This window comes from Simochromis diagramma, unplaced genomic scaffold, assembly GCF_900408965.1.
Source record: "Simochromis diagramma unplaced genomic scaffold, fSimDia1.1 OVJJ01000483.1, whole genome shotgun sequence".
NCBI classification, from domain to species: Eukaryota; Metazoa; Chordata; class Actinopteri; order Cichliformes; family Cichlidae; genus Simochromis; species Simochromis diagramma.
The window spans coordinates 7,068,674-7,200,915 of NW_024386835.1; the positions used below are offsets into that span (position 1 = coordinate 7,068,674).

At 40.7% G+C, this 132,242-nt stretch overlaps 4 protein-coding genes across 14 annotated transcripts; 2 read left to right on the plus strand and 2 right to left on the minus strand.

The window, feature by feature from the left end:
- The first annotated feature begins 3,408 nt into the window (after nucleotides 1-3,408).
- Nucleotides 3,409-91,526, plus strand: celf4 (CUGBP, Elav-like family member 4). 11 transcript variants are annotated; one of them, XM_040029100.1, is made up of 14 exons: nucleotides 3,409-4,073; nucleotides 24,914-24,996; nucleotides 69,216-69,264; nucleotides 77,883-78,011; nucleotides 78,977-79,056; nucleotides 81,173-81,313; nucleotides 81,666-81,804; nucleotides 83,134-83,286; nucleotides 83,614-83,724; nucleotides 85,151-85,216; nucleotides 85,563-85,643; nucleotides 86,938-87,081; nucleotides 88,184-88,377; nucleotides 91,415-91,526. In XM_040029100.1, the coding sequence occupies exons 1-13, from the start codon at nucleotides 3,797-3,799 to the stop codon at nucleotides 88,309-88,311; spliced, it is 1,581 nt and encodes a 526-aa protein (XP_039885034.1). In that variant the 5' UTR covers nucleotides 3,409-3,796; the 3' UTR covers nucleotides 88,312-88,377; nucleotides 91,415-91,526. The 11 variants fall into 11 exon arrangements, with proteins under 11 accessions (XP_039885034.1, XP_039885039.1, XP_039885036.1 ...); XM_040029105.1 differs by having other exon boundaries at nucleotides 86,938-87,021; XM_040029102.1 differs by having other exon boundaries at nucleotides 85,566-85,643.
- A 4,058-nt stretch (nucleotides 91,527-95,584) lies between these two features.
- Nucleotides 95,585-111,177, minus strand: kiaa1328 (KIAA1328 ortholog). The gene is made up of 12 exons (XM_040029098.1): nucleotides 111,071-111,177; nucleotides 110,646-110,681; nucleotides 110,321-110,562; nucleotides 109,383-109,483; nucleotides 109,171-109,286; nucleotides 104,631-104,755; nucleotides 103,199-103,581; nucleotides 102,881-103,099; nucleotides 102,640-102,735; nucleotides 102,460-102,551; nucleotides 102,210-102,318; nucleotides 95,585-97,107 (listed from the first exon to the last, which is right to left on the minus strand). Exons 1-12 carry the CDS (start codon nucleotides 111,123-111,125, stop codon nucleotides 96,879-96,881), a joined length of 1,803 nt encoding a protein of 600 aa, XP_039885032.1. The 5' UTR covers nucleotides 111,126-111,177; the 3' UTR covers nucleotides 95,585-96,878.
- An 85-nt stretch (nucleotides 111,178-111,262) lies between these two features.
- tpgs2 (tubulin polyglutamylase complex subunit 2) lies at nucleotides 111,263-115,649 on the plus strand. Its single transcript, XM_040029113.1, has 7 exons — nucleotides 111,263-111,456; nucleotides 111,563-111,642; nucleotides 111,738-111,825; nucleotides 111,994-112,134; nucleotides 112,305-112,418; nucleotides 112,595-112,758; nucleotides 113,149-115,649. The coding sequence occupies exons 1-7, from the start codon at nucleotides 111,390-111,392 to the stop codon at nucleotides 113,365-113,367; spliced, it is 873 nt and encodes a 290-aa protein (XP_039885047.1). The 5' UTR covers nucleotides 111,263-111,389; the 3' UTR covers nucleotides 113,368-115,649.
- A 105-nt stretch (nucleotides 115,650-115,754) lies between these two features.
- Nucleotides 115,755-120,837, minus strand: aqp7 (aquaporin 7). The gene is made up of 7 exons (XM_040029112.1): nucleotides 120,741-120,837; nucleotides 120,402-120,602; nucleotides 117,350-117,476; nucleotides 117,126-117,263; nucleotides 116,627-116,745; nucleotides 116,262-116,479; nucleotides 115,755-116,123 (listed from the first exon to the last, which is right to left on the minus strand). The coding sequence occupies exons 2-7, from the start codon at nucleotides 120,537-120,539 to the stop codon at nucleotides 115,937-115,939; spliced, it is 927 nt and encodes a 308-aa protein (XP_039885046.1). The 5' UTR covers nucleotides 120,540-120,602; nucleotides 120,741-120,837; the 3' UTR covers nucleotides 115,755-115,936.
- Between the last annotated feature and the right edge of the window lie 11,405 nt (nucleotides 120,838-132,242).

The window sequence follows — 132,242 nt, forward strand, 5'->3', positions numbered from 1 at the left end:
CTACTGCAGTAATTTTGTTCCTGGCACATCCCTTCCAATCTCTAACAAATTGTTGCTAATCAAGTTAAAGAGGACCCCCCTGCCCTTCTTGTCCCTCTAAACTTTTTGAGCATTCAGTCATGCGCCTGCCATTTCCTCATTCCTTTGTGCTCTTCCTACTAAATTACTGAGAGGTGATATACAGCCCGAGTGTCCCAAGGCTAAAGGAGATTTAGAACTTTGTCCCATATGAAGGAGAGGTGAGAAAAGACATTACTATGCAGAATAGGTAATATTGAAAACGCCAGAGCACTTTACGGTGCCCAATGCAGATTATCAATCTATTTGTGTAACTTGGCTACTTCATTTCCCTTTTCATTTATTTGCCTTGCTGCAACCGTTTACAGTGCTGAAACTGAAAATTGAAGCAATATTCCTAGGCAAAATAGCCATCTTCTGAGGGATAGAGTGACCTCTTTTGTTGAGCTCAGAGGAATCTTTTGAGAGAAATGGCATTTCTACATATGATTATCTACACCTTGTTTATAGATTCTTCTCCAAGGCCTTAAGCTTTGTCACCGAGAATTTATCGGGGCATCTTGTCTTATTAAAGAGCAACACTTGCCACCGTTGTGCTGTATTAAATTTAGCACCAGAGACAGAGGCACGCTTTGCTTGCCTTCCCACTAGTTTCAGTACTGTGGATAGAGGCTTATCTCAGTCAGCATTCCTGTGTTTAAAAGCCTTTTTGTTGTTGCTGTTAAACAATTGCAATCTGTGAGGCTGTAAATATTAACAGTCCAAGTCTTGATTTATTTTGCTAATGAGCACTGAAAACTTAATTATAATTCCATTGCTTCAAACAAATATGAAGGGGGGTATAAAATAACAGTAAATAAATGTGGAAATTGTCTGACAGACTGGGTGTTTTGAGTATTGCGGAAAGGATTTGCAAGAGCTACACAATCGTATTTGAGTATACCCAAATGGACTGGAATAAGTGCCATTTGGGGAGTGCACAGACACGCTGTAACACGTCTTTCTCGCTAACTGCGTGTCATCAGTCCGATGGGCTCAGCCACCGCAGCCTCTCTACTACCTCTCAGGTAGGTTGTGTGACGAAGCAGACCACGAGGGACCCGTTGTGGCGCCATACCTTGCGTAATCATCGCGACAGTACCCACTGAACATAATTACAATGATTTGTGCCCTCCCATTTCACCCTTGTATTAAAAAATATTGCTGCAGGTAACTCAGGCGTGAGCGCAGACAGGACTGCTGTGGTGAATGGAGTGTGGCCCCGAGGGAAAGCTTGGAGAGCAGAGCACAGTGTCATGCCAAAGAAAGCCAAGTCCCACCCCCCGGCCCCCCTCCTTTCTCCACTACCACCACCATCACCACCACCCCCGCAACTGCTGGGGCTCGGTCATGCCGTGAGAACGGGATGACATTACCGGGCCATTTAGCTGGCGGAAGAGCGGAAAGAGGTGAGAGAGGCGCTGTGTCGCCCTGAGAGTGTGTCTTTTGTTATTTAATGGTTAGCAAATTTCTGGGCGGGGTGTCGGGTGGGGTTTCCACACATCCCCCCCCCCCTCCCCTCCCAAAAAAGGAGGAAAACAAAGTAGCACAGTACGAATTTTAAGAATCATACCCTGGCCTTACTTTGGCACCTCGGCGTACATATGGCTGCGCGTATGGCAGTCCCCCAAGGGCCCACTGTGAGGTAATGGGTCTGAATCATTCTATTTAAAAGGAGTGTCCAGCAGACACAACTGCCAAGAGCCAGCTAGCTTAACTTCACTGTGAGTTATTCATCGTTAACATTCTGCTTTGCTGACCGCTAAAATGGCTTTCATCAGATTGGATTCAAACAGGATTATCAGCATTCTTATCATTTATACACTAACAAGACCCCGGGTGTTGCTGTTCTCCTCTGGGGATACAGATAAACATGTACTTACTCCCAAAGGAAACAACCAGGAATGGCAATTATCCCACTGAGAGGTCGCTGTCCAAGCTAATAGGAAGCTGATTTAACAATCTGATCTTATATTCAGCTGAGGTTTCGGTTACAGTGAATGTTCAAATCCACCGCCGTTGCACCTTCCCCGTGTAACGTCGCAGATTTCCGTTTGCGGTAGTTTGAATCAGATGATACTTGCTGTTATATAACAGAGGTTATTCTGTTTAGTCCATTTTTTTTATCACAGACATAAGCACGCCTTTAATTGGTGCATGCCTTCAATGGGAAATGTGTAAACACCTAACTCGCTCAAACTGTCAATTTTATAATGAAGGATTGCCAAAATAATCAGAATAATTTAAATTCAGATTTGTTGATGCCTTCAGGCTCGTAAGCTAAAACGATTTGATGAAGAAGCTGAGTGAATGTTTAGCTCATCAAATGATCAACAAATGATCAGGAAATATCTTTTTTCTTTCTTTTTTATGATTTTGAGCTCATTTCTGGTGTAAATGGAATCAAAATGTAGTCCCCCCCCACCCCATTGTCTTCATTACCTGAAATAACCCGAATGGCTTTTTTTCTTCCTTTTTTTCTTCCTTGTGCCCCCTCTCTACGCCACTCGGCGGTGCTCACAGACTTCCCCTTTCTGAAAATGAAATAATCTATTCGGTGTGACTTTCGAAACGGCAGAAGAAAGTAATAATAATAATACGTAGTCTAAACCGCTGCAAAAAAGCTGTGCTTGCTTTTGATAACAGCGAACAGTCGAAGCCGTGCGAGGAATTCTCCATTCGTGTATTTTTGAGCTTCGCCCGTAAGGCTGTGTTTCAGCACCACGGAGCTGTCCACGGTCCTGGAGCGAAGCGAAGATGCAGCGACTCGCTGCTGCTGCCATCGAGGATGAGGAAGGTGGATGAAGGATATGCAGAGTGACTTAAGCACACAAAACAATAAATAAACCTCCGATTAACCGCAGACACCACCAATTTGTGGTCAATGTTTATTTTCACTTAATAGTAGCTACATTTCTGAAAATAGCTGTACGGCTTATTACTCCTGATAAAAACTGTGTGTGAGAGAGAGTCTTTGTCTGTGTGTATCTGCGTGTGTGTGAGTGTGTGTCAGTCACTCAAGTATTGCATTCTTAAGTTCTTGAAAGTGTAGTTATTTGCTCTGAGTAGGAGCACAAAGGACCGTATTCTCTATATCTCTCTATTTATAGACCCTCTCCCCTCGGTGGAATGTACCATTGTCTACTTGCCGAAGAAAAGGGGGGGACAGAAATATGCTGGGTTTATATATGCCGAGTTTAAAGCGCCCCCCCATTATTCTAACCTCCCCTCTGTTCTGGCAGAGATCGAACCGACCCTGTTCGTTTAAACCGAGAAGACACCCATACAGACTCCTCAATGCAAAAAAATAAAAGGGTGCCAAGAAGCTGGGACGAAGGAACGTGGGTGTAAATAGACAGTGAACGCTCTTGGTCTCTCTCCCTCTCTCTCTCTTCTCTCTCTCCCTCCCCCTTCTTCTTCCCTCTCTTTCTCTCTCTCTTTTATGAAATCAATGAACGAGTTATTGGTTAGGACATAAATATAAGGAATCAAAGCCTCCACCGGGACCAACGGCACTGCGCGCTTTTGATATGCGTCTTCGCCAAATGCTTCATGTGTTTTCAAATCATTGTAAATACTGGCTTTGATAGGACGAGAGCGGAACCATCCCTGGTACGGCTTGGTCTCGGAACCAAATTTTGACCAAGACTTCCACCAGCTTTTTTCCAACGTAAAACGAGACTCCACCATTACCATCTGCTGCTGTTGTACCCATCCCAACTCACTGGCCGGTCCGAAGATGGCAACTTTAACCAACGGGCAGGTGGACGGCACGGTGCACGGTGTTGGTGTGGTCTCCGCCAGCACGAACGGGCTCGTGAACGGATTAAACCACAGCCACAGCCCGGCGGGATGCCCGGCCACCATCCCCATGAAGGACCACGATGCCATCAAACTCTTCATCGGTCAGATCCCCCGCAACCTGGATGAGAAGGACCTCCGGCCCCTCTTCGAGGAGTTCGGCAAAATCTACGAGCTCACTGTGCTCAAAGACCGCTTCACGGGCATGCACAAAGGTGGGTTATGCCCATATTCCCCGCGACACCTATGGCTCTATTTGTTTTTGCCAGAGTGAAATCTGTCACACGTTTGGTGAGAGTGGGGAGCCTGAATCATGCGGGATTTAATAGGTAGAGCAGCGCAATTGTTGGCCAATTGTTTCTATAGTGCTGGAGCTTGAATTACTTTTCTGCATGTTTATTCGCATTTTGTTTCATTTGTGGCACGTAGAGGGGGACATTATTTCCAGCGTCTGACTTGTCACTGGCTCCCAAAATCAGTGCTTCATTTTCTACCCTATTAAACACACATATGCAAGCATAAGAGTGTCACGAATCGGGAGTCACGACGGCATGAATATGTGTGGGGGGTGATTTTTAGGAGGACCAATGTTCCTATAGTGTGCACGGGAGTATTCACACATCTAGTCCAGCGGTTGTAAACGTGCTTTCATTCACTCTGCTGAATCCTGATTATTAACCTGGTGTTTTCACGTTGCAATAGCAGGGAGGCTGTTTGATTGCCTCAAAGCAATACATTCTGTAAGTCGCTCAGTGTGTGTGTGTGTTGGGGGGTAGTTGGGTGGGGGTTGTGATGAGTTGGCGGGGGAGGAAGGGAGTGAGTGAGGGAGGGTGTGCGCGTGCACATGTACACGAACGTGTGCAACAGTGGAAGGACTATGAGCATGTTGTAATTTTGTGCAGCATTTAAGCCTTTGTCAGTGTTTCAGGTTTGGGTGATCGAAGTGATTCCCCCTTAAAAATAAAAATAAAAAGAAGAAATCGCACTAAAGTGGAGATTGCATATAGAGGTATTATTTTAACCAGTTTTGAAATATTCTAATCAAATACTGCCTTAATAGCTTTTTCTGTACCAACAATGACTGACCCTGTCAGGGTTGCCTTTGTTATAGAATTGACGACAGTGAATCATCATAAACTTTTGATGCAACAGTGTTATATGCCCTTCTGGTGTAATATAAAGAATTGAAGTGCTCCAGCATGAATGATGGTGCCTTACCCTTGCATTTTATTTTCTACTCTCACGGGAATAGTCATTCTGTGGAAATCACCATCTAGTGAGAGGTCACAAATTGATCTGCTATACCTGCAGGACACATCGCAGGGTGAAAAGTAAGCTGCCACTTTTCAGGACCCCTCTCCTTTGCCTTTTAAGCCATCACCCCCCACCCTGAACCTTTGCCTCGTGCAAACAATATGTGACATCCACCATGTGTCAGGAAATGATTATGATATACAAATAAATTCCAGAGGACAGAGAGTGTGTGCAGACATTGAGGGAACCAAAGAGGCAGGAGAAGAGGAGGAGGAGGAGGGGGGTGTATCTTTTATTAATAGCCCAGCTGTAGTAGAGACTCCCTGTTGGACGGTTAATCACCAGTGGCCCCAGAACTATAGGCATGGCTCGCCAGCTGATTCTAAGAACTGTCTCCTAACTGCGATATACGGTCCTGCTTCCCAGGCTGAGCCCCCGCTTTCATTAGCGAGCCCCCGCTGTGCTCATATTTTAACTAGCTCGAGGCACCAGCTACTCCTTGGCTTACCAGCTCACTGGCTCACTGCGAGCTGTTTGAAGGCCACGTTTCCCCCGCACCCTGAGGTTTCCGTCGAAGATGCCCAAATTGGCAGTAAAAGACAGTACATCCCACGGATAACGGGCAAAGTGACCGACTGTCGTCACACTGGGCTTATTGAACACTGCACAATATTGCATGAACTAGGTACAGTAAGCCATCACAGGAAGATAAATGCAGTTCGCAAATATTAAAATATATATACAAAGAATCTGTTTTCTAAAGAGATCACCATTACTGATCTGCAGAAATCAAAGTGAAATTAATCCATCTGAACGAATTTGATAGCAGTTTTATGTATGAACACGTTTAAACTGGCTTTCAAGCTGCTACGCTTCCCCGTCAGCTTTTCCGCATATGTGTGGTTCTCCCCTGTCCTTTCAGTTTCTTCAGACTGTTTGCATTTGTCCTCTTACAGAATAGAGAGCATCAAGCTGAGGGCATGATGACCCTTTAAGGTGTGAAATGCTCCAGTGGAGTGAAGTCTATAGAACTGTCCAGCAGAAAAGTCCTCTTCCATCTTTTCTCCTTTTCATTAACTCTGCTTGATTCCATTCATTCCTTCCCTTCCTTCGCTCTTCTTTTCTCTTCACTTTATGCACTGACACCTTGTGTGTTCGGTGACAGTGCATCTTGTTCTGTAATGGTTGTGGTAGTACAAAGCCCCAGCTTGAACCACAGATTGTAGATGATCGACTGCCATTTACTTTACAATTTTGTTCTACCTCTGCTTTTCCATGTAGCACGTAGCTGGTAACTGTTATTGTTAACATGGTAATGCCTTGTCTGGGGATACTTTTGTGTTCATTTAACATTACTCGCAGAGACATGGCATTGTAACAAAGACATAAGCATGGTTTTCAGGGAGATAATACACAGCTTTTTCTGCTATGGCAGGAAATAAAAGACCCTCATCCTTTTCTGCTATACATCAACAGGCATAAAGAACAGCCTTTGCTATGGTAATGCTACCGCTGAAGAAAGCTACCCCTCTTATTGCTATTGTCAGCTGTGCCTGTGATACTATTGCCATAACCCTCCCCATAATGACCCCATGTATCATTAGTAATCTAGTCTTTAGGATTGTGTCCCCTTGGAATGGAGGGGAGGAGGGAGCTGGGAGGAGGGAAGCTTGGGACGGAGGTCGACAGAGCTTGGTAGCGGGCGCAGGGACACCAGTGCAGGCCTACATTCTCCCAATGATTTTATTTCTCTCCCCTCTGCGACTCAGCCATGCTAATAGAGGCCATTTATAATGGTCACCGGCTGCTGCTGCTGCTGCTGTTGCTGCTACCAAGCACAACGGGACGGCGAGCACAAAGAGCCAACCCTTTCTCTTTTCTCTGGCAATGCTGCATGGGAGGTGGAGATCCATTCAAGAAGAGCAGGTGTAGATGTGATTGCTAGCACTATTCATCAACCTGATTTCGTGTAATAATCACTGGGGCAATTGAGCTGTGATGATACGGGGGAGCACATTTAATAACCAAAGGTGTTATCTACTGTTTACTGTTGTCACATCATCATTGTATTTCTTGGCAAACCTTTATTGTCAGCATCTTTCTTTCCTCTTAGCAAACGCAACTGTCACCAAGTTTGTTTTAGGGCCATTGTTTCATTTGGTGCTTATTTAATGTGAGTAATATATTTGTCCTTGGTCAAACTAAATACATTAGCAGCGGCTCTCGCCATAGGCTCCGACAGTTAAAGTAGTTACAAAGCCAGAGAGTTGCTCAAAGTCAAGGCAGGTGTTGAAAACTCATTTAGAGTTGGGCCAAATTGTCCGTTTTGACCTGGGAAGTGATGTAAGCGAGGCGCCACAGGTCTTTGGCCGAGACTACACCCTTTCATAAGGCTTTCTCAACTTACACAAGACACTACTAACCCAATGAAAAGAAATGGATTGGCTGTTAAACCATTTTATAAGTCCATCAATACTGCAGAAATTTATTTGAATATTTACGATGGAATATGATTGAAATCAAATAAGCAGAGATGTAGTGTAATGACCGACTGTAATCTTGTTTAAATTTACCCATACTGCAGATGCCTTATGCTGCAGATGGGGACTATAATCTGTGCAGGTCATAAAGGGAGTTATGGTTCTCTCGAATTCCCTCACTTTAGATATTATAGCTCTTTCACCTGAATCTGTCAGGCAAGCAGATTTAGAACAGAACAGCTCATTTGGCTTATCATTCTCAGTGAGGCCAGAAAGTCATGATGCCAGTAACATGAAAGGATCTTTTTTTTTTTCAGGAAATTATATGTTACAGGTTGTTGGATGCAAAAAAAAAAATATTTATTTATTTTTATTTTTAAAAAATGGGGCAATAAAACCAAATTTAGCTTTGAACAAAAAAAAGAACGAAGTATGGGTGTGTGTTTTCGTCCTGCAGGTCTGCGTTAATGCAGCATGCGTTCCGGCCGAAAAATTTCACTCCGGTTGCATCATCCTCTCTGTGGGATCCTTCCCTCTCCTCCTCTCGCATTCAGTTTTGGATGACTGTGTGAGTGAGTGTGTATGTTTATGTGCTCCTTGTCTCCTTGGCCCGTGTTCCACTCAGCGCCGTTCAGAATGCACGCTCAGGTCTCACATTGTGCTCCAAATTTATGAAGACGCATCGATTTCGAGTGTTTCGTCAGGGAGAAAGGCAACATGTGTCGTAGAGGAAGGCACTTCATACCAAAGTAAACTCAACAACCGGTGCCATACCGCGCCCACTGCCCTGGCAGAGCCCAGAACTGCCAAGCAACAAGAAGAAATCGAGAGGCGGAGCCAGAATGAGGAGTACAGTGAGTCTAATTTGTCACGAGGACCGTTGTCAAACCAGTGCTGCCTCTGTTGTCCATTATTATTGGAGGGGACTGTCAGATGGGGGCTGGCTTATGGCCGAGCGGGGAGCCAGTTAGTCACACTGAGAGATGGTCTGACCAAGCCAAAGGAGGCAGTGCTCATGGAGCTTGTGCAAGGATTAGCATGCTAACAGCAGGTTTGGAGTTATGTGGCCTGTCAGAGAGGTGGAGCCCTCTGGCTCCCCTGACCTCGGCAGTCCTCTCATTAAACCACTGACCTTTACATACACAGAGAGATTATGTAAAGAGAAGGCTGTGCACCTGCCTGTTCACCTCATTTCATGTCCTCAAGATTGATGCAAATCAACTGACACACACTAAGCATTCAACCTCCAGCAAACTTTCTTTTTTTTATCTTTTAATAATTTTTGTTAATAACAACAGCATACTTTCTAATAACTGTTTCTTTCCTCCACAAACACAATGCACATCATTTTGTATAATTAGAATTCAAAAATTAAAAACAACTGCCTTGTGGTTCAAACCTGTTCCACATGATAAAGTTGTGGCCAACAGCGGTCAGTGGCGGTGACAGATGTTTCCAACACTTTTTAAGGTGACTCTTTGGGAGACTTGTATGTACATTATAAAAGCTTTCTTGTGTTTTGACAGAGTTAACCCAGGGCTGAGTTCAAATAAAGCATGCCTTAAATCTTTCAACAACATTTGGCTTTTTAGTTTTTCATAAAAAGATTGCTGAGATGCTTGCGCCACAATCTGCGTTTTTCTGTCTTTGTTTCCTAATCTTGCTTTCTTATTGCTGTGTTCATTGCCCCCGTGTGCTTTTTTTTTCAGAGGATGAAATAAAACCAACCTTTTTTTGACAAGTGCTCCTTGGAGAGGTAAATGTTTTCGGTTTTCAAGGCTCTTGCATCAGTTAAATATTATTGTGCTTCGTGGTAAATTTTTTAAAAGTTGATGCTTTGGGCCTCCTCAATCTTTTAGCTACCCTTAATACTACTTCAACGCCCCCTGCTTCAAGCACCGGTGGCCGATTGTGGAGATGGAGAATGCAATCATTTTGAAATGTTGGAAAGTCTTACATGTTTTTTTTTGAGTGTCATTTTGTTTTGCTGCTGATTGTGTTCAAGTCTGCAGTGCTAATCATAGAGCTTCCTGTGAGGAAGAGCTTTGTTTTTCCTTTTAGCTTATGAAGGTTTCCTTCAGTTTTTCAAAATTTTAATGTATTTCGAAATGATAGAGATGATATATAAAAGCATGGTCATGGAGCTGCATGTGTGCTAATATAAAAAATATAACCTGTCTTTTTTAGTTTCATTTCTAGAATACTTATCTGTGGCATACAACTACACAGGCACTCCGCTCTATATGTGGTTGTTGAGTGTAAAAGGTTTAACAATAGTTCCTTTTGTTCAGCAGTCAAAGGATTATGAATCTCTTCTGTTTTTGAAGTTAGAAGCTGGTGTTTTGCCTTTTCGATTAGAACTTCTGGCTCCTTTTATCAAGCTTTGCACAGTCAGGAGGCATTATGGTCGGAAATTTTATAATACACATATCTGTGTCTGTGCACCTGTGTATTTAAAGCGAGGTATACATACATTTTCTATATATATCTGTCATCTGATCATCTTTTTATATGCATACAGTTTAGAATTATGTGATCTGTGCGTATCAGCATACAAGAAAACACAGTGCCACATGTGCTTACAGTGCTGTGAGTTCAATCATAGCCACGGTAGCGCTCAAGAGTGACTTTTTTTAATGCTTACTAATATATCTTGGGTCCAAACCTGATTCAAAATCTCAGTATGCTCATAAAAATGGGCCCAGCTGCAGCTCTCTACTGCAGAGGCTTTCCACAAGGAAATAGCAGCATGACACAGCAGCAATATGAAAAATAGAACCAAAGTTTGTCACAGCCAACTGTGGCAATGGCCCATTAATGCATACCCTGCAAGCATTAATTCTTGTTACATATCCGGCTCCAAAGGACTCTCATTCCTTTCAGTCCCCGTTCAAATAGATTAATATTGTTTCTGTTTTGACCCTTTCTTATATTCTCGAGGCTAAATTTGGTTTTAATATCACAAAAGCAAATCATTGCTATTACCTTGCAAACAGACACAGCTTTTTCAGACTGTAATGCATGTACTTTCAATTACCGTTTTAGCCCCTACAAGACTGTTTCATGTAGACTAAACAAATCATTCGGCTTTGGAGATTTATGCTTTATAGGAAGTTGAATTGATGTTTATTCTCAACCAAATTGCTAAGCATAACTCAAAGTGGCGTATCTAGGTCCATCTGCTAGGATATTCTAAGGCAGGGATTACATGAGCCGTGTGCTATCGTTGCACGCAGAAAACACCTCATGGGCTGTCAAGCATGTGTGACTTGTCAGGCCAGATGCATATTTAGCCTTCTCTGTATGCTTGCATACAACCTCATACGCTGCGCCATGACTGCCACATTTTGAGCGTCCCTGATTCCAATTCCGTTTCTTCCCATCTCCCTTCATGCCTATTTCATGCCCCCTCCAATTAAAAATGCACCACGTTGACTTGTAAAAGGAAGGTGGGAATGGAGGTTAGGGCTTTTCAAAGAGCCCCCTCAATTATTCAAAGGCAAGTTTGATTCAGAAAATGGAGGATGATTAATAAGTTATGTGGAAGTTTTCGAGGGTTTGGGTAGCAAATGTAGTGCAAGATGTTCTGACAAAACTAGGAAAAGCATCAACCAAACAGACATGTTTGTTGTAAATTAGGCTTGACAAGTTTTGACTTCCAGAGTTAGCCTCATATCAAAACTACTTGTTCTCTTTGTAATATATAAGTGTGGTTTCATGAGTTAGCTACTTGCTTCAGAAAAGATTTGTAACTGCTCAGCTTTCTGTTCGGGGAAAATGTGTAGTTTGCACAATCCTGAACGACATCAGCTTTGAATTTGTATATCAAATTTGTATTTGTTTCTGAATACCCACTGGGTCCATTTTCATTCCCTCCAAAATATGCATTTTGCCATCAGATATTACCATTGAAATGATATTGGCATCACATTGAGGGAAAGTACATCAAGGCTTTATTCTGTCCTGCTGGTTGGAGAGCAGATAGACCAAAACATATCGCTGCAGAGGGAGATGGTGCAAGAGTGCGTAAAACGACAAGGAGCTCTAGACAGAGAGAGCGAGAGAGACTGGGGGGAGAGAGCAGGAGAGAGGGAAGCAGAATTAGAGACATGTTGAAACAGGGATGATGTAAGAGAATGCGTGAAAAGAGGCAAGGGAGATCCATGGAGGAGAGTGCTTGGGTGGGGGCTGCACACAAAGACAAAAAGAGAATATCAAGAGGCAGAGCGATATAAAAGAAGGAGAGCGGAGATTGTAAAGGAAGGTGCAGTCTAAAAATGGAGGCATGGAGAGATTGTTCAGTGACAGACACAGAGTGAGAAAAAGGAACGAAAGGGAAGACGGAAAGGGCTGAAAAGAAAAGACCGAAAAGCAGGGATGGGAAACGACAGGCAGAGATAGAAGTAAAAAGAGTGAGGGAGTCCCAGAGACAGATGTCGCCCTCGCTGGCCCCGGCAGATTGATAGCTCCTGGCCCAGTTCCATGCCAGGCTCTGACCCCTCTGTCCTCTGCTGTAATTTATAGGCTGCATTTTACCAGATTTAAGCACTACTCTGTGGCCATCATGGCTTGAGAAGGGAGAATGACCTTCCTGGGATGGGAGCAGAATTAGACCCCTGCAGCGCCCAGGTGCCCCAGGGGTAAATAAGCAAGTGCCCTCCATATTAGCATGATCTCTGACAACATGTTAATTGGACTTGTATACTTGTCAGTGGTGTGTGTGTCTGTTTGTGGATTTTCCTCACATGCTACTTTTTGAAGTTTGATCTTGACTGCTATTTAAAGTTGCTCAGTGAGGGTGCAGCTGCGTAGGTCGCTTGTGGGCAGAAACAACTTTTTACTGCATTACAGAGGTTTTCTATTGTCATTGGCATGCTTCAGCTGTGTTGCATCAAAATTTAATGCAATATGTATTTCATCTCATGCAGCAGAAATCCTGGACAACCCACGGTTTGTTTGTTTGTTTTTTTCTTTTTCTGAAAGAAGTTCAAGTGCCAAAAGTAACAACAGTAAAAATTTACAAACTTCTTCCTTTTTTTTTGTAATGCAGATGTTTCATTTTAGTTTGGAACTGACTAGCTGTTAAAGCTGAAGAACCACCAGATCTTTCTTTATGGAAAAACTAGTTGAAATCTGTATTTGCTGTACTGTGTAAAATTTGTGCAACTTATTGCTTCTGTGCAACTTATTGCTTAAAAGTGTATTGTGCAATTTATTTAAGGTTTTCAGGGGGAAAGAAATCACAGTGGTCTCAAAAACTCACAAAAACTCTGGTATCAAATATGTAACTTGTTGTTATAGGGTTAAATAACAAGTTAACAAGTTGGGACGTGGGATTTGCCTGCAATCTAAAGCCCCCTGTCAAACATAGCTGTCTGGAAAAAATAACCGAGCGTTCGTGTTCATCACATGTAAGCTGATGTAGAAAATATCTTTTATGGTCTTTAAGAAGGTTTCATTCCACAAATCTGCACCTCAAAAAGGAGGTTTGAACTTGCATGGACTTATGAAGCGTATTAGCTCACGCCTTTATTTAATTTGGCTTTAATTAGAAGCAGACTGTTGGTGCAAATTAAGTGAAAAAGACTCTGTGAAACTTTGTATTGTGGTTCTTGCAAAGTAAATATGGTGCGTGCGTGTGTGTGTGTGTGTGTGTGTGTGTGTGTGTGTGTGTGTGTGCGTGCGTGTGCGTGCGTGCGTGCGTGTGTGTGTGTGTGTACATGCACATCTGGAGCGTGCCCCCTTGTAGACTAACTTGGCTGGCTAGCTGGTGGGCTCAGCTGGGTTTGTGCTTGGCCATTCAGAACGCTACCTCAATGCACAAATCAGCCCAGGGAATGATCTGGACAGAAAGCCTTCAGCAAATTATTACAGATTTGCAATTTAATGGCTTCGGAGGTCTCTCCCAGCCCCACACAGGTTCCCAATGAGACAGAGCCTATTAGTTTGGTCCTTTAATCACAGAACAGGAGATGGAACCCTGGCCAAACCTATACATAGCCTGCTTCACTTGGTGTGGAATGATTTCATGGGGTTTATAGATAGAGACAGTGAAGTCTGTGTGTGTGTGAGAGTGTGTGAGCACTGGGTAGTTGATAAGCTTTGCTTTCCCCGGAGCAACAGAAGTGTGTGTGTGTGTGTGTGTGTGTGTGTGTGTGTGTGTGTGTGTGTGTGTGTGTGTGTGTGTGTGTGTGTGTGTGTGTGTGTAGCAGAGAGAGAGAGAGAGAAAAGTGTTCTTACTTTATAGACTGTTCATCAATACTGTAAGGACGCAGCGGGCAGCAGCAATTAATTTGGCATTGGCTTTACCTAAAGCTAACAAAAACTTTCCCAGTAGTTTAGAAGAAATGTCAAACTAGTGGTAAAAATCCATAATAACCATCAGTAATAAATAGTAAACTGTTAACTGAACTCAAGTGAATGGTTATTTCACAATTACCAAACAGTATATTCACTAGTCATTTGTAGTGTTACAGTTTATGCCTTTTATAAGCCAAAGGTTCAGTCATGTGAATTTCCTCCACATCATTTTTATGTCCATTAAAGCAGGTGTTATAAACCTAGGTGTTATTATTCATTATGATTTAATTGTATACAGCAATGAAAAGTAAGTGACATACTCAGTTTACCATTGATTGTTAGTCATTGATTAAAAGTTACCAAATTAGTTTGCATTGGCATTTTCTGAAAACGTTTCCATCCAAACATTTTTTATTCTCATGTATAAAAGATACTGAATTCTGTCTAATATTTTTTATACAAGGGAAAACATTTTGAAACTTATCTTAAAAAGAAAACAGCAAAATGTAAAATGTTCACTGAGCAGATTTGCTGTTCACAGCATCCATAGAAATGCAGTTATGTTTTGAGGTGATGTTCTCGCTGACACACCTCAGTGTGTGTGAACTGCTTTAGGCTTTCAAATCCATTTCCAAAACCCAGATTTTATTTGCAGTTTATTAGATTTAGGTTGAAGAGGTTTAAGCTCTCATGTTTTGGGAAATTAGAATTTTACTTCGGAAGATATTCATACAGAATGAAACAATGCATTTAGATAAAGGCATAGCTTTAACGGCGATACTATTTGTTACAGATAAATGGCTTGTGTTTCAGAGGGCGCTTGAGACTTTTCCCATAGCCATAGTTGCCCTGATTAATGTGCCATCGATGCAAAATGTAAAAACTATCACTCCAATCTGCCTTTCAATGTCCCAATTTGTCCAAGAGGAAGCCAAGCTTTCTAAATGAGCTGGATAAAAGTGACTGCCAAAGGGGATGAATATATATAATTATCTGCGGCTGGAGCGCCAACAAAGGGACTTTGAAAATCAACTTTGTGCGCCAAAGGCTTCATTAGTCTGACGACAACAAAATGTCCCCTTAACTTGCAGGCGGAAAGACACAGGTATCTGCAAAGCTATTAAAAGCCAGCAGTCGCGCCGCCTTGTGTAGCCCAGCCACTATCTGTTTGGGATTAGAAGCTGTTTAATGCGCTAATGTTAATATGCTAATATGTTAATGTTATGTTAGTGAATTATTAGGTGATTTAAGAAATGGCTGGCTGCTGTTTTGTTGGTCTTACGCACTGACACGTTAGAAAGGATGGATAACTGTGTTTACTTTGTATATGGAAATCCCTGAGTGTCTTTCATCTGTCCTTCCTATAGCGACTAGTGGTCCATGTTAGCTTTGCAAACATCTTAATTGTGTTAAATGAAGGAAAAAGGGGGGAAGATTAAAAGCCATTAATGTGTGTTGTGTGAGGATATGCTATTCCCGGGACAGTGCTTTTGTTCACTTTGCCAAAGCAGAGCAGAGAGTTTCACCTTGAAACTCAATGCACACCAGAATCATTGTCATTGTGCCTACCTAAACCACCGCTGTCTCTCATTCTCACTGTCAAACTTGCTTTGCTCGTCTTTGCATTTCTTTTTGTGATTGCCTCTCTCCATCCTTCTTACTCTCTTTGTACGTCTCTCCCATTTTCTCTCTGTCTCTCTCGTGCTTTTCCCTTTGTAGCCCGGTTTCTCTTCATTGCTCTCCCTCTCTCTGTCTGTCTGTCTAAGCGTCAGATAATCTCACTGGGGGAGACTTTAGAGGACTCTCCATCTGTGTATAAATAGCTCTGGATGAATTATTGAGGGACCTGGGGTTGCTAATAATCCCGCAGGACCCATCTGACAATGACACAGAAGATGGAGGGAAAACAATTACGCAGGCTTTCTCCTTCAGAAGAGTGGGAATGGGGATGGGGGGAGGAGGGGGGGGGAACTCCGCGGCCTCTGGGAGCCTCCTCACGGGGCCCAACATCTTGGCTAATAAACCCAATTAAGTCTCCGGAATCAATCGGAGCCCCGGGGGCGTCCTCTCTCTTCCTTCCCCGGACGGTGTGCAACAACAGGAAGTGTAATGATTCATGTTCCCCCTTCTGCATTTGGATCGTCCTCTCATCTCCATCTTGCAGGTTGGCAAGGCGGACGGGACAGGACAGGATGTCCGCTGAGGCAGGATAATAGGACAGGGAGAGGAAAGGAGAAGAGAGAGGCAGGTGGAGTGGAGAGGAGCTCAGAGGAATATTAATGGGAGTCTTTATCCTGTAAGTGTTTTACCAGGGGGATGAGACATGGGACCACTCCCATGACAGAATTCACTTTGTCACTTTGTCTTCTTAGTGATACATGATTCATCCGGAGATGGATTCTTGATTAATCAGCTTTGCCTGGTCCTTGTCTGACTGTTGACCCTCTATCTATCTATCTATCTATCTATCTATCTATCTATCTATCTATCTATCTATCTATCTATCTATCTATCTATCTATCTATCTATCTATCTATCTATGAAAAAAGTATAATAAACTTTGCTGCAGTTTGAATGTTGAATTTATGTTCAGTTAATTTCAGTCAGTCAGTATCCCCATTCAAATCCACACAGCAACTTTTGAACATGTTAATTTTAGATCCATTAAGCGAGTGCAGCGTGAGCAGGTGTGACTCATGGTTCGTGTTTCACTGTCAGTTTTTTCCAACTAAGAAAAACCTACAAGTACCATTTCATAACAAAATCTCTTAGTAAAGCAGACTACAGATGATGAAAAAACATTGTACACACAACTGTCACACACACTGGGCTGGTATAGTCTGTCTCTTAATGGTATTTATACACAAGAAACCAAAAAATCACCATCACCATCTATAAATCATATACTGCTGTGTAGTGCTGTTTTTGAAGGAGCGTTTTGGTGTCCCACAGTAGTCCAAACACTCCTTAAGAGGTTTTTCCACTGACTAAAGTATAATATTCCCATATAATACATTGAACTATAGTAACATGAGCTCAAAAATGCCCATTTGTTATCTGTCCCACATTGTTTTATTAGTCTCTGCCTCAATAAATTTCCCACAGTGACTGACCTGGTATGTCCGGGTTCAGACTTTAAGTTCGTCATAGGAGTCACTGCAGTTTTAATAATTCATATCACGAAAAGCTAAATTTAGTCCCCCCCAAAACATTTCCTGACAAAATGGCAGCGGCAGGATGGGAGTGAGGTGATTCGTCTGCCTGGATTTTTGGGACATTTAACGTCTGTGTTTTGCCATCAGGGGAGCTTTTAACAAGCTCATACAAGTGGGTGTTCGAGCATCCATGTTTCATGGGATGCACTCAGAGTGAGTGCTGTTTAAGATGGTATTTTATTTTGTGCTATGAGAGCTGAAGCATCACATGCGTGCCTTTTCTGTGCACGCCTCACGTCATGCGATTGTATGAATATGTGGACGTTTTCAGTGCACTCGGGATAAGGGGGGGGGGAGTGGAGGTTGAGTGAGGGTTGTTGCAACTGTGTGTGTCTGTGGGGGCAGAGGGAGTTGACACTGTCCTAATGATGCATTTTCTACTCCATTGATTCAATGGCTGTGCTCTCCACTAAATCCTTCACATGCAACACATTAAAGCTGGCCCTTTTTCCTCCTTCACCGATCGATTAGCACAGCTTAGAGACGGCAACTCTGGCAAGCAGGGCGAGAGATGGGACTTGTTGTCTTCAGGGACTTACGCGCACACAAACACAAGCACAAACCATTTAAAAGTTCTCATTGTTTCTCACACATGTATGTCACAATGAAAACAAAAGAAACAAACGAAAAAGGCTTTTTATTCATCTTTAATTGTAATGTTAGAAGGCATCAGGTCAGCTCATCGTTACTCCCAGCTCATTACATACTGATGCATCGCTGTTCACTGTTCCTTTACTGTCATTGTTTTTTAATATTCAAAGTAGAAAAGCATTGAAGCATAGAAAGGTTAGATTAGGAGTCGGTGCTATAAATCAGATGGCCTTCAACCTGAAAACACAAGTTCTATGTAGGAGAACCCTAAAAAGAACACATGAAAACAACCCTTTAACCACCTTAACCAGATGTTAAAAGGCAGACTCCCATCTGCTGCTTCTCCTGCGTATCCTTGGAGACGCTGACAAGTCCCATGACAGTGACAATCCCAATCATTTTCCTACAGTGTCATACTGCTTAGATGTGTAGGGACTTCTACTGAAGTCTAAATCACTACCCCGCTCATTGAAAACGACGTTGCACCGGGGAAAAAACGTTTTTAGTTTGCATGAATCTGTAATGTCGATTGCGTTTGTCTCCCTTTATTATCCCCCTAAAGGTACCACATTGAAATGTAAAGTTACCTGGTTTTCAAAGCTTCTATTATCTGAAATAAGGTTGTTTTTATTCCCACATCTTTCAGGGCAATCTGGGAGTAATTTATTCTGGGTATTTTTCACTGTGCTGCTTAAAATTCACATTCAAACCATGAGCAAGCTTTGATTTGCCTTGATGATTTAACAGTTTTGCAGAAAATGCCCAGTTATTAAAATTTATTTTACACCCCGAGTCAATCAGAACTTAGTATTCACACAGAATACAGTATAATGACTTTTATTTTACGATCTTCATATCCTCATCTCCAAAAGTAATTTAGTTACAACCGGAGTCCCCTTTATTGTTCAAAATGACTATGTCCTGCACTTTTAAGAATGGAAAAAAATATAACAGACGTACAGAAGTGCCGTCCCTCAGAGATTCATCCATCACCTGGTTATTAACATTTGCTCTATCTATTCCTGCTCTCTGCTTCCCTCAGTGGTACGCTTGTTGTGCGTTTCTATATTATGGATTCTTCCAGTTCCCCCCGAAGAGAGGGCTGAGGGATCTGCATATAGCTGCCTATGGGAGAGCTGAGACTGCTATTACACTCTATTACAAATGAATTCACCTCCTCTTTCATAACACTGCCCCTTAGTTCTGCCTCACTCTGCTGAAATAATATCATAATCAAGACCAACATTCATTCGTCCCCTGAAACAACTCCTGAATTTTTAAGGCCTCTTTCACACAGTGAAAAAAAAGATGCTCGATTTGAGCAACTGAGTTATTTTTTTCCACTCGTACACTCAGTTCTGTTCTCTGAGCTCGTACTGTGGGCTTCAAAGTGCTCTTTTTTTTTTTTTCATTTAATCAGCGATTACAGCAGCCAATTAAAGATTTTAAGACGATACAGGAGAAAGTTGGCGTGTTCCCGGAGACCTTGGCTGTGTCCCCTAAAATAGCCTCTATCCTCTGTCTCTTTCTTCCTTGGTGAGTAATGATCTGAAAGGTCAGCAAAGGTGAAGGGGATATGAGCGGCTGCTGCTCACTTTATTGAATTACTATTCCTCGCAGAACCAAAAGTGAGGGGGCTTGTCTGGGCTTTTACGCTTCGATATCAGATTTACTTGGAGATATGTGACTTTTTTTTTCTTTTTTTCTCAAGTCTGCCACTTTAAGTCATCCTAAACATTTCCCTGTATACATATGCATTAGAGAAATGGCGAGAATGATTCTGCAGCGAATAAAGATAAGATGGGATTATAGCTATAGAGACATGGTTTTAATAGCTGTGTTTATTTTTTATTTTTTTAAAGCAGTTTTTTTCCTCTGCATTGCAAGTATTAACTTTACTCTTTTAATTTTATTGCATTTGAAAACCAGATACAGACTGAATAGCAATTGTATGGCTCATACCGAGTGTCCCAGTTACAGCAGTACAAGGGCAACTGTATCGTTGAGAAACTCTTTTAATATAACACTTATTAGTATTCCACTTTTGCACTCAGTGCTACTCATTTTCACCATACGACTAAAAGACCAAGGCTTTATATGCCATTTCTCTGAACACAATAAGTCAAGAATTTTTGTCTTTACTCTGACCCATTTCAAGAGTGAATTGAAGAGCGTTATCTAAGCCTCAGCACTCACAGAAATCCAGTCAGAACGTTCTTGTCTTAAGGTCAATCTTTTAAAAAGGAGAAAAAAAACATTCCTCTGTTTATTGAGCAAAGTCTGTCCTTGGTCAACCCTTTCAGGTGAAGATAAGTGCTAACAGAAGTGAGGTAGGGGGAGACGTGGAGATTTCTATTGACTGACTGAAATTGGACAGCCTCAAACAAAGTTTCATGCCAAAGTTTTTCAAGGCAGAGTTCCAGGGATTTCAGCTGTGCCGTGGATAAAGCTTTTTAATGCTATTGACTCTTTTTAGGCTCTTACCAAGTTGTTCTGAAATATTTAAATGATCACTGGGAGTTTCTCCTCATCTGTAGCTGGGAATAAAAGGAGGGAGAGAGAGGGAGAGCGAGAGGAGGGAACTTTTTATGTCCGCCTTTTACAATCCCTGAATTAATAGGCAGAAGATAATTAGAGAATTCTGTACAATAACATTGTCCCTCAAGTTTTTTAGTCTTGGGTGGCATCAGGCAGTGTATGCTGGTAAAAAGTGATTCATGTGTCCGGTAACAGTGCTGAGCACTAATTCATTAGTCCTTTTAATTTTAGTAGGATTATAATTAGTTTCAAAGGAGAATTTGAAGAATGGTGTGTCCCCAACCTGGGGCCATGGATGTCACAGAGATCACGGTCGCTATATTGTTTCTGGGAATCTGAGGGTTTTAATTACCTTTACACCCAGTTTACATGTTAAATATGTCGACGGTCTTTAGCTATTAAAAAATAAATAATGAAGTAGCATATAGATACATGTTTTAGTATTTGTTTAACATTTGTTCGAATTGCTATAGCATGGAGGTTAGCTCTGGTGCCTTGTAGCAAGAAGGTCTTGGGTTCAAATCCACCATCTGTCCTGAGCCGTTCTGTGTGGAGTTTGCGTGTTCTTCCAATGTCGCATGAGTTCTCTCCAGTTACTCTGGCATGCTCTCACAGTCCAAAGACACACAGTTGGTGGAGTTAATTGGTGACTCTAAATTGCCCATAGGTGTGGTTGTCTATAGTAGCTGGGACCCTGAATTAGATAAGTGGATCAGAATGGACTGATAAACTGATAAATCTATGTTGCTACTTACTAACGAGAGGTAAACTGTTAGATTGGATGAAATGGCAACATATGTACGTCTACATGTAACACACCACATCCTCAAAACCAGGAAAGGTTGTGTGGATTCCTTCTATTTAAAAAAAAAGTTAGCAACAGACTACAGCACTTAGCTCCTCATGAGCTAAAATATAACCCAAAAAAATCAAATATCTGATTTGCATAACACAAGTTGGATTGAAGCACTCATTTCAAATCGGGGGTAATGTTAGCCAAAGTCCTGACTTGATACTCGGCATCAGTCATTGAAATGAAGCTTAGCTTAATAAGGAGAATCTGTTTCCATACAAATGTGCGCAATTACATGTTTGAGCAATTCTCCTCTTCACTGCCACTTTCCCACTTCCACTTTACTGTCAAAGTCACTGCAACTTTGCGGTCCAATGATTTTCTTGCCCTCTTATCCAAGACGATCAGTCCACCATCCCTATTCTCTCTGCACATAGCTCTTCTGTCTTCCTGCCTTTCAACTGTCTTTGCATTCCGCTCCATCTCCACCTCATCCTGGATAATCAGAGAGTAACACGAAGTCTCCATCAGCCATCTGCTTACCCTGCTCCATCACCAGCATCTAGACTCTGGGGTCCTGTCCCATTTCCTACTTTTGTTCAGGACACCGCTCTGCTATGTTGCATTATCGGTATCTAATCGCTAAACTCCTCTAGATTCATATATAATGTATATACAGGATAATGTTCTTTGGTATCAATGATCCCTCCTCGTTGAGTTATCTTTTACAACAGAATGTTTAAACAAACAGTGAATCAGTCCCCATTGGCAACTTGTTGGGCAACCCATTGGCAAAGGCAGCTCATCAAATTTGGGTTTTCCAAATCAACAAGGTCAAAGCTCCATGTGGTCCAACACAGCTGTCGTTTAAATAAGGTCTGGTGATGGCAGATTTCTTTCTTCTTCCTCCACCAGAAAGTATTCAGCCTCCACCATTCCCCTGCTGCTTTCTTTCATCTTCTCTCATTTCCTTCCCCATATTTCTCTCTCTCTCTCTCTTTCCCTCCCTCCCTCTTTCTCTGTCTCTCGCTCGTTTTCTGTTTCTCTCCCTCTCAGTGGGTGTGTGTCCCTTTAGGGTGTCTGCTGCAGTTGAGATAAGAAGCGAGTGTAGGACACAGGGGGATGGTGTTCACAGAAGCTAGGTGATCTTATCTACTCTCTCTCCCTCTCCGTCTCTTACCGAGCATCCCTCGCTGTTCTGTTTTTCCTCTCTGCTGTTCTCCTCCCCCTCTTTCTTTTTGCCCTTCTTTCCATCTTCCATCGTCTCTCTCTCTCCTCTCCTCACACACACACACGCACACATACATTCTCTCAGATCCCCCTCTGCGCTGCTGTTGATTTGAATTTGAAGTGATGGGAAACCAAATTGGCAGCATTGACAGCAGAAACAAACAGCTTATCTCTCTCTCCTGGGCCAATATGGGTCTTAGTCAGATACTAGAGCTGCTGCCAGCATCTGACTTGTGACAATGATGATAAATTGAACATTTGTTGACTGTCACTTTTCATGTGTGTGTGTTGGCGTGCATGCGTATGTGTTTGTGTATTTAGTTATGTTAGAGCATCCATCTCTCATACGTGAGTGGATCTAAATAAATGTACTTAGCACATCTTTCATTTTCTTCTATATTACAGTATGCTCTACTTAATACGAGACAGCTATAATATGTAGCTATTTCCAGGTTAAATTTTTATGTACAAAATGCACAGTGATCACACGGGTTAATATGTAGTAATCCAGCATGTCTTTGGTTGCTTTTACTCTCAGAGTTACATCTGCTGTTGTGATTGGGTAGATTATAAAATGTGGGGAAGGCAGGTGCATTTGAATAAATGGAAATTATGATTTCATAAATAAAATAGATTTACATTTTGTTTTTGTTTGGGAATAAAATACTAAGTGGTGTATTTTATTGGTGATTAGATCACCTAGTTCCTCCACTCTGCATGCCAAAGTGTCTTTGCAGGCAAACAAATACATAACTAACATTATGCAGCCTGTCTTCTAATGTTGCACATTCTGTTCTATATACAGTAAATGCAATTCATCACTGTGGGTGTGAAACAGACAAAACTTTCTGGGAACCTCTGGAGCAAACTGTTTAGCTGAAATATGAAATAATCTCCATATCTGCATCGCAATGTTACATATTCACACACTGCTAATAATTAAAAAATGTTAATGTAAAATGTCATCATGAGTATTTTAGCTTTTGCTACTTAGGTGTATTTTGTGAGTAAAAATTCATTTTTAACATTGTATTTCTGTTCTTGCTTAAAGTAAGCCAGAGGAGTACGTCTTCCTATGTTGAATACGCTGATTGCTGTAGGTGACTGTGCTCCAAACATGTGAATGAGCGTCAGACGTGTGAATCAGAGGCTTGCGTGTCCTTCCTTTGGGACAGCAACGGCATGTAGTGCTAACACGACAGGCCCGGAGAGGACAAGGAGGTAGCCAAGCTGTCAGCGGCCAGCTCCCACTTCGCCTAATGAGAGAGAGGCACGTTAATTAAAAACACCAACAAGCAGAGCTCCCTGGGGTCCCACCATCAGGGCGACCTGGGGTTAAAGACACAGAGCAGAGAGGATGGAAGCTGCTCTCCTTCCACATACTGTACATGATGTTACCCTCAACAACAAATAGCCCCCAGTATTTAAAAAGAACAAAGAGCTTCGAGAAGGGGGTGCATTATTTAAAATGCACTGTGTTTTGGTCTTTGGTCTGTAAGTAGGGGTCTATGATAATCATCTCAGACTTAGGTGCTGATGTTCTCAAAGCAAACTCTGGTTCTTTTGTACCTTTGTTCTTACAGATTGGAAACAGCAATAACAATAAATATATTATATGCACTATGAAATATTTTCTTGCTGCTGTGATATAATGATTTTTGGAAAATTCCCAGATATTGTAATGCAACAAGTCCAAAGGCTAATTGTGCACATTTGGTTCTTTCCCTGATTGGGACTGAAATGAGTGTAAATGAAGAATATTTACATTTTTCCCACAACCTGGATTTGAGCAAACACCCAAAATACCTGTGCGTACAGTATGAGCTCAAATTGCGCATCAACCTATTGTGCAATTGTCTCTGTGAGCGTTTTATTAATCTGTCAAACACATGAATCATTAGGCTTGATCTGTAGATTGACAGTTTGTCAGCTCTCTGACAGTGGTGTGTGCCTCACTGTCAGCGGGGGGTGGCAAGGGAACAGCGCGCACGTTCCCCCACGGCTTCTTCTTCCTTGCCTCCTGCGTCTCCATCTTCTCTCCACCCCCACATGTCAGCCCAGGTGCTAACAAAACCGAGGATTGTGGGTAGTCTTGGAACATATGGAGCAGGGAGATGGAGAAATGAAGAGTGGAGGGAGTAAAGTAGCGGGAGGGTGGGTAAGAGAGAGAGAGAAAGAAGCTGTCAGGCTGTCTATCCCTGTCACAACAGCCAGAAGAGTGCGATGGACGAATGGATAACTGCTATTTCAGGCTGCCAGGGAAAAAGCTCAGTCAGATTTGATGTGTTGATGGGGGCATGGTGGCTCTCGCGCAACAGAATATACAAATCGTCACACGTTGACGCAAATTTTAGTCCCACTTATTTCCCTTCTGCATGCAAGTGGATTGCATTCGCGGTCGCAGAAATATTCAATTTGTTCAGTCACCGAAATGCTGTTTATTGTGGACACACAAGCACGAACAAATTCCCTCTGCGGCCATGTAGACAGAGTTTCAGAGCTATGGCTGCAGGCTTACTCCGTGTGTGTGTGTGTGTGTGTGTGTTGTTTTTAGCTATTTGCTGATGATTGGTGCAGCCCCCTCTCGTAGCTGTCTCTCCTCTGTCCCCAGTTCACATAACATAATTGTGTCTTTCTCTCTTGCTGTATTTCAGGCTGTGCCTTCCTCACCTACTGTGCCAGAGAGTCAGCCCTGAAAGCCCAGAATGCATTGCACGAGCAGAAGACCCTGCCAGGAGTAAGTCGCACACAAGAAAAGACATGTCAAGCCAGAAGCGAAATCTTACATAAACACGTCTTGGATTCAGTCGCACACAAACACAGATGCTCATTTTAACATATAATGACTTATATTTATTTCAGATCAAAGAGGAGTCTCTGTCTTTGCCATGCCTGCCATGTAGTGCTTATCACTGGCTATACACCACACTTCTTTCTCTTAAAGATCTTTTTTTTCATCTGCCACCCCCCCCTCCTTTCACTGCCTCCCTCTCTCTTCACTTTGACAGTCACACATACACAAACCCATAGGGATAAACCACACGGCATCACATCATAGGCATACTATTTATAGTCCTTTCTCCAGTTTGTGTAAATGAGTGTGTGTCTGTGCGTGTGCATGCGCCCATGTGTGTGGGCAAGTGTGTAGAGAGATAGACAGAGAGAAGGAGAGAGGAATGAAAATCTGGTAGATGTAGACTCTTTCTACATTTATGTGCACACTCTGCATTATGTCCCAGGCTGGCAGCGAAACAGGAGTGCATTGTGAATGCATATCAAGAGAGCACATCTTTTACGACAGATGTCCGTCCACGTGCTGCGGCCGCTGCTGTTCACACGCACATGCAGCTGGAAGCAAAACATGCGCGTCTGAATGCTCGACTTCTATTTTTGCATGACAGGATGAGGAAGTTTTCACTTTGTCACAGAGAACATGCAGATTTTCAGTTTGTAGTAGTGTGCGCATGCGAGTCTGAGGGTTTTATCAGCAATGTGAGCTCTTCCCTTGGCGCACACATGATTTTATGATTACATATGTGTGTGTGTGCATGTGTCTGTCTCTGTCACACGCTTTGATTAGTACATGCATGCTCCCCGATGCCTGCGTGTGAGCGTGAACATGGATGCGTAGCACGCATTAGCTACGCATATGTGTGCGTGTGTGTGAGTCTTAGGAAGTTTTGATGCGTTTCTGTCAGGCCTGGCTCGGTTTGCTCTGTTCGTTTTTAATGACGCCTCCAGGGAAGCTGACAGTCGCCGTGTTGAGCGCACAGCCTTTGATGTGAGTGATTATGACATCACAGACGTGCAGTCAAGAAGAGCGGAGGAGTGGGGATCCGTGCTCTCAGTCTTTTTTTTTTTTTTTTTACTTCCCAGTGGCATATTATTCAGAAAGAAAGAGGGAGGGAGAGACAGAGACACGAGGAGAGAGAGGAGGAGAGATTAAATATTTGGCCAAAACCAGAATGCGATTTTGTGTTCACACAAAGTGTGCTGCCGATTGATGTTTTTGCCTTTGTTGCTATTGTTTGACACAGACCAGAATATGTGGTTCACAAAAACATTTTTTGAGGATTCTGCCTTTCCATCTTGAAGGGACTATGTTTGGCTTCACATGCTACATAGAAATGCATCACCAGCAAATTACTGTAACCAGTCGCTTGTAATTAATATTGTTTTTAGAAGGAAGATGCCAATTAGAGATGCCTTTGGCAGTTTAGGACAGTCTGTGTTTGACCTATGGCGAGAGCTAGATAAACACAGGCAGGCTATAGGACAGACCTAGATGTTTAACAAACCCTGAAGCAGAGAATTCAGACAGGCAGACCAGGAGACTGTCTTTTGTTGCTGGTGAAGGTAAATCCAGCAAAACAGAATAAATGAGTTCATTAGAAATAGAGCGAGGACTTGGCCCTGGGAAAGGCAGTGGGACGTTTTATGGCGCACGGCTACACCCTCTTACTTCCATTCCTTCATTCAGTGTTGTTTTTTTTCCTACCTACCTTCTTCACTCGCTCTCCTTCTATCCTCTATCAATCCCCCTACTCACAGGCCAACACAACCAAAACCCGGCAAATGAAATCTCCTTTCTACCCTGTTAAAGCCTCTTTCCCCTTCACTTTGTGTCCTGATGCGCTTTTTTCCGTCAAAGTTGCTCCCCAGCTCTTACATTTAAAAAGTTTTCTGCCGTCCTTTTTTTTTTTCTTTCCGTGCTGCCAGGTGAGCTGAGAGAAGAGGGGATTTGACTTCCTAGTGGAAATGCCCTGTAAGCATGGCTGTAGGCTGTTGGTGTAGCTCAGACAAAGTACTAAGGGATGCCTGATGTGAATGTGCACGCACACACGAGCGTAAGCATGTGCGTGTGCGCACGACCGAGCGGGTGCAGTGTCAGGAGAGACTTTGGGTAAACAAGTGACAAGCAGAAATACTGATGTTAAAGTGACGCTGACATTGTACTACTGGTGATAGATGACAAATTGTTTTCACATTGCTCATTCCATTATAGCACTACAAACTACAGGTACACAGGATTATGCTGATGGAGAATATGTGTCTGCTAGCGTAATTAAATCAGCTCTACTGACAAGTGACACAGAAGCCAGCGCTGCTGAACATTCAAAATATTCAAGACATGGATCCAGTATTGGAATGATAAACCAACGCAGTGCAAAGGGAGCAAAGTCAGCAAGTAAAGAGTGAAAGACTCTCTTGAAGCGTGGATGGATCACTGAACAGTCAATAGGTCATGGAGCAAGAAATGACTGTTATTGATTATTGTGTTGTATATAATATTCTTATTTTTGGTTCAAAAAGCAAACACTTTGGTAAAAAGTGTATCAGTTTGCTTTTGATGTTCAAACTTGATTGAGCAATCAGTTAAATTTAATATTTTTTTGTTGACATTCAACTACAAAGCGTGTATTTTGCAGGTACTTTAGGTATTGTTTTAGGCATGAGTACCACAGTGTGTGGGTCTGCTGTGTCAGAATTTTATTAATCAACACCATGAGAAAAATACTGATCTCCACGTGAAACAGCAGGCCATCTGCAGCAGTTTAGCATTACGGTAAGCTTTCACAGTTACCATAAATGCAAACGTACCATGTAGTTATGACTGTTCCAGATTTTGACTATTCTTGTTCAATGTGGCTACATTTTCAACATAATGGGAAATATGCCTGTGAAAAAGATTTTCCCTTTTTTGAGGTAAACAGACAACAAGCACATAAATGGACAGAACAAAAAAAAAGGGGGGGGCGCGTCCCAAACGCCAGGCCCTGACTGCCACAGTTATGATCCTGCGCTCCAGTTTCAGACTCGTACTATGGCAAGAAACATTAAAAAGCTCCTGTATTGATTCTAGCAAAAGAAGAGCCCTCATGAGTGGGAAGATGTATTCTTGTGTGCGCACGTGCATGCGGGTGTGCATTTACGTGTGGGTCACGGGGTGGAGTTGCAGCGCTAGCACTAGCACATGTGCTCATGAAACACTGCACAAAGACTCGCCAGCAGATTCTGGCAAACATAAAAACACTAACACCCTCAACACACGCAGAAAAGACATACATACATATATATATATATATGTGTATATATATATATGGGCCAGTGCACTACCAAGTGCCCCCCACACAGGGCACAGAGGGAGCTCGCACTCTCGCATACATAGCGCTGAGCTCAAAGTTAGAAAATAATGCATACAAATACACACAAACAGGTACAAAACACCCCACACACATGCACTCACACTCCAAACACTTCTCTTGTAACTGCAATACAACACCCCTCGTAAGCACTTCCATTCAAAAACATGATACTCCGATACACACAGAAAGACAGAGAGAGCGAAAGAAATAGGGAGAAAGTAAAAGAGAGAGAGAGAGCAAGAGAGAGAGAGAAATACGGCGTCGATTGACTCTCACTGTAATAGTGAGCCAGATGAGAAAATATAGAACACTGTGAATCAATGCGTCATTTCAGAGCGCTTTCACACACACACACACACACACACACACACAAACACACACATAAACACACAGAGTTTTCAGCCCAGGGGCAAACAAACAACAGAAATCACAGGAAAGCAAATGAATAGCAGGATGGAGGAAAGAGGAAGGGGTGGATGATAGCAGATTGGAAAGAGTGGGTGGATGGAGGGAGTGAAAGGAGAGGTATAGTCGGGGTGCCTCCATACCGAATGATTTGTGTCTGTTTCTTTTTCAACCCACCCACCACCACCCCCGCTTTCAGTCCTTGCTCTCAGTCGAGATAATGCCAAGGCAAAAAAAAAAAAAAAAAAAAAATCCATGCCATTGATTGGCTCCTGCGACCCAGTTTCATGGCAGCTTTTTCTCAATAAGTTGCCCTCATTGGTCAATAACTGCCAAGCTCCCCAGGTGACATGGGTGAAGAGGTGTTTGGATGGCGGGGTTTTTGGTGGTGCTCAGTTATGATTTGTGTACAAGTACTGTAGTTCAGTCCTTCTTGTAGATTTAGATTTATGGCTCAGCGTGCGGGAGGCATAGCTACACGTCCACATGAATAATGCCACAGACCCTGGAGCTAAAATATCCCCGCTCTCTCCCCAAGCTATCACCTCATCAACTATCCTAATCACCCCTATCCAAAAGAAAACCATTTGCCCCATAAGGTGCTCCATTTAATGAATGCACAGTCATTGAAAGAATGCCGGGGTGATGCACAAGCAAGTTTTAGCTTGAAACGACTTCTCCTCACACACACACACACACACACACACACACACACACACACACACACACACACACACACACACACACACACACACACATACAGATTTGTGTCAACTCATAGACATAATGAGCAACTTATTTCAGTCTCACATTGCCTAAGATGAAAAAGAAAATAGCAGCATGCATTGGCAGTAGTCTGGATGAAGAAACAGTAGACTGTACCCAGCGTCCACACCGGAGCAAAGCTTTTAAGTGAGGCGGTAGGCAGCCTGAATCTGGCAGGTCATAAGCCTGCAATAAAAATTTAAATGAGTCTCCCCAAACAGACAGTAGAAAAGCAGAAAGACTTTCTGTAAATAAATTCAGAGGTAAACAGAGATTTCAGTTTGTTGAAAAACTTAATTTTGTAAGTTTTTATTTCTAACAATTTACGTTTTAGAGGTGCTATAGTCTGTTTTTTATGCTCTGTGGCTTTTTGTTCTTTGGATTACACTCTCAGTTTCAGTCTTGATGCTTCAGCATACAATAATATTTAGGACAATAGTGTGGGTCGAACTTTTTGGCAGTAGCTTGGGATCGGCACCTTCTGTCATTCAATGGAGCAATGTCCCAAAGCCAGGGCCAAAAAGACATTGTTCATGGCTTGTTGTGGAAAAACATAACTGCTAAACTCCATAAATGTCTTTGGGATGAACTGAAAAAGTCGCTGTCCGCCAGGCCTTATCACCCAAACACCAGTAACGATAATGTTCCTGTGGCGAAACAGGCCCATATTCCTGCAGCCGGATTCCCAGCTCAACGTCCAATGAAGAATGGTGGCTAACAGAGCAGCAGAATAATGCCATTGGTTTTGGTTTTGATTGATTAACTGATTGATTTGTGCCCTGAACTACATGGAGCTAGGTCCATACGGGCTTAAGCTGCCACTACTGTATAAGCCAATCCAACCAAAGTGATTGACTGACAGTTGAGCAGCATCTAAAAACCCTTCACCCCAGATCTTCCAAACAACTTTGCAAAGCCGACAGTCTCACATTCACATCCATGTCATTGCTGTGGGTGAGAAAGACAAGGCTGCACCTCTCTCCTGCCTCCTAGTTTCAATTTTTAATCTTCCTCACCTTTAAAGTGTCCGCTATTCTTCTGGCAGTTAGGTTGTTACGAACAGGGTGGGACGTCATTTCAGCTTTTTTTTTTTAGCCCTACACCTGCCGCAAGCAAAATCTAGCATATAAACATAAATTGAAGTGAACTTTTTTTTTTAATATGGTTGTGGTGTTTGGTTGTCCGCATACTTTTGGCTTATATAGGATGGCTTTGGCTGAACCCCTTTAAGGAGTAAAGCATGAATGGTGCCATAATTGCAACAAAGATCATTACATGCCTACACACCATCTTTTGTCATATAAAGTCTGAATGGTCCCATTATCATTGGGCTCCGGGCCTGATGTTACAACCTCCCATTGCCAAGTGGAGTTTGAGCAGATTGTACAAATGAGAAAAATTTATCTGTCTCGAGGCAGTAGTTCACTGTAGTCCAATAAGCCAACTAATTTCAGAGGTGGTGCATGCTACCTGCTGGGTCAATAGACTGATGATCCATATGTGAAATTATGCACTTTTTCTTTCCGTTTTAAGGTTTTTTTTTTTACTACTGAGCCATACTGCAGCACATGTAGCATTATATCGCTAATCCAGTTTGGGTTTTCGCCAGTGTAACTGTTCCAGTCAGCCCCATTGCCAATCATCATCGTGACATGTGTTGACTCAAGTTTGTTGCCATATGAATCATTATTCTAATTACAGATTACTCTCATAAGAAAGATTACTACGGTGCTGCTCGCAGGAAACGATGAGGAAGACAAAGAAAGACCTCAGCCAAGAGCAGCTTTAAAAACCATGATATGCTCTCCAACGAAATGGCTTGAACTGTCTGAGCGATTCTAAACACCTTTAAGAGGTACCATTATTTACACTAAAAGCATGTCCCCCACTTCAGAAATTTTAGAAGTGGGATGCTCTTTTTTTCCAGCATCTCAGTCTATAGCTGGCTCAAGCTCCTGTCACAGTCTGAAATCATCTTGTCTTTTCCTCGAGTTTGTATTGATCCACGAAAGCACGGTCTTAAAGCGCACCAATGAGTCTTCGTCCTCAACAGCCTGCTCCACTGAGCATTTACAAGTGCTAATGTCACAACTGGCATTTTCAGGCTGTTCCTTGCACTCACCAAAGTGAAAAGAGGTTTTTTAAAAAAAAAAAATATCCAGCCGCAGTTTATTCACTTTTAAAATCTTGAGAGAGAAAAAAAACGCTCTGTGATGCCCAAGTTACTGTTCAGAGAAATCACACATCCAGTTCTTGCTTGATTGGAATTGTTTTGTAAACCCTCAAAGCCATGAACTTGCTTACAGATACAAAGCTGGCAGTGACTGTGACTGTCGCTGGGGAGAGGACAGAAGTGGAGGCTGCTGCAGCTGGAGCTATTCAAAAAAAAAAAAAAAAACACGCTGTAATAGCATCCTAACCAGTGTGCGCCTTGGCTTCAGCGCTGGGTGTGCATATAGTTCACAGATTTAAGTGTCTCCATAAGCTGGTTGTGATAGTCATTCTGCCATTGTCATAGTTTTACCTCCTGCTGCTGCTGCTGTATTGAGTTCGCCTGACTCCAGCTGCTTTGAAATTTCCTGCCAGGACAGGGACTTCTTTTTTCCCCCGAATAGCTGTATGTCACACTGCTATATCTATTTGTCTTTTTCATGCTCTCAAGCCTCCTCACGCATACAGTACAATGTGTCTTTCCACACCAGCGAGTGCTGTGTTGTCTGATTTCTTTTATTGTGGCTTGTTCAGGTAATTTACCATGCACATTAAATGTTGAAGAACAGTGGAAAGATAACTGGAAACAATAAAATGCAATAAATCAGTCACGCCTACAATATAATTTATCTATTAAAGTGGTGTTTTATTGATCATTGGAGGATATTACAGTTCGCATTGCACACCTATCCTTTCTGTCAAGCACCAGCGACTAGTCTGTCCTACCTCAGTTGTTAATGTGGGGCAGAGCAGATGCTTTTAAACAGCAGCAAACATTTTCATTCAGTGTTCTCTTTTTTTCCTGAGATTTTACAGCGCTCTTGTAGCTTTTACTATGAAGCCCACTATGCTCTGCATCTTTTTATCAGCCCTTTCTGTTAATCAGCGCTTTCCCTTTTTTTTTTTTTCCTCAAGCGGACCAACTGCTGTTATAAAATGAAAGCTTACTGAGCTTAATTGTCTTTAAGTCTTTCTATTTTATTTGAAGTCTCGCAATGAACATTAGTTTTGACTCGTTCTCCAAAATGGCTTTATAGAATTTTTGGAATAAAGTTGTTCGAGTGTTTAAAAATTGATGCTAAGTTGCATTCTAGATTCGATTTCTTCGGTAACAGTATTTTACAGTGAACGAGATAGCCAATAAATAATTTCACTGTGATTGCAGTGAAAAAAAAGCCCAGTTTGAACAAGGCCTTTTATAATGAAAACATCTAGAAAAAATTGCTGCCAGTTCAAGGCCAAGTGCAATCATCATGCACCCCTTCTATCATTGATGTAATCTCTCATAATAACTTCCGAAAAGCTAGCAAAGTGAAGCGGAAATATGTAGAAAATAATTAGAAAAGTGTTGGATTGTGGATGGAAACATTGCCCATTGGTTTGTTACTCGCACTGACTACAGTACTAAAAGTTTTTAATACTAGGAGCCAGTGGTACCACGCTGCAATATTAATGTTGTTTTCTACTTAGAAAAGTTTTTATGAAGCATAAAGTAACCACACAGATTTCACAAAGGGGGCTTTACCCTTCTGTAAATACCATTCTCATGCTCAGTGGAAATGTGCAAAGGAAAAAACAAAACCCATTTTATTCCGTGACCTTCACCACCTCACCTCCGCTGTAGCCATTGGAATATATAATGTGGCAATTTCACTTTCTTCGTTTGGCCCATATCCTCTGATACGTTCCGCAGAGTGCGAAGTGGCACTTGGAAATCTTATTCCCAACTCCGCGGAAGCAGCTGGTGAGCTGGTGGCCGGCAGATGTGATAATGACACAACGCACCAGCTGAGACGGCATAGCGGGCCACGACTCAGGCAGCTTTTAATAATTGATGGCAGCCAAGGCCCCGGATTGGCCAGTAATTGCATTACAGGTCACTTCTCAATAGCAATTTGTGAAAGTTGTGGTGATGTGTGCCGGGTGGCGATCAATAGGCACTGTCCAGAGAGGCAGACCCCCTCCTTCTCTCGCTCGCTCTCTCTCTTATGCTTTCTATCTTTCTGTGTCTATGAAGGTTGGATGTCTAGTGAAAATATTTTCTTCCAGTGCTCAGTGCAGCAACACGGTGAGGATTCATTCACTTAGCATCAAAACACTGACAATAATTTAAGACCCGCGAGCACCTGTTAAGCACATTAACCCCTTCCAACACTTTTTAAATAAAAAATGTGCAGTACAAGCTTCCTGCCATTTCCAGGTAGCCTAATGTTGTTTCGCAATGCTGGAGCCCAGCCCGTTAAAACAGTTGCATGCCTTCAATTCAATCAGACAGAACTGCTATTTTATTTGAGCTTCATGTTTCAGTCTGATCGTGTTCACATGAGCCGTTTTCTGTTTGGTAGGGGCAGATTATTGTTATGTCTTTTGTAACTCTATATGAACGGCAGCAGCAGCTGGCGTGAAGAGCGACATCAACTTTTTTGTGAGCAGCATGGCAGCAGGCTATCTGATATGTGTTTACGTGAGCATGAGTGCACAGAGATTATTTCTGGAAATGTGCGAAAATGAGATCTGTTTGTATTTTAAGATACCTGTTCTTAAATGAAAATTTATGTGTTATTTTAGCCTAATAGCTTAATTAATAATATCAAGTTGGCTGCCAAAGTAGCTTTGAGTTTATTTTTAGTATTTTGGAGTTTTAAACATACAGCCAACATTTCTGCCCCACTGCTTTTCGCAAGTGCCATACCTCATCACTGGAGGTCCCTATACGTTAGCAATATATGGCACACTTGACTGAAACACAACCGAGTAAATTGAAGCCTCAGGTTCCCAACGTTGAAACAGAACAAGAGCTCAGATTTACCCACTGCACGGTGCTTTAGTATCCAGCCTGCAGTGCAGGCTGTGAGCCTTGTGGCCCCCTCTGGCTCTCTGGCTGCACTCATTCTCATGGAAGTTATTTACTGTTCTAGCCGTTATTTTTCTCTTTTTTTTCCTTCCTTTTTTTTCCTTCTCCCATTGTTGATAGTTTGACATGTAAACTATCAGTGTGTCATTTCGCTGCATCTGGTGTTCATTCTTTTCTCTCTCTGTATCTGCCTCGCTCTCTCCCTCTTCTCCTCCTCCTGCTCCCCTCTGCTGTGGGATGGAGAGGAGGAGGAGGAGAAGAGAGAAGAGTGGAGGAGACAGTAGATTTTGCATGCTCTAAATACAGCCTCTACGTGTGTGGGGTGCTGTCATCAAAGGAGAGAAGGGACAGGGGATGGTTCACTTCTTTTGTGGTGGTGTGTTCTTGCAGTGTCTGTGTGTGCGACTGTTTGCTTATGCAACTAAGTGTGCATTAATTCAAGCAAACATCAAAAATGCTCCCTCATCCATCTCTCTGTTTAACTCTTCCCCTCCTTCTCGCTCCCCGCCTGCCTGCATCGCTCTCTGTAATGCTCATTTTAGCATCATTTTGTCCGCATTGCCTTTTTTTGTTTGTTTGTTTTTGTCGTTAGGCTCTGCCTTTTGCTTGCCTGTCTGCTTTGGTGTGTCTCACCTCTCTTGCATGTGCTTGGCGGGGTGTGACAGCATTGAGAAGTCACCAAAGAGGTAAATGATGATAGGCCATCCATCATGCTTTATGGACTCTGTATGGTGCTGCCGTGGAGAGTGGCTGCACTGTGCAGTAACTCAGAACACTCTGTCCCTCCATATAACCTGGCAGGGGCTCTGCTGTTTGCCTCGTCTCTCCTGGGTGAGTGTTCATGTGTGTGAGACACAGGAAGAGCGCGGGTCTGACTCACCCACTTAAGCGTTTCTCACTGTGTGTTTGTGATTCAGGATGTGTGTGGACAAGTGAAGGAGGGAATGGAAAGAGTGTTTGTCCACACTGCCAAACCATGGGCAATGAGCTTTCATTATGGTCTGATATGCCACTGCTGGGAGCATCACCTCCAACCAGCAGACACAACAAGGTCTGCATATGTGTGTATGTGTTAGCGAGTGATAGAGAAACAGGCAGAACGACAGTGAGAAAGATACACAGAAAGACTTACCTGAGTACAGTTAGATCCAAAAGATTTTAGACAATCACACATATTTTCTTGGTAAATGTAGCGTGCTTATGTCCACCAACACACTGGATTTTATGTAAAGTAATCAAGATGTAATTAAAGTGCAAATTTTAGGGGTTAGACAAAAGCATTGCACTAACTGATTATCCATGTTTAAATGTAGAGGCCCCAATTTCAGAGCCTAAAAAGCAATCGGACGGTAGGCAGACAAACATTTCCATGGCCAGGTTAGGGCTGGCCCCTTGTCACTCCATGACAAATTAACCAAATAAAGTATTTTGAGTTGGTTCCAAGTGTTGAACTTGCATTTGGTAGCTGTTTACTGGAACTCTTAGTATAGGTCCAAAGAGATGTCAACACGAGTGAAGAAGACCATCATTAGGCTGGAAATTGATGATAACCCTATCAGAAAGAGAGAAAAAACTTTAGGAGTGGGGCCAAATCAACAGTCTGGTCCATACTGAAAAAGAATGAATGCACTGGGCAGCTCAAAAACACAGAAGAGCACAGATGACAGCTAAAAGTGAAAGATTAGAGTTTACTTTTCTAACCAGATTTTGCCAAAAGAGTCTGCACAGTTCTGGAAAAGAAAGAAATCTTTGGACGGATGAACTCAAGGGTAACGTGAGAGGATGAGATGATATGATAGGAAGATAACAGTATAGTGAAGCAGAGAAAAAACTCATGATCTGAAGCAAGTCACATCATCTGTCAAACGTGATGGAGGCAATGTCATGACATGGACATGTATGGCTTCAAGTGAAACCGAGCCACTACTTTTTATTAAGGATGTGATAGAAGTGGCTGGAGAAATCCTTGACTTTCTCCTCAGCTTCAGCCAAACGCTGCAAAATAGACTGAACAGTGATTCACTGTGGAAATGGATGATGACCCAAAGCAGAGTGCAAAAACAACCCCTCAGAGATGGACACTGAAGGGTTGTTTGATTGCTGATCTCAGTCCAGCAGAGCATGCTTTTCAGTTACTAAAGACTAAAGATAGCTACAAAAAACACCTGGCAAATTATCTCAAGAGAGGAAACAAGCCTTATATCTGAAAGGTATGTTAGTTTGTCCAATTACTTTTTAGCCTCTGAAAATTTAACAGTTACAAAAATGTTTGTAAAACTCTTTTCAGTTATCACATTTTGATTATTTAATTTAAAAGCTGTTATTGGAGTAGATATAGCTTGCTGTGGCTTACTGTTAGATTATCTAAACTGATATTTGCAAGTAATAATAGAACATAGAATAATAGTCATAGGACATAGTGTGGCTAACAAATGAAATTATACACAGTTTTGTGTTTTTACTTTACTTCTGTATTACATCTGACCCCCTTTTAACAAATCCCACCCCTTTTTTCTGTAACCATGATTACGGCTCTGAAGGCATGCCCAGGCAGTCCATTTGTCAGGCAACATATCACCAATACGAGAGTGGCCACTGGGAACTTCTGGAGATTTCCAGAGGGGGCCATTTAATTTGTCCCAGTCGCAAAGCAAATGTGCTAATTAAATTTGACAGTCTGCACATTAGTTTATCTGTTCTAAAAGTAGGTTACATGTTCAGCTTTCTACAACACAATAGTCTCTGTACAGTGGATCAGGTGGATTCTACCACCAAAAGAAATACCTCTAAAATACTGAAAGAAATACAACTGTTGCAAGAATTCCGTAATGAGTTGAAGTTATGTTGTTAATCTGTTTGTGTGATTATTTATTAGAGATTTACAAGAGATTTGTGCTTCACACTCTTCCATGTAGTTTTACTACAGGAATAAAACACTGGCAACAAATACCAAAACAACAGCTGATGTTAGCTTTAGGGAATTTTGGATTTTTTGTTAGGGAGGTACACAAAATACTTCTCCCAACAGACATGAAATATCTAAATGTTATTTTTAAAGAAGCGATTGTACCAAACAGTGCAAAATCTTTACAACCTTCTAATCGTATTACAGCCTCACCTTCATCCTTTTCCTTTCTGTTCATCCCTCCTCTTTTTCTCCATCCTTTCTGTTCAATACCTCCTGTATCTGGTGAGCCCTTTCACACTTTTCTTTTGTCACCTTTCCACATGGAAGAACAATTGCTCAGAGTTCACTCTGTCTCTCTGCCTTCCTCTCCCACACCTCCTCTCCTCGCTACCACTCTTAGATCCAGAGGGAATCACACTGTCTGAACCAAATGTGCCACAAACTTGTCAGATGATGTTTGTTTTCCACCCCCTTTCCCGTGCCTGTTTTTTTTTCTTCTTTTTTTTGCCTGTGTGTTTTAATGCTGTCTACATATTTGACAAAGTGCTGTGAGATGCACTGCCCTCACATGTCAACAGACTGAAATTTTGCAGCGTCATTAATGAAACAAAAATCTACAGAGTGGTTGTATGTGTGTGTATGTGTGGTGGGGAATGGGGAATGGGGACTGGGGGGGGGGGGACGACTGGGGGGGTTAGTCCCAAGCCTTGTGTGATAATAAGGTTTGTATGTTCAGACAGCTTGTTAGTATGCTTGTGAAGACTGTGAGTAAACAGCCTTTCCTCTGAGGTTCCCTAGAAAGTTTGAATAAAGGATCTTCTACTGAAAACTAAAGGTGGTTAAGGGACTGAACAGCTGCGTTCCTGTGGATCTGTATACCCAAGAAAATGTAGCACAAGCTCTAGCTCCATTTCCCTGTAGACATTATTTGCCTGCTGAATAACTAAAACTTATTAGAGAGTAGCTTAAAGACAGATTGGTGATGTTCCTTAGCTTAGTAAGTGTCATGAAGACCCACTTTCAAAGCCCTAAACTGAATTGGATTGAAGTCAGAAGGGTTAGATTATTAATAATTAAACTTAAACTGACCAGAAGATCAGGAATTAATATTCTGGACAACAGGTTAGGCAATTTTACAATTTTAATTCATTCAAATTACTACTTTTGACTATATTCCTAGCTGCTTTATAAATTTCTGTATAGCTCTCTGGAAATACGGAAAACTTGGCCTCCTAAAGTCACTCAACTCTTAAATGCCTGATCAATGATGGGCAGGACAAAAGGGTAAAAAGAGAGAGAAAGCAAAGCGAGGCAAAAGAAATAGGCAGGAAGGACAGTTAAAGTCTGCCAAGAAGCAAGGTAACTTACCTCTGGCAACCCCACATTGTAGACACACCTCTAAAACTCATCCCAAACTTTGGCAAGATGCGGACCAGCACTAGCCTCCTTTATGAATGTCACACACTGTGAGAGGAAAATGATTACGTTGCAAAGAAGACAGGGGGGCAGAACAGGAGGGGACAGGAGAAAGCGAGAGAAGAAAAATCACTTTGATGGATTATGCTTCTCGTGGGACAACCTTGTATCGTTTTTGGACAGGAGTCTAACTCGGCCAGATTCTCTGTTACAGCGGCGATTCTCCTCTTTTCCTTCCGTCTCCTTTTGTCATCCAAGACGTGCGCTAGCTGTGACAACAGTGCCAGCGGTGATACCTAATGATACCGCTTGCAGAAACTAATTACTACCAGTGATTAAGAGAGGAGACGTGGCTTCTACCGCACATGCTGTCTTTGGGTGGGGGGAGCTTTTTAATTGCCTTTGCCAAATAAATGATGGCCAAAGATGCATGGACCCAGACTTCTTAATGGAGTCTTAGTGCTCGGTGGCAAAGAGCGAATACTTCAGGGCCCTTGGCACTCCCTGCACACAGATGGTGCCGCCTGTTCACAACCAGCGCTTGTTGTTGATCAGTGCGTTAAGGGCACCTGTGAAATTAAACAGACAAATGAATTCCCCACTGGCTGCAAAACAGAATATTAGCATTGCATGAAAGATGGCTAAACTGATTCATGCATTAACCACTTTTAATGCCAAAGGGCAGAGCATTTTAATTTAGTTAGTCACAGGTTTGGCTCTGTGAAGTTACTAAAGGAAGCAAAGATAAGGCTGTAGTAACAGTTTAATCTCAGCTGGATGTTGGAGGTGTGGTGCTTGTGCACATTTGTTAGCCCTTAAGCACATCTAGACCTAATTAACAATCATGTTCCACAGCAAGGTTGTCTTTGGCAAGGATCCAGCCAACCAATAATTCATTTACTGAACAGTAACACGTCTGCCTGAGTAGTAAAGGACTTAAAAGTTTGACATGGCTCTTGCAGAAGCACTTAGTTCTAAGCTGCCTAGTGTATATTTCCCTCTTTAATGGCTTCTGTGAATAGCTTTCTCTGCACACTAATAATTAAAAAACTCCACTGCTTCACATCATTACGTTTTAAATGATCATCTCTTAAATTCCTGTTTATCTGTTTTCGGTAGTGAGAAGACAGTGGTTTTGTGTTCTTGAACTGCATTTCCCAGTGTCGTCTTTGACTCTGTGTTACCAGTACTCCAACTCTGACAGCAGCTCCCTTAATCCCAAAACAAGCTAGCATGAAATGAACTACTGACACTAGTGAGGCAAATACAAAGGCAGATTTTAGGATGGTGTCTAAGAGTGACCTTGTCTAGAGGGGCACAATCATATCCACACTGTATGAACACATCAGACACAAAGACGTTTTAACTATGTCACTGCTTCAGACATGCTGCTGTTTGCTTAAAAGCTTAACTAATAATACCACATTAACTAAAGGCATTTGCTGCTTAGTAAAAGTTGCCAGTGGACCTACAGTACATTAGCGCTTAACAATACATCTAAAAAACTGCATCTCCATCTAGGCACTCACCCAAAATAACAATATAATCAAAGTGAAATTGCTTCTAATAACTGACAGTCTGGTCTGAGCACGAGACCTGCATCACTCACTCACCATCGCTGTGCTTTTGTTTTTCCGTCTTGGAACGGTAATTTTCGTGTTAACTCAGAATTAAGCATTTCGGGACAGCCGGTTATCCTTTTAAGCCCCTCTGAGCAAATGTTTCTCTATACTTTGAGTGTGGGCTTCTGCAGATGGCGTTCTGTTCTTATTCCACTCAGCCTTGGTGACTGCCTCTACTCATACCAACTACGCACTTCTACTTGTATTTGTGCCATTACTTAAAGCACACCAGAGAATTTTTAGAACAGCTACCCACTCAGGACCGGCTATTATTATGTGTAGTTTAAAACCTCAAGGCTGCTGAGCATTTCAGCAGCCTTCTACAATGCCAATTTGTAAAGCCTCTATTTGAGCTATAGTGAAGAGGAACATACATGCATCCTTCACAGATGTCTCTCCTTAAAAGACTTTTTAAGCAAATAAGAAAACAACCAAATGCTTTCCTGATTGAATATTCACTATAATCGTTCACATCTGGTGGGTGACCATCTGAGCGTTTAAGTGCCTGGTGGTTTTCACATGTTATTCTCATATCCAAAATTGCCTTTTGGAGTTTCTAGCTGAACTTTGATATTCAATTCCTTTTGTTGCAAGCTCTATGCAGGCAGTGGCACTGGTAAATCAATAGCAATTTAACAGTGAGTTATAGCTGGGTATGTGCATATACTGGACAGCGTGAGCACGTTATGATTCGGGTGTGTTTACTCAATGAGTGCTGAGTCAGCAATAATGACACAGCATTTCTTTCTTGTCCTCCCCCTCACTGTATCTCTTCCTCCCTCTTTGGGATTTCTGCGTTATTTTTCTTCTCTTGATCTCATTACATCATGACTCAAGGGCTGTATTCATTAAAGTTTAAAAGTACAATGCAATCCAAAGTCACTCGCAGTGACTAGCGCAGAACCCGTTTGGCTCTTTCTCCGCATCTCCACTTTCTTCCCTCCTTCACGTCTTTTATTTATTTATTTATTTTTGTCTGCGCAATGCTATGGAAGAGCAATTTTTTTTTTTATTTGCTCCGCTACTCTTTCACCAATGAGGCAGACTGCTGAGAAAGTCTGCCGACAATAGCTGGAGCCCAGATGTTGAGACTGGCAGTTGACTCTTGACGACAGTGCTTCTGTTCTTTAATTAAACTTTTGTAAAGTTGTTTTCATTTCCTCCTGCGCAAGCTGTACTGACAATTTCCTTTTACATGTGGATGTAAATGTGTCGGCTCTTTGTTGTTTTGCATCTTTCCTTCCCCTAGTCTTAGCAAAACCAAAAAATCATTCCAAACCCTCCAAAGACATAGCTTGTCTCATCAACAGTGGTGTGTTTTTAAGAGACAAAGTTACATAACGTAGCCCTGGCAGCAAAAGATGGTAAATAAATCTCTTTAAATGGAGGCTGAAAGATATCCAGCTTCATGCAGTCATTAGCAGTGATGTAGCAAAGGGTGATAATTTCACAGTTATCCTGCCATGTTTGCCAGCACTGCACAAACTTAGCCGATTTTGCCTACTTATAAATTCTTTGAAAACTGTACAAGCATGCCTGTTTTCTTGTCATAATGAGAAACAAATTATTCTCGTATGACCACGAGGTCACCGTGCCTTATTTTTCTGAAATCCTTTTCTAAAAGCACACGTGTATCCATGTCCTTATTTTGCCTTCCTTAGCAGCTCATAACCGACACAGGGACAGATATTTCTTAGTAAATGCTACAAAATGTCTGATAACCTCATTAAATTCAGAGACTGTTTGACCTGTATGGGGTTTTTTTTTTTGTCTTCCAGCACTTTCAGTCCTTCTCAAAAATGGGAAAACAGTTCTGTCCAATTATGTGGCATCAACTGTCAGCATTTGCAGAACAGATAGACAACCATGTATCCGTTATTAATCATTAGATGTCATCTTTGTGCAACACAAAAATGCGTGTGGTGATGAATTATTGATGTGATCCTGGAGATAACAGTTGCGCTCTAATTACATGTCATCATTACCAGGTTGAAACCAGTCTCCATGTCCCTTTAATGTGATTACACATTCATAATTGTGCTGTTATTAGCCTAGTTTATTATTCACAACAGTAAAGCCCACTAATTGGCATGGGTCCGCAGCATGTTGTCGCTCATTTTCTGTGTGAAATGTATGTTTAAAGCTTCATGTTTTGTTTTTAACTTGAAACGTTGCTGTGATGTTGATTTTTTTCTGTGGGGGCAGAATACTAAAGAAGTAGAAATGGAGTTTGAACAAAAAAGTCTTGTTTTTTGGGTTGTGTGGGTGATGTTCAGTCAGATAGGTGGCCCGTCACTGGAATCAGTGGTGATTCCAGAGTCTGTTAGGTCAAAATTCACAGGGGGCCTTCCAACCAGCGCTCATCACCATTATGTTATAAACAATTTGAAAACAACAAAAAAATGGACCCCTTAGCTAGGCGTTAATTAATATTACATGTCAACATGAACAAAAACAATAATATAATAATAACTTTATTTAAAAAGTGCTTTTAAACAAAGTGCTGAGCAGTTATTTGAAGATAAAAAGATAAATAAATAAAAGCAATACAGAAAAAAGCTATACAATTTACAAACTGATAACAATTTAAAAACTAATAGGCATAAAATTAAGACACATAGGATAGGGTGAACAAGTGTGTCTTTAACTTAGCTTTAAAAACCTCCACAGAGCATGCCTGCCTAATATCTTCAGGGTTGTTCCACAAAAATGGGGCACGAAAAGTACGCTCCTCAATAGTCTTTTTTCTAGCTTTAGGAACTTTTAGAAGGCCAGTGTCCTGAGATCAGAGGGCACGGGATAGAACATAGAGGTGCAAAAGGTCAGAGATATATGAAGGTGCCGAACCATTTAAAGCCTTGTAGGTGAGCAACAGGACCTTAAAATCTGCTCGAACCTGACCAGGCAACCAGTGAAGAGATGGGGTCATTTCCCAGTTTTGGTTCAAATACAAGCAGTTGCATTTTGTACCATCTGTAAGCCTCTAAGACTTTTCTTCGGTAACCCAGAAAGAAGAGTGTTACAATAATCAATGCGTAAAGTCACAAATGCATGGACAAGAACCTCTGCAGTGTCCAGTGATTCCACCAGCATTGCAATGCAGGTGGAAGTTATGTTATTCGAGTGTTGCTCTCCCAAAGTCAGTGTTAAACTGGCAGCATTTAGTTACTGACCCTTATATTTAATCATTATCATCTGCTCCAATCACATCTGTCTTACTTTTTCTCCTCTTCCTCTTTATTTTGTCTCTCCAGAAAGCACAAATCCTCTTCATCTTGCTTTCATTGTTCTCCTTGGGTTCATTTAAACAGAATCAGGTATGAGTACAGGTTGGCAGATCGATCCATATATTGATAACATCGATACCAGCGCTGGTATTGGTATCGGAGGGATACTAGCTCGATATGATATCAATGTAAGATGTCGCAACCTTTTTGTGCTGACTATCACGTCTATTTTAAGCTGATCCAAAGTGCAGACAGGCACATTTACATGCCACGTCTCCAAAGAAGCAGTTTCAAAATACATAATGACTTTCATAGGTTAAAAGTATCCATTTTGATATTGGCAATACTGGCCTAGTATTTACTTGGTATCATATCTGTATCAAAATTTGCAGTATTATGCAGCACTAGAATGAAGTATGGTGGCGCCCCATTCAGGGCCCAATTAGCAAGGTTGTGTTTCCTATTTTCCCTGCAAACTTTGCCACCGAACTTTAGAGTTAGTCTTTGTCATAGTAAAGATAATTAGACATTTTGATCTAATTATCAATACAAGACAAACATCTGATGTAATGTTACAGCTTGTGGTTTCAATTCATCAGCAGCTGCTGTGCTTAGCATTAGCCTAGCCAAAACCTAGCCTCATACTGGGCTCCGTTCACGCCTCTTCTTCCATGAAGTGGCGTGTAAAAACAAACACTTTTGGCTTTGGTTTCAAAAGATACTTTTTTCTTATGCCTCTCCTTTAGAAAAGCCACTCAGATGTAACTTTCCTTCAAAACCTAAAGTACATTTTTTTTAAAGAAAGTAAATCAATGGAAAAAGTCTGTGAGTCAGACCGAGCAGGCTGTTGGGGGTGCTTTACTCAGAGCAGCTTTTTCCGTGTGTGGCTCTATATGTAAAATTGCCGCTTGTTGACCTCAACTGGGACCAAGAGTAGAAAAAAAACTATTAGAAACCAAGCATTTAGAGTAGCCTAAAGCCTGACCTAATGGCTAAAGTGGACACTTACATAGGTTGACCTCATAATCTAAACTTCTGCCTACACTTAATTTGCACATCCATCATTGTAACATTATAGTGTAGCACAATAACATGATAAATGCATACATACATATAGATGGATAGACAGGGAGACAGGCAAGCGGCCAGGCAATTATGGGAAATGGTGGTTTTCGGGAATTTAGATTTTTAAGGAGCGCCTTGTCAAACACACGGTCACAAGAACTGTTTGCGTTCTCACTACATTTGCCTAGACTGACAGAGACAGGTACCTGCTAGCCTTGAGCTTGAAGGATCATGGAGTTTGAACAAAACATGCTAAGCCTAACAGCATAAAGGGCCCTGCACATACACCGCGGCAGTGCAAGTGTGCTGTCCAGTACTCACGCACTGTGGTTAACTAATGGTTATAATTAGCTATATATATTAAATCCTAACAGTTTAAGGCTGCTATTGCCATTTTCATTTTAAATAACATCTTACTATAATTATTTTAGTATATGTATGTATATATATATTCATTTTCCTTAGGTTAATTTTGTTGCCCCCCAAATGTAACGTTGTGTTTTGCGTTTGCTTCGTGTGTCTTCATTCAACGTACGTCACCTATCAGTAATCAAAATTTTGTATCCAGACAGAATTATGTTCAAGTCACGTCTAAATACAGAATCGAGACTTTCAAAAGTCACTGCAGGGTTTTGCTGATAGACTTAAATCATTATGGCTGTTATGTTTTCATGACTTGGGTAAAACATTACATGATTCTGTGTGATAAACAAATGCTTTTGTAAAACATAAAACATGCACTCTCCATGCTCTCTGAAACATTAATTAAAGATTAACCATCCAATTGTTTGTGCCACATAGGCTATTTATACATTCTAAACAAATCTGCAGTTCCAAACTTGGAGCAGACTCTTATTTTGAAGGAATTGTTAGCCTGGGTCAAAACTGACCCAGACCAAGACATGAAATATGAAGAGTAGGTAAAAGTTAAATGACACAGTGCTTCGTAATGCAGCTATGACGCACTTTAGAATAGTAAACTCATCAGCTTCTGCGATGCTTGCAAGGCTTTAGATTATGCTCATATTTCCTTGTGAACAGAAAATGCAGGTTTCTATCCACCATTTTCACTACTTTGGTTTCTGTGGAGCTGGCACTCCACAGTCTCATGGGAGCCAATTTGCTATTATTTTCATATATTATAGTAATCCTATTCCCCGCGCTCTTCACCACTCTTTAATTCCTTTTTGTCTCCATCAGACCTCACTTGTTTCTTTTTTTCTACCGAAGATGTCCTCATCTTCTCCTCGGCTCTTACCTCGCTGGAACCCCCTCCAGCGTCTTTCTCTCTTTCTCTCTCTCTCGGCCTCACTCACCCTTCAAGCCTCCTTTCGATATCTCCCCACCTTTCGTCTCACCCTCTCCGCCTCCCCTTCTCTCACACTCCATCACCAGTTTCTTATCTGCCTCTCTCTCTGCATTTGCATCACCCTCACTTTTCCCTCTCCCTTCTCTAACTCATTGCCAACACGAACTCACTTTCTCCCCTCTCTCTCTCCACTCTGTGTGGGTCTCGCTCTCTCTCTCGCTCTCTCTGCGTCCCTCTGAGGCATGTTTAATTAAGCGTAGGGCTATGTGTCAGAAAGAGAGGGAGAGAACTAATGCTATCTGGAGCACCAGGCTAGACTAGGCAGGGTCTCCTCCTCTTCTCCTCCTGTTTTGTCTTTTCCTCCTCCCCCTCTCCCTTTGGCCTGGGCCAACAGTAATTACCCTGCTCATTAGCAGAGGGAAGAGGTAGGGGGGAGAGGGGGAGCCAACAGGGGAGTGGAGGACAAGAGGAGAGGAACAAAGGAGCAGGGGTGGACAGGTGAGAAGATAGGTGCAAAACCTAAACGTTCCTTAGGGTATTGTGTAAGATCGCCGGTGAAGTCGAGGGATGTTTGGGGGATTTTTTTTTAAGTATTTAGTGGCCTAATTATATCACCCTTAAAAAAAGCGTCCAAACTGGAAGTAGTAGAGTACATTTATACTTATTCTTATATACATATATTTTTCTACGTGTTTACACGAGAGGGTTGTGTTCAACAGCTAGAAGTCAATATAAATGTCTGCACGGAACAATTAATCACATGGGTTTGGTGTAAATTAATACAGTGTGCAAAAACTCACATATAAGAAATCCCACACGTCACACCTTTGCTAGCTTCTGTTGTGCTAGCATAAATCAGAGGAGTCTCTCATTCAGCGTTTCTTTCATCAGCGTTTCACACATCAGACATTTAAAGAGTTGTGGTTTTAATAAACACTTAAACAACAGTTAATATGATAGCGCATGAAATTTTATAGCATCTGTGAAAATTTGCCAGCATAGCAGTCAGGACAAGTCCTTGGTGCAACTTGCTTGTTTCCATTTCTGTGAAGCTATCATAGCCGGAAATATCTACACACGTCAATTCTAGCCCCGTTTGAATTTGGCAATCATGTCAGTGCCGCGTTTGTGTTGTTAAAAACCAGGTGTGCTATTTTATTAAAAAGACGTTCAGAAAACTGAAAAACTTCCATATCACATTATGCTAAATTTCCCAATGCTGTGCCAAACCTACATGTGTAACAGAGCAGTGCTGGCTTATGTCAGGTGTGTTGATGCACAGACCTTACAAGCGTACTCTCCTATTTGTCCAGGCAAGGTTCCAAGAGAGCAGGTTCATCTGGCTCACATGTAGGGAGCTCTTTGGCTGCTTGGCCCTCCTGTGTGAGCATTGGCTAGGATTACTTCTATCCTGCACTTTTAGTTAAATTAGTCGGGGTTGGAGAATTTCATTGTTCAAGTTTTGCTGTTTAAGCACTCCTTAAAAATTCCAGCTTTAGACTGCTTTTTGCGATTACATGCCGATTTAAGGAAAACTGATGGAACAAAACATCCAAAATTTAAGATATATATCGAAATGCGTTCAAAGTCAACTAAGCATAACTCTGCTGAGTCTTACAATGCTCCTGTCTTGTGTCTGGTAGAAAGAACTGTTCCTCTTTTCTTCTCTGCTTCACTGTATCTCTCATTTATTTCCGTGCATGTGTCATCTTATGTCAGCCGCAGCTCCATGTGCACCCTCCTCTGTGCTTTTTGTTCTTTCCCCTGAGTGCTTTCCTCCTGTTTGTCTTTGTCTATATTCACTCTACCTGATGCAGTGTTTAATAAAATCCCATGGTTCAAATGAGTCTCATAATAATGGGAAGTAAAATAATATTTAATCACAGTTTTCTACAGAGGCAAGACAGAGTTTATTTTTATTGCTGTAGTTGTGAGCAATAAAGATACACTTTAGTTGACCTCTTTGAACAGGGAACAGGGATTTGCTTGAAATGTAATTGTATCTATATGTTAGGAAAAGTAACCTCTCTCTCGGTTTCTGTGTGATTCACTCTTTAATTTAGTCTTCATTGTCTGGTCTTTGCAACTGCCAACAAAATAGGAGGTGCTAATGTCAACACTCTGACTTTAATTTTGCAGAAATAACAAGTAAATTATTAATGTAATTCTTTAAATACATAAACCTACAAATCTTCTCAGACATGACAGAAAACTGCACAGTTGTGATACTGGTTCATTCCATGTGTTACTTGTTCAGAGACTTTATACTTTTACAATATACAAATACATTGCCTGTCTTGGTTTGAAAGTCAAAGGAAAATCTACATACAGACATAAAAGGACAGCCAGGTAAAAGCAAAAAATACTGATCCTGTAGGCCTTAGAAACAAAGAAATAAAGGGGGGGGGGGGGGGGGGGGGGAGGGAGGGAGAGAAAACTCTTAAGGCAAGGTAGGTACAACAAAGTGCGTAGTAAAACATTAAAAAAAAGAAACTAAAGATACTAGAAACACAAAGACAAATGCTGGGAAGGGACCAGGGAAGGTCAACAAGCAGGGATAACAAAGAAGAGGAAGAAACAGGACTTTCAATGCACAGACAGGTAATTTGGAAACAGCCCTGGAGTAAGCAAAGACACTGGAAACACAAGGTGAGCAACTTCAAAATAAAGCAGGAAGCAACAACAATGAGAGCAAAGCAGAGATGAGGGAGACATAAAAGGAGGCACAGGAGCTACATGAAAAAGGTAAAAAAAAATACATAAATACATTTTTTTAAACATAGAACTCGTTTTTACAAACATGTGCAGTACTGAGCTTATCAGACATGACAGGGAAATGTCTGATGTAGTTGCATGAGACACAAATGCTGTGTGACGTCTGATTGTGGCAACATGGCAATAATGTAAGTAACTGAATTTACTAAATTTATTCATCAAGATTAAAATAAATTTACCCAGTCGCACAATTTACCCAGGCGACTGGGTAAATTGTGCGACTGGGTAAATTGTTAATCAAAACGACATACGTCCAGTAGCGAGAACATGTCTGAAGCAGCAGACTATCTCCTGCTGTTACATGTTGTGAAAAATGAAAATATGACAAAAATGTCATTGCTTTATTCTCCCCGATACTTGGAAGATGATATTACAAGCTTAAAATTGAGCATAGCACTACTGGATGGCCATGAGGTCAACTTTAGCCAGCAATCCTGGCACATCAGTGGCTGCCCACATCGAACCAACTGATACCCTTCTGCACATCCCATTAGCAGATCCAGATAGATACTTCACATACTGCAGCCAGTGTACAAATGCTGCTGTTTCTGCAAGCTGCTTTGCAACCCACAATCTCCTCCATTTCCTGCTATTGATGCTATATCTCTCATAAACAGTGTTCCGTCCATTGTCACTCTGTGATCAAATCTTTCTGCTGCTCTCCCTGCCTTTTGGCTTTCCATGTCTGTGCATGAAAGGGCCAAGAAGCCCTATAACAAAGTCACACCACTAAATATACCACAGCTCAAATAGCAACCCTATTTTGACTAAAGTGGTCCTGATAGAACCAGAGAAGCCAAAAACTCCAGGTGTAAACACTTCTCTATACCTACGGGATGCATTCTGGGATGTCAGGGCTGCATAGCTTTGAGTGGTCAATAAGACTTGAAAAGTGTTATATAAATACAATCCATTTAGTAGCCATTTCTAAGCAGGCAAAGTGGGCCTACTTCCAGAGGAATAACCCCAAAGGGCTGCCACTTAGTTCCACAGTATTTGATAAACTTAAAATCACTATAGGGACTTAAATTGACTAAATTGGGTCTGACAGCTTTATTTATTTTTTATTTTTACCTACAAACTTATAAATAGGGCTGTTTTAGGGTTTTTTTCTAATAATTGTTTTGAGTTTAATCATAATAGGCTCACACTTTGTACATTTCTAAATAATGTTTACTGCACAATAACCTATACCTAAACTTGGTGTCAGTTTGCATTATTTCCAAACATGAGCACTAGCTCAACCATCAACTGATGGCTGAGCTAGCACTCATGTTTGCTGCGTGCATTGTGGTTACCACTGGGAGCTTTCTAACTAATAACTGTGTGCATATGTGTACAATTCACAGAGGACTGAAGAACATGTTTCCGGGATCATTCCCGTTCTCTGTAGTTTGAATATGCACTTGTTTACTGGGAATGTGCTGGAGAAGTAACAGTGCCCAAACTGTGCTTCCCATAACTGTTGAACCATAGAGAAGTTTACATCAGGCTAACCAAATGTAACAGCACATTTAACTTTTAGCTTTTGCAGTAATAAACACAGAATACACAAAAACTTACCGCGGTTCACAAATCGCAACACTAGCAAATCAAGTGGAATAAATAATAAGCCACACCTATCATATCTTTTTTTTAATTAGTTCTGTAATCCTGCCCTGAATACATATGCATAAAGGAAAAAGGAACAATTCACTGATTACATGCAAGGTGGGCTGCAGGTGACAAGCAAACTGCTCTTCCAGGCCAGTGAGCTTGTTTGATAAATAACATGGATTTCTCCAGGGACAGCATACATTTGAAAAGAGGTATAAAAAAAACTGAGTAAGTCTGTCCCTGTGTACATCTGTTTATCAGTCAGACCTGAATGGTGATTTCTGAGTGATATTTACCTTTTTGATGCAAGCTTGCTGAGTTAACCTTCAGCTGCCTATACCATGCAAGAAATAATTGATTCCCATCAGTGCAGAGATCCTTTGTGGTCCAACTAGATAACTCGAAGAGCTACACTAAGAGAGAAAGAAGGAAATTAGTTCCCTTTGGAAACATCAATATATAATTTCCTGTTTTACATTGCATTTAGAATGCTGACTCAGATTACTTAGACCAAACTATTTAATAGTGGCTAACAACTAGTTATATTTGCCTGGACTGACTATTATGGAGTCATTCAGTCAGTATATTTAAAAACAGAAGAGCAGGGAAAGTTCCCAAGGTGCTTGGAGCAACATACCTTGAAAAACTATAACTTTCTAGCCTTTTTGAAGGCATAGATCACACCAAATATGGCTTTTAGTCTTTCCTTTTTTTTTTAAAACAGGATTAAATAAAACTCTTGAATCATTCTTTCCTTATTTCATCTTTAATGCCTTGAACATTTAAGCTCTAGCTGTGCATGTAAAAAGAGTTCTCCCACAACTGCCTCACACACTGTAGTTAATAGAATTACACTAGTGCTTGTATCATTGAGCTCTGTGCTATTAACCTTTCCTCTCCAGGTATCCTTTATTAAGGGCAAAATGGGCATCCCTCAGCAAAGACATGCCAGTGTTACCACGTTTTCAGCCATTGTGATTTTAATTAGAGGAATTTGGCCGCAGTCGACACCATTAGATCCTTTCATTTGTAATCTGAGTGAGTTGGCTGTGGCTGACAAGCTGACGTCCAAGACTCAAACGGACTCTTTAACCCCTCTGAGTAGATGGATTTTGTCTGACTCATCATCTTGGGCAAACACAGTGCTGCAGGAAACATTGTTGCAGAAGTGCAGAAAGCAGGGAAATCTGAGCATAAACTGTTATAAATAATGGACATATGTAGTTTTTTATAAGCTGGCTGCACTTTAAATGTTAAAAAGATAGATTTTTATGTCTTAAATATATAGATGAATGAGGAATTTTTATTTACTCCTTGACTGAGTAGATCTGGTGGCATTTTACTGGCATGGTTTGGATCCATTTTTACCCGTAGAGGGAAGGGCCACTGCAAATCAATACGCAGTTGCTCTGTGCGATCGCTGAGTGGCCCAGCATTTTCACTGAGATGCTTTATGTTGGGTTTTCCTTTAATTAGCCACTGGCCTGTACAATAACCTCAAATTTGGAAGGCATGAAAAAGTCCAAAAAGTGTTTCCCTTACACAACAAAAGTGCCAGAATTTACCAACACTGTGTTTAATCACAGCTAATCAACAGCTCACAGATGAACTGTTGAGTCAGTGGGTTTGAGTTGAAGATAAAATTATCGTTCTTGTAGTGTGTTCTGTAACAGTCGTACACATAGTCTCTCCCAGCACTCCACATAGCAGGATGTCTGCCAGTGCCACGGCCCCCTATGGCACTCTGTGCCTGGGTGTGCCATCTCGCGCAAAGTGAGAGGCTTTCACCACATGCACCATGCAGCATCTATTAGATTATACTCTGGCCCTTCTTGGGTTTGTAATTGTATTTGCCTGATGCTGTTTTTTAAGAATAGAATGGCCCTGGTCCCTGTGGCCCTCCTCTACCTGGTTTTTCAAGCTTTCTCCATGGGGAGCAGACCAGCACCAACCCCAGGATGAAATGTCGTCATGACAACCAGGAGGGAAATGGTAAATAGAGAAAGAAAAAAAGAAAGGCTTAATGTAGCCCTCCTGCCTCTGTGACTTTGCACTTCCTTTCTTCTGTTACATAATGTGCAAGGGGCTGTTCAGTTTGTTTAATTTCTTTGCGTCTCTTTCTGTTCCTCTCCTCCTTTTTCTGTTGCGTGAGGAACAAAAAATAGCAACAAATTTTGCTTTGTGCTGGGTCTCCCTGGGAGGGGAAAACAAAGGGCTGCATGACTCGTATTTCATCCCGTCCATAATTTATGGAGAGGCTAGGTTTAGGAAGGGACATTGCACTAACATGGGGGGATACTTGTCATAAGCATCCCCCAGAGTCATAAGCAACTGGAGGGGGCACAGTGCAAATCGATGATGACATGTGTTTTCTGTAAGCTACTCACTGTGCTTGCTGCCATTTTGCCATTGTAATCATTGCAGATATGCCCCCATTAAGTGTTATGTTATGTGTCAGTGACACTTTGTGGCAATGTTTAGTTGGTTAAAGAGTGTTTAAGGCCACTCATCTAAAAGTATCAGTTAATGGGAACTTGCAGATCTTGACAGAGACAGCCATAGCATGGATGGTTACAACATGACTTGCTCCACCATGCTCTGCTTATAGAGAGACAGCACATATTACTGTATATGGTATTTGACAGTGACTTAAAAAAATACATTGAGTTGCATCAGCTGTGACTAGTATATGATAAAGCACAACCTGTCTGCTAATCACAAATTACAGCCAGCCTCTCCTCTAGCCCTGATCCAGCTCTCTCCATAGGAAAGCAGGGCCAAGTCCTCCTGCCAAGTCCCCACCACTCCCCACTACAAGGTGCTTATAAATCGACATCCTCACAGATAGGTCAAGGTTTTGATTTGGTCATGACCTTAGTTCATAAATCTGAATGATGTAGGGGCCTTGGTTAAAAGGCCGCTGGATCAACCCTCAAATGGGATACTCCTCCCTGGCTTTCAGTGTCTTTCTCTCCTTCCCTGACTCTCTCTCCTCTTCCATCTCTCCTAAACTCACGTCCCTTTTTCAGTTCCCACTGCGGTCTCAAGTCCCCGGAGCCTCTATAACAGGCAGCGAGAGAGGGCGAGAGAGAGAAAGACAGAGAGGGGGAGAGAGAGAGATGGCGAGGGGGTGAAACAGGCAATCAATAAATCAATATGTTTTGTGCCACTAAGCTAGGGTAAGCTCACTCTCTCAAAGCTGCTGGTGCATGTACACACACACATACACTCACTTACCATCCCAGCAAATTTCTTTCAACACAAACAAACAAATGAAGGCCCAGGACAGAATGTCCCTTGCCAAAAGACATTTTGTTGTTTAAGGGACTTTCTTTTTTCCTATTCTGTTTCCTGTTTTGGATCATTAAGCCATTGATTTTTATTTCAACGGGTAAGTGGTGGAGGGGACCCCCTGGGAACTGGCTGAAAACCTCAACAGAGTGGCCCCAGCAGGAGTTTCTCTAGTTGTGACAGGCTGCTCCCAAGGGCCAGTGGGCCCTCTTAACTCTGCAGGGGAGAAACTATCGCCTGAAATCAGTCATTCTGCCTCAGCATTCCCAGGCACCACTCCATAAGGGTGTTCACTCGAATATCTATAGATTTCTTCTTGCAAAACGCCTTTGCAGCTACTGGAAGTACAAACTCGTGCATTTAGTTATAGATTTGGATTTGCGTCCTCACAGAAATTCTTGGAAGTGTACAAATGGTCAGTTCTCTTCATAGATTTTAAGTGTGTAAAAAGTTGGCTGGAGCATATGCCTTCCTATCACTAAGTCCAATATTTTTAGGTCCATGGGGGTGGTGAGGAGAGAGCAGGAGAGGCGCTGCGAGATACAGTAGCAACTCTGGCAGACCAAGATTCAGCTGGCCAACAGCCAGGAAGATATTACAGTCAGATATATAGTAACACAGATGGATGCACTCAGCCTAAAGAGGCTGACATATTGGCCAGCGCTGTCATAAGAATGACATAATACCCACCCTGACAGGTAATGAAAATAAAGGCCACTCCACTGCAGAGTTGCATAAGAGCTTTAACTTTAGCTCATACAACGTAAAACATTACTCCTGACATATGGGATATCCCAAGGGAAGTTGGATGTGGAAGGTGGAGGGCTTACAATTGGAAGGGGTCCCATAACATGCTGGAGATGTAACTCTTGATCTTAGCACTCACAGCCACAGCATGCAAAGAGCTCTCCTGCTTGTCTCTTTTATATAGAGATGTTATTTTGCATTTCATTAAAATGCACCTCAGTGATTCACACTGAATCGATCTTCTCTCTCTTTCACAAAATGCATTCATACTGCACATATCCAATCTGACAACTTGCTTTCTCAGAGACTGTAAAGCTATACTTTTATTTATTTTTTTATTTAGCTGAATTTACATGATGCAATAGAGACAAAAGCACCCTAGAAGTGGATAGATCACCTACTTAAGTATATCTGTTGTACACATGTTTGCATGTTAAGTTCAGTGTGTACTAAATAAAGATCATTTGGTCATTTGGTTGAGGGTGTGTGTCAATGTGTATGCATATGTGTGTGTGTTGGGGGTAAGGGCGTCTGTTTCAAATGATGAGATAAATATGAAAAACTGCTGTGTTTTGGCACCATTCCTACAAAGTACATCAAAGCATAGGGCTGAAATTAACACCAAGGGAGCTCGGCATGTGAACAGGAGCTCCTCTGCTAAAAGAGCACATAAGTGATGATGTGCATTAGAGGTGGGAATCACTATACATCCCACGATACGATATTATCATAATACTTAACGCACGATACGATATTATTGCATTATTGCACATATATTGCATATATTATTGTACATAAAGGTAAACTTTATCAATATTCATTTTATCTAATAACAAAGTCTCGCACTCAGTCTTTCTCTCATTTCAGTCAGTTTTATTGTTGACAAACTGGACGGTTTGTATTACAGTCTAGTCCAACTTAACTGAATGCAACCATCTGGTACAATTATAGCTATTCTGAACTATGCAATTTATGAAAACTATGCAGCCCCTTCAGCAACTGAAGAATTTGAAAGTAAATTAAAACAAAATATAATTTTACATTAAATAAAAAAGTTTAAAAACTTAATTAAAATAAAACATGTCTTAAATTAAAATAAGTAAACTGTCATGTTTATTGCTGCCATAAAAAAAGTTAAACACATTTGGACAGTGAAGGAATGTCAGGATTCTTGCTCAGAAAAAGGATCAACATGCTCTGAAGTCAGAGCACAAAAACCTTTTTTGTAACAAAATATCGATTTCTGCTGTCCCTGTATCGATACATTATTAGCAAACAAAATATCACGATACTACACAGAATCGATTTTTTCCCCCACCCCTAATGTGCATGAGGGGAATGGTTACATTAATTCTCTTTAACTGTGGAGGAAAACTGACATAATCTTCCTTAGCAAATAAAATCCATAAACAAAAATAAACATCCATCACACCGTGTCCCACCACGTCAATCATTTTGCTACACTCAGCTGGTTTTGTTATGAGAGTAGTTTATAGTGGCAGACAGCAGCTGTATCGTTTGCTGACTAACATTACAAATTCAGTTTGCTTACCTTGTAGTCTTTCTTTACTTGTGCTTCAGCCACGCTATTCTAGCATGTCACAAATTCCCATTTCAGTAGTTTTCTTAGGAAAGTAAAGCGTGAAGAAACAATTGGTTGAAGAAACTACACAAAGCACAATAATGAATTAATATCTGTATAAAATTATCTACCGGGGAAACACGCAGTAGCAGAAAACTCCTTAATGTATTCAACTAAGCAATGCTGCATTTTGTATTTTGTAATTCAGCTAGGTTTGTGTTATTGCACTTCATATCACACATTAAAGGCCTTACGTGTCACTGGCGCTACTCACAATGCCTTTAATGACTACTTTGTCCTTCGGTATGGATGGGTAAAAATTAAAACTAAGACAATAAATATTCATAAATTAAATTAACCGAACTCCAACAAAAATGGAGGAAACAATTTTTTTCATTTTGCTCACTAATGTTTTCCACTTCCTTATTCAGGTCTTCCACCACCTCCTCTCCCTGCCTCCCTATGTTTGAAAAGAAAAGCAGCTGGAGATACTTTACAGGTTCAATTTGAACAAACTTTTCCTTCATTAATAATGAAATGTATTCCCCTCTTTTCCCCTCTCTCTCACTTCCCTCTGGAACGAACTTGGTGTTGGTCTGTTGCTGCTACTTAAAACTTCCCCTCTCTCACTTAGTTGCTTAAGACTTCCTCTTATCCTCAGTATAAACCTTCACTTTTAAATGAGGAAAGCAAGTGGGGTGGCATAGCCACCGTTCCATCTTTCCTTCGTTTCTTCTTTGTCTCTTTGCATGTTTTCAGGATTACACAGAGTGAGCCTTTGATAATTTTACAGGCCACTGAAAAGTGAAAACTATCAATGTGAATGTGGGAATAAATGCGTGTGTGAAAAACAAAGACAGACTGACACATTGGCTGTTGCATCCTTGAAGATTTTTTTCTGTGTGTGCTTGTGCTTGTGTTTGTGAGTGTGTGGTCTCAGGTATTTCTCAAACTTAGTCACATAGTCAGGAGACATGTTAGAGATGGAGGTGTGTTTTAAAGTAAGGGTGAAGTTATGTTGGTTATTAGTTACGTTAAGTCAGTGTAATGCCCTCTAAAGTCATGGACGTTTGACTCTGTTAGCAAGTGTGTATGAATGTAGGCAGACCGGTGAGTTGCATGAAACATACAGGCCTGCATCATTGTTTGTGAGCGCTTGTGTGTACTTTATACTGCATTCAGTCATGTGCATGTGCATATTTTTGACTAGTAAGTGAGTGGGAGTGAGAGAACATTCACATCGCCCACCTGGGCTTAGCTTGGAGCCAACAGAGCTGTCTTACTGAAAAACTCCCTGTTGTTTCTTTGGCGGAGCCTAAGAGGCAGATTTGACTGTATCACTCCCTTCTTTCTCATCCTCCTCCTCCTCCACTCTTAACTCCTCTCTTCTCTCTCACACTGCTCTGTTCCCAACACTCTTTCTCTTTCGCTCGTCTTCCTCTCTTCCTGGCTTTTCTATATTTAATCAGGCGGGGAGCACGGAATTAGTGATTATTTGATGGAAATATGCAGCTAAGAGAAGGAGTGTGTGTGTGCGTGCATGCACATGAGAGACAAGCTGCCATTTATTTCTCTGAATCCTTTGAAACCCTCCCGGCATTTAAGGGCAGTCCAGCGTTTGGAGAGTATGAAGGAGTACAGAGGTTACACATTACATAATAGGCTTTACAGGGTTTTAGATGGACAATGCACCCGTGAATGATACCTCCATGCAATTTCCCTCTGCCTTTTTTATTTATACTAGCATCCCTCACATCCCCTACTAGCCCCTGTTTCTCTCCATTCAGGGGAGCGTTGAGGCCATGTTAACATAGACACAGGATAGTCATGAATTTAAGAATCAAGGTGCTTTCAGTCATGTCAAAGGGAGAAAAAAGAAAAGATGTATTTAATTTAAAATGCCCTGGAATCATTTTTTAAAATTGGCTTATAAAATACAGAATATTTATATATAGCCATTACACTTAAATGTACTTTTTCTGTTGCTAATAATCTAGTGTTAACATTAAGACATGGGAGAAGAGAGTCATCCTGTGGTCAAGGTTGTCTCCAGACTTTTATTATGTCCATGTTAGGGCAGTGTTGTTTTTGATCTGGTAGAAACAGTTACAGCTGACAGAAGCAACAGTGGAAAGTTGTGAGATGCTTTTTCTGTCTGTCTTAGAAGAGTAAGACAGAAGCATTTCTCCACTAACCGCAGGCCGTCGCTGATGAAATCCACCCAACAAATGCTTCCAATCAACATGTTATGTTTTGTATGTTTTTGGGCAGCTTCTTTAAAGCGTCTTCTGTTTGTTGGCAAATCCTTCAGTAATGACTTCATAACTTCAAAATGCCAGTGTCTATTCCTTTAAATCTTCCCAAGGACTCTAGTTTTATATTTTTCTGTCTGCAGTCAGAGCACTCAGTGATAGATGGAAACCATATTCCTTAAGCTGTTACAGTGTCATGGCATTAAGCTCATCAAACTCATTAGATTAAGACAGGAGGGGGGAAATCAGTATCAACAACTCATTTTTCCTTACATCACCCCCCACCCCCCTCCACCACCACCACCCTTCTGGGGGTTTTCCAGGACAAAAAAGCTGGCTATTTTGAGTGACAGCTCATTACAACACCGTCTTCTAACCCCTCTAACCTTATGAGACAGAAGCTGTGTGTGTTTCCATGTCTGTGTGAGTGTGCGTGTGCAGGCTTTTCAGTCTACTTGAACACGAGAGAGGTTGCATTTCCTTCCCGAGCCGCAACGATGGCGCGTTTGCCCATGCTGCTATTTGTGTCTATATTTACATTTGCATATGCTGTAAGGTGTCTTTCATATGCATGGGGCTTTTTAAGTCAGCTCTCGCTCTCTTCTTCTCACTTGCACGCATTTCACACATGCACACACGCGTGTGCACACACACACGCACAGTCTAGCGATAGTCAGCTCATGAATACAGTGCTCCCGCAGCAATTATGGGAAACCCACTCATCGTCTCTGTACCTCGGTGATGGCTGGAGAGGAGGACAAAAAAAACTGTGGAGGGATGCAAGTGAAGGCAGTCTGCTCGGCTCAGACAATGACAGCCCGCACACTTATTTTTATTTTATTTTATTTATTAGATAAGTGAAAAGCAAAAACCCAGTTATGGCATGCCAGTACCAGCCATGATTTATGTTCACCTCTGGAAAGAGAAAAGTAGAATTTATGGCTTTCTCATCTGGCCTAATCTTCACTATATGCTGCAAAGCCTTAGCAATGCAGCAAGCTTAGAGGGGGAGAGAGAGCGAGAGAGAGGCTGAAAATTGTCCTCTACAATTTCTGTAGTTAGCTCTTTTCTTTTCTTTCTCTCACTTACTTACCAACTCTATCACATTTTGTCCTTGTTGTTTTTTTTCTTCTCCCTTCCTGCACACTTTCATACACAAGAACAGCAGCACATACACACAGGTGCGCGTGCACACACACACACACACCCACGAGCTTTGAACGCTCCTAATCACACGCGTGCAGGTGCACCATGCACGCAAACTCACACATGCACCGAGAGCTGCTCCGCACCTCGGCAACACCTTCGCTTCTCTTGCACCAATTTTCTCACACTTTTTTCTTTCTTCATTCTCCGCGTCTTCTCCTTTCTTTCTCTTGCTGCCTCACTCTGCACCTCCGCCCTCAACCACCTCCACATATAGATCCATTCTTTTTATAGTCAAAGCTATTGTCCCTATGGCAACATCAGAGTTGTTGATTGCCAAGGTGCTGTACATCTAATTATATAACTCACAAAAGGTGTGTGCGTGCTCTGCAGGCTTTTTGTTTCCCACCCTGGCACTGTTCTATTAGTGATGCCTCTTTCTATGATGAATCAAGCTGTAGTGTGATAATCAACCTGTGTTCAGGGCTCTTAAAAAAGATCTTCCGAGTCAGCTGTGATGCTTTGTGCCTTAAAGAAACAAATGAAACATTTATGTAAACTTAAAATAGAATATTTTGACATATGATATATCATTTGGGAGCGCATCTCATTTGCGTGAGTCTTTAGTGAGTCGGGGCGTAGCTCATGTACGAGTGCATGTCACAGGAGAGTGTGGAGCCATAACAGGTTCTGACAGGGCAAAATCATTTGGGGGTGCAGATGATGTGCTTTTTCTATCCTGTTACGCTGTGACAACAGAATTCTCAACTGTCGATTCCTATTAAAGTGTTCGCGGGAAGCATAAACCCTGTCTGCTCTCATTCCACATAGATTCTTATCCAGGTTGGAGCACTGAAAAAACGTGGAGGAAATGAGGGGAAAACACTGTTTTCATGCATTAACTTGCTGCGGGGAAAAAATAGGTCTTAACACTCATTTACTCTATTCGACAAACAAATTCATACAAGAGAAGAGGAGGAAGAAGAATAAGGGGGGAATAATAGGAACAAGAATAGAAAGAAAAACAGAGAGAGAACTACATTTTCATTTTAACCTCTCATTCAAAATTGCTCCAGAGCCTTCCCACTACTGCCAGCATTCAGGCTGCTTGCCAGTGAAAGAAAGAGAAAACAGGAGGAGATAAAAAGAAGAGGTGGGCTGGTGTGAAATGGATCAAACAATGGATGTGAGAAAAAGCATCGCTGCTCTCAACCAACTGCGGGCAAAACAGAAAAAGGAGTGGAGGAGGAGGAGGAGTGGGGGTGTGCGATAACTTGCAGCTTTTAAAAATGTCTGTGTTTTGTAACTAGTTTATTTTTTTGACAACATGTCGTCAGAAAGTTGGGGAAAGAATTTTCAAAGAAATTGTCTTTAACCGGGAAAGGATGGATCTGCATGGAAGTTGAGCATAAATAGACCGAGTGGACCTTTTGAGTTGTCATTATTCTGACACACACATTATTCCCAAGGTCGAGAATGATGCTCCGTGCTCGAGGGTGTGATTTGATTTGGATGCTTGTGTACGACTTGCGTGTGTGTGCCTGTCTATCATCCTCTGTCTTCATGTTCCGTGCATGCTTGAACGGTGTTTAAAAGCCGTGTTGATGAAGGAATCACCGGGTGATCAGAGGGTCGGACAGGGAGGCTTGCCTTCTTTTGTGATCTCTGTGTGTTTCCCTTTCATCTGCCTTTGTGGAGACGTAGTGATCTCCGTAGACACTACTGGGACAGCAGCACCACAGAGCAAGCAGCAGCATATAGAAACAGGCAGGGGGAAGAAGGTGGCGGTATTTTTCATTTATGTAGTGGCTTTAGAGGGATTTCTCAGTTCAGATAGAGAGGCAGCTTTATATTAAATTTGAATTTGTTTAGGATGATTTTGCAAGGGAGGCTTGGGAATTTAACTTCCGCCATTCAAATACATCTTTCACCACCAAACATTAAACCTATTTCAGCTGCAGCTCAAAACCTAGCCCTAAAAACACTGTGCATGTATATTATTCTTCAGAGAAAGCGAGCTGCTTCGTGATCTTATAGAATTTTGAACATTAAGAAATACTGATCAGTCTTTTTTGGGGGGGGGGGGGACATAGTGCATACTGCAGCCAAGTTGTCATTCTACTAGCCACATTAGCGCTGCGGTTCAACAGCCACATAAAGTACAGTCTGTGCCAGTAATTCATAATTCATCTGGATGCCTTTTTTTCGCCCCTTTCTCTCTCTCTCTTAATATTTATTTTGTTCCTGTCCACTCCGGCTGACTGCAGCATGCTACTCAATCCCACCCCAAACAACTGGGCCAGGCTGTGCTGTTGTCAGGAAATTCTCTTCTCGTTCTTGATCTGACGCGAAACAGATTGCCCATCTCCGTTTGTCTGTAAAGATGAAAGGGGATAAAGAAGAAGACAATGCAACAAAAGGGAAGCGATTGTGATGTTTTGCTTTATAGCCCTCTTTACCCTCACACGCAGACCCTGATCTCGCTGCAATATGTTTCACTTCAAAAGAGAGGTTTAATGTTTGGCCGTATGTCAGAATGAAGAACTACAGCGGTGGTTGGGGGGGGAAATACTCAGTGAGATGTGTAGACATTAGTGGAGATTAAACCTGAGAGGAAGCCAAGTGAGATTTAAACATTCATCAATTTATAAGCTGTTATCAACACTACTATAGAATAGACCTAAAGGTTCTTGTCAAACCAAGGCAGGCCTGGTTCCAGTACAAAATGACTTAGGATCCATCTGAAATGAGTTTGGGTGTGGACACCCAAAAAGGTACCTGCCAAAAACAGATTACAACCATTTATATATGTCTGCAGCTGCTTTTAACGAATTAAAGAGCAATAACAAAAACTATACATTACTGTAATACCCCCGCCTGTCTCTGATACACCTTTGTTATTATTCAGTTCCAACTGAGGGTGCAAGGCATGCTTTTGTGCCCCGGTAGAACTGGAGCCTGGGGCAACATCAAGTCACACTGCATTTCTGGCATTTCAGGAACTAGTAGAACATCATGGTGGCTGTTGTTTGTTGGTAACAGAATTGTGTCTGACAAATGCCTAGTATGATCTTGTAAAGATCAACATGCAGCCTCCTGAGATACGACACATCTTTACTACAACTATCTCCACTCAAATCCCAGCTTGGATTATTACATTTAAATATTAGGAGCACTTTTTTTAAAAAGTGGACTTTGTTAACATCTTGATACATAAATGCCACCCTGAGATTTTTGCCTGATTCATAGCTCGGCTAGATAACAGAGTCTCAGATATCAATACCAATAAGAGCATTACACGATCTTTTGTAGTGACAAGAAATCTAAAAGAGGTGGAGCAGTGGTTAATGTCAAAGACTCCTTGCAGGGTGGTCCTGTTCTGCTGTTTCGCTGCCTAAGACTTTTGAATATATTGCTGTTGACATCTGCTCTGGAGGTAGTGACCATTTTGCTGTTAGAATTTATGGCCCCCTTCTGTATGCTGTGAAGCCCTGAGAGAAATTGCCAAACTAATATCATTGTATATTACTTCTGAGGTAGTTATTCTGGATGAGTTGAGTTTAGATTGGCTCTCATATAGAAAGTAGCTTATTTTACTCAAGAAATCAGTGACCATGTTTTAAAAAAAAACTCCTGCCAAATTTACGTCTAGAAGAACAATTCTTCTTTAGTTCACACAGATTTTTCTTTTACATAGAGGTGATGGTTCAAGTGAGCTTAATAATGTCCCATATGTAACTTTGTGATCCACAAATAAGTATTTGTAACAGAATTTAGTTTGACACGACTAAATACTGACTGAAGAATTTGAAAAAGTGCCACACTCCTGATAAGAAGACAAGAATGATTTTAAAAATTACAGTGAATTACAGTGTATATTTGTTTTCCTTTAGTAGGGTAAAGGAGATATGAAAAGGGAACTTGTCTGCTGAGATGACAAAATAGGCACTGCACACCAACGCTAAAATGCCATCCCATCTGTGAAGCATGGTGGAGGGATCGTCATTGTTTCAGCTGCTTTCCTTCTTCAGAGTCTTGAATTCAAAACAATAAAAAAGAAACAAAGAAAAATCTGGTTTTGGGGTGAAAAAGTCAGAGTCCTGACCCTAACCAAACTAAGGTGCTGTGGCATGACCCGAAGAAGAATGTGCACTCAAGCCACACCTGAAATATTAATGTACTCAAACAACTTTAAGGGAAGCATGCCCTAAAATCCCTCTAACAGCAGCTGTAGTAAAATTCTGATAGTGGTTCTTCCTGTTACCTCCAGGAGTTATTAAATTCAAGCATTTGTTAACATTTACTTTACACATTGTCCAGCTCATCCTGCTACATGACACTGGTAAAACATTTGTTGCACAGATTAGTTCAGGCACTTGCAAATATAGCTGTTCAGTTTGTGACTGAATGGCTTGTAACGAACACATCTGATGCTGTGGCAAGCAAAGGCCAGTTTCAGTCGTCACCTGAAGCAGTTGTAACGGTGATGCGTGAGATTTTGTTTCGGCATTATAAAACATTCTTGTAACTTAGGAGGAAAAATCATATACTGTAGAAGCTTAATTTGTGTCAAATCTTAATTGTTGCTTTTAAAATAGGTTGTGATCACGTGTAAAATCTAATATACACCTGCTTAATGTTTCTAGTCAAGCTAATCTTGCCATTGAGAGTGGATTTTTCTCGCCATCAACAGCCCAGTTTCCCAAAAGCATCTCAGGGTTATAACCATATTTGTTCAGCTAATGTTTCCATTGGCGCGTTTCCATCCCAAGATGAGTGTTATGCATGCTGAGATACTTTGGAAAGCAGGTCCAGGTCGAGTGCCAGTGGTTCATTTGACATGAATACCAGCATTTGGTTACAGTTGCACTCAGCGACATTGCTCCTGCAGATAATTTTAACATTTGGAGCAGTTCTCTTTTTTTTTGTAGATGCTTTTATGTGTACCACACTTAAGAACCAGTAATTATATGTATGAGCAGAGAGCAAAAGAACCCCAAACATCTCAGCATTCAAATGGGATAAAGACAAAACGAAAGCAATTGGAATGTAATAAGAAAAAGGCCTTCGACTGTAAAATGTAAAATAGAGCAAGTTTTGACAATAGTAAGGGAGGAATATTACGAGCAGCCTTCCTTGCTTCCCTGGGAGAGTTTCATGGAGTGCTTTCTCACTGTGATAATGAAATGACCTGGCCTGCACTGCTCTACTCTCTCTCAAAAACACATCTGCTAGACGAGGGTGAAAATGAGAAAATCCTACCTCCTCTCCCGAGTTTCGTAAAGCATACTTTCAATATTCTTTTTCACAGAGTGATGGGAGTATGAGTGACTGTGGACTTTCGTGTCCTTGCGAGTGTTGTGTATTAATGTAGCTCTGTGTGCATGCATTATTGTGTGTGTGTGTGTGTGTGTGCGTGCGTGTCTGTGTGTGTGTGTGGCTTGTGATGCTGGCATTGCCTTGAGCAACTTGTAATAAACTGTATTTGAAGTGCATCTGACATAACAAGGTACTATAAAGAAATTCAGCGAAAAGAAATCCCGTAGAGTTGTCATCAAAATATTGTTCCTATAACTTCATTTTTGTGCTTTGCACACAGTGAAATCAATACTGTAAGCAGCAAAACTCAGATCAAGGACTTCAGTTTTGTCCCATTTCAAAGGAGAATCCAATAAGGCAACGCTTGAGTCCCACACTGCTTGGAGCTAATCTTGTGGGCCTTGCTAGACATTCAAGCCACACTGATTCAGAAGAATGACTCACCAGTTTGGTAGAGCACAGACTGCATGCAGACCATGTATTCCCTCAGCTTCTAGTTAACAGGGAATCTATGGCAGCACTGAGGCAGAGCACTGTCGTTGAGTTACATAATCAACAGAGGAGTGTAGCAAGAATGTGTGTGAGTGTGCGTGCCCCCATGCATTTGTGTAGCTGCAGTTCCTCTTGAGCTGTCAATCATGTGGTACACACCAAGGCCATTCTCAACACAAGTCTGCTGACTTTCAGCAAGAATGGAGCTTAGCATGTGTGTGTGTGATTCTTTTTTTTTTTTTTTTTAGGCATATGAAATGAAAAACAGGCGACCGCACTTACAAGGATGAGGAGAGAAAGCGATCTACAAACAGGGTATTAGGTGTGCGTGCTGTGAGATGAGCCAATTTAGGCACTGCACATGTTGACTCACAAAGCTACATTTACATATCTTTTGTGCATACCTACACTTATTTATTTCCCGACCCGCGCACACTTGCATAGGCCTATTTTGTGCTGTTGCATGTTCTGTGTACGCGCCAGACTTGTGTGGATAAGCATCCATGTCTAGTCATGTGAGCTTAGCCACTTACTCTTATTTCATGTCTGTGTGTATATATATGTATGCATGTATGGATTTTAGCCTCTTTTGTGTAAATGAGATTTTTCACTGGTATTAGGCTAAAGAGAGCTTCTCCTGCTCAATGCTGCCATCTGGCTTTAGCTAGCACTACCACAGACATCCGAGGGGAGCTATCTGTGCGAGTCAGCGTGTGGGTTTAACAACTGTTTTGGGATCAGTTGTCCAGTGGGCTGGTGCTAACTCACCCTATTATGAGCAGGATGATAAAGCTGACCTTGAAGCAGTTTATGGGCCTGGAGTAATGGAAACCACTGATAGAGAGCCCATGAAACAGCACTCAGCCCTCAGTGACAAAAAGAAAATAATGGTTTAACCACTTAACATTATTTTGAACGGTATCTAAAAATTTATGAGCAGACATTTCGCATGCTGGTGCTCAAGTGGCAATGATGATTTAAGGGATTCACCAATTCATCCGGGTTCACGGGATTTTGCACGTTAAGAGTGAGGAATTATTGTTTTAATAAAATCTAGCCTTTTATATGTTATTACATATAAGAGATCAAGTATATATCACATACTGTATATTGTTGCCATCGCCATCCCCAAATAGTTTTTTGTAGCTTCTCTAAACTCCAAGTGAAGACTTAAATGAAGACCTGCGTAATTAAATAAAATCTCAGTGGGTCCGTGTTATCATATAACATGCAGGTTAATGCTGACACTTGCATAAAGAACTAGTTGAGGTAGAACACAATTAGATAAGATTGAGGTCAAACTATTTGTATGAATCATAGTAAAAGTGCTCATATGTATGCAGGCCTTTACCCCCGCCCCCGACCCCCTCGGGAGCATTGAGCTGACGTTGTCCCATACTCTGATCCATATCTTCTTCTTCCCCTATGTCCTGTTTTCCTAATTCCCTCTCCCCTTACTCTTCTTCCCTATCCCACTTCCCTTTTTTATCACTACATTTATTCCTTCCATCGCCACCCTTTTTTCACTTTTTTCATTTAGTTTTTTTTACTTTTCTCACCCAGTGTGATCTCACCTTTCCTGCGATCAGTTGTTTACCTAACACTTTTTTGATTCACATACGGTCATGTGAAAATAAAGTTTTCACAGCGATCCATGCAATCGTGTAAAAAAAAAAAAAACTAAGTACACCCTGATGAGTAACTGGCAGAGCCACATTTAGCAGCAATACTTTTGAGTAATTGTTTTCTCCATGAATTTATCAATGTCTCACATCATTGTGGAGACATTTTGGCCCTCTCTTAAGGTCCCGCCAGAGCATTTCAATCAGGTTGAGGTCTGGACCATTGCAACACCTTTCTTTTCTATTTCAGCCATTATGTTGGAGACTGTTGCTACGTTTGAAATTATTGTCCCGTTGCATGCCCCATTTTCGGCCAATCTTTAGCTGTTGGATAGATGGCCTCACATTTGACTCTAAAATATTCTGGTATGCAGAGGCATTCGTGGTCGACTCAGTGACTGCAAAGTATCCAAGTCCTGTGTTTTCGGAACAAGGCCACATCATGACCTCTCCACTGATGTGCTTGACAGTTGGTGTGAGGTGTTTGCGCTGACATGCTGTGGTTGGTTTTTGCAAAGCGTTGCACTGTGCATTATCAAACATCTCAACTTCAGTCTTGTCTGTCCAAAGGTCATTATTCCAGAAGGCTTGTGGTTTGTTCGGTTGCAGCTTTGCAAACCTTAGCTGTACTGGGCATGTCCTTTATAGAAAGGTAGCCCTTCCAACAGGCCATACTTGTTCATTTTAGCATCATGTTTCTGAGGTCTGTAGAGCCTGAAATGTAGCTCTTGGTGCATAATCTGACCCTGGTTTGAATTTGCTGAGCCAGCAACTCCAGGGAAGATTGTGGCATTTTAGAGGTGCTTATACTTTGTTGGTCAATTGATTAGCAGTTTGTGACTGGGTGTACTTAGTTTTGCACAGGATTGCACAGAGTCCTGTGAAGTCTTGTGAAAACTTTTTTTCACAAGACTGTACTCTCGCTTTTTACTCATTTTTAACTCCCTTTTTTTTTCCATTCCCCATTTTCTTTATCCCCTCTCGTCCTTTTTCCATATCAACAGCCAGTCTGATAAATAATGCATCACAGCACATTAAAAACATTAGCAGGGTTCTTGGCTGTCAAAGAGAGGGAGGAGACGAGGGAGATGAGGGAATGGGTAACTCAAGTGTTGTGGGGAATGATGTGATTTAATATTAGCAGCTGAAAAGCGCCAGAAAAGGGTGAAGGTCCGAGCATTAATTGTGTTTGCGCCGCGTCCTCGTGTCCTCGTGCTCAAAGTTTTTTGCCTTTTGGGGAATCATCTGAAAGCTTGCAGATTCATAAGGGTGATGACTGTATCAGCAAATTCAAAAGAAAAGATTTTAATGACATTTTGCAAAACACTGATTCTGCATCACACAGAACCTTGACCTTTCCCTTCTCCCTTTCATCCTTCACATTCCCCATCTTCTCCTCTCCTCTCCTTTTCTTCTCCTCTCTTCTGATCTCTTCTCCTTTCCTCTCTCCCTTCCCTTCTATTCCTCCTGGCAGCATGGCGATTGGCATTATTAAAAATTGATTGGTGGCGAGCGTTTAGCAGGGTGGCGAGGCGGAGAGGAAAATTTTGACAGGCAGGAGTGAAATGAAAGGAGGGCCTCGGCGGACACAGTGTGGAAAGGTCTCAGTGGGGGACAGCGTGTGTGTGTGTGTGCGCGCGCGCGCACGCGTGTGTACTGGTGTGTGAGGCTAAAAGAAGACTGTGCAAGAACAATTTGCAATGAGGCTTAGGAGTCTGAAAACCCATGTAAGATAGAGTCTCACTGTACAGTATGTACTGTATGTGTTGGCTGCGCTGTACGTGCATATGTATCACATAAAAACACAAAGCCCACACTGATAATATTGTGGTGCCACATCAAACCTCTAGAGACAGAAACATTCGCAGTAGCTCTGCTGACCCGGTGTTACCTTTCCTCTATCATCCCCTCTTTCTATCTTTCCCTTCATCCCTCTGCTTATCCCCCTTTCCAACCCTTTTCTCTCCTTTCATCTCAGATCAAATAATATTTCCAACCCATATTCCCAACCAGCTATTCCCCCAATGGCTGTAAGTGCTGCAGCTTTGGAGATTTTCAATACATTTTACCCTCAATTTCGGCTGAGTGATTCTAAAAAAGTTTTTTTTAGGAGGGGGGAGGGCGGGGGGCGGGGGGTAAAAGCATGTGCCATTACATGATACTAACTGGGTTCTTTGTCTCCTGCTTTCTTCTTTCTATGTCACAGATGAACAGACCGATCCAGGTGAAGCCAGCAGACAGTGAGAGTCGAGGAGGTACTGTACGCCCCTCTTTGTTGCCTTTTTTCCCTCCACTTCCATTCTTTGTTCTAGCCCTTCAAGCATGTTGCCTGCGCGTATCAGCCTCACCATTATCTGTCCTATTAAACGATGCCCCGTACCTCGACGCGGGCTGACAGCGCGGCCCAGCCAGACCCTCCAGTTTTCAGAACACATTATGTAAACGGAGCTCTTCCTGGCCAGTGTAGCCTCTAGCTCCTTTCCTTGAGTCTCATCATATGCACTGATGCATGTACAAACGCGTATGCATACACGGAGATACGCATGACCTGTCATTTTCGAGGGGGAAACAGGTCACTTTGTTTGTCAAACACCAAGGCAAACAAAGCAAACCCAATTTGACTAATGTCACAAGCTTGTGTCAGCCAAATGAACTGAAAATGTAAATGACAGGTCTGTGTGAATGAAAGTGAATTCCGGTCTGGTATTTTGTGTGCAGTGCGCCATATTGACAGCTAAGGCCGCTTAAAGCGAATTTTCTATGTCTAGACAAGTAGTGACCTGCTCCTGACATCAATCAATGGACTGTACAAGACAAGATTGATGCAGTCTGACCAATTTTGGCTGAAGTCTTTCAAAGTTTTCAGTTTTTAATATAACAGGCACCAGAGTGATTCTCCAGGCACAAGAAAGATGGAAAGGGTGAGGGGAGGGGAGGGGGGGAGAAGAAATGGAGCATGCAAGGAGTTAGTTGATAAGGTTGATAAGCAGTGGATGTCTACAGACTGAGAGAGGTGTTAGTTTGTACAAAAATAAATAAATAAATAAAACTGCAAGGAAACCGCAACTTCCTCTTCTGTTTAGTTTGTTGGTTCTCTGAGAATGATTGATGGAAAGGGGGAGAAAAGAGGCAACACTGAGAATGAGGAAAGTGAAGGCAAGGCAAGACATCCATACTTCTCTGCCTCTTATCTAGTTCCCTGCACTGCTGGTTTTCCAGGAAATTTCTTTACTTCTTGATCCCATATTTTCACACGGGAAAGCAAAGCAATATAATATAGTGCCAGAGTGTTAAATTGTACTGGTGGAGGAATAATTCATCTTTCAGTTGCACTTTCTGTTACAGCTCAGCAACAATGTGGTAATAATGGGGTAAAAGGGAAGGAATGAGAAGGTAATAATATGGAGATAGCAAGTTATTACCACTTAAATACCAAATCTATATCCAGTATGGCAGTATCCAGTAGGTATCATCTTTTATCAAAAGTGGTTTTAGCTGAGTATGTTTGTGTAATGGGGTAATAAGGGGTCAGAAACTGGTGATGATAATAAAGAAACAAATGTATGCCAAAAAACAAGGCAAAAGCAATTATATTGATAACATAATCATAACCTGTTATCAATAAAATCTTAACATTTGTGCATTTGAATTTTTATATACTGGTTTTAAAGTGTACTGGTGGTACCTTCTAGCCCCTTGTGACCCAGTTACATACATTTCAGTGTAATATTACTCAGCTAAAACCAGTGTTGATACAAGATGTTACAGCACTTGGTGGTGCCGCAGGATGAGAGGCAGGGTATAACCTGGACGGATTGCTGTCACAGGGCTAACACAGTGAGACACCTACAGGCAATTTAGGAATCACCAGTTAACTTAAGTACTAGCCAGTGCACCCAGAAAGAACCCACACGGAGAGAACATGCAAGCTTCACACAAAAATCTTGGTCAGATTTCTACCTTCTTGGTGTGAGGCAGCAGGGCACCACTGCACCACCGTACTTACTATTATTTTACCTTTTCAGGGTAAAATAGTAGCAAATACTTCACATCTAAAAAACTGGCATGGATCACCAACTAGGCGCTTCTTATTGTAACAGTGCCAGAAGCCAACAGGTTTCGAGCCACTGATTTAATGCTCTGGATTTTAAATGCTTGTCATAAGTTTAAATGCAAGATTGAAACTTGAAGACTATGGCTTTCTAATAAAAAATAAAACTAGATGCACTGGAGTAAGAAGTACAATATTTCATCTTTAAATTACTTTAACAATAAGATAGCAAAAACTGAAAAATATTCAAGTAAATGAGATTCAAGTACAGCACTTGATTCAATAAGCACGTTGCTTTCCACCACTGTTAACAAATAAGGAGAAGCTACTTTCAGTCATAACTTCTCTGATCGAGCTTTGTGAGAATGAAAACGTGCCACACAGTCAGTTCTGACATTAAGAGACCTTTAACTTGCCAGCTTCCAAGTACAAAGACCGCCTGATGACCAGGTACACTAATGTGCCTTGATCTTGAAATAAAGCAGCTTTGTCCAACAAATTCACAGCTAGCAAGTGAGTGTCCTATATCCTGCTCTGTGCTTGCTCTAGTCAGACATCTCCCTCACCTAAACCAAACAGTATTTCCAGTACTGAGTCTGCAGATAACGCAAGCCATCTGCTACAGTGCGCTACGTGTGTGAGAAAGGATAACTGGGGACACCTGATTACCCTGACCCTGAGTTCATGTGTGAAAACTGATTTAGTGAAGATGGGTCTGCGCAAGTGATAAAAAAAAGGAGTACTGTTAAGTGTGGCAAAAATCAATAATGAAATTGGAAACTAATACTTTTTATGTATCCTGGTACAACTCGAGCCAACTAAATATTACTGTAGTGGGAGATCGGGGAGAGCCACTGTCATGTACTATCTGTGTGCGTGAGAGAGAGAGAGGGGGCTTTACATCGTTATTGAGACTCTGGTGTATATTGATTTGCTCTCTTGCTGAATATGAGTGTGTGTGCGTGTGTGTGTAAGTCCTTTCACAAAGAAAGATGTAATGTTTATTGGTGGCTTCCCTGGAGAATTGTTGGCCACCATTGAGGTGTGTACTATGAATGTGTATGTGTCTGAGAAGATGTGAGGAGGAGGAGGGTGTGGGGGTGCAAACATTTCAAGATTTGCGAGTGCGTGCCTGTGCATATGTGTGTCCACCTCTGATATGCGCTACACTCTTGTAAACACTCACCATCCCACCCTGCCCCCTCCCCCGGTGCAAGGCCAGAGCGCAGATTAGTCTTGTTGACTTGGCAAGGACACCCTGTCAGGCACAAGCAGCGGGGAACGGACCCTCAACACGCATGCACGCACACACGGGCGCCCGCGGATACCCACACCTAGACACACATTAATTTGCAGAGCACATTCAGAACCTCAATTGCACTGAGGCTCATTAGTTTCCGAACGTATACATCCCCTTTTTTCCACAAAGCTCAGATTCTTTGCGACGTGGGAACTGATGACAGCCGTGCACATCGACACATCTGCTGCTTTCGCTTCCAGCACACTTTCGCTCTCAGCTTCACAATTCTCCTCAACCACTCATTGAGTGACTCGACTAACGCCGTCATGTGCTGACACTAATGAACTGATGCCGGACCTTGGTCTGTCCATATTTTATTAGAGACCCTGAATGACCGATTTGTATCCGATTATAACGTTCTGCAATGTATTTGACAGCCTGTAAGTTTATATGTGAAAAAAATTGCAGTGAAAAAGAAAGAAATTAGGTTTTAATTATGAGTTACTTCACTAAAAAAAAAAAAAAGAGTGCTGGCCCTCATTAACATGACACAATAATTTTGAGTAAAATGCAACTGAAATATATAAAATCAAATGTTTTTTAACTCAAATTCAATCAAACTAATCATTGAAAAACATAGTTTAGTATACAGGGAGTGCAGAATTATTAGGCAAGTTGTATTTTTGAGGAATGATTTTATTATTGAACAACAACCATGTTCTCAATGAACCCAAAAAACTCATTAATATCAAAGCTGAATGTTTTTGGAAGTAGTTTTTAGTTTGTTTTTAGTTTTAGCTATTTTAGGGGGATATCTGTGTGTGCAGGTGACTATTACTGTGCATAATTATTAGGCAACTTAACAAAAAACAAATATATACCCATTTCAATCATTTATTTTTACCAGTGAAACCAATATAACATCTCCACATTCACAAATATACATTTCTGACATTCAAAAACAAAACAAAAACAAATCAGCGACCAATATAGCCACCTTTCTTTGCAAGGACACTCAAAAGCCTGCCATCCATGGATTCTGTCAGTGTTTTGATCTGTTCACCATCAACATTGCGTGCAGCAGCAACCACAGCCTCCCAGACACTGTTCAGAGAGGTGTACTGTTTTCCCTCCTTGTAAATCTCACATTTGATGATGGACCACAGGTTCTCAATGGGGTTCAGATCAGGTGAACAAGGTGGCCATGTCATTAGTTTTTCTTCTTTTATACCCTTTCTTGCCAGCCACGCTGTGGAGTACTTGGACGCGTGTGATGGAGCATTGTCCTGCATGAAAATCATGTTTTTCTTGAAGGATGCAGACTTCTTCCTGTACCACTGCTTGAAGAAGGTGTCTTCCAGAAACTGGCAGTAGGACTGGGAGTTGAGCTTGACTCCATCCTCAACCCGAAAAGGCCCCACAAGCTCATCTTTGATGATACCAGCCCAAACCAGTACTCCACCTCCACCTTGCTGGCGTCTGAGTCGGACTGGAGCTCTCTGCCCTTTACCAATCCAGCCACGGGCCCATCCATCTGGCCCATCAAGACTCACTCTCATTTCATCAGTCCATAAAACCTTAGAAAAATCAGTCTTGAGATATTTCTTGGCCCAGTCTTGACGTTTCAGCTTGTGTGTCTTGTTCAGTGGTGGTCGTCTTTCAGCCTTTCTTACCTTGGCCATGTCTCTGAGTATTGCACACCTTGTGCTTTTGGGCACTCCAGTGATGTTGCAGCTCTGAAATATGGCCAAACTGGTGGCAAGTGGCATCTTGGCAGCTGCACGCTTGACTTTTCTCAGTTCATGGGCAGTTATTTTGCTCCTTGGTTTTTCCACACGCTTCTTGCGACCCTGTTGACTATTTTGAATGAAACGCTTGATTGTTCGATGATCACGCTTCAGAAGCTTTGCAATTTTGAGACTGCTGCATCCCTCTGCAAGATATCTCACTATTTTTGACTTTTCTGAGCCTGTCAAGTCCTTCTTTTGACCCATTTTGCCAAAGGAAAGGAAGTTGCCTAATAATTATGCACACCTGATATAGGGTGTTGATGTCATTAGACCACACCCCTTCTCATTACAGAGATGCACATCACCTAATATGCTTAATTGGTAGCAGGCTTTTGGGCCTATACAGCTTGGAGTAAGACAACATACATGAAGAGGATGATGTGGACAAAATACTCATTTGCCTAATAATTCTGCACTCCCTGTAAACTCAGTGTATACCAATCAAATACATTTAATTTCACCAGTTGCATTAAATTTAATGTTTTGTACCAAAATTACGTGTAAGTTTTACATGTAATCAAGTTACTTCACGTCAGCATTTTGGGCATAAATATGGTGGAGGCTTTTTGCCAAAGAAGAGGCCAGCAGTTAATATATGCAAATGGATTATTGCTACGTGCTCATAAATGAGAATTAGACCCATAAATGCATTAGGTGTTGGCCGTGAGAAATGATAAAGTATTTTTCCTGACGCTTTACCTGCTGTAACCTTATACAGAAAGTAGGTATGCTGTTTCGAAGGTCTTAGCAAAGCTTTTCTTTAGCCATGGGAAAAATATGCGCATAGCCTCCCACATTCATACAGCTGTCTCCTGGATTCAGCATAATCTTTGACTTATGCATATTACTTCCTACTTCTGTATAATAATAATGACAATACATATGTTGTTCTTTGGGGGGGAAGGGGGAAAAAAAAGGAAAAGTTCACTGGCAAGACTAGGGAACTGACCTTAGTTAAATTTTAATCATGTTCTGACCTGAGGAAAGGCACACCCACACAGCTGCCTTCTCTCATATCTGACACCTGTGACAGGCGCACTTCCTTGCCTATAGGTTGTAATTTTAAATGACTGATTCAATGGGGGGAAAAAATGTCAGACTGATGTGACAAGCAAGACCCATGCATTGTCACACTGTCATTGTGAGTTTCTATCTTGTCGTGCCATTTCATATCTGACAAAAACATTTGATGAAACAGCTACTAGGATGCTGCTTACAGGATGTTGTCTCACCACACATTATGCATTCACATCTATTTACACATAACATTTAATACAAGATGATTATCACTTGGTGGCTTATTTTCTGTAGAATCTGCACAAATAACATTCAATTCAATAGATTTTTCAGATCATTCATATTCTGGTTTGAAAACTACGACATGTTGTGGAATCCTCGGGAGGACCGAGGGACTTGGTGAAATTTCCTTCCACAATGGAACTGAAGAGTATGACTCCTGGTGGATGGTGTGCAGGAGGCAGTCATAAATAAATGAACAAAACCATTTAATTTGCCACAAATACCTCGCTCTAGAAGAGACCACTGTTGCTTCACAGTAGAAAGCAGTGACTGCTCAGAATCCTGAGTGGTGCTTCGTATTGCTTTCTTTTATTTCCATGTCATATGGATGTGCTGGTTTGCCTTTGTGAGACATTGCTACAGCATAGAAATCATTCAAAAACTAACCAAAAACCAACAAAAATAAAACAAGACTAGCTGAAATGATTTTCTGAACTTGCGTCGGACCCTCTTTACTACCAAAACTAAGCGTTTATGCATGAAAACATCTATGCTTTTATTTTCCAATTCTTCCCCCTGACAAATACCGTCTGTATGAAAATAATTAACAAAGACTACAACTAATGAACACTAAACTAAAGCAAAGCCATTCTGGAAACCAAGTGAAACTAAACCGAATTGAAAACAAAAACAAGTAATGAGAAAACACAAAACCATAAAAGCTCTGCAGCCAGCCTCCGTGATGATCTGCTGTACGCCCGTTGCTCGTTACAAGTCCCCATCATCTCTTAATACTGGTGGCCTGGGCAGTGTGAGAGGAAGCATAAGCTGGACTAGCTGGCCAGCTCGCTTGGTAACTCCTGTTAATCTTCTCTCAACTGTCACTCTGCCAGAGTTATGTTTACAGTTTCATTCCCTGACTGTTTTTCCTGCTGAATGAAATTTTAAAAAACCCACCAAATCTCTGGGCAGCTCTATTTCTTCTCACGCTTGAGTGAGGAAATTGCTGCTACACTGACTCACTATCCCTTCTTGAGGTACAAAGTGGTATTATATGAAAGTAACTTTAGTCAAATATCTCATCATCGCAACATAAGGGATGTTAAAGATTAAGCTGCCAGGCAGGAGGAAAAGAGGAAGACCTCAGATGAGGTTCATAGATATGGTGAAGGAGGACATGAAGTGGGTTGGTGTGGCACAGGAGGATGCTAGGGATAGGATGAGGTGGAGGTAGAGGATCTGCTTTGGTGACCCCTAAAAGGAACAGCCAAAAGAAGAAGAAGATGATCTCTCTACAAAGACATCTTCTACATAACATCATAGCTATTAATACTCCATATTCTGTTTAGTGTTATTTGCACTACCTGTTTTTGTCAAGGTAGTGCAAAGCAAGATGAAACAGATGAAGTCCAGAAATATAAAAAAAGATACAGAGCAGAAAATAGCTTATTTTCTCAGTATAAATGTAGGGAAAATATTACCTAGCAACAGCGTTCATAAAACTTGGAGAACATCTTTCCTTGGCATCTTTTATGACCTGGCCCATAAGCTCCAACATAAATCGGAGATTGACTCCACACTGCTTTTTTTTTTTCTTTTTTAGAAACATGGGCTTTATTTTAATTTACTAAATATTTTTAGCTAAAAACGACACCAACACCCAAGAGAGAGCATGACAGTGTCTGGTGTCCCTGCCACACCTTGTCAGGTATAGACAATTGGCAATTAAATCCAGGGCAACAGAAACTCTCGCACTACCGCTGCATAAGCAGTTGAGGTTGCAGAGGGGGCGTGACACGTGAAACCAGCAGCATAGCCAACTTATACAGTGGCAAACATTTACCACAGACACAGCATGTGTCACGCAAGCTGCACTGAATGTGATGAGAGAGAGCATTGTTGTTAGCATCAGACATACTGTGCCATGGGGTAGTCATATTCCCAAAGGACAGAGACTCCACAGAAAAGGGCTTCCTTGCCTTGATTATGGTGCCCTGCAAATATGCAATGGGCAGCTGGTTAAACAGTAAACAGTATTAATACATTTTAAAGTGAATATGCAGAAACAGCTGTGCACCTCAAATAGACTGTATACTAAATAATAACATAATACACCAACCAGCTAGTCCATTTAAAATGCACATTACAGACTTTCAGCTCAGGAACAGCATTGAATTAGAAATACACTTGGACTGGAGCATTAGATTACATTACATAATTATTTTTTCTAGCATTATGAACTTTTTGTGAACTGTTATTCTACTATAACTTTCTCTTTTTGGCGTGTAGCTTCAACTCAGTTGTTTTTTAACACAAATAAAGTTGAATTTCTAATGAAAATTAATCAAGCAGATTTTCAAGTATTGAAAATTGTTGCAATTGACAATATCACAAAACAAAACTGTATCTGATATTTGACCTGGTGCTTGTGTATCTAAGGCTTAGCAAAAATGCCTCCGTCTAAGCGACACAGCACGTCTCTTTGTAGAATACCAAAAAGCATCTCCTGATCTCCTGATCTCCTGATCGTGACCTATTCCTTTTTCCTTTTAGAAGACAGAAAGCTTTTTGTGGGCATGCTCAACAAGCAACAGTCAGAAGATGATGTGCGGCGCCTTTTCGAGTCCTTCGGCAGCATCGAGGAATGCACCATCCTCAGAGGTCCCGACGGAAACAGCAAAGGTGAGTTTATAGCTGTTTATGACTTTGAGCCGGCAGACTTTTTTCACAGGCTACTGCACAGAAATGATTTGGCCTTTCAAAGTTGGTGACTTTGCAAAGTTCTTCTTAAAACACTCCGCGCTGAGTGATGTCAAAGCGGGCTATTTCACAATCATCAGAGGAGTCGTTACATAAGAATACCGGAGATTCAGTAAATTTCAACAGTAAATGCCATTTGAAAGCTTTCGCCCAAAGGGACGAGAGATACAAACCAGCAGCTCTTTACAGATGAACCCCATTAACCTCGTGAGTCAACCTACAAGGCTCTGATAAAGAAAAAAAAATAAGTCACCCTCCTTATTAACCGTCGGGCTTCATGTCATGCCAGAAAAATGCCCCTTTTTAAATGTTGTCAGAGTGCTACACAAGTTCACCGCATGAAGTTCATCAGTGGGCTTAGCAGCTAATCAATGAAACTCGATGATAACTAAGCCTGATGATTACAGTGGGCTTGATCATTCTGATTCCTCCGTGAAGCTCCATTAACAAGGCTTCATCAGCCAGCTTACTCAGCTAAGTGGGCTTTAGCTCAATAATTACTGAGAACTTGATCACTCAAATTTATCAACGGCGCTTGTCAATAGTAAGCGACACCAAAACGCTGTAGCATTTTGAGCGCTATCTGAGGATCCTCGAAGTCGCTAATGACGCCAGATTGGTGCATTTAGTCTGCTGAGCTTCGATCAACATTGATGTAGCAATCCGCAGCAAAGGAGGCTTTCTTCACTAAATATTTGTTACTGTAGAAAATTTATCCCAGGTGGGAAAAAAAGGAGGGGGGGGGACTGTCTGCTTGTTGTATTGTTACTATAAATGCTTTGTTGTGATACTGTATGATATACTTCTCAGGAAACTTTTTTTCCCCTTTGTTCTCGCGATCTCATTATCCCCTTACTCAGGTTCTCCTCTCTCTCGTTCTCTTTAAGGCTGTGCGTTTGTAAAATACTCCTCTCATGCTGAAGCTCAGGCAGCCATCGGTGCACTACACGGGAGCCAGACAATGCCTGTGAGTAACTGCGTGCGTGCATGTAGGTGTGTGAGAGGTGAGTCACACAGAGAGATGACTCAAATACTGCTTATATTCCTTATAAATGTAACTCAGGCTGGAGTTTATCAGTCCCAGTGAGGAAATTTGTCCTCAGGGCTATTCGATCTTTCCATCTCAGTTGAGCCATTTTTTACACTTTTTTTTTCCTGGGTTGAAAGATGAATCTATGAATCTATGTCATGAGATTTCTCAAATATTAGACCCATAGAGGAAATATTTTTCAGGTTACAGCGTCCTCTAAAGAAGAGGTGATCATATGCACAATATTTGCTTAAATTATAGTCAGTGGATTAGGACTACTGGGAAATGTTGTATACCTATAATTTTGGTAGGCACCGTTGTTATTTTTGTTTTTTGCAGCAGTTTTTATCTGTCATCCTGCTCTGCTGTTTAAAAAGAAATAGCTGGTAAAAACTGCTCCAACATTCACATATTTAAAAAAAAGTCCAGCCTGGGACAGATGTAGTTACATTTTTCACTAAATTTACAAAGGCAGCACATTTAAATAATTATCAATTGCTTTGAACTTTGAAGAAACTGCTGATCTGCTGGGATTTTCCAGCACAATCATCTCTAGAGTTTAAAGAGAATGGTCTGGAAAATGGGAAAATATTCAGTACTGATGTCAGAGGTCAAGGGAAAATGTCCAGAGTGCTACGAGCTGAAAAGGCAACAGTAACTCAAATAAGAGAGCATCTCTGAATGCAGAACATGTTGAACCGCAAAGCAGGTGGGTCTACAGCAGCAGCCGAAGACCACACCAGGTGCCACCCCTGTCAGCTAAGAATAGAAAACTGAGGCTATAAATCACACAGGCTCAATTTCTCGGCACGCTTTGGGTCCCTTAGTACAAACTGTGCATTGTTTAAATGCCAGAGCCCTCTTGAGTATTGTTACTGAGCGTATCCATCCCCTGATGTCGACAGTGTACACAACCTCTGGTCAGTACGCTACCTTGAACCTCCAGTGCAAGCAAAATAAACAAACTAAGGCATGTAGCCCTCGAATAAACCATTTGGATCTTATTAGCATCTGAAATCTTAAACATTCTTCATGGATACGGTGTATTTATATGGGTAATTTGCATATGTGGTGTTTCGTACACTAGGAAGATATTTTACATTGCAGCTTACTGTGCTGCATTACATCAGCTACAATAGTACCTACAACCTGCAATGGGCTGGCAGTAAAAGTTTGAAGAGTGGCTCATTAAAGGAGTCCAACAGGCATTTCTGAATTTATCTGAAGCACCAATTACATTTTCACATTGTTCATATTTTATTCATTGTACCTGTTATATCTCTATAGCTTACAGTGCAATGAGAGTGAGCTCACATTGCCTGCCACTGATGAAAACGTTTGTTTGATTGGACAGTCAAAACTAAGAGCTATGAAAAAGAATTTGTTTACATGAGCCAAATTCAGAGTGCATAGCAATGTGTTCACCTGCACATGTACATGTATGTATTTAGTACTGGTAATATTTTTTTACAGGTTTCAGGGGAAACTAGTCAAGATCTGTCTTGATGTTTTGCTTTTTTGTTGTTTTGTGTTTGTTGCTGTATCTGACAAAAGTCCCATAGAATACTCCCAAATCTGGCAGATTCCACACAAATTATCCAGCTGTTCCCACAAGCACAATGGTGGAGTATTGCTGAGCAGCTTTGTGAAACCACTCAACTTGTGAGTTATGATTTAGGCAAAAAAGTAAAATTTTGCCCTTCTGTAAAAGTGGCACTTTTTTCATAAATATTTAAATTGCTCTAATAATTGGAATATATTCATAACGGAAGCCTTGCAACAGGAAATTATGAAAATGTAAAAAAAATTACATGAGAATGTAAGGTTGACTTAACATGGAATGTCCCTTTTAGATATAACCCATCAGGACTTTATGGGGAAAATGGGCACCAGTTAAAGCTCTGGGGGCCATTGCCTTGGCCAGAGATTTAAAACAGTATGTGTGTATGTGTGCTAATGCAAGCTTATGTCAGACGTCTATCGAACCACATTAACATGTACTTCCTGGCGTGTGTGTGTGTGTATGTGTGTGGGTGGATGGGTGGGTGCACAGGGGGCCTCATCCAGTCTGGTGGTAAAGTTCGCCGACACGGATAAGGAGCGCACCATACGCCGCATGCAGCAGATGGCTGGTCAGATGGGCATCTTCAACCCTATGGCCCTGCAGTTTGGAGCCTATGGAGCCTACGCTCAGGCAAGATGCCCCACAGAACTCCTTTTTTTATCCACAGTTATTTATTCAGTGAGCCACAGAGATTAAACAGAGCGCTCGAGCTTAGCTCAAATTTAAATTTGAAAAGGCAAAAGAAGAAGCAGAAGTCATCAAGTCAAATGTTAATTTAAAAAAAAAAACATAATTAAAGGATAGATGTTCTATAAAGTTTAATACATGGTTTTCACCTCCTAATATGCTGTTTCCCATCTCTATAGCAGCATTTCTGCTATAGCTCTACTTGTGCTTTTTTCTGTCTTGCTTTGCTTAACTCAGACTCACAGGTCTTTACTTTTATTACTTTCTGCTTTCCCTTCTTCTTCACCACATGAAGGTGCAGCAGCAAGCAGCACTGATGGCATCTGTAGGCCAAGGAGGCTACCTCAGTCCAATGGCAGCCTTTGCTGCTGCCCAGATGCAGCACATGGCCACCATCAATGGCCTCCCCGGAGCACCGCTGACTCCCACGTCAGGTAACTGGTTTAAGGTCAATTGTTAAAGTACCTGTCAGAGTTTTTTCAGAAAGTGCATCTACCACAGTGCATGCATTGTGGATTATACTTCTATACATAAATATACATGAGCACAAGCTAGCATTAATGTTCCCGAGGGGGGCTGACAGCAGACAATCTGTTGTCACTGGAAGCCAAGAACCCAAATCTGAAACCCTAAACCTTCCATCTGTGCACATGAGACTTTTGACTTTTATGAGCACTCAGTGCTACTGAGTGCTCATAAAAGTCTTTACAGGTCATAAAGGTCATCTTAAGGTTAAGTACATACAACATAAAATAAATCAATAAAATTGAATAACCATATCCATCAAAGAAATACATCAGGTTGATTCTTTAGTCTAAACATCTTCTTTAGTCTAAACATCTGCTTCAGTGAGAGTTCAGTGGTTACTGTGGTTACAGATTTACTCAAACACTAAAACTGGCTCAGGGGGTTGGGAAGCGCATCTGCAACCGGAGGGTCGCCGGTTCGATCCCTGGGTTCTCTGTCCTGGTCGTTGTGTCCTACTGGTGTTGGCCAGAGGGGCCGATGGCGCGATATGGCAGCCTCACTTCTGTCAGTCTGCCCCATGGCAGCTGTGGCTACACCAGTGTGAGAGTGAATGGATAGTGGAATTGTAAAGCGCTTTGGGTGCCTTGAAAAGCGCTATATAAATCCAATCCATAAACTGGCTGACTGAAGTGTTAACATGGCCCTACATGTTGTCTCTGCACTGCATGAGACAACAGTCTGGAGAAAAGGATTTTTTTTTTGTTTATTCACTTCCATCATGCCGTCTAAATCGAAGGCATTAAAATAAGATGTGGAAAATCGAATATAAGTACGAGATCCTTTTGAAAACAGCAGCACCAGCTGTTTAATAAAGTGTAATATTAATGACTAAAAATAGTTTATTCTTTTAAGACCCGACTCTAAGACTGCAGTGGAAATAAGATACAGCCGAAAGGAAGAAAATGCATGTTTCTGGATACACCCAAGGAATGTAAAAGAAGATCATTCTGGGAACACATAATTAGCAATCATTTGATATCAACACAGTATTCACTAGTCTCAGAAAATACATCTGAGGGTCACATCTAATGGCTGTTGTGTCACTGTAAGGGCCATACTTGGACAAGAAATCAGCCCTGACATTTAGTGTCTTCACCGGCCCACTGGACCGGCCCTCCTGACATTTGCAAGAGTTACTAGGTGGCCAGTCAAAGTAAAACTTTTCCATAATGTCCTCGGGGTGGAAAAATTGCATTGTTTCTCTCTGTCTCTCTCTGTCTGCCCCATGGCTGCAGGTGGCAGTACTCCACCAGGCATCAGCGCCCCCACAGTGACCAGCATCCCATCTCCAATTAGTGTAAATGGTTTTACTGGCATGCCGCCCCCGCAGGCAAATGGACAGCCCCCCGCAGAAGCAGTTTTTACCAACGGGATACACCATTATCCTGGTAAATATGATCGTCTCAGAGACAAACGCACACACACACACAAAAATTCAAATGTTAAAGTGTGATTTTTTTCAATGTAGACACACGTCCACTGTAAAGCAGCCATCAACAGGAAAAGCATGCATGATGTTGGCTTACACACTAGAATAGCCTTTAAGCATGTTCATGGGGGGTGAGGCCAGACGAATGTAGTCCACAGAAAGCGAGCAAGTCGAGGCGATTATCGTTTGGCAAAGGCGTTCGGGCTGCCGGAGTCTAACTATGCGCTTGTGTCATGAGCCGTGGTTAGTACCTTATTGGATGTGTTTGGTTGTCTTGTCTCCCCAGTGTTGCAGGAGGTGGTTTTTAGAGAGGACTCAGAGAAAAACGGCTTGGGCGTGGCTCCGCGGAGTTGTTTTGGGGTTCAGGGTGGCTGCTTCCTCTCATCTCTCTCCGAAGGTAGCGCTCTTTCCCTCCCACCCTCATCCCTCATCCCTTTTCTTTCTGAGCTCAGGGACAGGAAGATATCATTTCAAAGCCATTTGGGACCAAACATTCTTTCTTTTTACATTTAAAACATTTTAAAAAAGAAGGAAAGAAAAAGGGACAATTCAAGTTTGTGAGTGAACAGTAAAGATTTATATTGCTTCAAATATCTGAAATATTTTCTGCTCTGTAATATGCTCTGAAAAAGACTCTGACTTCGTGTTTCCAGACACTGTCATAAAGAAAAGTTCTTTGCAGTGTATACAAATACAAATCATCTTGTTAGAATAAACCTATCCCTGTGGCTGCTACATTCACAAACTTGCAATTCCCCTGGCAAAATGTATCACAGTGTTACAAAGGATGATAATAACACAGACAGCTGAATTATTTTTGAACAGGATTTCACCTGTTTTCTTTTAAAGGTTCTTTGAGCCCATAACTCTTCTTCTTTTCTTCTGGCTATCTGTGGCTGTTTTTCCAGTGTTACTGTTAGTCCACAGCGTGCTCGGTGTTACTTTGGTTTTAAAGGATACTGGCGTTATCAGTGTGTACATGTTTATCAGTGTGTGTGTGTGTATATGTGTGTGTGTGTGTTCTCAGTGGTGTATTTATTGTGCATGCGTTGTACGCACGGGTGTGTAGCATTAAGGTGCGGCACAGTGCCGGCGGTAGTTCAGATGCAGGGAGAGTTTGCTGTAGATCTGTGAACATGTGAAGTGAAAGCAGCAGGCGTATCCACTGTTACGTGCGTTGTGCTCGTCCTGTTGTTGTACATGTGAAAAATAAATGTGTTTCTTGTTTGTTTGTTTTTTAGGTTTTCTGTGATAGGCACAAGTTTAGGTACATTTTTTTCTTTTGTTGTGGTGACGGTGGAGCCATGTGTTGTTGGTTGTTTTCTTTTTTTGTTTTTTGTGTGTGTGTGTGTGTGTGTGTGTGTGTGTGTGTGTGTGTGTGTGTGTGTGTGTGTGTGTGTGTGTGTGTGTGTGTGTGTGTGTGTGTTTTGGTCTTAACTGTGGTTTATCAAAGTTTTGCTTTCCTGCTTTTCTTAAAAAAAGAAGAAGAAGAAAACTTTTGAAATGCTTTGGGGGAAACTTTTAAGTATAAGGGTCTGGAAAAAGAGAAGGGAGAGGTTCAGAATTCAGTTCCTCACACACCGAAGTGAGTTGACTCCACGCTGTTCGGCTCGCTAACCTTTCTGCTTTTTCTTCTCTCCATCGCTCTCCTCCTTCTCATCCCTGCTATATATTACTCTCTCCTTCCTCCGTGCCCTCTCCTCCATCTACATTCTCCCTCTGTCTCGCTCCCCCTACACACACACCTCCATCCATCTGTGCTCCCCCACCACCACCACCTCCTCCTCCTCTTTTTTCTTCTCTTCTCTGTGTCTCTGTTGAAGCAGCTCAAAGTCCCACTGCAGCTGATCCTCTCCAGCAGGCTTACACAGGAGTCCAGCAGTATGCAGGTCTGTCTGTCACTCTCACTGCACCAATGATATGTGTGTCTGCATATGTATGCGTGTGTGTGTGTGTGCAGTAGGAAAGGAGGCCAGACTACGGAAAACAGGACAAGGATAAGCATACCTTTGTTCAAAATTTGAATTTTGATATTGTAACATTAAGTGTTTCAGTCTCACTCCATCAGTTTGTTCTCTGCGCCGCGTCGGGTGTGCAACACGTTAGACTCTATTGTGCGCTATCTGATCGATTGCCTGCTGTGCCCCTGCATATATCACATTGTTTATATGTATCCAAGTGTGCGCTCTAGTCATGACTGTTATCTGATCCGCGGTGTGTGTTTGTGTGTGTCAGCAGCCTACCCCGCTGCATACGGCCAGATCAGCCAAGCCTTCCCCCACCCTCCACCTATCATCCCACAGCAGCAGCGAGAAGGTAACGCTCACGCACGGCACGCTCCTGAAATACTCATACACGCTGGCGAACAATAACTCACGCTTACTTTTGTTCTTCATCTAATTTTACACACACACATTCGAAAAATGTACAGGCGCTTGAAGTGTGTACCGGGTTTTGGGGTGATTTGAAATGTTGCCAGTCCGTTTTTACGAAAAGTACAAATATTCAGCAGTGTTTTGGGGTGTTTTTGTTTACCTGATACAAAACAGCTTATTTATTATTGGTGCTTTTTGGTTCGGTAATATAAAAAAAACAGAGGACAGAGTGGAGAATGAGTCAAAGAAAAAGAAAAAGAAGAATATTACTGAGCATCTCAAACTCAGCTGTAAGCCTTCTCATGAACCGAATGACCGCCAAGCTCAACACCCATGCCTGGGACCTTACTGCCCTCTTGTGGAAGTTAAGATAAAAATTGCAGATGATTTCACAGCTGTGGCAACCCAGAGGCCATATTTTAAGCTTTTGGGAGTCATATAGTAAGGGGTGCCATAAAATTATCAGTATGAAGGTTGTTAGTTTTCATGATACTTAACATTCAGCAATCACCTGACAACTTAAGGTTACCATTCAACTGTGACTGAAGCCTTGGAGAAAACTGCTCTACACTTTTTATGGGTTTTATTCGTGTGTTTCATTTTTGCAACTCTGGAACCTTAAAACTAGGCAAATATTAAGAAACACATTTAAGGAAAAAATTTAAATGTGAAACTGGGCATGAAGATGGTCTGATGCAGAAAACTGGAACATTTATTTTGTGTTTTTCACTCTCACGCATTTTAAATTCTAGTTTAGTCAAAACAACAATCCAAACATGCGAGATTAACTACCACATAGGACCGACACAGCTAGAAAACAAAGAAAACTGATGAAATTACGCAATCAAATGTTGAAATGTTCATCTTGATTGGTTTCTGTGAGAGCTTATGTTAAAAAAAATGTAGGTCTTTTCTAAAATAAGCAACATTATTCTATTTTTGGCAGAAAATTGAGTTTATACATCATTTATAAGAAGCTGTCAGAGGCAACTGACTTCCACTGCCTTTTAGCCCACTTTGACTAACAATGTGCTCTTCTACCCTCTTTATCTTTTACTTTACGCTTTAAATAATTTCTTACTGTCATCACAGAGTTTTCTCCTCTCGTGGTCTGCCTTTCCCATTCTTACTCCCTGTCTCTTTCCTTGACCCTTTTCTCTGACCTTTGCCTTTTTATCTCTCTCTCTCTCCCTCCCCCTCTCTTCTCTCGCCTTTCTCCGTTTCTTTCCACGCAGGACCGGAAGGCTGCAACCTGTTCATCTACCACCTCCCTCAGGAGTTTGGAGATGGAGAGCTGATGCAGATGTTCCTGCCATTCGGTAATGTCATCTCCTCCAAAGTGTTTGTGGATCGGGCGACAAACCAAAGTAAATGCTTTGGTGGGTAAAAATGAACAAAACCAAACGATTATTGGTTATTTATTCCTGATTATTATTATTCTTTTTTTTTTCCTAATCACCCTTTTTTTGCACTGCAGTCAATACTCCCTTCCCACCCCCACGCCTTCCCTACCCCCAAACCTCTCGACACCTCTCCCTTTAAAAAGATGAACAAAAGAGCAGATCGTTTCTCTGCAGGTGTGCTGTTACTAATAAGAAAGAGTGGATATTTTGGATATTTTGTTTTCCTTTTTCAAGCGTTACAGACAGCTGAGATCTGAGAACTCAGCGGCCCGTTTTATCTTTCGATTACGACTGTGCTCTTCGTGACATTTTGTATAATACAAATGTGGGTTTTTCAGTCGCATGCCCCTGACTATAGCTTCCTTTCAGCTAAAAACAAAAAAAGGGATGCATGCCAAGAACGTAACTTCAGAATCCCACAGTTAGTCTGCCGTGCAAAGACAGAAAACTGCCATCTCACGTCATACTGCTGACAGTGCAGCGTAGTCGAACGCATAATTATGTGGCAAATTATAAATGGATTGTGGAGAATGTTTTATGGAGAGTCCATCAGGTGCAACCCATTTGCAAATTAGCTTTCGCTCACTAATACGCTGCATTAATGTATTTCCTCAATTCATGTTGGCGTTTTTGTGATGCGGGTTTTAATTTGTTATTCGACGCTTTTTTTCCCCCCACATCACAGTGGAAGTTAAAAAGCAAAACTGAAATGTTGCACAACCATATTGATGTTTTAGTTATAAAACCCCATTATCCTGTAATCCTGTTGTTGTTGTCATACTATTACACATCTGTGTGATGTTAGTTTAATGTGCTTTTTTTTTAATAATCACGCTATATTAGATTAACGCTTACGACTAGTTGTTTCATGAATGGTAACTGTTTTTTAGTTTTATGTGCAGATTAAAGGTTTTCATTATCGTTCCAGTTTTCATATCATACACACCTGTAAATGACTATTGGATCTTAATGAACTCATCTTCACATTCCATGTTTTTAGTGTCCCAAACCGCCCTTGCTTCTTCATATAACAATATCTCCTCCTTTCTCTTTCTCTCTCTTTTGGCCTTTCCCCCAGGGTTTGTAAGTTTCGACAACCCAGGTAGTGCCCAAGCTGCCATCCAGTCAATGAATGGCTTCCAGATCGGCATGAAAAGACTCAAGGTGCAACTGAAGAGGCCAAAGGATGCCAACCGTCCCTACTAGCCCGCGCCCCAGCCAGCCACCGCCACCCTGGCGGCCGGGGCAGCTGTCGAACACAGGGAAAGACAGGTTAGGCATCAGTGTTGACTCCTTGAGGAACACCTGTTGTCAGTCTAGTTTCACAGGTGGTTTCTTGAGCGCATGCACAGCTATTGCAAATTATACTGGCAAACACTCACCAAACAAAACCAGGTGTTGACATTCCCACAATCCTCCCAGGACCATGACTACAAACCTTTTTCTAAAAATAAATAAATAAAAATAATGTAACCAATACATTGAATTAAAAATTGTATAAAGAGAGCCTATGAGATATTAAAGTTGAAACATTTTGTTTAAAAAAAATGTGCTCGTGTTGAATTTGATGCCAGCAACACACAAAAAACAGTTAGAAGCATGGTATGTTTACCACTGCATTGCATCACCTCTTCTTTTAACAGCACTCTGTAGGTGTTTGGGAACCAATGAGACCAAATGTTCACCTATAGAGAGCAAAATCTTCCCCAGTCTTCCTTGTTAAAGGATTTTCTGCTCAAGAATCCGCTGTCTTTTGTTTCATAAATTTTTGAAAAAAGAACTGACAGGTCTAGACTGTATACAGGTAGTTATAGCTGCTCTTAATATGAAGCAACGCTGTTGTAATACCCGCAGAATGGGGTTTAGTGAGGATGTAAACAAGGCCTTATCTCAAAAAGACAATTGAATGGCAGCATATGTTGCTTCAAAACCTCTTTGTAACATTCACTACCACCAAGTCTCAGATGTTCAAGTTATCCATGTGATGTACAAAAGCGTTTACAAACCTATACCATCTGAGATGCTTTTACACTTCTACTATTTACCTCAGAGAATGCAGCATCCATGCAGGACAATTAGAGATTTTGATTCAGGACTATTCCTCTTCATGTTAAAAATGTTTTGTTTGTTTTTTATCTTTACATGATAGTCAAAACGTTTTTGGATGATGCACTGGTATACTTGTACAGTAGTAATGATTTCCACTACACAAAATGCTTTTAATGCAGTAGCGTCACCATCAGTTTTCAGCTTTTTTCAGTATCTTGTGATCCTCTGATTCAGCCTCGTTGAGAAACTCTTCTTTTTAATCCCCAATTGTGTTCACTGTTGTGCATGAAAGCACTCACTGAGCATGCTCATGTTTTCATTGAACAGTGAAATGATTAAATCGTTTTTCCTGCTAAAGAACAAGAGGAAATTTTGCAGCTGTTGTCTTACCCTTTATTGAAGATGACAATAATGATTTTTTTTTTTTTTTTGTTATCATTAGTCACATGCAGATATTTCCCAAGACAAACTGAGAGTGAAACGTGACATTTCAGGGAATTTCTTTCTGAGTTCAGCAGCGACTGCATTGTCTAAAACTCCTGCAGCTTTAACCTGCTGACAGCTGTGTTACAGTGCCTCACGTGCAGCACACACACCTAACAACACCTGTTCACTCTCGCCAGAGCGCCGTGTGTTCTCGGGCAAACAAATGTCGCTCACATCGCCTTCTTCAGCGGAAAACACTCTTAGCTCCGTGCATCATTCGCTGAAAACAAGGGTGCTGTGATGCACAGCGCTAACGGAAATGTCCCACACACACACAGGGGGCAAAGCAGACTAGTTAAAACATATTGAGAATATAAGATGTTAAATGTAATTATGAACCATAAGACGTGTCTATCTATACTGAAAGTGAAACCTTGTTTTGATGTCAGCTTCCAGGCTGGCCAAAAAAAGAAAAAAATAGCAGAAGCACTTACTTGAGTAGCCTCCTCTATTTGCAGAACGACTTTACAGTAAGTGACCCTGTATGTTACCCCGTAGGTAAAAGATAATTGGTAAATGGTTCAGCATGTTGCACAGGGAAGAAAGTGCTTCCAAGGGAGAGGCATTTATTACCCCTCAGGCAGGTAATTGTGCTGTTCCTCTTTGTCTCCTCCCTTCATCTGTGTGATGGAGAGTTTAGTCTGTGTCGTTCATTCACTACTGATGACTTCATTCAAGGGCAACTTATCACCCACTCACAAACTAACTGAACCATACCAGACAGTGTCCTGAGGCAAATCACTGCAGGTGGAAGAGCAATCCCATATGAATTTGTCATCAAATGTGTGCCGCCACTCCTTTTGATATGTAAAATGATTTTTTTTTAACTGAATGTTGGAGAAAACATCTTCTGATTTCCTTTTTTTTTTTTTCCCAGAGCGTCATTACGCTCTCAACTGATTAGCGAGCTGCTTTTCGACTTGCATCACCAGCTTTACTATTGGTATTATCATCTAAAAAAATAAAAATAGAATAAAATAGAATAATAACACACTGTTGGCAAAACAGCAAGCTAGAGTACTCTTATTTAACATCTAATGACACGGTAAGGTGTGTCTCGATTAGAATCCCTTCACCATTTCAAAAACAGGATTGAACAGTTTGTTTTTTAATAGAAACGAAAAATTTGTTTCATCTCGTAGAAGATAACAACGGAGCTGCAGCCAGGAAGCCAGATTAATTCACTGCAGGATGAGCACTGATTTGTTTTGAAAATTGTCTCAGCAAAATGATCTTTGTTTATCCACACCAGGACTTAGAGTCTTAGTGCTGGCTAAGACGCTTTAGAGAGGCAGGTGTCCTGTTAAGTATTCTGCACCGCTCCATCTGCATGTAAATACAGCAAGAATCAACAGAGAAGGAACACACAACACTGGTGACGTCATTGCTTCCAAAGAAAAATTAATTTAAAAATCAAAGCAAATATCTCCCCGTCATTTTTCTTGTTTTCCAGTATAATGTAGAAATGTGTAATGAAAGTTCAATGGCAAGCGACCTAGCTGTCTCATTCAATTATCTAAATCAGATCCAAGCAAGTGCACAAATGAACCGCAAAGCTAGACACACCTTCAAACCCCACAGCTGCTGGTATCAAAGTGCCGTTTTCGTGGGATACTTCTAGGAACCTAAGCGATCTGCAGAAAAGCTCGAGCCAGTGGCTATCCTGTGGAAAAGTGCAAGCATCAATGCATCGAGGTGCAAAACGTGAAACCTTGTGTTGTTTCTCCACACGTTCCTTTACTCAAACAGTCCCTTTTTCTTCTGTGCTTTTCAGGTTTTGTTGAGCTGTTGATTATTTGCTACCCACCACTGAGTGCAAACTCAACATCTGGACCACTGAGGCTGCTTCAGAAAACAGAGGAGAGAGAGAGAGAGCGATGACCGAGTCAAGGACACCTCCTTTTTGGATGTACTGAAACTTTGGAACTCAGAGTGAATTTGTACCAGCCTGGTTAGCCCCAGGACTTTTTTTCCCCTCTTCTGCACACATATACACACTTATTTCCCCACAAAACCCTGCTTGAATGACAGCTACCTTTTCTGGACCACAAAAACTTTTACTTGAACAAAGAAAGGAGGAGAAAAAAGTAAAAGAAACTACATCAAACCTCCTTACAATGACCAACCCCGCTGAACTCTTGAAAGGAATACGGATGTCAAAAGTCCAACAAGAACAAAACTTTGAAAAAAAAAATATAAAAATAACAAAAAAAAAAAAAAAAACAACCACAAAAAAAAAACACAAACAAAAAACATAATAGCGGATTGCCGTAGGAGATCTTTCATTAAGATGGTGTGGAGCAATTGAGTTTTGAAGACCAATTTTTAAGATTTGAAACAAGAAGGGACAAATTCTCTGAGAGAGAACTTAAGTAGGAATGTGACATTTTCACGACACAGATTGGCTTCGATTTGGGATGGCCATCTTTAGCTCGGAGTGCCTGTCCGTTTCCAGGGGATACCGTTGCCGAGGAGCGCCATAGCAACAGTCTCCAGGGAGTCTTATCCATCATTCCTTAGTTGTTTTAGGGACCAAAAGACCAAACATTTTTATTGCTGAGGACTTGTAGCTCTAATATACTCGGACCACTGCATCTCTGTCAGCCAGCGTTAACTGGCTGGGGAGTTGCACTTAAAAGAAGTGTACATTACGAATATATACAACACATGTATATATACATATATATTGCTGATATGCTTTTTGAATACAGGCAAAACTATTTCAGATGACCAAATGGGGTCTCTCACTTCGCTAGTTTACAATTACTCAAAATGTTTATTTTTTTCTCTTCTCATTTTGTCTCGGGAGGGATGGCGAGTGCATGGGAGGGGCTGCTCTGTATCACAGCCTTATCTTTTTTAACTTGACATCCTAACCTCATAGATAGAATAACATCAGAAATGTTTGAAATATATGAACTTGTTTATATTTGCAGTACATATATATGTATAACAGGCATTCAAGCAAATGTATTCATATATACAGTATATATGGATAAATAGATATTAATCACAAATATATGTATTTATATGCACATATTTTATATATGTGTGTCTGTATATAGAACGGCTACTGACTATGTTGAGCTGTAATTTTTTTGTAGATTTTAGCTGGAGTTTGAAGCATTGCTCTGCTTGGGAAGAATCGCAAATCTGGCAGCTCCCAAAACTGCAGGCATTCCTTTCTCTGATTACCTATATGCTGACACACAATATATTGCTAAAAAGATTCATGTGTGATGAAACACATATGGTGTACATATTATCTGAAAATGCAAAAAGCCAATCTCAGTAGCAGGCTTTAAGAGAATCAGGCTAGATGATTTTAGAGGAAAAGGACAATTATCTTCGACTCTATTCCAAACATATCTTTTGAGCTTACACACACACACACACGCACACATGCATACACACACAAACTTCTCTTTGAAACTTGAACCAAAATGAAAATGTCTCACAACCCTTGCTCTCTTTTGCATTCAGTAAAGTGCATGTAGCGTATGGGCTGTCACCATGTCAAGGTGTGCCTTGTCACCTGCAGAATCTGCCATCAAGCACTGTGCTCTCAGAAAACAAAGAAAAAAAAACTGAACACACACACACTACTGCAAGTAGCCAGCGCGCTATTATGATGTCAAAACTACAGCCTGATCCATATCATTTTTTCAGCTGCGTAGAGAGCTTCAGTGCATGTCAAATATAACAAAAATTGTCCAAGCACTGTTGGTCCATCATTGTCTTTTGGGGGGGGGGAGCATTTAGGTCTAATGTAGATTCATGCGATACCACTTCAAACTTCAAACAAAAGCGGGCATTAGGTAACCTTCTAGCACAGGCACTAACTTTTCAAGTTGTGTGCAAGGCACCTGAGACTAAGTTCCACTAGTTGGAAGGTAATAAAGGGTAAAAATCAGGGCTGAAATGGGCACGATGTGGCTTGATAAGGGATGCGACTGAGCTTACTGGACCGAGCAGGAGGATTTTAACCCTCTCAAGGCAGGCATTGCAGATTTGCAACAGTTAAAAGCTAACAACCTGATTACCCCACATACATATTTTATGAGGTATTTTTACTCAGAAGTACCACTGCAGGTATTCTTTTGTGCATTAGCAACAAAAACTTAGTTTGAGTCTGAGAGGGTTAATGGCTGTGAAGGAGATGTGATATTGATGAATATGTCATAGAGCTGGCTTCCCTTTGAACAGAAAAAAAAAGGATTTATACTTGACATGAAGCATATCTTTTAGAAATTGTTATATTGCCTTACGTTAAGTCTTCATGCAATTATATATATATATATATATATATATATATATATAAGATAAAAGCTCTAATGAAACTGTAAAATGAAGCAATAAGTGTGAAAAACCATTTACCCATTACGCCTGCTGTATCACCGAGGCTGGTTTCATATTGCTTTAGCGTACAGTTTCTCATAATAGTCTACAAAAATGGTATAAACACCTACTATAAACCTGAAAAAGGTCAACAGACTTGGATTTATTAGACCCTGCATTCAACACTTATTGAGCTGGTGGAGATTACTCAATGAATATTTATATATATGAATATTTATAAGGCTATATGACACTTTGGAAGACAATGCTTCCTGTTGGGTGCTGTTACTAGTTTTCCTATAAACTGCTCATTATGCCATTTCCCCAGTGTCTCTGTTTAACCTTTTTAGCAGTTTGAATAATTTAACATTTACCTTCCAAATCCAGTGAGTCTAAAAGACACCAGTGCACATCCCAGAATGCCTCTGTTTGTGCGTGTGCCACTTAACAATCTCCTGAGCGTGGCATACAGTTAAACCAGATGACCATCGAGATCTCTTTTTTTGTTCTTTTCTTCCACTAACTTTGGTGGATTAGTACGAAACCTCTAGCTCATCAACCTGACCTGTCTCTGTCTAACAATAACATCCGAGGCAAAATATCATATGTCTGGTGTCCCTGATCGCAGCACTGTGTGCCCTTTTTTGACTGCCCCGCTGCTCTGAGAAAATTAGAAAGAAAAAAAACTGCCATCACAGTCTGTGCTTCTCGTATGATTTGTTTGAGCAATCAGTCATTTTTTTCCCACGGCGAACGAAGTAAGCAGACGCAGAAAGATGTGCGAGAACTCAAATGCCAACCACCTCATCTTCATTTGCTCCAACTTTAAGCTGCAAGTTTACATGAGAAAAGTGAAAAACAAAGTTTAGTGGTTCAAAAACAAGAAACAGAGGAAGTTTGAATATAAATATATATATATAAATATATACATAAACTGATGAATATACTGTAAATTGTTTCTTTTTTTGCTCTGTTTTCCTCTGTACATAGGTTTGCATATTTTATAGGACTTTTACTTCTATCTACAAGGACTGGATAAAGTAATTTAAATACTTAAAAAAATATATGAATGAAAACATGATAATGCTCATTAAAACCAGGTACAAAAAAAAATATTCGCTAGGATACGGTACAAACTGTAGGACCTGACCAAGGCATTTATCCAGAATACAGTCAGGGAGAGCATTGACCTCAGTTAGAGCTTAGACACACATTGACCTATTTTATAAAAAAAAAACAAAAAAGAAATACTTTAATGGGTTCTATTCATTTATCTGTTTGTTTAGATATTTATTTATAAGTCATGTCTGAAATGATAAGCATGCTTTCATGGCATTATTTTTTTATGAGTTGGTACGTGACCAAATAGTTTTTTATATGACATGCATGGGCCACTGTTGTGGTCCAGATGATCCTTGTTCCTGTCTGCAGGACCATGCCTTCAGAACTTCTTTGATGATGGAGAAAAACGCTCCTTTTGACCAAGTGATGTCAAAGACAGATTTGAATTATTTATTTCATTGTCTGTTTATTTATTTGTTTATTTATTTGTGCTGTTTGAGCCAAGATCTGAGCTCTCATTACTGACACTGATCTGTTTTCTTGCAAGCGTTACCTTGAATCGTGACACATCTTACCGCTCAAGTATTGGAAGTTTAACCACTACTAAGACTGCTTCTACATTTTTCCTGTGGCTTGCAAACTACTCACAACAATGCAGTACAACACTAAAGCCTTATGTATATTTGTAATTATAAATGCATACTGTTCTGTTCATTTAAAAAAAAAAAAAAAAAAGGAAAAGCTTTGTTAAAAGATCGTTTCAAAATAAGATGCCACCGTTAAGCAAAGTGGGGGAAATAGTAATCCCTAGTTAAACACATCTTAAATCAACTGTTCAATCAGAAGAGACGCCTTGAGGTCAGTATAAGTTGCTGCTAATATTTAATGAACTAATGTCTGGTTTATTGTAAACAACTTTTGAAAACTGTATTCCCTTCCCTTCCTATTCTCCCCATTGTGCTTCATTTTGTTCAACAGAGCTCTGATCTTGTTCAACTCACGTGTTCTACCGAGAACAAAATTCAATGAAAACTGCACTATTTCATCCAAAAGAAATTTGAGTTCCTATCATTTTTTTTTTTCGGTGCTGTTATCAGTGATTTTTATTTCTAAAGCTCAGTAGTGTTGCTAGAATCACATTTTACTTCATGTGGTTTTCAAAGTGTTCTGGAAATCTATTTCCCAATTTCAGCACATATGGAGGGGGGTGATGAATGTTGCATATTAAGCTTTGCCAGGTTCCTGATGAGCCAAGCTTCTGATGGGCAGCGCGCTTTAGGCTCCCGCCCCCGTCTCTCCAGACTGCACCATTCTCTGGTCCCCTGGACTCTTCTTTTGTAATTCTAAATGAATGATGCGTCTCAGCTTAGCCCAATAATAAAGCACAGTCTAGAATAAAATACTCTGTGTTGTGTCATAATTACTGCTGATTGGTAACTTCTTAATATAAGATTCCCCTGGTTACTTTGGGGTTTACACAATGGCACCAGCTGTCTGCTACAGGATAGTTGTCACATGTGTATGGAACCCACTATGTATAATATTTCCAGTAAATCAGAGATTTATAAAATGTGCATCCTTTAGCCAGATGCACAGTGGAAAATTATATGTCATATTGGCAATTTTTTACAAACGAGGCTTGAAAAATAAACATTTATTAGTATTTAAAAAAAATTCTACCAATATCACAATCTATGCACACCGTGTGACATTGATTCTGATTTTAGAAAGTCAATAAAAAGTTAAATGAAAAACATTTATTTAAAAAAAAAAAAAAAATGGACACAGTTGGTAAATATCCAGTGACTGAATCTTTTTCATGCTCCTCATTTTTTTTGTCAGCAAATGAAGAAAATATCTTCTAGTATTTTGCTTTCTTCCAGGTCTTGCTGAGTGCTCTGAGGACGAGGTCCACCAGGGGTAAGCATGGTTCGGCTCACTGATTTGGGGGCAGTATGAGCCGGTCTGTGTTGCAATGCTCTGGCTCTTTGAGTGGTTGTCTTGCATTGCTCAGGTGCAGAAACAGGACTAAAGATATCCAATAACTCAACCAGAGAAAAGTCCAACCTGAAAAAAAAAGAAAAACTTTAGGTTAGGTTTCTAGACCCCGCCCCCCCATTTTGCTTTTTTAGCCTCCACAGCTTGTTTCAAAGGTTGAATTGACACAGGCTACATTTATGAGCCCTGTACCGAGGCAACACTTTAAATGAGCTTTCTCACCGTGGTTTCATTGTAGCAGAGGAATGCACAGAAAGCCTGCCAGTTACATTCTGCTTAACTATGAGGGCACATAAACAGAGCAAGCTGAGAGACTGACATCACAAATGTACAAAGCAACATCCAGTTAGAGCTAAAAACAAAGCAAAAAAAAACCAAACAAAAAAAAAAAAACACTTGGGTGAGAGTTTTGCTTTCTTGTGGTCTGTGTTAACAACTGAAAGGTGAACGACAAATATTTTCATACAAGTGTTAACAAATCTTTCTTGGTGAAGTGCCTACTGAACCCTAACAAGCAGCGTTAACAAGTCGAAACCACTGGGGCGTCCCAGCAGAAAAACACAGTTTCTTGCAGGTGTGAGAGAACAAGGGGGAGAGAACCCAGTGCCTTCTCCCCTGGAATAGAAATGAGGGGAATGTGCGGTGAAATAAATAAACCAAAACAGGGGAGATTAAGCTAATAGAGATTCAATCCCTCAGTCTGGCTGGTTTGATAAATTATTCAGTGTATACACAGTCGAACGACGGCCATTCCAGATACAAAACATGAATTCTTTAAAGCACGCTCGACTGATGTTGCTAACATAATTCTCTGCTCGTTTAAAGCCGCATCGATTTGCATTGCGCGGCTCTGCACACAGCTCTCCCAGGTAAGGCCGATCCTTGGAATGTACTTGTTGATATGCATGCGGGTGGTCAGCACACAGACGCAGTGGTGAAACTTCCAATCAGGGTGCATTTATGTTCCTCAACACGTAACTATGGACCTTGATATGTCATGTTTTCAAACTAACTTCAGGCTTCACATATCAATAGCCGAAAAGGCTTTTAAAGGGCTATATTTTGCTTTAGCAACATGAATTCATGTATGTACATGTTTGAGCAAAGGGATTTGATTGGGGGAAGAAAAAAAAAAAAAACAAGAAAAGAAGCTCAACTAAGTAAATCTGTCTTCCTCATTTGGTCTCCTGCCTGTCAACAGCAAAGGAGAAAAGAGGAGAAAGTCTGAGAGCATGAGTGAGAAGGAGTGTGTGTGTGTGCCCGCTTGTAAGAGAGAGTCTGGAAATGACTGCTGCTTTGTGGATAGAGATGGAGGCAGAGAGGGAATGTGGGGGAGGGACTTTGGCTGGGTTGCTTCGCTCGAAATGTGAGAATTTGCATTTTTATTTGTTGATTTATTTAACGGACAGGGCTCTCAAACAGCCATCCATCAACAAACGACATGTTGGTAATGAATAATGCATCACTTACCGGCGGTCACAATCTATAACAAGGGTAGTGCGGGGGGTAGGGGGTATAGTTTGGGCAGCAATATTGGGGGGGTGGCAATGGGTAGGGCGAGGGAGGGCTGCTGGCACAGAGATTGCATGAAGGCCAAAGAGAAGAATGCCAATAGATTTTCAGAGGGGGTATACGGTGCGACAAAGAACTTCATTTCTTGGCTCCAGTTTGCATGAAGTAAAGTTGTGAATTGATGATGGATATTTATATCTCCCAAGGGAGTCCTGGCAGAATCATTTTTACTGTGTGCTTACAGATAAAATACATGGACAGCAGTAGCAGCAACACACATTTCTGTCACTGTTTTTTTTTTTTTTTTTTATAAAGAGAAAAATAAGGTCTTGGACCTGGAATGTCGGGTCATTTTGAGAGCATCTGGAGACATCACGTTGCCAACATAAAGCATTTAGTACTTTTATCCTTAGGACAGGAAATGTAACAGAAAGGAGACTCGGACAAAGTTTAATCTTGATTTTGAAATTTAAAAACGTGTTATAATGACTACTGTGAAACAGTAGATGTGCGCTGCTCTGCTTTCAAATACTTTTTAAATGCTTCAAACTCGTACACCAAGAAGTCTTCAGAGTACAATAAAAAAAAAAAATAAAAAAATAAAAAAATAAAAAAAAACTACTGGACTTCATTTTCCCCAATTTAACAGTTACAGAGCTTCTGTTTCTCTTTTCTAGCTCCATGAGGCCAGATAAAAATTTTCAGCAAACTTCTTCAGCATATGCTACTCACCACCTCCTTCCCACTCATAACTTTCACTGCTTGTTTGGCTTTTCTCTTTCATTAAAGATAGCCGTCTCGCCCCGGCGCCTCTTTTCATTTGCAGTCCAAACAGTAAGATAAAAAACCTATAATGGCCACTGTGTATATCCCGCATGTCAATTTCCCAGCCAATCAATAGCAGGCGGGCAATGGCAGGAAGGATCAAGATGAGATGGGCGGTGTGCGCTGGAACTGTCTCATTACTAACTAGCACAGGATTCATGAAAGGATTAAAAAGGTCACTTAATGTTAACCTCAGTTTGTTGTGCAATTTGCACATCAACATCGAATTGGTTAAGATTAGATGGTTACAAGAGCTATTTTGTTGCCAAGTGAAGGAGAACGCTTCAGGTAACATGGGGAATTTTTCAGTAAGATTTTTTTGTTTGGTTTTGTTTTGTTTGTTTTTTTTATCTTTAATGATATTTAAATAAAACAAGTTTAATAGTGATAATAAAGCCATTCTTTCTTTAAACAACCTAAAATATCAAAACTTGATGTGGTTGTTCCCATGATTCACTAACCAAAGCTATAAAAGATTGAAGATTCTCTCCCCCCCCACACACACACACACACACAGATGAAAATAAGTATTTTTGAAAACTAGCACCAAACCACACATTACTGATCTGCTAAAGTCAGGCCGCTCTGACAGGTTTCTGATGAGCTCAGAGCAACAACATATTGCCTTCACTTCATTCACTGAATTCTTTTACAACTATTTTTATTCTCGGTATTTTGAACACCAGCTAAGGGAAAGACATATGTCTAATACGATTCAGTGGATTACCAAAGGATTATAAATATCTGAAAAGATGCACATGAAAAAAACATGTTGCAGGAAAACCACAAAAGGCATCTGAGACACAGACTTCCTCATTACTGGCACAAAAAAAAAAAAAAAAGACATTGTGTATCTAAGAGTAGAACAATTTTAATAGGCTTTGGAGGTGAAAATGAATGGTAATAAGATCTGATACTCCAGATCCCCTGCTGGAATTAATGGGCATCTGCTAGAGCTCACAGTTCAACTTGGACCAGGCGCTGCTTTATTTAAGAGTTAATCGTCAGAAGTTGGAAACTTCAAGGTGTTTTGAAGAACTATCCTTCAAAACAAGGAGGGGGAGGCTGTCTCACAGCTAGTGTATCTGCTATCTACCACTGCATTTACAACAAGGTAGAGGAAATCTGACATTACAGAAAAGAATTGCTCCAGTGTGGAAATAATAATGGCTTTAAAGGAAAGCTGTGCAGAATCACAAATTATTTTTTAGCATCTGATATTTTTTTTTGCATTTAATTCAACTGCGGCCTTGGAGTCCAACTGAACATGCACATTGCACAGGCATTAAGACAACACACAGTCAGGTTAATTACTATTCCAGTCCTTTGCATTTTTAGGAAATGCTTGCACTCAGTGATTCATCCCTATCTTCAAATCCCCTCTCCCCCCTTCTTACATCTTTCTCACCGTTTCCACTACTATCCATCTGAACCTGCTCTACCTTTCCTCGCTTCCCATTTTTCCACTTTATCCAATGCTCTCACCCTCAAACACACTTTTAACATCTCTCCCTCACTTCTGCTTTCTTCGTCTCATTTCTGTGGCTGAGCGAGAGGGGGGGGGGGGGGGGGGGGGTGCATCCAGAAGTCTGTTCAATTACACCTGCTGCAGGATCCCTGCTAGGACGACTAATGGAACGCAGCATGTCTCCTGACAGGCTGGCCGCAGCACTAGCTAGCCCAGTAAAAAGCTTCAATTAGCTTCTCGCAGCTCGAAAAGTTAGCTAGACTAAGAAAAGTCATCATTTAACCACAAACACTGCAGCAACAGCAAGCCCAGGAAAAAAAATTAAATACTTATATTCTAAATCTGCTGTAATCTTTTTGTTGGAAACAGGAGGAAAAGACACTCGCTGCCACAGACCACTAATAAAACACTCCAATTTATCACCTAGTTTCTAAGCTGCTACCTTTATTTCACCCATAAATCCTTGTGGAAAACATTTCTTAACCCAAGGACCCTCAGTTCAGAATTTTAGATAAACACAGATTCATGACTTCTTACATCCTTCAGATGTTTGAACTGTGTTGATTTTTCATATATGTTTTTAATCACAAATCTGCTGGCACAAGATTCACCATAACTGGTGGCCTGATGGCGACGGGTCAGTTAATAAATAAATACATACATAATAATAATAATAATAAAGTATGTTGACTGGCTAACTGCTGGCCTGTTGGGGTCAGTGAAGGCTTTTTCAGTGATCATGTACTCTCACATATGAGAAGTGTTTTTTCTTACAGTCAGTATACCAATAAGTCCTACAACACACCAAATGTTCAGTTAGATTAAATGTGAAGAAAAGCTACTTTTCAGCTGCTCCAACCCACCACTGGTGCATTTTACACAACAGCAGCACAAACAAACTAAGAAATTGTTCAAATGAAAGCTGTCAAGATATGCAAATGAACTGCTTGTTTAGTTTGCCACAATCTTTAAATTTGGCTGACTTTTTGTAATGATTGCTGGAGCAGACAGCAGCTACCTCAGCCCAGCGATACACAAATCATGGGCGAGTCTAAAAAGGGGTATAGCATTTACTCCACTACATTTACTTTAAACCTTTAGTTACTTAATATTTGATCGATTTACCTTTATAACATAAAATTTTGTATTTCTTGTGTAGTATAGGGGAAAAATATTATGCTGGACACTGTAACACATTAACACATTAACATAAATAATTCAACCACACAGACTGTTCTTCTGAGAACTACATTATCCAATATAATTGCTAAAAATGGACCACCCTTATAAACATTGTACAGCACTTTAATGAACTTACAAATTATTACAATAAATGTTTATTAAATTGTTTATTGATGTTTGTTACCTGGTGTCTGGAGTCTTTTGGATTGCAGATACTGATGTGTGCTTCCTCAGGCTTGCAGGTGATTCAGCAGGAGATGTGGCCATGTCCTTTGTGGGCCGTTTTAAATATTCTGAGGTCAAGAAAAGGATATATTTGCTTTTTTTATTAAAAATTTAACAAGGTATTTTAGTGATACATGAGAGTGCTAAAATATGTATTTCAAGCTAAACTGTGCAAACACTTTATTGATTACTTGAAAATACAAGCTTACCACTGCCATTGTTCAGAGGATTAGGTACAGTTTCTGGATGCTTTTCATGCAAGCTCTGTCCTCCAGGATGCACTCCTGCATCATCACACACACTGTTGACAACATACAAAATGCATTAATGTTCCTTTCACATGTGTCTGGTTGGTGTGCAATATCTGTATATGACAAAATTTGCTTTACCTGGAGGGTATATCTTGGTGCGAAGGATTCTGCACTTCTGTAACATCACTCCTAGTATTAGAGGAGCTGACCTCAGCTTGAGTAGCTGGTTGAAATCTAACAAAGATATAGCAAGTTAAAATAGTCTGCAATGGTATAAACTGAAGTACAGAGGATGACACAAAATATGAAAAGACCAAGGATTGCAGACACGTAATGGATGTACCAAAGTAACTACCGTCAACAGCAGATACCGTTCTACCTTTTGTAATCAAGATGTGACTGCTGTAGTTGCTGATTCTGTCTCTGGAGCCTTTCCTCCTGCTCTGCCAGGCGTGCATGCAGCCTCTCTCTCTCCATCTCTAACTGCATCTTCTGCAGCAGCAGCTGGTGCCTCTTCTCCTCCCAGTCCTCCTGACCCAGCAGAGGCCTGGTCAGAGCTTCCTTGGCCCCAGAGTCCATGATATTCCCACTATGGAGCCTATGTGCAAATGCATGTTACATGCCATCTCCTTTGTGCCTTGCTAAAATTTTCAACATGAAAAAAGGAAAGTAATGCTGGTATGGCTGAATACTGTACCTTTTACACTCATCTTGGTTATAGGTATCATGGTGGCTCAGACGAGAGGAACTGTGAATTCTTTGCTGCTGTGTTCCACAGACAGTGCCTTGATCCCTGCATTCACAACACTCACATCTGTGGGATGAGTGTGGGCCCCTGCACTCCATTTTTTGACAATTATGCTGTATGACTGGCCCATGAGTTGGACTTAACGGTCCATCACAAGAAAGACAAGCAGTGCTCCTAAATGTCCGTACTGCTCCTCTTCTTCCATAACCATTCCTGTATGCTCGAGCTTGTGGTCCTCCAGTAGCAGCGTGACTGAGGTACGAGCCATCAAAGAGTGAGCTATTAGCTCTGCTTGTAGATGTCCTATTGGGGAGTTCCTCACTACTGTGCACCTGGACAGAGAACAAAGAGGACAATTAATGTATTTTGGCCCATTAAGGAAGCCTCTGAAAAACTGATGGGAGTTTTTCAGCCAAAACATTCGACTGCTCCATAAAACTTTAATTTAGAGCTGGCTGCAAAGCTGAAATTTACCAATACGGAATTAGGCCTCGCTTAGCAACCTAATTTGCTCGCGTTACTATGTGCCGTAAAAGCTCCCCATTTGCTTGCAAGAGCAATTTCACAAGAACTCACATTTCACTTGCACTCTATGTGAGCTGCTGCGACCCAAGGCATCTTTTTTGGTCTACTTCCTTCCATTTGTACACATAATTACTGTGGCTGTGTACTGAGTTAAGAGATACCAAAGAACAGTTCGTATAAAAGGTAGTAGGTGAGCACGTGCTCTGTAGACACTGGTAATGAAAATGATATGATGATGACACTGATGATCCTCCTGTGCTAAAGTGGTGATTTCACCATGGACCTTGTATAGCTATAATATAAAAGGGATAAACCTGTGTTTTTCAGCTAAACACAAGTGACAGGTGAGCAAAGATCATGAACATTATGAGATAAACATAAGGAGAAAAGCCCATTTTATAGTAGACTGAGAAAGAGACTGACTAATTTGCTGAGGGTCAGAGAGCAGGCAAACACACATTATTCAGAGCCACTGCGGACAATGAGGTTGGCCAAGTCATCCATTCATACAGAGGCTGCAGCCAGAGAGGCATCTTCGCCTTTAAAGTGTCACCTTGAGAGAGTTTTTACTAGGTTGTAGTCATATTGAGGTAGTGACTGTGGACTGTAGTGATTTGTTATAAATTATTATGGCACTTGGCCATGGAACAATGCCTCTTGCATGTGTTTCCACTGGATTTTTTTGTATGTGACTGATGGCAAACAGGGCTATTGCCTGAATGTGGCTCCCATAGGAGAATGGCTGTCATTTTATTGTGCATTTTCCATTGCAATAGAAACATAAAAGGAAATGTGTGTACATATAACCTATAACACACACCACACACACACACAACCATTTTATCCCATATCTTACCTTGCTGTGACTTGATGGCTGGCTAAGCTGGGCAATGGACTGATTGAGCTTTGCCTGTTGCTGAGAAATGTATTGTTGGTAGAGCCCAAGCAGCTCCTGGCACTCTTTGTACTGCTGCTGCAGACCTGGAGGACCAAGGGTTAAGTAACTAACAAAGTAGAACAACAGCTAAACTGAAACAAAAGAAACCCTTAGAGTAAAACATAACCACCACCCCAGATTTGGCTGAGAAATCATGCAGTGAGTTCCATCAAATTGTGTGACTGAAAGAAATTCTGGCTTCACTATTTGATTCGAATAGGAACGAGTTTTCATTTTCATTCAAAATAAATAAATAAATCTTACAAATCCCTAACGTGTAGCTCTTTGATGAGTTCAATTTTTGCTGAGAAGTAGTTTTAGTAAAAGAAAAGTTTCTCCTGTGCTACTTTGAAGATGCTGGATTTAGATCGACAATCTGAATTAAAACCTTGTTTCCGTAATCAATTACACATTGGACCAGAAAAGTAGAGAAAAGGCAAAGCTGAAAACAGAGACAGGGAAGAGTCCAGCAAAATCAAAGTTGTTGTTGTGGCACAGAGCTTTCACCATCTGGGCAGGGCCAAGCTGTTTTGAGCTGAGCTGGGCAATGCCACGCCAGGCTATCTGCCAGACAGAGAGCTGGCAGACACAAGAAAACTAATCTGGAGCGGGACTACTGCTGCGCCTCAGGAGCCCCACTAATGACAGTGGCAGCACCACACCACACCCGCACATACAAAGATAATGAGCATGAGAATGGAGAGACTGCACACAGACATACTCGCACACATTCAATAATCATTGTCAATCTGACTCTCTAGTACAAACATAAAAACAGCAAGACACGAGAGCACAAATTCCCCACCTGCACTGTAAACAGCCCGCACACAAACACTACAATAAAGCAAGTAGTACACACACTCCCACCCAAGCTGACCATAAAGTGTGTTCCTCTAGGCCATATCTTTTTATGATGGTGCCCCTGCTCCCCCAGCTGATGAGTTTCTCAGCATCCATTTGGAAAAGAAACCCTCATTTTAAGAGAAAATCAAAGTTCAAAGAAGAGTCTTATTGAAGGAATAGTTGGCAGAACACTCCATAAGAAAACACTTTGGTTGTTAGAAGACTTCAATCAGGCTGTGGAAATGAGACACAGGGAAAGAGAAGAGAGCGGTGACGACTTTGAATTGAGGACCAGACACCAGACAAAAGCAATGCAACAGCTTCCATAAACACTAGAAAAATGCAAGGAAATGTTTTGATTGAACCCTCCGTCTAACTAGGGCTCCTCTACCGCCTCACTGATCTCCATGGAAGCAGTTCCATACACAGAACTTAAGGACATCACAAGGACATCACATCATGTAAACCTGTGTTGGGAGGTCTATTTATGCAGCATGAATAAAAGTCCTAAAGGGGAGATAGTGAACATGCTTATACAACTAAACCTCACTGCAATCCAAGGTAATGTGTGGTGTGTTCAGGGTTTTTTTTTTTTAAATGCATATTTTACCACAATAAAAGGCAATTCCCACTTTATGTCGGCATGCAAAGCAGAGACCACACGCAATCTAAAACACACAAGCAAAGTCCATCTGTGCTGAACACCCAAGCAGGCTGCAGCATCATATCATCCCAGTGCATAGATGAACATAACATGTGTTAATGTGTTGACAGGGTAATGCAGTCCCTGGATAGCAAGTGCTAGGTAATCTGAACCGAGTGGCGCAACACTGATAAGATTCCACTTCTCAGCCAGTCGCTACACTAAACATGCTTCCTCTACAGCCTTGGACATCAGCCAATGGGGGCCAAGCTCTCAGCAAGCCCCTAGTTTACATCAGAGCTGCAACGTGCCAACAATGACTTACTCCTCCCCCCTGCTCCAAAAATACTCAGAATCAAGGGCTTGGGTTGAAGAGACTTCAGACGGGGTCTGTCAAAATGATTCACTTCCCTGTCAGGCCGAAGCTCAAATGAAATAATGAAATCCACTTCAAGGTGGAACAAATTTGCACAGGAGGGGGGAATATTTTAAAACCTGCTTTAGCACAGTGTGCCAAACAGATTGAGCCTGAGCTGGAATGTGAGAGGTATGGGGGCGGAGACGGATGTGTGAATATGTGTGAGAGTATGAATGTGTGTAAGGAAGAAATGGCGGGGAATTAATAGAAGGAGACGGTTTACATTACTGCTTCAATCCTGCTGAATCTGAAAAAGAGACATGAATGCCAAATCTCACAATAAACCAATACATAACTCCACACATCATCTTACAGTTATTTTAGAAAATGTCTGGAAATTTCCAAGAGTGAAGATGAAGAAAACCATTCTCAGCCATCTTCGAGACTCATTGATCAGAACTCTAAAGTAATAGCAGTTCTGAGGCACAGATGCACGACCTGGCATCAGTACAAACTGGCTGGTGGCTATGGAATATGTCAAATGGCTCACCTACCAAAGCTTAAAACACACAAGGTCCATAAAAAAATTACATTTATTAAGCATTATTTATTTTACATTAGGCTCACAACTGGTTCCATTCACTTTTATTATACTCCGGCAGAAAGAATGGCTATATATTCAAATATAAAGCTGTCGTATTTACCCACTGGTAGGTAGTAATTTATTGTAAAGGACTACTGCACTACTTCCAAGAATAAAAGGTGAGTTACACAACAACAAGACCAAATCATCATAACAAATTTTAATTTATCCAAAAGCAAGCATTTGATGTATGCTTATCACAAAAAGCACACTTGATAAAATTAGATTTCCGCATTGTAAATGTCACACATCAAAACCTTTAAGGCCAGAAATGGATTTAGCACTCCTGTGATAGAGGAATGCCAATGCCAATGCATTCCTCTATCAAATGCCATTTTAGTAACACGCAGCAGAACTGTTGTGTCCCTCTCTCCATGGCCTCAGGATTCCCTCCGATTGTTTCAGCTCAATAAGTGGCATTACATGTAGCACCTGCTGTGCCTTGTTCTGGATACAGAAAGTAAAACAGTATACCATGTTACTAACGCCACCTTGACTTGTGCTCGTGCCAACATGCCCTGAAGTAAAAAAGCATCCTTTCTATCTGAAACACAAATTCAGCCCTGTGTGCCAGTCAGCTCCAAATGTCAGCTGAACATCCCAAATATCAAGGGTACTTTTCCTTCTCATCCTAGTTGGCTTGGGGCTCAGGTATAGTCCTACATTCTTTATACCCCTGACATCCCTGAATCTTGGTGAGATAAGATAAGCTAAGGCGTAATGGAATTAGACTTGACAAGACTCTCATTCAGTGTGTTTGCCTTTGGTGTCTCCTTAACCTTTCGGAGAAGTGCCGAAACCTTCTGCCTGAGAAGAGCCTTCGTGACTCTTGCACACACTTTAAAAGACTACGTTCTCCCCCCCCGGAGGTGCTTGGATCCGAACACTTTTTCCTCTCAAATACCTTTTTAATGGAGTTTAGAAGTTTGGTGTAAATGCCAAGTCTCCAAGCCAAAGTGCCTTTAATTGAGTTGTGCTTTCCTAATTTTCCCCGCCGCCGTTGCCAATCGTGCAATTTACCAGCCGGGTCAATTACTCTTCATATTTCGCAGTGTTTTTAACCTAAATTGACTGCTGGCCATACTCTAGTTTGACCTGAGCAGAATTGTTATGAAGACAGCAGATTGGGGTGTAGCATTACAACTCCAGCATCATTAGACATGTTAGACCAACAAGAATCAGCTGCTGACCTGTCTGATCTCATTTTCTACAGGAGAAACTGAGAGATATTCTCTAACACTGAATAGTATGGGAGGGTGACAAAAAAACATGGTAAAAAGCAAATACTGTGGTCTTCTCTGTGAATATGAAAATTCATCTTTGGATGATAAGATGATTTAGATGGTTTAGGGCACGGCTCCAACCATGAAATTGATTCTGTACACAACAGCGGATAAGCTACAAGCACTCACAAAAGACAACTGCAGCAGACATCAAGTAATATAAATTCATCTGCTCTACTTCTCTGCCTTTTGTATCAGATTGAAAGTTCTTGCCCAAAGACTGTAAATAGCCTTGCCTGAGACAACACTGCCCCCTGCAGACTTTCTTTTTGAACAGCACACACAATACAATCATATACAGTAAATACCATAATGAGCCACAAGGTGTTGGCTTTATGAAATGTCTTTTCTTAAATATATTTTACTTTTGGGGGTTTTTAAACATCAGCTTTAGCACAATAACTCCTTTTTGGTGTCTTTGCAGCAGCCTTATCACGTGAAGATGCATGTTCCAAAATAGTTTAAACAAACATCATTAAAGAAGGTCAAGTTGTCTGACAAACATTCAGACAGAACGAGATGAGCAGATCTGCTTTCACTGATTCTAAACATAACCCAATGCAGCTCTCAAAAGAGCATCCACAGCCTTATCATTTCACTTAAAAGAAAAATAAAATTCACTTCATATGGCCCATTAGGAAAAGCAGGGCATTATACATTGCAGCTGTCTGCTTGCTTTGAAAGGATACTTTCCCTTTCCTCTGCTATGATTTGGTTCTGTTGCTCTAGCTGCTGAATCTTGCATTCAAAATTTCCCTGTTCATCTTTCAGACGCCGCACCGACTCTTCTTTCTCCTCGCTCACTCTAGAGAACAGGGAAAAGTTGAGGAGTTAATAAAATACGTTTTAATTTCCATCACTATAAATTGTTAAATTCATAAAAGATAATAACGTTGGATACCTAGCCAGTTCTTCAATGAGATTTGCAATTCGTCGCTTATCTTCAGGACAAAGGTCTTTCAGACAGACCTCACTCTTTGCTTTGCTGACTTCAGAAATGACCTTTAAGAATATGAGAGTAAGAGTTAAACATACAGATTTAATAATAAAGAGTAGCAGTACTGTTTCTATATACACTCACTGGCCACTATATTAAACAAATGCATCTGTTTGTTAGGTTCAAATCAGCCAATCATATGACAGCAATTCATGCAGTCTAGTTGACCTGCTTCGTTTCAAACCATCAGATTGGACAATAGAAGATTTAAAAACATTGCTTGGTCTAATGAGTATCGATTTCTTCTGTGGCATCCAGATGGTAGTCTGAGAATTTGGAGTAAATAACATTAAAGAATGAATCCATCCTGCATTGTATTAGCATGATGGCAGTGGTGTAACACTAAAGTCTACCTGAGTATTAACCATGTCCATCTTTTTATGACCAGTGTACTATCTTCTGTCACATGACATGTCACAAAGCTCAAATAATCTCAAACTGATTTCATGAACATGATGAGGAGTTCACTACTCAAATGGCCCCAAAAGTCACCAGCTCACAATGCAAAAGAGCACCTTTGGGTTTTGGCGAACCTGGAGATTGACAATATTGATGTGCAAGTGGCAAATTTGAAGCAACTGTGTGATGCTAATACATCAATATGGACAAAAATCTTTAAGGAATCTTTCTAGCCCCTTGTTGAATTTATGCCACAAAGAATTAAGGCAGTTCAGAAGTCAAAAGGGTGTTCAACCTGATATTAGTAAAGCGTCACTAATGAAGTGGCCAGTGGGTTTATTTGAGACAAAAAAAAGCACTATACGAATTTAAATTCAGTGCATTACATATTGCCATTTAATCAAAAAAGTTCAGCCGCATGGGGAAAAAAAATCCTATGATACCTGTGAAACCGGAAGAAAAGTCTGAGGTGTCATCACAGCAGCATTGTGGTGAACAGACACGTCCTCCTTAGTATAAATCCCTGAGTGATCACTTTGGTTTTTGACTTCTCTCCTTTGCTTGGCCTGTTTTTTGCAGTCAGAAGTGCTCTTCACTCCCATCTTGTGGCCTCTTTTCTTGGATGTACTGGTACTGAGTGGTTTCAGGTTAAAAGGGGCCTGAGACTTCACCTCTCCGTCCACCCCTGAGGATGTTAAGAAGACAACAATAAGAGCCACTCTATATAAAGTTTTACAGTTTTCAGAAACTGTTTATCACTGTACTCACCAGGAATAAACACCAAAGGCCGTTCATCATCTGACACTGTGTGGGCATAACAAAAAGAGGATGGAGACACTCAAATTAACATTCAAATTAAACAGCTGCAGATGGCTTTTACAGTGTTATTTTTGCTCTGTTCTGTATTGGGAGACCTAGCAGGACTAACTCAGTGTAAGAGGTAGCATGAATACCGTTATCATCAATAACAAACTATCCAAAATCAACTTGAAATAAGTGGTTAGGTGAGCAGTCTTTATCTTAACTATAATTAGCTACAAGCTCTCTCACTTCCTCAGAGAAAACAACTTTCTAGTACGGACGTAAAAGTAACACTATAACTCTACTTCGAAAAGCTTTATGTCTTCCTGTAAGATATATACAACTGTGAAGTGTTGGATAAGGCTAATGTAGCTCGATAAAAGTCAGCGTACCGCCATTCATCCAAAATATCCCCGAATTTTCACTTCTTTTCGCTGCTGCCGCCATGTTGAATCAACCGCCACCACTCCCAGGGAGCCAAGCGTTGCTAAGGAATAGATGTCCCGCCTTTCTCTTACAAGCAAAAATCTCATTGGTTGCGTTGTAGAAGGGTGGCTTTCTATTGGTGCAAATTCATGTCCGTTTTGCGTCCCTTCTCCCTCCGCTTGCGTCCGCAGATGAGCTATTTGGAGCAAGGGGAAGAATGCGCTACAGACATTTGCAAAGGATGCATTCTGGGTTTTGTACAAATTTGTGATCGCAATCACCCAAATGGAAGAAACAAAGGAGAGCTTCAAGATTGCCGATAGGCTGATGCTCGGTATCACTCGGATACTTGGTGTGTATGATTGTGATATGCATTGAGAGCGTTAGCTAGCAAAGCATTGAATTCTATGAAAAAATAGATTGTAATAAATGTCATGAACTTGTCCTTGCTGGGACAGAGAACATGCCTGGGGTGGTCGACGTGCGTTTCGCAGAAAGAGAGCCTGCAGAGAAGAGGAGTTTGCTGTCATGGGAGCAGGTGGGAAGGAAGATGCATGGTAGATGTCAGATATTGATATGGCAGTACAGTATACTTTTGTCATGTGTTATTCATCTTTTGTGTTTATTTGCCAGAAAAACACGTGTATATTACCAGAGGACCTGAGAGACTTCTATCTGACAACTGATGGCTTTACACTAACATGGAGCGTTAAACTAGACAGTAGGTGTCCTGATGTGGTCTGTCTGCATTCACAGTTTTCAAAAGAGAAAAAAAAAGTCTGTTTTTATTTAAAATATTTTAAAGCAATGTTGTAAATGAAAATAGCACTGCAGCTTTTCTTATGTTCTTGGCACACAGCCCTCACTGTGTGGATGTGCTGTCTTTCAGGTGAGTGTGTTCCCTTAGGATGCATGATGATTAATAGTGTGGCCAGACTGTGCCCGCTGCTCCAGCCCGTGTCACTCTTCTCTCTGCCCAATGCGCCATCACTCGCTGACCTAGACTGGGAGGAGAGCGGCACAGAAAGTGGTAAATATTCACCTGCCGGATCCTCATGTGGGATCCTCAATTACAACACGTCACTTTCAATTATGTTTGTTTACAGTACGTGTGCTCAGTTGTGCAGAAAGCAGGCTAATGAATGAGCTCTTGATTGGACCGTAAATATTTATTCAAGATTCATTAATGCTATCTGTCAGGGTCGACGCGTGTGCCCGTCGCACCTCATTTCGACTCCCGGAGCCGCATCTTCGAGCTGGATTCCTGTGGTGGGAATGGCAAAGTGTGCCTAGTCTACAAAAATTGCACTCCAGGTGCTCTGCTTGTGTATTGTATCTTATAGGTTATAAAAAAAAAAAAAAATATATATATATATATATATATATATATATATATATATATATATATATATATATATATATATATATTAATTAAAAAATATTTTTTTTAAATCTGAGTTCCTTAAGTTAATATCCTTGCTTTTTTTCAGGTGTGGTTGCTCAGAGGAGTGAAATCTGGTTTCTAGACCGCTCTCTGTGCTGGCATTTTCTGACCACAACCTTTACCTCTTACTACCGACTGATGATAACCCATCTGGGTCTGCCTGAGTGGCAGTATCACTTCACCCCATATGGCCCCAGCCCTCAGGCTAAGGTAGTCAAAGTGTCTAATCCGTTTTTTTCAGAATATGTGCTGTGACATAAATTGTATTTTTAATATTTATTCATATTATTAACAAAATGTGAGGCCATTGCAGTTGTATGAATACATTTTATTCAGGATGATTCTTTCACAGTCTACTACAATACTGGCAAATGTAACATTTTAGTAAGTTAGCACAGCACTGAGTTTTAAGTTGCTTCCAGAGAGCATAATTATGTGCATAAGGTGCCATACATTCCACAGAATCAGATATAGCATTGCTGGCTCAGGTAAATTAAGTAGTATTTTCAAAACACATTTGGTGTGGGTTTGTTTTTTTGTTTTTTTCCCATGTGTTACATAGATTATGTTAAATTATGTATATCTTGGTTGCTGCTGCAGCAGTGGGCATCCCTCTACCAGCCTTTGACTTTCAACTGTGAGCTCAGTTTGGCGGATCCTGCTGGGGATTTATATCTGAACAAGCTGGATCCTTCCAAGGCTTTCAAAGGCAAAGCCAAGGTCCCAGCCCCCAAGAAGAAGCAGTCGACACAGTGCAACTCAGGGGGCGCAGCCAAGGGCCAAAGCAATGCAGGAAGACAAAGTGGAGCAAAGCGGTGAGAAGGTACCCGTACGATGAAGACATTTCTACTAAAGACACCTTAACTGTCAGCATGCCCAAATGTCTCCAGTTCCCTCAGGAGCTGGACTCAGTTTGTTGGACTTGGTGCTGTTTGACATGTTTGCCAAGGCTGAGTTGATATGTAGCCAGGGTTGTTGCTGGCTAGACACATTGGAAAGGTGATACAGTTATAGTACTAAAAGTGTTGAAGGCAAAAAATGTTTCTAAATTTTATATGTTTGAGGAGACGATGGCAATTTCCATCACACCTGGCTTAGATGGTTAAAAATGAATCCCCCTCACATGTAGAAAGACACAATCCTGAATTTTATCCACCCTTTGATGCCAAGTGTTGCCAGAGTAATTAGTCTTTGAATTAACAGAGAGTTGTATCAGTGTATATTCAGTACTTATAAACTCATTTAATGTAATGTTCATTACTGACAGCTTATGGTTAAAAAAATCATATAAAATCAAAGCAGACAGATGTACAATATAACTGTACCACTGCTGTAACCAGAACCAGAGTTTATAAGTGCTGCTGTTTTCAGTGGGCTTGATTTCTGAATGCATTATGTAAATTCTACATGCAGCATGTAATACTGTAAAGTGCGGAAATGGCTAGATAACACATCTCTTTATATTAATAACTTTAAACTTGAGGAAACAAGAAGACTTAATGTAATGCTGTGTAGCTCACACCCTATATGTATTGATAACTGACAGGTTGAAAACTAACGTATAGGACTCAACAGATGCTTTTAGAGCTTCATTATCAAACATTAAGCCACATAAGTGTGAAGACTAACCTAAAACGTGACCTGTTACATTATAAAAGGACTACTAACTGGCCATTGTACTACTGCAGTGCCTCATGAATGCTGCTCTGTAATGTAAACTTCATAAATGAACACTGTTCCTAACACAGATTATTCATCATGAGTGAATGAATATCAAAGGTATATTTTAACAGTTCAGGGCCACAGTTGTACAGCGGTTAGCACTGTCACCTCACAGCGAGGAAGGTCTCTGCGTTCAAATCCACAGAGTTTGCATGTTCTCCTGTGCCTGTGCGAGTTCTCACCAGATATTCTGGCTTCTTCCACAGACATTCACATCAGATTATCTGGTGACTCTAAACTGGCTGTAGGTTGTGAATGGTTATCTTGTGTTTGTTTCACATGATTTCTACTTCGTTAAGTCTTCACCACAGGTATGTCAAAACAACAAACCTCTATGAAAGCCAACAATGTAGTGCTTGCCCTAACCTGACGTGCGCCTCCCTTCATAAGCAACTATACATCGCACCAGATGGTCCGTTTAGTACCACTGATTCCTCTTATGCATGTCTGGCTATGTTTTTGTGGCTGGCACTGCATCTAATAGATCGGGACATGATCACACGCACCACGCACAAGCCTGAATATCTGCCGCATACGTAGGTAACCCCTGTCGACCCTACAAAGAATCACCAGAGAAGTTTAATTCAGCTAATACCCCTGCCACAGACCCCACCTACCGATTCTAAATTGGGTAAGCGCTTAAGATAATAGCTCTTGTAACACAAGTATAAAGCTCAGTAGACCCAATCTCACATCTACAGTTTTGGTTCAAGTACTTTTTAGTATGTACTTTTTGTCTGTAGGCTGCTGTGCACAAGAATGCGCTAGAAAGAAAAATGTCTGTATTTGGTTTTGTCGCTGTCCTTTCAAGCGGTGAGGAGTCATCTCCTACTGTGTGTTTGGTTTTCAAAAAAATATATGATCCCAGTGTATGGGGGCTGTTTGCTTCTCTTTGCACACCCTTAAGTTTTTCCACAGTTGTGGAAGTAGTCCCCTGTTGAGTGTTAAAGTGAATGATATTTATGTCTTCTAAGGTTACATAAGCTGCTATTGCAGTAATAAAAACAACATGAGTGAGCGAGTGTGGTTTTGTCAATTTTTCATCTCTAAAGTGACCGTATGTTTGACTCAAAACTTTTTATTGTAGCGTATAGTAACGAGTACGGTGAGTCAAAATGTCTAATAGTCTATATTTTATATGTATTGTAGTCTATCATTTACACTAACTCTAGAAGAATAATTCAGGGATGGGCAATTAATTTTCCCAAGAGACCACAATTAGGGCCTAATTGTAACATCTACTCTTACCAGTAGCAGCTTATAAAGGAATAATTAATATTGAGCAGAACTGAGTTCATCTTATTGGTCCAGCCCTCCACAACAGTCTCAGTTTCCCATGTTGCCACTTGGGAAAATTAACTCACCACACCCAATTTAACTCATTCACTGCCATTGACGTCTATAGCCGTCAATGGCAGTGAATGAGTCAATGGGTTTAACTCATTCACTGCCAATGGCTGGCAGTGAATGAGTTAAGTTGATGTTGAAATTGTGTAAAACACGGTGAGCATTTTTGATTTGAACAAATCTTTATTTCACTCCCTGTTTGCTAATCATCTTCTGTCTCCCATCTAACAAGTTAGTTTTGGGCTTTTTAACCCTTTACCTTCATTGAATGTTGCATCTTCATAGAGCTATTCACTTAGCTGTCAACTTAGCTAGGGTGTCACACACACATATTTTCAATGGTATTTATCTCTTTATCCAGAGGGACAGCTTCTTCAACCATCTCTCCACCCGCTTCAGAGGGGTGTGGGTGATGCAGTTCCACAACAGCCTTGTATAGCCCTGCTCCAAGGACTCCTCCAATAGGGGGGGCAACTAGAGGCACCCACCACCATCCGTTTCCAGCCCTACACAGATAAAGGCAGTAAACCACAAAAAAGTAAATAGTTAATTAATAATGAAAAGTAGTTGGGGGGTTTTATTCTTGACTAATCCTTGATTAAGGTGGAAAAAGCAAAAGAAAATGATATGGCCTTTTTGTGTACCTGAACACATCAGATCCCCAGCCTGCCATGGCAGTGAAAACCCTGGGTGCGATGTCTCTGGTGGGGTTGATGGCATAGCCACTGTTGCTACCCAAAGAAATGCCAATGAGAAGCACCAGGAAACCCGCAAATGCAGGCTCACTTCCTGCTGGCGCTGGTTTGTTCTTCTGGTCGGATAGAGCCATAAGGCACAGTAGTAGCATCGCTGTGCCAAATACCTTCCCCAGACACACACATAGAACAAAAACATCAGTCTGGAAAGATAACCGTGTAGAAAGCCATCCAGTAAAGGAAATCATTCATGCTGATTATGTCTGATGATGGAGAGTTGTAACTATGAAGCTTTAGTTGACTTTCAGTGCTACCTGGTCAAAAAATCCAGCTATCAGAGAGAGGTATGGAGCAGGATAGGTGGCAAAGATAGCAGCAGTGGCCTTCTCACCAGTCACAGTCAGGTTTCCTCTACAGTAGTCATGAATGGCTTCTGCAAACGTATCAAACAGATAAATCGTGATAGTTGTGTGACTCCAAGAAATCGCAGCAATACTGGTGTGTGTTTTTTGGTACAAAAAACACAATAACTTCAGTAACAGTGCCTCCAGATCTGTATGAGTTGTTTTCCATGTGGTTTTTATAATACTTTTTCTAGGAAGTTTGCCGCTTAGGACACGTGATGGTGCAATACAGCATGGTGGGCCTCTTCATAATGTGTTCCAGATGTGTAGATGCAGAAAAACATCAGATAAGCTTTAAATTTAAATCATGCATGGGCCGATTTCCTGAGACTTTGTTTCTTTGTTCTTGAACCTTAAAGTGACCTAGATACCTATTTTTCTTTTAACACATACTGTTGCGTTTCCTCACCATAGTAGACAGCATAAATTGTCCCTGCTGCAAGAAATGACCCCAATAGCTGTGCCGAAATATAAAGAGGTAGCATCTTCCACGGGAGGCGGCGAAACACACACATTGTGAATGATACAGCTCCATTCATATGAGCCCCTGAAACAGATCAAAAGAGCAAAATATGACTGCTGAACAACAATTGGAAAGCATTTCATAGGTTTTGATGTCATCATCTTTCATACCCGAGATCTTCCCTCCAACATGAGACCCCATGGCAACAGCCAGTCCAAAACCCAGGTTGATGCTGAGGTACTGTCCAAAAGCTCCCTGACCGGTCACTACCTGGGCCACAGACCCCAAGCCCAATGACTGGAGACAAAGAGAACCCATATATCATTTATGCAGTCAAACATAGAAATAGATTACAAGAAATACTTTCCAGGAAGCTTATTTCACAATATAAGAAATGTTTGAGGCAAACTGTGATTAATTGCTGGCAGCCAGATTCTTTTGTAATCTACAACGGCAGTTTCTCACTGTAAAAAATCTTATAGTATAACACTGTCAGCTGTTTGGTTGCTATTATTCTGCCACTTTAAATCTAATAGTAATGATTGTAAAACACCTGTAAAATATCTCAATTTACTGTAAATATTTGGCTATAAAAACAAACTCATCCTGAGCTCCTTGTCTTTTTGACATATGACAAGATATCAGCTCATCACATGATTCTCCTACTCCTTGCACTGCAGATTTATATGAATGTCAGTTTATCAGCCACCACTACACTGAATGCTGCCAGGATGCGAGGAGTTGGACCACAGTTACAGTCTTGAAGCAACATAAACATAATTTCTGTACAACTTTTCCCTCTCCAGCAATGGAATTGTCTAACAAAACATTAAAAAAAATCCTGTGCACCAGCTTGATATGATGTAGGGAAAGCCACTCAACAAATATATAGTGTGCATCCAGAAAGTATTCACAGCCTTTGCAAAATATTTTGTTGAAGCACCTTTGGCTGCAATTACAGCCTCAAGCCTTTTGTTTTTTGGTGAACCAGCACTCCTTATTCAACTTGGTGGAGCTTGAGATGCTCTACAGTCATTTTCAGACAGGTTCCTTCCCTCTGGCTGGGCTGCTTAAGGACATTTGCAGAGCTGTGCCAAAGCCGCTCCTTTGTCATCTTGGCTTTGTGCTTAGGGTCGTTGTCCTGCTGGAAGAGAGCTGCTTCGCCCAATCCAGTCCAGAGCTCTTGGGAGCACATTATCATCCAGGATGTCTCTGTATATTGCACATTCATTCATTCAAGTTCCTGCTGCTGAAAAACATCCCACAGCATGATGCTGCCACCATTTTACTACTGAGTTCAAATTTTATTTCATCAGACCAGAGGATTTGGTTTCTCATGGTATGAGAGTCCTTCAGGTGCTTTTTGGTATATCCCAGGTGGGCTGTCATTTGACTTTTACTGAGAAGTAGCTTCTGTCTGGTTACTACCACACTGGCCTGATTGGTGAAGTGCTACAGAAATGGTTGTACTTCTGGAAGGTTTTCCTCTCTCTACAGAGCAACACTGGAGCTCTGTCAGAGTGACCATTGGGTTCTTCATTAGCTTCCTAACTATGGCTATTCCAAAATGGAATAACCTGGAGCCAGATAATTGAGGCTCTGTGCCTTGAAACTGTCCTGTCTCAGAGGTCTCCAGACAATTTCTTGGACATCATAGCTTGGTTTTTGCTCTGACATGCACTGTCAGCTGTGGGACATCATACAAACAGGTGTGTGCCTCTCCAAATCACGTCCAGTTGGCTGACTTTACCACAGGTGGAAGTTGTCGAAACACCAGTGGAACATCAGAGGCTCAGTGGACACATTTCAAGTTTTTTCAAGTTTTTTTTTTTTTACCTTTGTCATTATGAAGTATTGTGTTTTGAATTTTTTAGGTGAAAAATTAATTGAATCCATTTTGAAATATCACTGTAACATGACAAAAATGTGGAAGCGTTGTGAATACTTTCTGGATGCACTTGATGTAAACAAGAAGCACTCTGAGAGTTTAAACCTCCACAACGCAGCTCACTCTCTGGGCAGAATTTACTTTTAAGAGAATAGTATAATTCAGTTTATTTTCTTTGTTCGCACACATTTTTGTTCTCACATGTTTTAAATCTGTATACGGTACTACGGTACTATATGTTCACAATACACATCACACTTGTAAGCGTCATAGTTTCTAAGTTATAAGGTTTTTTTGTAACTTTTCAACCGATGAATAATTTAAGTCTCCTAGAAGGCTTTAGTGAATGTAAGCCAAATTTTAATGGCATGTTAACATGACCTTATCTACACGCCTAGAAAGTGTTATCAGAATTGAGCTGTCTTGCTTATAGACAGATTGACACGCACGCAAATGCTACCAAAAGAATAACCTCTCTGACAGAGGTAAGTAGCAAAAAGTTAAGTTTTTTGGGAGTTTTTTTTGTTTGTTTGTTTTAATTATTTCTAGAAGTACCTTCGTTTTAAACATACTGTATAAGTAACATTTTCTTTCTTACTTAAAAGTTAAAAGGCTGAGTTGCACAATTAATTTTAATTTTAATTATGGTACTGCACAAATGTAAAAGACACCACACTACTGAATTATCTTGCTTTTAACTCAAGCAGCTATGTTATCAGGGTAAAAAAAATGCTGACACTGAAAAACTGTAGCCATTCTATCAGGAAACAGGAAAAGTCTGGTTCCCCAAACAAAGTTACGAGTATTTTGTTTCTGTCAGGATTCCTAATCACAAACACAGTAAGTGCAATTCTTTTGTGCTCACATTCAGGCATTTATGCTTCCCATGTTCATCATGTTATCACTGCATGTGTTTTTCTTCCAGGCTTCTAAGTAAAAGGTTTATTGTAACAGCTGACAGCTGACGTGTGACTTCTGGAAACCTCTTCAGCTGGCTTGCTGCCTGACTATTACTCTATAATAATACTAGACTCTCAGGTTCATTCACTGAACCTGACAATGTGACTGTTAATAGTGCTTATGTGTGTGTGTATTTGGGAGAATGTTGCAACTTATCAGGATAAAGAGCATGACATTAATGATTAATAGCATATGGGTGCTACAGATAAGCAATTAGGTTCTAAACAGAAAGAAGACCCGATAAATGAAAAGTCAAAATGTCAGCGGAATCATGGATTTGAGAGGTGCTTTTACAGTTTTTAATGAGATATTACATATTATTATTTGAAAGCATATGACACTTCAGAAATCTTGTGATAATACTGTATTCTTACCATCATGACATATGTGCTAAGTGATTCAGCAAGTCCCACACGAATGAGTTCATTCTTTAGCCAAACTTTGGATCGAGTTACTTTACCTCCCCTCTGCTGAAAAACCCCAGGTTTTACTGACTGCGCAAAGTCCTTCATTTCTTCTTCTTCTACTTTTTCTTCCTCTTCTTCTCTCCTTCCAACCTCAGGACTTTTTTTACCCTTTTTGAATGAGAAAAAAAAACTACACATTCAGCCTTGGTTGAAAAACTTATGAAGTGTCTGGCACACAGTACTTTGCAAACAAGACCAACTTTTTGTCTCCTGACCTCAAAAGTTCCCCTTTTTCCACTCACTTACCTAATTGTGTTTCTCAGTCTCTCTTTGTCACTCACATCCATTGGAAGTTGTCCACAATTTAAAGGCTTCAACACACTCTCACCCACCTCCACCCACTTCTTCTCTCCCCTCCTCCTGGAAATGGCCAAAGATACAGTGACACACACCCTGCTGTGCTTGATTATCTGTCAAATTTGTCATAATAAAAACACTTTAAATACATCTGTGGAGTACTTTATTCAGAACTGAAACTCATTACAAGTTAACTTACTAAAAGGCTGAATAAGATGTTTTTATTTTTTTTATATTATTATTTATGGCTTTTACAGCAACAAAAAGCTACCTTGAAATTATTATGTAGACTTTTTTTAATTGTTCCATGTTGTTTTGTGCACATGTTCTGTATACTTCTGATTATATGAAATGCACTTTACATCTACACTTACACTTTGCACCTTACATTACTGAAGTGCGGTCAAAACAGCATAAACTATTGATTGAAGCAAGGCTGCTACAGTAACACACTATCTGGACTTCACAGTAGCATTACAAAGTCCATACATGCTTTTTCTCCCCTAAATAAGCAAAAGAAACACAACAACAAAAACTGAAAAGTAGATTACGATGGCTACAACTTTGGAAGTTTGTAGGTGATAAAAGTTGATCAATACACACAAACAATTTCCAGCTGCAAAATCTGATTTTCACCAATACTGGTTACTTCAGTATAAATGTCGTATTTATTGATTTCAGCTGTTTCAGATTTGTTTATTTTATTGATCGCACAAAAAAAGGGCAATTCAGCGCACAGCTTGCTCACACAGTCATAAACAACCTAACCAAACCTGAGTCTGTAGTAAATGACGTGACAGTGTGGACTGCCATGAAATTTTATGTTCATGTTCCCTGAAAAGTTAATTGTAATGTCTTTGATCTTTGAAAACAATGCTATGTTTGTTCAGTCTTAGTATGCTTAAATGTGCACTCAGCCTGACTAATGATGTTTATAGTTTAGGGCTGCAATGATTCATTGCATAATTCAAATAACTCAATGATAAAAAAAAAAAAAAAAAGTCCTCGAGGCAAATTTTTCGACGCTTCGTTTAAATTCTATATAAACGTTTCACCCACATTTGGGAATAAAATAGACCTGCGATAAACACGTATTTAGGAGCATGTATGTGAATACAAATTTTGACAACAATAAGCCCAGGCAGGCCCTGGTTTTTAAAAAGAAATACTGATAATATGCAGATGAACTGTTAATTTAGTCTGATACCATGTTTAAATTAGCCCACTTTCTATCACTGTGGCCCGTGACACCTGCAACAAACAGGGGTGAGTCTAAAGGGGGGCATGGGTTGTCTGCAGATTGTGTCAGAGCTCTGTGTGCGGGCAGGCGGAAACCATAGCTTTATTGCTGGCGATAAACAAAACATGAACTGAAAACAGAAACACACAGGCACAATCTGAGGGTACGACGCGGCAGAGAGCAAAGGTAAACACAGGGGAGTAATCAGGGAGTGGAAAACAGGAGGGAGACACAGCTGGGAGGGATTAGGGCTAACGAGACAGGGAGCGAAGCTAGACACACTGACATAAGACATAACCCTTCAAAATAAAACAGGAAACAATTCACAAAGACGCAGACTAAGAAACGCGGACTTACACAGAGGGAACACACGGGCAGAAAAGACTAAGCACAGAACTAAACCTAAACTAAACATGAGGGCATAAGAACTAAACCCTAAACTGGAATAAGCTGGAACATAGAATAATAATAATCAACACAGGATAGCTAAAGAATCAGAACATAAATTATAATACAGAAGAATACCAAAAACATAAGAAACAGAAAATGCTGGATCTGAATGACCCAGAACCGGGACAGATTGTTCAAAATGCTGCTGCTAGGCTTCTGACCAAAACATCTAAGTACTCACATGTGACCCACTTATTATTTAGCATACAAGGCTGAGACCTAAGGGAGACAGAGCTGTTGCCACTGTGTCTCCCAGACTGTGCAACTCTCTCCCACTGAGTATAAGATCTGTGGACTCAGTAGTCTCATTTAAACAACAACTAAAAACACATCTTTTTAGAATTGCATTGCGTTAACTTTTGTCTGTTTTTGTTTTATAATTCGTTATCTCTGTGTGAAGCACTTTGTGATCTTTTATCCATAATGTCACAGTCTGCCAGCCAGACCGTGGGGATATGGGGGAATGAGGACCCAAAACGCATGGTTCTGCGATGCAAACAGTGCACTTTATTTACAGTGAAGGCTGTAAACACAATAACTCCCCGTTGCTCCCTTGAATCCCGTGTGTGTGCTCCCCGCTGTTGTGTTCTCGCACACCCTGTGCGTGCTGCCGTTCTGGTCCACTCTTCCACCTGGGGGGAAAACCACAAAAACAGCCATCAACACCAACCCCAGCGGGCATACACGAACTGCACCGTCATACACCAACACACTAACTTGGGTAGTCAACTCAATGATCCCACACTGGTGGGAGCTCCAACACTCTCCTAAGTAGTTCCCCCGACGAGCCCTGACCACCAACAGGTGTGTGGCAGGAACATCAGGTGTGGCCAGTCCTCCTGCAGGGCCACACCCATCAGGCCTGCATGTGGCTGTTCTCCATCCTCCAGCCACACATGTACACACCCACACCCTGCCTCGACATATAATGAGTGGAACACCGAACAACACAGCATAGTACAGAAAAACACACATCCCCAAATAACAACACTACTACTACTACTACTACTAATAATAATAATAATAATAATAATAATAATAATAATAATAATAATAATAATAATAATAATAATAATAACGGTCCATCCTGCTTCAGGACCCCCGAGTCCTCCAGAGCCGGGTCCGTGACACATAAAGGTGCTATATAAATAAAACTTTACTTACTTACTTACTTACTTACTTACTAGACCCTGTACTTGACTGTACTTGAGATTATTTATTTCATTTGGAATTTAAGAACATTTTTTTCTTTAAAAAAAATTAATTTGACAGATGTTGTTTAAGCAGTTAAACTTAAAAAAAAAATGCAATTCCTAAAATAGAAACCAATGAGTAGTTCATTCTGAAAGACCTATTTTTCTCTTTTGAATATTTATTATTGCACATTAATAAAACAAAGGCATTTTCTTATCAGATTCCTCGATTAATCAATGGAATAATTGCTAGAATACTCGATTACTAAAATAATTAATGGCTACAGCCTTCAAAATAAGACAAAGTTCATCCTTATAATGGCTCTGGATTGGTACACTTTATTGTAGAATATCTTAGTTAGCTAATGTTTAAATATTTAATAGCTCTTGGGGTTTTGACACAGTGGCACTGAGAGGCCAAACAGACTGCAACTTAAGAAAACACCAGCATATATTTTGAGGTAAGTTGATTTATAGTGTTATATCATATTTTATAAGGATTTTATGTGTTTGTTCTGTTCACTCCTGTCAGACTCATTTAGCAAAAATCATCTGTTTAAGGTTCAGTTTTCATCTGTTCTATATGAATTAAGACAGTTATGATATGGCATGATTATACTCACAAATTAAAGGAATATTTAATATACCAGTCTACTTATTTTATCAGAAACATGCAATTTACAGCTTTGTTAATCGGATGGTTGCCGGTTCGAGCCCCGGCTCCGACAGTCTCGGTCGTTGTGTTCTTGGGCAAAGCACTTCACCCATTGCCAAACTGGTGGTGGTCAGAGGGCCCGGTGGCGCCAGTGTCCGGCAGCCTCGCCTCTGTCAGTGCGCCTCAGGGCTGTGGCTACAATGTAGCTTGCCATCACCAGTGTGTGAATGTGTGTGTGAATGGGTGGATGACTGAACGTAGTATAAAGCGCTTTGGGGTCCTTAGGGACTAAGTAAAGTGCTATACAAATACAGGCCATTTACCATTTCCTTGGCATGTGTGTTAAACTAAAGCATCACACAGTATCAAGGGAAGTAGGGAGTACATTTAAAAGAAAAGGCTGTTTTTGCTATTATCTATTGTTTGCTGTTGTTCCTAGGGTAATTTACTCTTGGCATCCTGAGGGAGTTTATGCAGTTGGTAGTCTATGGCTGTTAAATATTTCAGTAGGATGAGGGTTAAATTGTAACTTTAGTTACTTTGTGTTCTGTTGTATTGTGTGTGCTTTTGCGCTGTTTTTCTATTTGCTTATGTTTTCTTAGGTTGCAGTCTGTTTGGCCTCTCAGGGCCACAGTATTTTTCCTTCAAGCTTGACTCTTGACTCATGCCTGCGAAGTTTGGGAGAGATTGGACATTGTGTTTTCGAGTGATTGATGTTGGCGAGTGATTGAAACTCCACGTGCTAACTCCCTAAACGTAAAATGCTTCACAATTTAACATCACAAAGGTCTTTAGATTCCATGCTTCCACTGGAGATCATGTCCCTCTGATGAAATCCCTTGGAGGAGTTCGTCAAAGTATGAGGCCTGAAAAGAGGGGAAAATGTCGCCAAAATTACACATTAATTTTAAAATGCCTGACTTCCTGTTGGATTTGGGATATTGCTCCAAGAGACTTTTTTGTATATCTTGGTACCCTACATAAGCTTACCAGGTTTCAGACTCATAGATGAAACACGGAGCAGAGGCTGATGTTTTTAAATTTTGCAGGGGGCGCTGTGGAGCCATTTTGCAATATTCCATGAAAATGATCACATAACTAGAAAACCTTCATCACATTGGAGGTGTGGGCCAAATTTCAAGAGTTTTTAAACTTTTCAAGCCCCCCAACAGCCACTTCATCTTTCATGGTGAACCGCTTTGCCACCAAGGTGTGCTGTTCAGTTTTTGTCACTGAAGCATCATGAGGGACTGATGTTAATATTCCCCGCTTTTGAGGTGGACCTGATGAACCTGTGAAAATCAGTATATCAAAGTGAAAGACATGACATCCTGTTCCCACTAGGTGGTGCTCTGCGTATTCCTGACAATGGGCATATCAATCTGTTGGGGTGGCTACGTAATCATGTCTGTAAAATTTGGTAATGATCAGACTGGATTTCTGGATTTCTTTGAGTTATGGCATTTTCGTTCTTCACGGCGAGACATCAATGTTCGCCATCCTGCTGGGGTCATGCCAGTTCACAAAAACTCACAGTTTTCTATGTATTACCAAGACCAACTCCTTAATGCTTTCCTGGAGAAATTTGAGGCTACATGGTTCACCGACATCTATACTGTACCTCAAAGTGTAAAACATGACATTTCCTGTTCCCACTAGGTGGCGCTATCGCCGTTGTCAAATATGGCAAGTGAAATATGTTCAGGGGCAGAGTCTTATCATATGTCGGAAGTTTGGTCCAGATGGGACACTTTATATGGAAATGAGAGCAAATAAGATTTTCATGGCAAATGATCAAAATTTACCGTGGCGCCACGACCACACCCTTGTCCGAAAACTCAAAAGCTCTGCAATTTAATATGGCCCAGGTGTGTAGTTGACACTCACCAAATATGAAGTGTATACGATCAAATCCCAAGGAGGAGTTCGCAAAAGTACAAGGCCTGGAAATGGCAAAATCAGATACAAAATGTCACTTTCAATCCAAAATGGCGGACTTCCTGTTGGGTGTGCATCAATGGTCCCAATGACTTTTTTGTCCGTCTCAGCATGATACACGTGTGGGCCCAATTTCATTCATGTAGCTCAAACTATGTGTTCCTAGGGTTGCATTTAACAACACATAGGTGGCGCTCCAGAGCCATTTTCCAATGCTCATATGTAAAACCTTTAAAATACGAAATTTTTCACCAGACCTGACATGTGTGCAAAATTTCATGAGTTTTTGAGCATGTTAAAGCCATCAAAAAGGCACTTGTTTTACCTGAATAATAATAAGAAGAAACGGAGCAGATACAATAGGGCCTTCGCACTCTCGGTGCTCAGGTCCTAATAAAACCCATAGGTTAGACAAAAAGAGGCAAAAAAGCACCCCTGGACAAACCCCACCAGACATACTGGACTGCCGGAGGATTCTTTATTCCTCCCACCGTCCAAAGACATGCAGCTTGTGGGGATAGGTTAATTGATTAATCCAAATTGCCCATAGGTGTGAATGCGCGAGTGAATGTGAGCACAAACGGTTGTCTGTCTCTGTGTGTTAGCCCTGCGACAGACTGGCGACCTGTCAAGAGTGTACCCTGCCTCTCGCCCTATGACAGCTGCGATAGGCTCCAGCATCCCCCGCGACTCTGAAAAGGATAAGCGGAAGCGAATGGATGGATGTTTGGATAGTTTCATCTGTTATCCAGCACTAAACTAAGAATTTTTACAAATTTTAATCCTATGAAAATAGTGTTTACCTCTGAAGCTCCCTCACGCTAAAAATAAAAATAAAATATTATTCACTTCTTAACATGAACTATTAATTTTGATTCAAATGAAACTGAAACATATCTAATCAAAGGTTTATTTATTCAAATAATTAATTGTTAGGGAAAATGTACTTGCTATTAACAATCAAGTAAACTTCATTACACCAGATTCCATTAAATGTTGCACTTTTGTAACAAAATTACATGACATTGAATTAGCTAAAATCAGCAGTTTGGGCAGTGAAACATTTGATCTGCCATGGTAATCAAACTGCATATCCCACTTCCTCCAAACTAGTAATGTCAAACACAAGGCCTTGGGGCCAGGATCAGCTGGGAAAAGACCCCAGTGTAAAGGAATGCACTGATTTTGGAGTTTTAACTGTATTTTCATAGGTTTTTGAGTGTGTGCTACTAATAAAGAGAAAAGTGTTTTTGCACTATCTACTATGCACGTTTCTATCTTCTACATACTCAGTCATTCTGCTCATGGTAGTCTAAGGAGCTTGGTTTCACAAAACGTAAAGAAGTCCAGTCACTTTCCTTCCAAGCTCCTTAGAGTAAATGTGTATTTACACTGACAGACATTGGCTGCTGATTGGGAAAACTGTGTTTGTTACTCTTAGCAATCCAACAAACATCACGAAAAGAACTTAACATCCAAAAGATTGGTTAAGACTTGTATCTTCACAAAGAAGTTCTGCTTCATTTTGTGTGAGTATTTCCACAAACTTTGAAGTTTAGGGTCCCTTTTTTCATCACATGTGCTCTACAAGTAACACCTAGCTTATTGGATTACCTGGAGCCTGGAATTCATTTTGTCTTCTAAGAATTTAAATTGGTGATCAAGAAACATGACAACTAAGAGGCTAACAGAAGATATTGAAGAAGTTAAGAAGTCCTTAACTTCATGTCAGAGGAATTGAGTAAGGTGGTGAAACAGCAAGCAGGACTGCTGGACTTAACTGAAGAAGTAAGACAACTGAAGATTGTGATTAAGGAAAAAGACAAGAAGATTGAAGCGCTGGAAAAAAGAGTTGAAGATTTGGAGCAGTATACAAGAATGGAAGATGTGATTATTTCTGGACTGAAGACAAATTACTACACCTATGCACGGAGGGGGTGACAAGGAGGTGACAAGGAGGGGGAAGATGCACCAAGAGCTGAAAAGGATTTGCTTGAGCAGCAAGTTATTCAGTTTTTCAAAGACAAAGGCATTCTTTTGGATAGCAAAAACATAGCTGCATGTCATACTATTCCACAAAAACATACCAAGATGCCAACTATCATACTACGATTTGTGAACAGGAAATATAAAGTTGAACTGTTAAAGATGGGAAAGAAGTTAAAGGGAACCGGTGTATATGTGAATGAGCATCTCACCAAGAGAAATGCTGAAATTGCACGACAGGCAAGACTATTGAAGAAGGAAAGGCACATCCAAGATACCTGGACTAGGAACTGTAAGGTATTCATAAGACTTAATGGGACACCAGAACAAGCTAAAGTAATTGTTGTCAGAGACATTGCAGATCTTTAGAGATTTAAACAAAAGAAATAGAGTTCAGTGTAGAAAAGAATTGTGTTGCTGACTGTGATATGAACAATATCTGATAAGGGTGAGAAAAATAACTATGCGTGTGAATGTGTGAACAAAAAAAAAGGCAAAAAAATGGAATATTTTGGATCTCATGATTATAAATTTTATGAGTTGGACAATAGTATTGATCCAGATATCCACCTCTATCAGAATGTTGATATGACATGTGAATATTATAATGGGGAAGAGTTGGATCCCAAGATAAAAGGTTTTTCATTAATCCACTTTAACAGTCGGAGTCTTTACAGTAATTTTTCTAAAATCAAAGCGTATCTTGATCAATTCCAAAATAAGTTTGCAGTGGTAGCAATTTCGGAAACATGGTTGAATGACGATAAAGAATTGCAAGATGGACTAGAGGGCTATGAAATGTTTTGGCAAAATAGGAAGAATAGAAGAGGAGGAGGTGTTGCTATGTTTGTTATTTTGTATCTTAAATGTAAAGTTGTTAACAATATGACTGCTGTGATTGATAACTTGATGGAATGTTTAACCATTGAAATTCAGGTTGAAAGATCTAAAAACATATTAGTTAGCTGCACTTATCGTACACCTGCATCCTGTATAGATCAGTTTACCAAAGAAATTTCTGTAATATTAGAAAAACACAAAGAGAAGGTAACTTTTTTTTGTGGTGATTTTAACATTGATCTATTGAAGGCAAACAACCATAATAAGACTTCAGAATTTATTGATACAATGTGTAGTTTTGGGTTCCATCCGTTGATTCTAAAGCCGAGCAGAATAATGATGGATAGTGCCACTTTCATTGACAATATTTTTGTTAATAAGATAGACGGCAAGATACATAGTGGACTGTTAGTCACAGATGTAAGTGATCACTTGCCTGTCTTTTCAGTGTTTGAAATGAACAATCAACTTCATTTTCAAGAGGAAAAGCAAATTCATTTCAGTGGTAGAATAAAAACACAAGAACAAATTGCAGCTTTTAAAACAGACTTAGAAAATTATGACTGGCAAAAAGTTTATGTGGAAGACACTAATGATGCATACAATGCGTTTTTGGATATATTTTTGTCAATCTATGACAGCCATTGTCCAATTAAAAAGTTTTCTGAAAATTATAAAAAGAAAAAACCATGGTTTACACAAGGTCTGGAAAGAGCCTGTAAAAAGAAAAATAGGTTATACAGGATTTTTTTGACACATAGAACAAAGGAAAATGAAGACAAATATAAGAAATATCGAAATAAATTAACATCTATTATGCGATATGAAAAGAAAAGATATTATGAACAGCTGCTTCAAAAACATAAAAATAATATTAAGGCTACCTGGAGTGTACTAAATAGGATCCTAAAAAATCAAAACAATATATGTTCTCCAACACGTATTGTAAAAAGAGGTAATGTAGTGATTGATAATACTGAGAGCATAGTTAATGAATTTAATGATTACTTTGTTAATGTAGGTCCCAACTTGGCAAAAGAGATTTCTGTACCAGGAGGAAATGATGAAGTAGATTCTACTTCTTGTAAATGTAGCTCAATGTTTCTTGGTGGAGTCTGTGAGAGTGGCATTGAAGTGGTGAGTAAATTCAAGAGTAAAAAATCCATGGATTGTGACGACCTTGACATGTCGCTAATTAAAGAAGTTCTTCATAGTGTCCTTCAACCGTTAACATATATTTGTAACAAATCATTTCAAACTGGAATTTTTCCAGATAAAATGAAAATTGCCAAAGTGATCCCACTATATAAAACTGGTGATAAACAGATTGTGTCAAACTATAGACCGGTATCTTTACTGCCTCAGTTTTCAAAGATTCTTGAAAAACTATTTGCAAACAAACTAGATTCCTTTATTGATAAATATGATTTATTGAATGATCATCAGTATGGGTTCAGAAGAAATCTCTAGCTGTGATGGAATTTATTGAAAATATTGCAATGGCTGTGGATGAAAAACAGTTTGGAATAGGTGTGTTTATTGATTTACGTAAAGCCTTTGATACGATAGATCATTCTTTACTTTTACAGAAGTGTGAAAGGTATGGTTTAAGAGGTGTTGTACAATTTTGGTTAAATAGTTATTTGAATAATAGGTTCCAATATGTGAGTATTAATAACATGAAATCTAAACTTAAAAAAGTAACTTGTGGAGTTCCGCAAGGATCTGTTTTGGGACCTAAGTTATTTTTACTTTATATAAATGATATTTGTACAGCCAGTGATACTTTAAAATATGTGATGTTTGCTGATGATACAACCTTATTTTGCTCTGGAAAAGACATAAAGAAATTACTGAAAACAGTGGAAACAGAACTCATGAAGTTAAATAGATGGTTTGTATTTAATAAACTATCATTGAATGAAAGTAAAACAAAATTTATGTTATTTGGAGGTAGTAAAAGTAATATTAAAGTAAAATTGAATTTAAATAATGTTGAAATTGAAAGGGTATATGAGACAAAAAATTTTAGGAGTAATTATTGATGATAAACTTTGTTTGAAGCCCCACATAGAACATATGAAACGGAAATTATCCAAGTCTATTTCTATTCTTTATAAAACAAGAGATTTTTTGAATAAGAACTGCTTTTATTTATTGTATACTTCCCTTTGTTTGCCTTATATGACCTACTGTGCAGAAATTTGGGGGAACACATACAAAACATATTTGGATTCAATATTTAAATTGCAAAAAAGAGCTATTAGAATAATAAATAAAGTTGGATATAGGGAGTCCACCAACCAGTTTTTTTGTAGGATCATCTATGTTAAAATTCATGGACGTTATATATTCTAAAACTTTAGAAATAATATATCGTGTGACGAAAAAGAATGTTCCAATTTGTATTTTAAGTATGTTTCAACTAAGAGATGGAAAATATGATTTAAGGGGGTCTTATAAGTTTGAAATGCCTAAAGTGAGAACCAATGTTAAGTATAGATGTGTGTCAGTTTTGGGAGTGAAATTATGGAATGGACTTAATGATGAACTGAAGATGTGTTTTTCTTTGTCATTCTTCAGGAAGATTTTAAAAATTAGTATTATACAAGGTTATAGAAATTTGGTTTGTTAAAAAAAAATTTGTGTTGCTTTAATTTCTTGATTTATCATTGATTTCTTTTCAAACTGTTATACAACTTATTTATCAATGCTATTTATTTTCTTGGTTAAGGATTTGATTATTTCTATGGGGGTAAGGGGATAGGATAAGTATAAGCCATAAGGCTTCAGCCTATTCCTTTTTCGGTTACTGTTTGAGTACTTTTATGTAAAATTATAATCTGTTGTTGTTGTTGTTGTTGGCTGAAATAAAAAAATTTCAATTCAATTAAAAAAAATCAAAAAGTTTCACTGGTTCGGTATGCTTAATATCAAAGTGGGCTGTATGAGGCCCACCAAGATGTAAAAGGAATTTGACAGCCCTGCAGTTGAATGACCTTGCATCCCTATGTTGGTTCAGTTCCTGCAAAATCATAATTAAAATATTTGTCTGGGACCATCTTTGCAATGACCCAAAACAACTTGTTAAAGAGCAAGTGTACCTACTGTTAAGATCTCCCAATTCTTTTAATCTTTGGGCTGAAGGA

What these genes read in the sequence shown, in the direction of transcription:
- celf4 (XM_040029100.1), top strand. Translation starts at nt 3,797, where the DNA reads ATGGCAACTTTAACCAACGGGCAGGTGGACGGCACGGTGCACGGTGTT. An exon ending in CCTATGGAGCCTACGCTCAG is followed by an intron (nt 81,314 to 81,665) that starts GCAAGATGCCCC and finishes CACCACATGAAG; the next exon opens with GTGCAGCAGCAAGCAGCACT. An exon ending in CGGGATACACCATTATCCTG is followed by an intron (nt 83,287 to 83,613) that starts GTAAATATGATC and finishes TTGTCTCCCCAG; the next exon opens with TGTTGCAGGAGGTGGTTTTT.
- kiaa1328 (XM_040029098.1), bottom strand. Translation starts at nt 111,125, where the DNA reads ATGGCGGCAGCAGCGAAAAGAAGTGAAAATTCGGGGATATTTTGGATG. An exon ending in CTCATTGAAGAACTGGCTAG is followed by an intron (nt 109,287 to 109,382) that starts GTATCCAACGTT and finishes CCTGTTCTCTAG; the next exon opens with AGTGAGCGAGGAGAAAGAAG. An exon ending in AGCCATCAAGTCACAGCAAG is followed by an intron (nt 103,582 to 104,630) that starts GTAAGATATGGG and finishes TTCTCTGTCCAG; the next exon opens with GTGCACAGTAGTGAGGAACT.
- tpgs2 (XM_040029113.1), top strand. Translation starts at nt 111,390, where the DNA reads ATGGAAGAAACAAAGGAGAGCTTCAAGATTGCCGATAGGCTGATGCTC. An exon ending in CGGTATCACTCGGATACTTG is followed by an intron (nt 111,457 to 111,562) that starts GTGTGTATGATT and finishes TTGCTGGGACAG; the next exon opens with AGAACATGCCTGGGGTGGTC. An exon ending in GGAGAGCGGCACAGAAAGTG is followed by an intron (nt 112,135 to 112,304) that starts GTAAATATTCAC and finishes GCTATCTGTCAG; the next exon opens with GGTCGACGCGTGTGCCCGTC.
- aqp7 (XM_040029112.1), bottom strand. Translation starts at nt 120,539, where the DNA reads ATGAAGGACTTTGCGCAGTCAGTAAAACCTGGGGTTTTTCAGCAGAGG. An exon ending in TTAGCACATATGTCATGATG is followed by an intron (nt 117,477 to 120,401) that starts GTAAGAATACAG and finishes CTTTGTCTCCAG; the next exon opens with TCATTGGGCTTGGGGTCTGT. An exon ending in TGTTGGAGGGAAGATCTCGG is followed by an intron (nt 117,264 to 117,349) that starts GTATGAAAGATG and finishes GATCTGTTTCAG; the next exon opens with GGGCTCATATGAATGGAGCT.